Raw genomic sequence first — 144,179 nt, 5'->3', positions numbered from 1 at the left:
TGTTGGTTTGTTTGTTGGTTTGTTTGTTGGTTTGTTGGTTTGTTGGTTTGTTGGTTTGTCCGTTTGGAGGATTACATGAACAACGTACATGAAACCTGCCTCTCTGAGCGCACTTCTAGTTTATTGCTAACAATACGTGTGCTATTTTGTGTACTTGTCACACCAATCAACTGTAGACAAGTGTTAATAAATAGACACTAAATTCACCTGTGCAGTTTCCAGGGCCACTGGTGGCGTTGATGTACCCAAAGTGGCAGGTGCACTCGTAGCTCCCAATCCGGTTCGTACAATTGGCATTGTGACCGCAGATATTGCCATCATCTTGGCACTCGTTGACATCTGACAGAGAAGCAAGACAAGTTGCATAAGACCAGTTGTACAAGAGAGAGAGACACTGATCACACACAGAGACACACACTCACCTTTGCACACACCGTCTAGAGTGAAGTTAACCTGCCCTCTGGTGTGTATGTAGCCCGGCAGGCACTGGCAGTAGTAGCTGCCAATCGTGTTGAAGCAGTTTGTGTTATCCCCACATAGTCCGTTGGCGCACTCATCCTCATCTGGATTTGGATACAAATACATAAAGCAAAGAGAATACAATTATAGTGATGAATCTCACAGGTCAATACATAATAAAACATTCTTGTCAGTGAGAATAAACTTGTCATCTTGATTTTAAGCAATATTTCTTATTAGCTCTTTTTGTTTTAGCTCCTCTGTCCACTTGTATTTGTTTTTGCTAGTTGCTTGAAATCGTGGTGATCTAAGAATTTAAACCTCTTCTACTGTTGTTTTCATTGCAATCTACTCTGGATATATCCTAAAATGGAAAAAACGCAGTGGAAAGTCACCAAAAAAAAGGCTACTTTTCTTGGTCAACTCCAGTAAGAGGTATTGCATAATGAGAACACCACTTATTTCTGTGAGCTCTTGTCTTGAGTAGAAGCCACTATAAAAACATTGGTGGACAGAATTTAAAGACAGTGGAGAGGGATGGTTAAAATGAGAGGTCATGGTAGATTATTACCAACACATCCACCGCCTTTTGTTTCGTAGCCCTTGCCACAATCAGGGAAACATTTCCCCAGCATACACAATAAGCCTGTGGGGAAAGAGAGAAAGAGGTCATTTAGTTTCAATTCACAATTAGGGCAGAATCTTGCAATAACAAGGAAGACACAATTGACACATTGTGCCCTTTTTAAAACTTTACTCAGCCAGTCAGGCCTTCATGGGAAACCTCCAAGCATAATTCTTCCCAGAAAGGGCATTTGAACAGCTCAATTAACCCCCCGAGTTGGCTCCAAAAGCATGCTACACTGGGGATGGTGCAACAGTTGAGCAAAAATTGTAACCCACAGTAGTGGTGCCCCATTTTAATTTTTGCTCCTGATAAAATTATAACATATGACAAAACTTCCCCAAACTTAAATTTGAGAATTATATGCAATTTTGCTGCTGAGCTATTACACAATTTCCAGTAATGATGGTATTCATTTACATGTCAAAACATACCTCAAAGTTTTCAACTTTCCTGTGAAATGTCTCAAACTCCTGACTTTTTGAACGAGCGGTCTCAACACTATTGGATATATTGACATGAACATGGTAATGAACATCTGCATGTTGTCATTCTGAACATGTTACTGATCATCTACATCTACACATTGTGACGGCCCCTGCCTCACTACTGAGATGCCAGTGTGGATTTGGCCATTCATTCTTTCCCTGTGTCCTTGAAGGTATCACGGGAGAGGATGCCTGATGCAGAGCACCTGATGCTGGCGCATCCTGAGTATAAAAGCCCCAATCAAGTGCTGCTCTGCCCTCTTTTCCTTCACCTTGACTCATCCCTGTCAGAACCTGCCGGGCTGCCTTTGTTTGACTTTTCTTTAGTTTCCACTTACAACACATCACACTTCATCATGCTCACACATCCACATCTACATTACTGATGTTACTGACTGACACACTCCACATTTGTAGTTATTTCTGTATATCCTTAATTTATTTGTAATAAATATCTTTAATTTACAATCAATCACTGCGTCCTTTCCCGTATTTGTCATGGCCTAGGAGCCGGGCTATGACAACATCTACACTGACTGTGCAATATCATAACTACTACTCGTGTAATCCAAACTGTGCAATATTCATTCTCACTGTGCAATATCATTTTTCCACTTGTACAATTGTTAATAGTCTGGTAATAGTCAATACTGTATATATTGTTCCTATTTTTAATAGTTCCCCTTGTTTATATTTTTCCTATTTATTTATAATTAATTGTTATGTTAATTGTTCATATTTTGTTTCACTTTTGTTTTGCTTTTTGCACCGTGTTGTATCTTGCTTTTAGTTTTTTACCCATGCATCTTGTTTTTTGCACTATCCCCTTTGCTGCTGTGCACTGCAAATTTCCCCACTGTGGGACTAATAAAGTAATATCTTATCTTATCTTAGCTTATTGTTGACAAGTTAGTTCCTAATAAGGCAATTAAACTGAAACTGAAAATTGTTAAATGAGAGATTAAGATAATTTAGTTGTAAACAAGGTAGGATGTAAATAGTTGAATAAGCCTTTAGTTGCAGCTCTTTTGTTTGATTGGTTGTTGTAGGTGTCGGTCAGTGACACCTGTGTGGTGATTGGTTGTAGGTCAGGAAGAGGGCGGGCGAAAGAGAAACACACGGGAGAGACGCTAGCGAAGAGTTCAGGAAAAAGAGTTAGGTCGAGTAAATGGAGGAAAAATAGTAGCAGTATGCTAAGACACCAACACACAGTTTTCTCTTTTTAATGTCGGTTAATTAGCCCGACCGTTAGTGTCTGTGTGTGCGTAACAGTTAGCCGCTAAGCTAGCGGGAGTAACGATGCTAACTGTTGAGCTACAGGATGCTAATTCAGTTTATCTGGTAGCTTCGGCTAGCAGCAGTTTCTTTAAGTTAGCTTGTGTGAATAGTGGATAAGTGAACCAGTTGAGTGTGAGCTTGGACCCGGCGCTGCATTCAAGGTCAGACTGACCCCACGGTGAGCGGGAAAGCTGTGTGGGTCCTCTGATGAAGACACCTGTTGGCCCGTTAAGATGCTACAAGGTCGCTATTGCTCGATCTTTAGCACCACAAACTGTTTCTCAAGGACTGAAGCTGAACTGTGAGTTTGACTTTCTGTGTTTTTTCTCTATTGAGGATAACCTGAGCAACACACAGGCCTGCAACTTCTCTTCTATCTGATGTGTGAGGGTGTGAAGGTGTGTTAGGGTGTGAAGGTGTGTTAGGGTGTGTGGGAGTGTGAGGGTGTGAAGGTGTGTTAGGGTGTGAGGGAGTGTGAGGGTGTGTGAAGGTGTGTTAGGGTGTGTGGGAGTGTGAGGGTGTGAAGGTGTGTGAGGGTGTGAGGGAGTGTGAGGGTGTGTGAGGGAGTGTTAGGGTGTGTGGGCCCACTGTGAGGTTTAGTCTAGTTTGCTAAAGAGCTCACTTTGTGGTTAACAGGGTTATTTAAAGGGATTTTGCCTGAGAGGATTGTAATATTTTGGTATTTCTTTCAGGTAATTAATTGATCTGCTAATTTTCGTAGAGGTAATTTTGTTTAATATCATTTTAAGGGTTACCATTTATTATTTTAAAGGAGTCTAAAATGTTGTTATTTTTTTTTTACCTTTCAACTGAGAGGGTAAATATTGTTTGTACATATCAAAAAGCAGTCAGTAATAGTTATTCCTTTTCGTTCCAAATATTTGTCTGGGGTCAGTTATTTAAAATAGAGCATATAGTCAACTAGAATAGGCCCTTTTCAAAGCAGCCATTTTGACATGTAATTGCAGGGTAAACACAGATCTAATTGATCAAATCAATTATGGTCCCGTTCTATTAATGTCACAGCCGTTCCAGTGAGCCCGCATGCACAATACCAGGGCCCTGGCCAACCTAAATGGAACAGGACCATTAATATTATTAGTTAAACCTGCGTTTACCCTGCAATGACATGTCAAGATGCCTGCTGAGAAGAGGGCCTATATATATATACATATATATATATATATATGTATATATATATACTGTCGTAGGGAATTATAAGTTTCACCCAAAACAGGTAAACCCTTCGTGGTAGCTACTTTAGGAATCCAAACCCACACACCCCATCATTCCAGTCTAAAGTTAGTTATATCAACTTATGCATAATATAAAGTGTTGGTGTGCTGCAGACTTGGCTGTAGGCTCTTGTAACAAACATGTAACAAATACCTAAGTAAAAAACAAAACAAGAATAACAAATAAAATGAACAGTAAAAACATAGAAATCTGTCAATAAACAAATAATCAACATAATTAAATATTCCATGAACTAAAAGGAGTGGGAAGTAGTAACTGTCACAGCCTATACATGGTCCTACCCTTTCTCCATAACTCAAACAATTAACTAAATATTTATCATATATTACTTTTTTTTATTTCAATTCCAACCTTAGTAATGAATTGATATTAGCACGTCATTTTTTGACTTTTCGACCGCAGCCTTGGTCGTGTTGGTACTTGGGTCACTATTGGAATCAATTGTAGCTGCTGTGACATCAAGCTGACTACGTCTGCCATCCTTCAGTAACGTGTTTTCATAATTGTTGGGTTTAACTAGACAGTTTTCAGGTGAGCTTGTGTTGGTTTGCTGTATGCCACCTTTTGAATTATATATGTGCATGATTTCAGTGATTGTTTTCTTCCTCCTGCTAAACTCCACCTCCTACTGGTCATATTACCCACACACCACAACAGACACACGTCAGTCACATTTTTTGACTCATGATTCACCGGTGAAGTAGAAAGCGACGCCCCCTCATATGGCGTAAGTACAAGAATATTCCAAACCCTCCTGCGTTTCCCTCCCTCGATCACAATGAGCCCTCTGTCGTTCTCTGATGAAGCTGGAGCTCCCACACTAACACCACTTAAGGAAATCCAGGCAGAGTTTGACAGCGAGTGTGTGAAACAGTGTGACTTGAGTCTAACTTCATGACTAAATAACTGTGGACAGAAACAAAGCCTGCAAATATACAAAGAGTGACTTTGTGCTCAGCTCGCAGCTGACTTTCATTCACCAGTAAGCACAGTGGTGAATGAGAAGCAGTCTGTAACATAAACTGTCCTCTCTGTGTGCCTCTTCTGTCTCGCATTTATTCATAAGCTGTATGTTGCATTTTTGTCAGTCTGTCTCTCTTCCTGTTGCATTACCTCTGGGACTGATAGAAAGTGGAAGTTATAAACGCAACCAACCCTTTTTGCACACGCCAGGGTTCGTCTCTATCTGTGTGTGTGTTATGTCGCATGCATATGAGAGCAACTGGAATTTCTTATAACCCAAAGGCCTCATTTAACTTAACTAAAAGTTAAGCTGACTAATAAAAGCTGTTTAGTCACATGTTTACAATTCAACACCTATTTCAAAACTATTGTAAAGTTTGCTTCTGCTAGCAGTACTGAAAAAAATAATAAAAACTTTTTGGTTCAATACCTTGATGCTCAGTAAACTAAACATACCAAATTACGATAACGATTATATTGATTACCAATAAAACAAACCATGGATGGACTTTAGTTTGTGTTCGACATCCTTTAGTATATGAATTTAGGCATAGATCATGAGCAGCTGTTCTGGCTCGTCTGTAGTCTAAAAAAAAATCATTGGACACAATTCTGTTTTTAGGGTCATAAATCATGGAATAGCTCCTCAGAATAAAAAACATCTGTCTGATTGTGTTGCCTCAAAATCTTTCAAACTTGAATGACATTGTTCAAGTAAATGCTCAACTATTTTTTCTATGACAGCACCTCCTGTATTTTCAAACTGGGCCTCCTATAGGACATTTCAATTTCACACTCTTTAAAGGAGCACTGACAGCTAGTGTTTAAAATGGGTAACAGCAGTCCAAATTCAAAACATCATTGCAGTCAGTGCAAGTTTTCGCAATTTGAGGGTTACTTTCTGGACACAACCGCGTTAGCCTCTGTCCAGCAGTAGTCTCGGTTCTCCAGCTGTGTGCCTCAAATACTCACTTTCTTGATAACCCAGCTGCACACGGACCACAGAGAGATGTGCCGGGGCTTTTCAGGTCGGGTAGAATCTAATGTTATGTTATCTCTATTGATCCAGTTAGTTTGCTTGCTTCCATGGCGGTAGAAGGCTGTGTTTGCGTGCCAATTTGTTTCATATGTGGCAACGGGGTGTTGAAATGGGCAGTAGACGGGATCACACCGGCCAAAACAAAAACAGACCGGATTGGAAATGTCAAAGGAGAACATGCTGGCTGTAGCATTGTTGTCAGAGAAGCCAGTATTTCAATTTAGCATGTTTCCTTAATCTCTGATGACATATCATGGTCATTTTATGATTTAATACAGTAAATATATTACATATTGGTCCTTTGAATCCAAAATATATTATTATATTATGGAGTACTATAAACCTGCATTCATTTACCTCATGGGTGCAGTGCAGCCAGTTGTAAACATTTAAATATTATCACCTTATTAAGCTGTTATGGCTAACATGTTTGTTAGCATCCAGGAGACATGGAGCAACATTATTCATTTGTAGTCCTGTTTCAGGTAACTTGATAAAGTCCAATAATCTCTCTCCTTTTAGCTCTAATTTTGGTCTCCGTCAACTTGTGACTGAAATATTTGCAGCGTGCTGCAACAGGAAACAAGGTGATGAAAACCAAAACCATAAAATTGTGGGCCAGAAAAGCAAAACACTTACAGCTGTAAGAAGCTGAAATGCTCTGTAGAGCTGAGGGACACTGCAGTTGGGTGATAGTTCTTGATGGGTTTGTCACTATAAGTGACTCCTTTTCACACCATTGTTAATATAAAAGTCATTGTTAATATCAGAGGTTTTGTTATATTGAGTACCTCTGCTTTTGTTGCAACAGTGTGTCATGGAAACATGTTTTGCTCTGGTTAAAAAACCAAACTGTGATATGATCATTAAATATAATGGATAAATATATAAACAGAATATTACTTTTTATATTGACATACATATTTAATGTATTTTGTTGTTTTACTTAACCATTTTCATAGCAGATTTCAGATATACTTACACAGTTGGATATATAATAATACCTGTAGTAGTATAGTGTTATATGGTAGTTCAGTACACCCTATTATGTTTTGGATATGATATGATGTAATATGTATGTCCGACATGGTAGAGCTGGGACGACACACTTATCTCCCGATTCAATACTATCTAGATACTTGGGTGCCGATTGGATAGGTATTGCGATTTTTAAGTATTGCGATTTGATATTGCGATTTATTGCGATTTTTGTTAACTTTTTTAACACTAGCCCATGGGAAAAGTTGAATCATACACTTCTAGGGACTTTTACTTAAGATATCTAAATTAATACAGTAAAAAATGAAAATTTCTGATTTTCAGCATGTATGAAGTCAGAGATGTCCTGAAGTCAGATATACTGTATCAGTCATTATTTATAAAAAAAAATTCCAACAACCCATAAATCAAAGACTAACGACATATCCCTCACAAATTAGTGTTTTTTTCTTTTCTTTTTAATTTATAAGGGACATGTAATGGTTTATACTTCTGAATTCTGTATACTTCTAAAAAATCGCAATACATAGTTGAATACATTTTTTTCCCCCACCCCTACTACATAGTATGTGTTGATAATAACATGGTCACCATATAGTATACTCAATGATATCAGTACAAAGATGGAGTAAAAAAAAATGTTATGGGTACAAAGTTACACACTATAGTCATATTGAATTTTACTGGTATGTTATAAATATGTCCCATGGTGGTGAGCTTCAAAAATCTGCCTGACAGATGCATAAACCACAAATATTTCTATCCTGTCAAGGTTTGTGGTTTACTAAAACATGCTTATTTTCTTCCTGTTGTGAGTCATTGTGCGCCATCAGACCTCTGCACGCTGCCACAACTCATTCAGGCTCTGGGTTTATTTTACTCTGATGGCCTGAGGAGCTGCTCTAACTGACCTGGGCCGCCCTGCAGCGTCGGTCCGGTGACTGCGGTTCTTACTACACAGCAGCCACTCTGACCTACGTCCATACATCACAGCAGCAAACACAGCTGGAGGGCTGTGCACAGTGCTCACTGTCTGACCGGGTGACCGTTACTGATGTTGCCCATGTGACCTAGAATTAAGTTTCTAAAAATGTCACCCATTCTACTATCAAATACACAAGTTGTGACCGTTGGTAATAGTTGCCATATTAGTGGTGAGAAATTGAGAAATGGAAGCTTATATATGGATAAAGAAATACATTTATTTACATGTTTCCATAGCTGTCATATATGAATAAGAAGCGGTGTGTCTGACTAAAACAAAAAAGTATAAGTACATCAGCTGATGAACATTTCCACCAAACCTCCCTGTACTTTTGGTTTCTTCATTTTTTGCAACATTCACACACACACACACACGCACACACGCACACGCACACGCACACACACACACACACACACACACACACACACACACACACACACATTGTGCTCTCATTGATTTACTTACCAAGAATAAGTAGCTCCTTCCCAGACCCCATGTCAAAGGCAAACCAATATCCCCACACAGCTGATGACTTTATCAGAACTATGAATTACTTGTAAATCTTGTAGATCTGGTTGATGTCCTGTCATAAAAGTTTAGATCCTGTCACAAAGTTCAAGAAATATTTGAGTATTTTTCAGACTTCTCTCTAGTCCAAGGTCCATAAAATCCAGTTTGAGAGTAAAAAAAAACTAAAAAAAAGATAAATCCTTTCTGTAGATGATGATTGTATGTCAGAGAAAATAACAGTGAACCTTGGCCAGCTTTCTTTTATGAGTGAGTCTAACTACATGGAAACAAAAACTCAATTGCAGCAGCTTCAACTTTCACCATTACGCCCCATCTGCCTTTGGTTACTGTTGCTTCATCTGACAAGCACCAATAGTGTACAGAGGTAACTGTGGCAGGTTTAACACATGAAAGTATAAAGAACAGGACAAAAACATGCTTCTAGTATGCAATTTTGTTAGCTTAAAATGACTGAAAACTGTTGCTGGCAGATTATATCAGCTGTAGCTAGCTTGCTAGCTAAAAAAGCTAACGTTGGTTAAAAACTTTGTATCCAGCTGACTTGTTTTAAACCCCAATTATTAAACGGCTTTGTTCAATACTAGATTCTGATTGGTCAATCACGGCATTCTACGGTCTGTTATTTCTTTATAGCAGACCATTGCTATGTATAACAAACCTGATGTCGGACTCTGACCGACCATTTTTGTGTCAGTTATTGATTTTTAGTAAGTAGCCGTGTAATAAGCGGGATAATGTACAGCTAGTATGTACAGCCAACCCAGCGTCCAGGGCCGCCTTCCATACAGTCGGGAAATATCACACAATGAATGTGTTTGTCGTAAACGTAGTTACCTGTAACCCAACCAACTAATGGAGTTAGTTCATGGCAGTGAGCTAATTAACTAAACACGCTAACGATAGCAGCTTAAGTTAGAGCAGATAAACAATGTATTTAATCCATTTATTACAGTTTTGCTCATGTGCTTTTGGTTCTGGAAAGACTACAAATAACTGTCCAAACTCTTTGGCTACATCCACACTAATCCAGCTCATCTGGATGGAGATCGTTTTTGTTTTTTAAAACGCATTTTAAAAACAAAAACGATCTCCGTCCAGATGAGCGTTTTAGGGCCGTTTCAGAATTAATCTCCGTCCACACTATCACGCCTGAAAACGCATATGACCACACATACATTCATGTACACCGGGCATGTGCATGCTGGTGTAAACAGACATCCAAAGATTCATTGTTAAAATGCTTACTTCTGATTTTCCACAGGCAAACCAGTCTTGCCATTCAGAGTAAAGTAGCCCTGGAAAAAGAGGTAGATAGCCTAAGAACGCAAAGTGCTAGTCTCCTCCATGAAGTTCAGACAGCTGATAAGAAAGCCATGCGTTACTTAGAAGACCTGCATTCAGCAGAGTTATCTCTTTTTCAATACAAAGAAAAATTGTTAGGGCTTAGATTAGAATGTCTTTCCCCACCTGTCAGTCACTGTGATTCTGGTTACTCCGATTCACTCTCCTCACTTGATGAGAGGTTAACTCCCTCTCCACTCAGAAGTGAAAGATTTCCAACTGATTTAAAATCCGTGGGAATGAAGTCAGCTCCTCAACCTCCACTGAGAGAAAGAGTGAACAGCTACCTGACTACTTATTGTTCTGAAACTGACAGTGAAGACACATGTAGTTTATCTTCAAGAAGATATCCTGCCACATGTTCTTCTCAGCCACAGAGAAATGACACCTTCCTCTGTGCTCCTCCCTCCAAAGGTTCAGCCTGCTCAGCCTCCTTTCCACTCTGTCACAAGGGTGATGACAGCTGTTCAGCCTCTGCCTCCCAGCCAGAGAGAACTTTAGCATGTGATGCACCAGTGCATTGTAATGCTAATTTAGTCTTGCCTTCAGCAGAAAGGACCCCACAGGGTCCACGCCATGAAGTGCTGGAATTCATAGCAAAGGACATTGAATGTTTTGATCCAGGCAACTGTGATCAACACATTGATGACTATTTTAAGGAATTAGATCACAATCTAATTGACTTAACACACGCCACCCAAAGGGAGAAAGTTAAACTTGTGTGGAAAACCAGCTCTAAAGCTGTGCACAAGTTTATACAGTCACAACCTCCCAGTGTCAGAAATGACTATAGTAAGCTTCGTCATGCACTGATAGAAGAATTCTCTTCCACAGCTGACGAGACCTCAGCGATGTTTGTAGCCCTTCAGATTAAACATTCACGTAGTGAGAATCCTAGAGATTACTACAAACGTTTAAGGCATGCATACTTCCAAGGTAAGAATGCGCCAGGCTTAGAAGAAAACACCATCTTCAAGTCTTCAAGAGATCCAAAGTTACCTTCCCACGGTACTAGCTACACCTAGCTAGCAGTGAAACTGACGCTAGATAACGGTGCCTTAATTTTCCTTTCCTCTTTTGCAGTTACTAAAAAAAACTTGAGTTTGTTAGCAACAGCAAAAACTCAACTCAGACACCACTGTCCAACTTTACAAGTACACTTGGACCAACTCCTTCGTAGTATCTTGTTTAGAGATCACTAGTGCACACACTAGCTTAGGACACCACATTATGACTGTACAAAAACAGTCATACACCTGTCCGCATTGTTTTAGGTGACACTCTCCGCATCTCACCTTAACAACTTAACACTTCTAACATTCCTGTTCTTTTCACTAACCTTATAAATAACAGAGAAACATAGTTATGTATTTTATACAATGCTATTGTTTTTGTTTATCTGGTTTTATTTGTAACTTAGGGACTGTTCTTGCTTAGCCAGGATAGATAGTCTTAACCAATGCCCAATTGGTTAATGAACTGCCCAGACGTTACAAATGGAATGAACTGTTGAATGAACTTTTTCAATCATGGATTTAACAACTTTTCAGTTGTCCCCAGGGATTGGACTGTACAACCTCCAGGTTGTTTCCAAGGATCTGTGAACTGTTCAACCTTCTGTTTTGCTCTTGAAGGATGTGACACATCTTAAAAACCAAAAGGGGGGATGTAGGGACCTGCCATTTCTGGTGGCAGAGACAGTCACCTCATGAACTCAGTAACATGATCCTTGACTCTGGACTCAGCTCCTCATTGGCTACAGTAACAATTCACACCTAGGTGTGAAAATCCCACAGAACAAAACCAGAGGAATTTCTTTGTTCCTTCTCTTTCTACTCATCTGCTCATCCCTCCTGACATGCGAGAGGTGAGCTGCTGCCCTCTTTCCTCTTCACCTCCTCACCCAAGCTGACCAGCTGCTGGAGGTGAGCCACAGCTCTTTCTACTCTTCATCAGAGCTGCTCCAGACCAGAACTTGCAAAGCAGCTCTGCTCTCTGATTCTATGTTCTGTTAGGAAACAGTCATAGCAACTAAAGGAACCAAAAGGTAGAAGACGTGAGCGCCTGCCTTCTCACAGTTAACACCAAGCTAACCAATCTGCACAGCAAAGACGACCTCTTTGATTTGGAACCACAACTTCAACACATGGAATTACAAACCCTGTTCTTCCATGGGGTAACGTACTGGGCTTACCGTAGCATTTGCTATCGCACATGGTTGAGCAAGACTGTCCAACTTTGATTTCTAGAAAGTACTTGTATTGATTTGGTTTAATGTTATTCATTGAGTTTGACTGTGGTGATTCATCTGTATTTGATATTCGGGTAGGTGGCTTCACCACATTTGATGTGTTTAGTTTATGCTTCACATAGACAAGGTCTTGCATGCAAACTAACCATCTTTTCTAACCCACTGCACATCTAACACACATTAAGATCACATACATAAACTGTGAATTAGTTAAACATAAACATACAGCTTCAGATAATCTTAACCCCCACATCACCCCCCCCCCCCCCCCCCCCCTCTGTCCTTCTTGAGCACATGTGCTCAGAAGAACAAAGAGGTCACGTGATGACATGCTGGCGGCCATCTTTGATTCCGCCATCTTTGTAGTTTTACAGCGCCCACCATTTTGTTTGTAGGCCATACAGACATTTTGAGACAAGAACCCATCTTGTTTCCCCCCCCCTCTCTCTCTCTCACACACACACACACACACACACACACACACACACACTGTGTTTGGTTTGTTTAGTTTAGTTATTTAGTTAGATTAATATTGTGTTTTAAACCTTTATTATCTTGTAAATAAATGTTTGTGGAATATACATGCTGGTCTCTTTAATGTTGCACAAGAGTGAATAATGCCAACCTCTGCTATGTCAAGAACTCCGATATCCTTCAACCTTTACTATCTATTTTGGTTATAGTTATTAATTTAATTATTAATCAACGTTCCAAATTGATAGTTGAGCATATATAATGAGACTATATTAACGTTTTGGTCATTGGTCCCTGATTCCAGGGTGGTGCCCCATTTATTATTAATGTAAAACAGGCTATTAGGTCAAACACCCACAGTGCGGTTGTCTGAAAATGGTTTCAGTTAGTGTGTGCGTGGTCAGCTCCAGCCGAGGTGTTTATTCTCCACCCAAAACCATCAAAGAGAACAGTATTTTAAATAGTTGTTTTTCAAAGATAATCTCACAAGCCAGACATGGATCGTGGGAAAGTTTGAATGGATCCCCAAGGGGTCATCATCAATAAACAAAATATTAATCATCCATCGTCAACTACAGACAATCTCACAGTAAGATATATATCTTGCAATTACCCCAGCTGCCCATAAATGTAGTGTTACTTTGATGTCATCGTCATAGCATAATTTATTTAAAAGTTGCTCTTCATGGTGCATTTCAGTATATGGTGGAAAGCTTCTGTCTCGATACCGAAAACAATACCTGGCCGAGTACCGATCTGATACCAGTGTTTGATTAATAAGCTTTAAGCCTCACTGTGTGGAAGTGACTGGGATCATTCTGTTATGTGTAAGACAACATCAGGCTTAACTTAAACATTGCTTTCCTAACTTTGTAAAACTAAATGTAACAAATAAATACATAGATATAAATTTACTGAATTGTTATTTATTATTAAAATAATAAAACATACACCAGAAACTTGGTAAAAAACAAATCTTCAAAAATAACAGGAATTATTTACATTATTTAACATTCAATTGCAAACATTTTAATGCAGCAACCTGTTGGTCAAAACTTAAACAGGAATTAAAATCCCAGTATACAATGTATATAAACATAGAATTGAATTGAATAGATCGGCCCCATTGTCACCGATACCTGATCCAGCTATTTAAGTCAGTATCGGCCCGATATCCAATCCGGTATCGGTGCATCCCTAACAAATGTGGGATACATCTTTATAATACTGACAGATGACTAAATGTCAGTGCCCAGAGCTGCTGGCACACACTCACAAACAGGATCTTTCCATATGGAAACAGAGGAGAGTAAATGGATCACAATCACACAGTTGCAGTTGCTGTTTACATCCTGAGAGTCAGTTGGGCACAGAGACATACTGTACAAACACAAGCTTTGGAAAAGAGCTTTTCACTAAATCTGGCATCATATTATTATGTTATTTTCCACAAGTCCACTTGAAACTGCAGATGACTGAAGAGATTATCTTTCTATGTTCTTAACTCAGTTGTCACATCCTCTCGCCTCCCCCTCTCACATCCTTTTTGAATGCCTCTTTTCTTCTCTCTTTGTTCTCACTTTTCTTCTCTAGTGTCATCACTCCTTGTTGGTCTCATATGTTCAACTCCTAACTTACAGTAATGCAACATCATGAAGCAAAATACAACATCATGAAATTAAAGTAGGGACAAGTGTAACTAAAAATAGTAGATTACAGGTCAGGGGTCAATTGTGCGGGTTATTGCTCATAGTGAGAAAGTACAGAATTGACTCAGCATCACTTGCTTTTCTTTTTCTAGTTCAATTACAGTAAATGGTCTGTTATGAGCAAATATGTTTTCATATGTCATTATTATTAATGGTTGGTCACTGCAAAACTATTTGTATGCTGTATAGCCCAATAATAGCGAGGATAATTGTAAAGAAAATAACTGATTTCATTCAGTTCTCATTTTAGTTTTCGTCATCACAAGTACAGAATAAATGAATTTTGTAAAGCAAAACCAATATGTTGTTGGGTTAAACAAATAGAAGTATTAAAACATGTGATGTACTGCACATGTTGAACCACACTCGCTCTGTCTCTGTCTTTCGATCAATCCGCGCGTCTCCCTCGCTCTACTGCTTTTATACCAGGTATTTTTAACCAGAAGTGCTGCTAAAACTTTTTCCGAACAACAAGTGGTTTCCTTCTGACGCCACAAACACTTTCAGTAGGCAAGGTATACATACACTCACACACACATACACACACTACACACACACACACACATGTACACACAATTGTGTTTGAGATTCTAACAGTTTCTTCAATCCGTCATGGCTTCAAAAGACCTTCCTGCATTGTGCAGCTTATGCAAGAAGGTGTAGTGAAAGTGTGTGTGCACTACTATATGTGATTAAGATGGCCTATTATGTGGTTTGAGTTTCAAGCGAGGAGGGGAAGGCCGTGATCACAGGACGTACCAACACTGGTTTGTATTTATGGTGCTCAGCAACAAGCAGCAGCAGCAGCGTCTTTACAGCCAGATGGAGCTGGCTGTGTTTTTAATGTTAACCACCGCTGGATGCTACTGACAACAGGGCTGTTATTATGTGTTATTCCCTCCTACAGCCACCCTACTATTATATATGTTAAACAAATATCATCAGAAAAAAATGCTTTTAAGGGAACTAAAATGTATCTAAAAAACACATCAAACTAAGACAAAGTGTGGTGTCTGCTGAAGTCACTCTGTAGTGTGGTGGAGATAGTGACCCTACTCTTCAGTCTGAATCTCACTAGACTTTATTCATGAAAGGTTTTCACAGAGTTTGTCCCAGGATAGTGAAAGACCATAGATACAGTATACTGTAATTAGGATTTTTTGTAGATGAATATCCTGGAACCACATCATAGTCCTGTGATACCACAAACTCTTGTTAAATGCTTTAACAGTCCTCTTTGTCATTTGCTTCACTGTTGAAACTATTATAACATGACTCAGGCTGAGGCCAGTAACTCTTGCCAGCGCTGTATATAGATATAACCGGTTCATTCTAAGGTAACGAAAACAGAACAATTCGTATTTTTAGGTGATTATACACTAATGAAAACACAGTTATTAATATCATATTCCATTTCTGCCAATAGATCCCCCTAATTGTTACACACTGTTTTTTTAATTTTGAGTGTATGTCCAAAATTCTTTTTGCTCTATTTTTAGTCTCCACAAACTCCTGAGGGAAATAGCAGACTCTTTAGCTGCTAAATGCTCCAGTATGTTCACCAGTTAGTCACTTACTTTATCTGCTAATTGGTGCTTTTTGGTTGAAAACAGCTGCCTGCCCCGGTGAGAGTGAACCAAAACAGTACATCTGTGGGACGTAAAAAAACAAAACAGTGAGCTAAAACACTCTGTAGAGTGTAGAGGAAATGCAATTGGGTAATAATCATTTGCGGATTAGTCACTGTGAGCAACTCCTTTAACACTACACAGTCATTTTTTCCATTGTTGATATACAGTAAATATATATTAAATTAAATATACAGCTTTAAGGAATTTAAGAGACATGAAGAGGTCCAGTATTTCACAAGACAAATGGCCAGAAAAAAATAAACCCACTTTTGCGTAACAGATTTAAGCACCTTCATATATTATTCATCCAGATCATAGAAATACTTGTCTAATGGAATACTGTGCTGTCTATATTTTCTCCTGCAGTGACCCGTGGACATAGCCCTTCCTGTCAGCAGTTAAACTCCATTTTCACAAAGGGAGTTTCTGACTCTTCCTCTTTCTGTGTGTGACAACATTTCACCTGATTGATATGAAGCCATTTGTTAAGATCAGCGTCATGGGCAAATTGTTGTGGCTTCCTGTTGCGCTTGTTAGAAACAGGAACATTTCACTGACGCAATGCGAGATCAGATCGAAGGCGGTGTGTGATATTATGCACTCTGGTAGTCAACTTGGCTCTGCAGCCAACGCAATACAGGAACTCCGCTTCCTATCGCTCCATCAGCTTCCTACGTCCTAAAGAAACTGTTGTTTCTACAAACCGCCGCCCCGCCACAGCTTGTCCGAGTTTACCAGGTGGAAACCATAGCAACAGTCTTGACAGCCACCCCCTTCCACCTATCACTTCCTGAGGAAGCTGTCACCTCATTGGCTCCTTCCTGAATAATCGCATTTTCCCATTATCATTATTACTGCAGGAACATCACGCTGATCTTTATCTAAAAACAGCAACAGCTTTTAATTATTATTGGAATATATGGCGTAGAGGAAAATGAATGTTTGGGAGTATTTTACTCTCCTTGTGTGCTGATACAGCCACAAGACTGATTGCATGTTTTTTTATTCTTTCCTCGCCTCTTAAGGCTAACATAAGCAACGTGTGGTCCAGAGTAAATTTAACACTGCTGTGTACTCCTACTGTAATATAAACCAATGCAATGCTTAAGATACTGTGACAAACTGTCTGCGAGTGTGTGCGTACATCCTTTTTCTGGGATGTCATCTAGACTCTTATGAACCTCACTGTTTATATCAGACTCCATTAGACACCATATGTCCATGTCTAGTTCATATGTATACAAAGGCATACACAGAGAGAGAGGGGGATCAGTTTTAATGAATTAGAGTTTCCTCTCCGTCTCTGATGCATTTTTTTCCTCTTTTCCAGCTCAATAGCTCTTTTTCATTCTAAATTAAAAATGCATGTAGATTTCCCTCCTCTATTATCCTCTGTTCAAGAGGAGTTTACAGTCCATATTTACACAGAGAGCTGCACTCATCAGCCAAGTGGTTTTGCTTTTTTTAAACTTTGGCATGTGGAAAACAATAGCTTGACTGTGTACTGCATCTGTCCCTCCAGTTGTTAAGGGTGTGAAGGCTCAAATTGCTCTTGGCCTGAAGGCAATGGGTGTGTGCCTTGAAGTTACATATTGCCACCATGTGGTTAAAGAAATGACTTTGTGAGGCAATGCTCAGATTAGATATCAGTCGTATAATCTATCAGTTATAGAGGCATTAACTTGGCAAAATGATAAAAAAAAACAAATGTAAATATCATGGGACTGTATGAAAATTACCGGTGTGTGGAGGTGGGCTGCTGGACTTTGGAAAAATGGCAACGCTTTCCCTTTGAATGTTTCAAAATAAGAGTGTGTTACACTGGTACAACAGTTTAAAACTGAATATCTTAATAGAAAAATAGCTACCAATCACTCAAAGATCCATTCTGTACTTCTCAGAACTGACATATTTGGGTGTCACCGTAGCCTAAAGGTTAAAGGGGATCTCCACATCAAAGTCTGTTAAAAGGTTTTGGGGATAACTACTGCATATGTGAACTCAGTTAATAAATAATCCTCTTTGTGGCTCCAGGGGGGGCTGTGTGAAGTCAGTATCCGCTGGGGTTGAAAACTACAAGTCTGAAAATAAAAAGGATCTGGGGTTGTGCAGCTTACCAGACCCCTGCAGCCCACTCCTCATCTCTGCTTGAGACTAGCAGCTGGAGCACTGGCGTGTTCAGGGAGTGGCCTTGGGTGGCACAGGCCACCCCTGAAATCTGATTGGCCACCCCAAGTGCCACCCCAATATCTTAAAATATGATTGGCTATATGCCCAGTCAGAGGCGGGCCACGGCACTGAATGTAAACTGCACTCTTGTTTAGAGTTGCAGTTCCTTCTCAAACCTGAGAGGCAGAGATGCGCTAAAGTAGTATGTAGCCTGCAAAAAAAAGGCGCGAAGAAGAAGAAGTTTGAGCAGGTGAACCTACAGGTGAAACAAACTTTTTTTCTACAGTCAGTCTATCGAAGCAACACGTCTCTGGAGCGTCGTCGTGAAAGATGTGAGTAGCCTACATTTTACTACACTTACTGTGCCTGTAGTTAAAAGCTGTAACGGTAATAAGCTAAACATTTACCCTGTCTTGTTTTATTTCTTTTTATTGTAATTGGCACAAGGCTGTCATCATCTCATCTCATTAGCAAACACTGTTTTGACTGTCAACGATGCTAAAGCTAACATTTAGCTATTCTGTACTGCGTAACATTGTTATGTTAGACCCGTGTAACATCAATTACATTTCGTTTTCATTCGTGTGTATGCACAATTATCTATTGTACAACATATAAGAATGTCGTGCAATATGGGACTATTACAGTATGAAAAGAAATCAGAATATAAAGGATTTCTTCAAAAGAAAGAAATCCAAAATAGAGCCAGAGCAGGGGCAGAGCAGTCAGTCAGAGGATGAGAGCCAGCCTGTCCTGAAACAGCCTTCAGCTTCAGCTGTACACATAGGTATGTGAAATCCTGATAGTTCAAGTTTGTTCTCATGTTTGAACTTACTCATTTGGTTTGACTGTAACATACCACTTAGTTTACTTAGGAAAGGCTGATTGTATTATCATTCTAATCACAGCTTATGTATTATTATAGAGTCACATGTGGATGGTAAAGATGAAAGACCCTCAACATCACATACACATCAGGGTATGTATGAATTTACCTTCTTTAAAACATTATGTGCATTGATTCGAACTGGGATATTTCACTTATACTACAGTGGCATATACTGTCATTAAGCGTGTAGACAAATTTTTTAACAATACTGGTGTGAAAAGCCTAAATGTGACAATTTGACATATAAATGAACTGATACAATCTCTGTATTGCTTCAGGTGTGTCCAGTGCTGACAATCAAGAGGTTCCTGCAGGCCATGCACAGGGGGATAGTGGTGTGGCAGCCCCATTTGGCGGGCTCGGACCTATTGGTATGTCTTAACAATTCATTTTTCATATGAAGTATAATATACTTAATATTTTAGGCACATTATCATTCTAATGACAACCTATGTGTTATTGCAGTCAGGCGAAGATTCCTGTGATGAAGGCCCCTTACCGTCACATATGCAGCAGGGTATGTATGCTTTACCTTTTAAAAAAAACAACAAAAAAAACATTACAGTATCTGCTTTTATTTGGATCAGGATATCAATAATACTGGTGTTTAAAAGCTAAATGTGGCAATTTGAAATATAATTAAACTAATAAAATCTCTGTATTGCTTCAGGTGTGTCCAGTGCTGACAATCCAGATGTTCCTGCAGGCCATCCACAGGGGGATAGTGGTGTGACAGCCCCTTTTAGCCGGCCCGGACCTATTGGTATGTCTTAACAATTCATTTAAGTCAAATCAGTGACTTAAATGACACTTAAAGGTTCTGATTCCCATACATTTGTCACTTTCAGATATTTCACAGTCAAGAGCAGCAGGACCCACTCAACCCCGGTTAAAGATGTATCCAAAAACCATGCAAGGGGAGAAGAGGAGGTCATTCAATCCATCTTGGTACAACACGTTTTCATGGCTTGAGTACTCACTAATGAAAGACTCCGCTTACTGCTATGCATGCAGACAGTTCTCTTTGCCTAGCACGTCAGAATCCGTTTTCACCTCAGAATCCGGCTTTTCACATTGGAAAAAAGCAATGTATAAAGATGCTGGCTTTAAGTTGCATGAAAAATCAGATTCTCACATTACTGCCATGTTAGCTTGGAGTGAACACAAGAGGGCTGCACTTACAGATGCTTCTGTATTAAACATGATCAACAAAGAGTACAAAAAGAAGGTTGAAGAGAATCGCAGTTACATTAAAACTGTTGCAGATGTACTGCTTTTGACAGCCACACAAAATATGGCACAAAGAGGGCACTGTGAGTCTGAGCAATCTGACAACAAAGGGAATTTCTTAAAAATTCTTGAAATGATTGCTAAACACAATCCCGTGGTAGCCAAAAAAATGAAAGCAAAAGGCAATGCAAAATACACAAGCAATACCATACAAAATGAAATTCTGCAGTGCTTAGCCAGTATGGTGCAAGATTTCATTGTGAAAGAAGTGAAAGAGAGTGAGGTATTCTCCATCATCGCTGATGAAACCAAAGATCTGCAAAAAAAGGAGCAGCTGTCATTAGTACTTCGATATTATTACAATGGGGCTGTTCATGAAAGCTTCCTTGAATTCCAGCATGCACAAAATCTAGATGCTAAGGGGCTTAGTGACATGATCATCAAGTGCTTAGAAAGCTATGGCCTTCAGTATAAATCAAACCTTGTTGGACAAGGTTATGACGGCGCCTCAGTAATGAGTGGTAAACATTCGGGTGTGGCAGCCAGAATTAAGACAGAGGCTAAAACTGCGTTTTATGTCCACTGTAATGCGCACTGTCTAAACCTGGTCTTGGTTGACACTGTAAAGTCAGTTCCAGAGGCAGATTGTTTCTTTTCGCTGCTTGAGAAGATCTATGTATACATGTCAGGCTCTTATGTGCACCAGAAATGGCTTACTGTCCAGAAAGAGATGTATGGTGGCACACCTAGAGAGTTACAAAAATTAAGTGACACAAGATGGGCATGTAGAGCAGTAGCTTGCAGGAATTTGATGGATAGATTACCAGCTGTGTTGTGTGTTCTTCAAAATATAAGTGCAGAAAATCACAGACAGGTCCATTGATGCTAGAGGTCTGCTTGCACAGATTGACCTCACATTCATAGGCCTCCTTGCAACCTTCCGAAAAGTTTTCGGTGACACAAAGCTGCTTTCTGACCTGTTGCAGTCACCCTCAGTTGATTTAGCTATGGCAGCAGACATGGTGAAGTCACTTCTTGATACTTTTCAAGAGTATAGGACTGAGACATTTAGTGATAAACTGTGGCATGACATAGTAGAGACAGCCAAACAGTGCAACATAGCTGTTGAGAATGTTGAGAAGAAAAGAGCACATAAAGTCAGCACCAAACTTGGTGGGTCGTATGTGACATGTACTATAGGCCTGCGCAAGGGTAATGCAGACAAAGATACATTCAGGCAGGGACTACTCTACCCCATCCTTGACACCTTAGTTGCTGAAATGGAAAGAAGGTTCTCAAAAATGAACTGTTCAGTAATGAGAGGTATACAGGCCTTAAATCCTAAAAGCAGTACATTCCTCCAGGATGACCAGGTCTTTGACTTTGGAAAAATATATGGGTGTGATAAGGAAGATCTTACTCATGAGCTTCACCAGGCTAGAAGAATTTTGTCAAGGAAAGCTGAGAGTGGGGCGGCACAGTTGGGAAACATCCTAGATTTAACAGTGTTTTTGGAACCATACCAAGAGGTGTTTGTTGAGCTCTTCAGGCTATGCAAAATAGCTCCAGCCCTCCCAGTCAGCAGTGCTGCATGTGAGCGGAGTTTTTCAGCTCTAAAGCTCATTAAAACTCATTTGAGGACAACCATGCTAGACAACAGACTAAGCCATTTAGGTTTGCTAAGTATTGAGTCAAGAAGAGCGAGGGCACTCAACATGGATGATTTTATCAAAGTGTTTGCAAGCAAACACAAGAACAGGCAAATTGCACTGTTTTAACCCTCCTGTTTTCCTCAGGTCAAGGAAGGAAGAAGGGAGGGAGGAAGGACGGAATGAAGAACAGAGGAAGGACAGAGGGAGGAAAGAAAGTGAGAAGGACAGGAAGAAGGGAGGGAGGAAGGAAGCAAGGAAGGAAGGAACTGTCAAAACAGATTGGGTCTCTTGAATGGTAATACTAGGTAATACTAGAGTAACCAACACTGTAGCACATGTAAAGTTTATAATTTGTTTGGTTAAATAATTTGTTCAAAGAGGCGTATGTATTTTAAATATGTTTGCACTTTATAGGCGGAGAGTGACTGTGTTTTATAATGTGCATTGTTTTCTTATGTTGGCTTTTGGAGTCACATGTTATTTTGTAGCATTATTACTGTAACAAATCAGTGTTGAAGCAAGATTTGTTACAAGTGATGTAAGCTTTTTTTATGCACACATAAGCTCTGGTAAGGTCAGCTATCTCTGTTGATAAAATATTCTACACGGTCTGTACCTCCAACCATTTACATTGTTGCACATGTAAAGTTTTGCACAGTTTTGTCAAGTAAGTATTTTGCCCAAAGAGTCTTATTTATTTTAATTTTGTTGGCACTTTATAAAGTGACTGTTTTAGAATAAGGATTTTCTTTTGTATGTAACCTACTTTGGGAATTTACAAATTATTTTGGCATTATTTAACAGTTCACTTTACAATGTTAAAACAAGATTTGCTGGTATGTGAGGAGGGATGTGACTTTTGTTTATACCTGGGAGTTCAGGTTTCTCTGTTGCTGAGAATACTACAGTAACATACTACACTGTGGCACGTGACAAGTTTTGTCAAGTAAATGTTTTGCCCAAACAGGCTTATTTATTGTAATTTTGTTGGCACTTTATACAGTGCACTTTATACAGAAAGTGCATTGTCTTTTTTGTATGTACTGTATATCATACCTTGGAAGGTTGTTTTGAGGTTAGAATAAAGTATGGTAGTTTTCAATCACATTTGTATGTTGCCTTTTCCTGAATGTTGTGACTAGTAGGTCTATTCTTGCTTGCAGTGTTAGTAAGTGAAGTAGATATGGGTTGTGGAGACAAAAATGGTAAATTAATGCTATGCCGACACCTGGGTGTGGGTGTGTATTTTCTTGTGTGTGTGTGTGTGTGTGTGCGTGCATACGTGAGTGTATATGTCTGTGCGCAGGCGCTCCTGCTCACACTTCATGCCACCCCTGCATAAGTCAGTGCCCCACTGGTGCCACCCCTATCAAAAATGTCTGGACACGCCCCTGCTTCTTCATCTGCTGTAGGCCCTTTAAGTTGCCTTTTTGCCTTTTGAATAATGAATCCTGAAAGCGACATGCATGTGTCAACTCTGCGTCGCAGTTCTGGTTCAGGAGTTTGTTTTCGTCGTAACTCTTCATAAATTACCTTTATATCAGAACAGGTGCTTTCTATGTTCTCAACTAGTTCATTCAATTCATCGTTGGAAGCCTCATCAATCAATATTTCCTTGCCTATTCTTGCATGATACCTCCACTTCTCATAGACGATTCTGAACCTGCGTTGTACACTCTTAAGCCTTTCCCTTTCAAGTTCTCTTCCTTTCTCTGTCAGGGTTCGTGTTCTTTCACTTCTTCGAAACCCTTCCACTTCTTCTTCAGATTCAGTGTCTGTAGCTTTTGGTTGAGTGGGTAATTTGGCATTTTCAAGGCAGGTCTCAGTGCTTGAAACTGACATTTTGAGATAACTTGAATAGCTAAAGAGTATGGGCAAATATTGAATTGGATTTCTATTAGACTATGTGTACATGTAAGTTACAGCAAGCCTGAATGTGAGTAGCAAGGACGGTTGTTAATGAAATCCTTGATAACTGTGTGGAGACTATATGAGAAGCCTAACCCTTTTAATATAGACTTCAATATTGTATCAAGACAACTGTATCAACATTTAAAGTTATCTAGACTTCATGTGGACTTCAATTTCAAAACAAAAAATAAGATTTTAAATCACTTTTGGCACAAATATGCAAACAAACCTTAATTTCAGAGCTAATATGCTTAGAAATGCATTAAATCACGTATCCCTCACATAAGAAAAGGTTTCCCTATCAATAGAGTAACCCTTTAAATTTCACTTAAGTTGCCCTTTAACTTGGTTACTTTCGTAAAAACGCACAATTTTACAAATCTTAATGTCCTATTTCCTTTCATCTTTACAAATGACTTTCACTTACTTATGGATTCATATTACTGTTAAACCTCACTTAAGGGATGGAGTTCCCCTTTAAACCTTATAACATGTAACAACCAGGAACACCAGCACATTAGATTTATCCCCAAACACATAGGCTAAGCACACTGTAAAAGGTTAATAGACATGAGTCCTTAGTTGCAGTTTCCAAGTTGAACCACTTCTCACACCACTTTCACTTGAAGATTGTGGTAGAGCACTTCTTGGCTTCAGCATGGAACGCTGCGCTTTCAACACAGTCTAATCACCGTTGCTTGAGGTTGCTATGGCAACAACGCGCCATGGGCTTTGCTTATCTGTTGCTGGATCTCCGTCGCGCCGTTACCCGCTGCGGTGTCGTCTCTCCTACCTGTGTTGAGCAGGTGAGTTCTCACCTTAGCTCTCTTCACAACAACACAGACACAGGTCTGTTCTTTGATACGGGCGTTTATTGCTTGGACACGTCTTTCTCTGATGCTTCATTTCTGAGTCACGTCATTGACATAGCATGAGAACAAAGGAAAATACAAATTGGCGGGAACATGAGTTGAAGTGCATTTACAGGTAGAACAACAATACCTCGTTGGCCGCTTGTCATGAAAAGAGGTTCTTGAGTCCATGAAAGTCCTTTTGAAAGTCTCTTTGACTGTCTGCTTTTAGCTTCAGACGTCGATAATCATAGCTTTAAACACTTTACAGAGCCCGCGAAAGGCATCTGCTCCTTCACTCAAGTTGGATCGTTTACAGTCCCTCAATGAATTCCGTCGTAGTGGTACTACACAGGGAACATTGGTTCCGGGGCGGAACGTAAAATACAGTGGACTAATGTACTTTTGACTGAAACACTTCTACCTGTTACACATTTTGAACTGTATGAAACAAATAATTTTACTCACATCATATTTAAATTTTTAACCTTACATTAAATGAATTATGTATTTATTTATTTATTGCATGAACTTACGGGATCAATTACTAATTATATATCATGAACACATTTATGCAACGGCACTTACACAAACAGTGACTTCATGCACAAAAACAATCACAATATGCATAGATTTATGTGAGAGGAGGCTTACCTGTCCGAGAATTTTTAAATCCTGCTCCACCAAGAAAAAGGAGTAAACAGCAGCAAAGCGCTCCTCCACAAGTCCAAAGATGTATCAGTAAACTTTTTAGTCGAGCCCCTGCAGTATAGACGAGCTGTCAGAAGTCAGAAGTACAAGACGTGATGAGAGGCAGCACATACTGAAGCTGAGAGCAGAGCAGGTTACAACTCATATAAACTCTACGTCACTGCAGCTCTGCTCCCTGCGGTGTGATTCATCCCCCCGGGGGAACAACATGTCACGTAGTCAGATTAAATTGGAAACGTCTGACTTCTTGGGGAAAAAAAATAATTGTTTGTTTCATGAGTAACATTCAGAATGCTACGTATCATAAATGACGGTGGAGAATTAATTTACTGAAGTGAAACTATAGTGAAAGTAGGCTACAACACTTTAATAGGCTACTCTATCAAAAAGTAAGCACAACTACGAGCCAAGTATACCTTTCTGTAGGCCTATGAGGCAAGAATACGTCATTATACTTTTCTTGAGTATATCTCGATCAAAAGATTAAGTACAAGTAGGCCTATAAGCCAAGTATACTTAGACTTTTCTGTATACTGGTCAGTATGAGCCAAGTATACTTAGACTTTTCTGTATACTTGTCAGTATGAGCCAAGTATACTTAGACTTTTCTGTATACTTGTCAGTATGAGCCAAGTATACTTAGACCTTTCTGTATACTGGTCAGTATGAGCCAAGTATACTTAGACCTTTCTGTATACTGGTCAGTATGAGCCAAGTATACTTAGACTTTTCTGTATACTGGTCAGTATGAGCCAAGTATACTTAGACTTTTCTGTATACTTGTCAGTATGAGCCAAGTATACTTACACTTTTCTGTATACTGGTTAGTATGAGCCAAGTATACTTAGACTTTTCTGTATACTTGTCAGTATGAGCCAAATATACTTAGACTTTTCTGTATACTTGTCAGTATGAGCCAAGTATACTTAGACTTTTCTGTATACTTGTCAGTATGAGCCAAGTATACTTAGACTTTTCTGTATACTTGTCAGTATGAGCCAAATATACTTAGACTTTTCTGTATACTTGTCAGTATGAGCCAAGTATACTTAGACTTTTCTGTATACTGGTCAGTATGAGCCAAGTATACATAGACTTTTCTGTATACTTGTCAGTATGAGCCAAGTATACTTAGACTTCTCTGTATACTTGTCAGTATACATAGACTTTTCTGTATACTTGTTAGTATGAGCCAAGTATACATAGACTTTTCTGTATACTTGTCAGTATGAGCCAAGTATACTTAGACTTCTCTGTATACTTGTCAGTATACATAGACTTTTCTGTATACTTGTTAGTATGAGCCAAGTATACTTAGACTTTTCTGTATACTTGTCAGTATACATAGACTTTTCTGTATACTTGTCAGTATGAGCCAAGTATACTCATGTATACTTTTGTTAAGTATGTCTCTGATAAGTACATAAAAAGTAAATTGAAAGCATACTCTCTTATTTTAAGTTTAAAAGAAGTATACTAATAGCACACTTGAATAAGCTTCTTTTTTGCATTGTAAAGAAGTAGGCCTATTGTCAGCAAAGTGTACCAAAAGTTAAAGCACGGCAAAATGACGTCAGATATATATATTATTGAATAGTAGCACAAACGCTGAATTTTAGAACAGTTTGTTTGCAAAATGTTAGCAGTTCATCTTATTTTATGAGCTAGCTATAGGCTACAATATAGCATGTAGCCGCTACATGTTTGGTTTGTAAATTAGCCTAATTACATACATAGGCCTACAATATTTCCCCTTGAACTGTTAAAGTGTAACGTAGCATAATTTATTGACACTAAAATGTAAATAGCCTACAAAAAGTACAAATACCTCAAATTTGACATTAGATTAGAGCATTTTGCTGCTAGCCTGATTTGGTCTGGTATGACCAGTAGCTAATGTTAGCTAATGTTAGCAAACTTCCAAGGGACTTTACTGTGAAATGGACATTACTGAGTCAGTTTGCCAACTTTATGGCTTGTGATACATTTATCGAAGGCTAAATGTTACTTAAGCAAAAGTTACATATCTCAATTAGCCTAGGCCAGTGGTTCCCAAACGTTTTCACATCAAGGACCCCTAAACGAACACAAATATAGACCATGGACCCCCATTTGTTAAGATTTGGTCACAGGGTCCCCCATCCGATAGTATCTTTGCTTTTAGATGTTTTATTACAGAAAGTCTATGAAACCCATAACTAAAATAATCATATATTCGTCATTGTGTCACTTATCGATGGAATTATAATGAAAATAAATAATTTCCCTTTTTCCTGGGGACCCCCTCTACGACCCCTGTGGGTCCCCAGACCCCACTTTGAAAACCACTGGCCTAAGCTACTTTGTTATTATCCACCACAGATATATTGAAGGGATTATAATTTTTATAATCATCATGTCAGTGAGGTTTTATGAGCAGTTCTTGGTCATTCATCACTTCTTGATGTACAGTCGTTGATGCGCAGTAAGTGGGCGAGTTCTTCCTTGCAACTTTTAAGAAATTTCACAACTGAGGAACCTGTTGGAAATGTTAGGCTTTTATTCTGAAGGTAGACTCAGTGTGATTCATGCTGACTAATTTTCATATGTATACTATATTGGAATCTATCTATCTATCTATCTATCTATCTATCTATCTATCTATCTATCTTTCTAATAAACAACAGACTTTACAGATTTTTCAGATGAAGTAGAAGCTTTATTAAAACGTGTGGTGCATATTCTTTAAAGAAAAACAGTACCAAACAACATACAACAAAACAGAGTAGAAAAATAAGTTCATATACCTTCAAACTAGAACATCTATAGTAACCTATATTCTAAAAATAAGATTCTTACATTCACAAAATGCTGCATAATAGCTTTTTCACATAAAAATACATTTTGCAATGCATGAATAAAAGGTATCGATGGTCACAAAAAAGTGCAGCTACACGTAGGAACCTAAAAAGTTTAGTTGTTTTGGCCGATACATCTTTATCGGGTTCATATGTGAGAAAGAGAGAAGCAATTTCAATATAAACAAAAGGCTGGTATGTGGATTCTCTCTCTCTCTCTCTCTCTGCAGATCAATGTGTCTGATCAATTTTTATTAAATAGAAAATGTAAAAATATATAATTGATAGCTTTATTACAACAAGTAAACTGTTCAGGTTCTGTAAGTGAGGCTGGTTCTCAAGTCTTCTTGATTATCACATGCACCACGTGAGTGAAGATGTGCTGGATTATCATTTTTTACAACAGAAAAGTGCAATAACATAAACAAACTCAGGTCTGTAAATCTCCCATTAGACCTGATCAAAACAGCTGAAGTTCTCCTTTCAGGGATGTGAAACCTTACAGTCACTAACAATGTGTGGAGGCTAACAGCTATAATAAGAAAACATGACAACAAAAAGGAATTTGATTCCATAAACACAGTTTGATTGCAGGTAGCTGCAGGCTTATCAGAAGGGTGGGTCTGTTCTTCGTAAATTTCCTAAGCAACTATTTTGGGCTGGATTTGTTTTCTTGTTTGATAATTAAAAAGAGAAATGATATCTTCACATACACCGGTGACAAAAGGCACAGCTTAATTGCAAATAAAAAAAAAATTATTTCAAAATAGCCACAAGTGATTGAAAAAAATCACTTATTTTGTTTAAAATCAAGAAACAACAGGCATAAAATCTGCAGAAACATGAAGGGAATATCAGAGGCACTTCATGGGACATTTGCACCATCATCTTTGCCATTATAACATACAGTACTGTTTAATATTGTACATGGAAACAAATATTTTCTGTGAAGAACCCATGAACAAAAAGCACACCCACCCTTATTTTTACATAAAACATTGATATAAAATACAGCGCAAACTGTTTGCTCATACTTTAAGCATACAGAGCATCACTCATATTTTCTTGTAGCCTACAGAATGTAGACTTTATAGTTTGCCCTTGAAAATAAATACTCTATGTCTACAGTATGTATGTATCACTTTCAATCCTTCCAAAGGCAATACAGCTTATATTATGATTGTGATATGTTATGGATGAACCGAGTGAAATATCTTCACTTTCACTTAAAGCGTTCCTGAATAAACACATTTAGAAGTTAGCTACTTCTTGCCTGCTGTGACAATAATGACACTAAAACAAAAATTCAGTCACCACCAATACAACTTGATCCACAATTTACATTATCAATGAGGAAAATAAGCAAAATTAAGAGGGAAATGGTAGAATTTCTGACCCATAATGCAACAGATGATGCTATTGGTGGAGATTTTTGGTTGTAAAACAATTTGATCCCATTTTCTTTCTTGTTAAACATCTCATGACCCCTCAGATTTATCTTGAGACCTTTTGGGGGGCCCTGGTTAGTTGTACCGTTAAACAGCTGGTGTACAACGAAACTGAAATAGAGTTTCAGTTGAAATCAAGGTGAGTAGATAATGACTGAATTATTATTTGTCATCCAAACCTTTCAAATCAGGGCTAACTTAGCCCAGATAGGTTAAAGATGTGATAGTCTGTCTTTGGCGTTCAATATAAGATAGAGCGCTTCATATTTGGGATTCTCCGGTGTGCTGCCCGCTCCGAGAACCCTAAAAGAACACAAACAGCACAAGTTCAGAAACAGTGTCAGACAACATACTGTATGTAATGTGTTTGCTGCAATGGAAGAAGTATGATTTCATCAAAGTAAAAGTAGCAATACCACAATGTAAAAATACTCCATAACAACCTTATAAATACCTCATAAATACTACCAACAAAATGTACTTAAAGTATTAAAAGTAAACGTATACATCATGCAAAATAAGTGCTATATTGCTATATTGTTATATAGTATATAGGTCTGTCTAAGTTAATGCGATAATAACACATTAATGCAAATTAGTTTTAACGCCACTAATTTCTTTAACCCAAAAACTGGCATGGCCAGTTTCAAAGTGGTCCCTTAACCTCTGACCTCAAGATATGTGAATGAAAATGGGTTCTATGGGTACCCACGAGTCTCCTCTTTACAGACATGCCCACTTTATGATAATCACATGCAGTTTTGGGGCAAGTCATAGTCAAGTCAGCACACTGACACACTGACACACTGACAGCTGTTGTTGCCTGTTGGGCTGCAGTTTGCTATGTTATGATTTGAGCATATTATTTCTGCTTAATGCAGTACCTGTGAGGGTTTCTTATGGTTTTGTGTTGTTCATTGATTTCCAATAATAAATATATACATACATTTGCGTGAAGCAAATATATTTGCCCATTCCCATCTCGATAAGAGTATTAAATACTTGACAAATCTCCCTTTAAGGTAGATTTTGAACAGATGTGCAATTAATTAGCGATTAATCACGATTAAATATTTTAATCGATTGACAGCCCTAATTGTATATTATATAACTTAAATAAAATCTTTGATGCATTACCATGTAAATCTTTTTTTCATATAGTTGATCAAGGTGGAGCTAATGCTTAATCTTTAACAATGCATTATATTTTAAAAGATATGTTTGTCAAATTTGAATCTGCAAAGTAACTCATTGCTGTAAATGTCAGATAAATGTAGTGAAATTAAAAGTTAAATTAAAGAGTACTTATACTTACACTTGAAATGTATTAAATGTAAGTATTAGGTTGTATAAAAAGCAAATACTCAAAGTACAATACCTCGAAATTGTACAGAAGTTGAGTACATGTGTTTGTGACTTAGGGAGATCGATAGTGAGTGAAGTCACTTACTTGTGTCTGACTACTGGAGGGATTGGTACTGCTGAAGTCGGAGTATCTCTTCTTCTGTGGTCTGCAGATACAGGAGAGGAAATGGGCGTACTCCTCTCTCACCTGCAGAGGGCAGCAGAACATCAGGGAAATTCACAAATGCACTGCTCAAAACCCCTGACATCTTTGTTGTTACACTTTCACTTATAGCTGAATTTTTATAGTTTCATCTATTGTGTTAACATCTGACCCTTATGTATACAGACCCAGTTACACACACACATACAGCTAGTGTATCCTACCTGTTTAGACAGCAGGCAGTGCATCAAGAAGACTAGCGCTCCCTGCAGGCTGTTGAGGATAGTGAAGATGTATGCTACCACTGTGGTGCCCTCTTGAAACAGGAAGGCCCCAAACACCCACATCAGACCCAGTATGCACATCTGGGCGATAGCTGTCACCGTGAAAGCTCTGCAGAGTTCAAAAGGAGGATGGGGAAGGGGGGGGGGATCAGAGAAAAGGCAACAGTCAGAGAATGAAAGATAAGATTAACATGAGCCCAAACACACAGATGACTCAGTTGCAGTCTGGAAAACCCCTGCAGTTCAATGTCTATTGAGAGATGGTGGAAGAAGAGAAACCAAAGGCAACTGATGAATAAAAGATTAAAGGAAAAATCCTTAAAGAGAAACACTATTTGAAAAACAGTTTCCGGCAATGTACTGTACTGCACTCTGCACGGGCCCTTTGTAGTATTTGGTGATGTATGCCTCTTATTCCTATTAATGACTGGCGATATAACTCACATCGAGATAAAGAGGAGATTAGTAGCATATAAAAGTTTAACCATCTAAAACACCAGGTTTTAATTTCAGTCCCTCAGAATCTGAGAAAATCCATCTGAAATGAGGAATGGGATGATTTTCCACTGCCAGAAAACCATGGAAACCTTTTGATTATAATCTAATGCTTTCAGAGCTTTTCCTCCCTGGACTTTAGCACAAGACATTCACATTCCCATTCCCCTGGGCTAAATTGAACATCAGTGATTGATGAACCAGTGTATCCAAGGATGGATTATTTTTTCATCAAGGCTAAGATGTGTCTGCAGCTGCTCATGTTTATACAGTGTTGTCTGCAAATGCACCGACTGGAGTAAAATATGAGCATGCATAGTTGGAGTGGGGTGGGGGGGGGCGCACAGTAGCACGTCAGCAGAGAGCAGAGTTGGTACTATAAAAACATTCGCTACATTTTTCCCCCACAAAACTCTCACGTTCTTTCCATCCATGCATTTTTCAGTTCCCAAATCTGCTCCATTTGGGCAACATACATGTTGACTTGCGCAGTGGAAAAGGTGAGGGTCACATTGGTTCACACATTACAACAGCAGGAGCAGACACACACACAGACTGACTTAATTTTGTGCAATTTGGAGAGGTCTGGGTTGAGGCTGGTGAACTTCTGGGCGAGCTTCCAGACGGTGATGATGAAAAAGATGACGTTGAAGATGATGATGAAGCACACGGGGCCAAAGAAGCTCCAGATGAGGCCGTCTTTCAGGGACAGCCAGCAGCTAGTTGAGAGGAAGGAAACACATGTGCATTACAAGGTTTTCGTGAGGTAGATGACAGCAGGTCTCTGTAATGCACTGATGTAATTGCCATCACACATGAAGAATGCAAACACACATACTGTAACACTTACTGACGGTCAGTGCCGTAGCCACTTGGTCTGATGATGGCAGATATGATGACGATAACCAGGGGTGTCCCATAACCAGTGAGGAATAAGTAGAGGGGCCGGATGTTGGCGTTGAACACCAGGACCACCATGCGGTACAGCTGCACCCCTTCTAACAGCATCCAGGTAAACACTCCCAAGAAGAAGAAATGGAGCAACCCCGCAACGAACCTGCAGCCGCCCTGTAATAATGTCACATGAGAACATTAAGAAAGATGAGATCAGAGAGGACGGAGCAGAGGAATGAACTGTCTCACAGCACTAATCTAATAATGACAATACTTTGAATAAGAAATGTCCAAGCTCTTTGTGACTATCATGACTCAGTTAGATTACAGTCAGATTAATTAAATCAAAACCAGCAGTGGAAGAAGTAGTTAGATCCTTAAGAAGGAATACCACTCTGTACCAAAAGTAAAAGTACTCAAATCCTTTAAATGCGTGTATCATTAAAGCTGCAGTTGGTAACTTTGAGCAAATGTGATAAAAAGATATTTCTATAAAGCTGTCACTATATCTTGACAGTAGTGCATGAGACAGATAATACGTGAAAAAAATCATGTTCCTCTGCCTCCTCCTGGAGCTCCTAATGGCATTTGCTAGACTTCAATGTGCCCAAAGGAAAACTACCAATCAGAGCCGAGCAGTTTCTACAGCAGCTGTCAATCACTGCTCCTGAAGCTCGTGAACTCCGATCAAACGGTCAAACTAGGCAGCGCTGATCAAATATAAATCAATATTCAGTTACTGTAATGCTTCTTTCTTGCCTCAAATGTTTTCAGAAACATCTTATAGTGTACTTTTCAGCTGTAAAATGATAAATTTGCTTGGGCCGGTGGGCGGTGCTTGGTTTTGGCTCGACAGTTTTCCACATGGCCAGGTCACAAACTTTCTTTGTTTTGCGAGCAGTGATTGACAGCTGCCCAGACACGGGCATAAATAAATGCAGTTGAGTAAAAAAATACAATATGTGCATCTGAAATGTTGTGGAGCACAATGTAAAGTTGCATAAAATGGAGAGTACAAGTTCCCAAAAACTATTTAAATACAGTTATTTTCTGCCACTGAGTAAAACAGTTCTGGGTCATTTAGAAGTGCTCTCTACTAGTACGTACAAACAAATTTCCTATTTTGTGATTTTCCGCTCCACTGTCAGCCTTCTTAAGAGAACTGTCTGAGAAAAAGTCTCAAAGCACAGTTTTTCCCCCTTTTTTGCCTCAAGATAACCACAGGGGTATTCAACTGTAACGTGGCAGAAAGACGGGCTTGAGGTTTAATATTGCAGGAATGATCTGATGTGGGCTCTGCTTTGGTGCATGTAAACAGGAAGATGAGTGGAATAGTTAATCCCACTGTAACATTTTAATCAAATGACTTTCTTAATAAAGACAAGGTCAATAGTGACATTATTGCAGTGAAACTGTGCAACTGAAGTCATTATTTGCTTGCACAAACATACCACAGGTTCAGTTTGTGAAATGCCAGCCAGAAAGATGAGGTCAGCCATGAAGAGGCAGATGCAGAGGTGCAGGTGGATGGTGGTGCGGGTGCCTTGTATGGAGCGGCAGAACTTGAATGTCAGGATGCACAGTACGAGGCACAGCAGGGAGATGGTCAGCCCTATCACGGTCACCACCTGGAGCCTAAAGTTGGGCTAGTAGAGAAAGACACGTTAGGTCACGAGGTCATCATTTACGACATAATGTGTGAGTGTTTTTTCACACTGACAGCAGGTGAGTGAAGAAGAGACGGAAAGATTGTCCTTCATACTTTACTTGGTAAAACAATAACTAATATTTTGGCCTCTTGGGAGCAGCGCAAACAAACATAGCGTAAACACAGCATTGATATATTATCACTTTATAAAGATGATATGGCAAACTTGTTAGCAAACAGCTGTCTATTTACACGTCCAGCAGATACGGAGCAACATCATCATTCATTTGGAGTCGTGTTTCTGGCCACCTGACGAACTAAGTCCAATATTTACTCTCTTCTTTGGTCTCCACCAACCCCAGAGGGAAATATCTGTCTCTTTTGCTGCTAAATGCTCAACTATGTTCCCCAGCTAGCCGCTAATGTTGCCATTTGGTAGCCATAGGTAGATAAATCATTTATCAGAGCTTCAGCTGTGGCCAAAAACAGCATGAGAAGTTATAGAATAAATAAATAAGCGATAATGAAATAAATAATCAGACAAATAAATTGTGGAAAATATATAAAAGAAACAAGTAATTAAATCAATTAAAATTAATAAATAAGAGTTATAGGACTTAATTTTTTACATTTCAAGCCACTTTTTTTAATTCATAATGTTACTTTTCATAATTTGACAATAGGTTTTTATGGTGTGTGTGTGTGTGTCTGCTTCTTACCTCCATGGGGTAAAGGGCCATGAGCACAGCAAAGCTGCTCAGATGTTCACATGTGCACACAGTGTGTGTGGCATTGGAGTTGGAGGGCTGTTTATAACAACCGTCTGTGGACCAGGCCCCAGTCTCATCCCAGTACGCACAGATGTAGCTCACCTCAGCCGACTTCACTGTGTTCTATAAACAATACAATCATGTCAAAAGCAGACGATATTTCTTTCTTCATATTCCAGTACTCCTGTTTTGACTATAATGATCAAAAGAAGTGGGACAAAAACACTGAGAGGACAGGTGGGACTACCTGTTGATGTCTGAGGGTGATGTTGACGGGGGAGCTCAGGTTCTGAGTGGACGGGTTAGAGACCACAACGGACACAACTATAGAGGAGATCTGAAAGGAGGGTTTCACACCATCCTTTTCATGTCCTGCGAGCTTGTCAAAGGACCGGTTAACAGATATCTCAAGGTTCTTGTAGCTCAACAATGCAGCCAGAGCAAAACCTACAAAAGACAACAAGAAATATGATAGTATTCATTGATAAACATAAAAAGTAGGACCTTTTTTGTCAGAAGAGAATTTACCATGGTAAGATCCCGTCCCAGCTGCTGTTGTCCAGTCAGTGTCGAGTGTAGCATTCTCATTGGTCAGATGGATTGGTCCAGTGGGTCGCGTCATTCCCCTCTGCACTGCAATCTCTGCGTCTATTTGAGCAGATAACTCATTTCAAATAACACAGTTCACATTAGCTTTCCCACCATTATTTATTAAACTTTGCCTGCATCCTCGTCCTGGAAAAGGCAGAATCACAGTTGAGCTTGTGGACACTGTTACCTGTCTCAGTGGTCTCTATCTTGGTGCGGTTGTGTTTGAGCTGCGGGCCAATGAGCATAATGGCGTTCTCAACCGTACCAAGTAGTCCGCTCACATCTTCACTGCTGTCCAGGTGACCGGGGGACAGGATGGCCTCTGTTGCTGTGAATAGTTTCTATCCAGGTTGCAGGACACAAGAGAGGGGGAATTGAGAATACCGTATGTGTTTGTAGGTGTAAGAATGTGTGCGTTTGCGTTGTATCTGCTGCTCTGACCTCCAGTAGCGCCTCTCCATCGGTTTTTCCTTCACCAGTAGCTCTTGGGTTAGACAGAGCCAAACAGCTGTTTCTCATCAAGGACATAATGTCTGCCAGGCCTCCGAGCGTCTGAGAGACAGAGACAGAGACGGGGGGAGAGAATAATAAGACTATTCAGTTTGCCCTCTAGAGTTCATGTATACTAAACCCTACAGGGCTGCAGGGAGGTCAAGTAAATGGAGGAAATTGGTTGAAATGTTCTTGTGCTGACGTGCACTTTGAGCTGCAGGGACAAGTGGGAAAATAAACCCTTTAGAAGAACTTATTGTGCTAATAATTTTGTATCTAACAATGCAGCTTACCGGCCCGCTGCCTCCATTGAAGTTGTCACAGCTGAGCTCTAGATGGAACGGAGCGAAACAACAGATTATCATCTCAGTTTGATTCGTCACTACAGTATGCATTGAAAGCAGAGGAGTGTGATATAATCTACACAGCAGAGCAGCAGCACTGAACAGAAACTCATCCCCATTATCCTGTGAGACATACACCACAGGTTATCTGAGCTCAGATGAGTCAACGCAGAAAGTACGCAACAACGACATCTGTGTTGGGAAGTTTATCCAAGGAGGGTGTGAACAAGTAGAGGCTTAATATGAGGAGAAAAGTAAGTAGGTAGGTAATGGTGATGGAGAGGGATCGTGCATGCATACACTCACCTGAGCATGGGGTCCTTGGGATGCCATAATTGGTGTATCCTTGGGGACACTTGCACCAGTAACTCCCATCATTGTTTTTACAAGTCCCTTCTTTTCCGCAGAGTTCTGCTTTTCCTATTTCTTCAGCTTCGACGCATTCATCTATGTCTGTGTGAGGAGAGGGAACAGAGACATCAGTTATCACTGGCATTCCTCGAGGGCAATGGTTTCAGTGAGACCAGCTGGAAACAGATCTGAATATAGCAGGCATTGCAAATGGAACAAACATCTCTGCAATGTAACCAGGGGCACGGTCGTGTGAGTCTTTCATGGTTGGCAAAAGGATCTTAGACAGCTCCGAACTTTCCGGGTAACCGGTGTCATGAGATGTTCTCAAGAGCTGCAATTTGTACTAGCAGGAGGCAGGAGATGGCTTTGTGGTTTAGGTCAGAGTACAGGGATGGCTGAGTCACGATGAAACAAAAGCATGTCTGACCTTTGGGAGATCAGCCCAGGACAGGCAGTGTTTGATTTTGGAAATGATCCCTATAGGTGGAGAGGGAAGCTATGAGTTTCCTGAATCTTTCATAAGAGTTTTATTTGAATGTGTTTCTATGTGCCTGTAAAATTGTTGTCAGAGGAGTTGCTTCTGTTCTTCACTGAGAAGCTCCCAAAAGATTTCATTATCACTACAATCTCTCGACTGTTCGGCTTAAAGTAACTTTTGATAAAAAGGAAATAACACATTCTCCTCCTTACGAATTAAAAGTGGAAATTATTTGCAGTAAAATGCACCAATACTCCCAAGGGTTTTGCTACTACAATCTTACCTGGGCTACTATGTTATATCTTTTATCATTAAACCTGCAGTAGGCAGAATATTTTTGGCATTGGGCAAAAATTCCATAATAACCTTTCAGCATATTGTAATTCAAGTGTTCTGAGAGATAACTAGACTTCTGCACCTCCTCATGGCTCTGTTTTCAGGCTTTAAAAAATCTATGACGGGAGACTTTGACCAATCACAGGTAATTTCAGAGAGAGAGCGTTCCTATTGGCTGTTCATTCAACGGAGGCAGCTGTCAATCACTCATTACAGTAACAGATTTTGATTCATATTTGATCAGCACTGCCTAGTTTGACCGTTTGATCAGCGTTTGTAAATGATTGACAGCTGCTCAGAGACAGCAGGCTCCTGCTCGGCTCTGATTGGTTGTTTTCCTCCGGTCTGTGAAATCTTGCAGATGTCATTAGGAGCACCGGAGGACACCAGAGGACACAAAGTCACATGATTTCTTTCAGATTATCTGTCTCATGCACTACTGTCAGGATATACTGAACGTTTTCTAAAAATAACTTTTTTTTAATCATATTTGCTCTAATTGTACCCACTGCAGCTTTAAGGCCTCAGTATGCTAAGTCGTACGAAATGACATCTGAGTATTAGACAGGTTTAGAATGGCGCTCTACTTGGCCATGACAGCGTGCTGCTTGTCACGTAGTGGCAAGGGCAGGAAAACACGCTAAAATGGAGTGCAGAGGACACATGACACAGTGTCGCTGGATATCTATCAGCTGATAATCAAATAGCAGCAGAGATGCTTTGGTTAACTTTAATTTAACAATTTCAAGTGTCGGCAGAGACGGTGCAGTGCAGCTTTCATCTACATTGTTACCTCTGCCAAGGCCGAAGGCCTAGGAAAGAGATTATGTTTTCACCGGTGTCGGTTTGTTGGTTTGTTGGTTGGTTTGTTGGTTTGTTGGTTTGTTGGTTTGTTGGTTTGTTTGTTGGTTTGCTGGTTTATTGGTTTGTTTGTTGGTTTGTTGGTTTGTCCGTTTGGAGGATTACATGAACGACGTACATGAAACCTGCCTCTCTGAGCGCACTTCTAGTTCATTGCTAACAATACGTGTCTTATTTTGTGTACTTGTCACACCAATCAACTGTAGACAAGTGTAAATAAATAGACACTATATTCACCTCTGCAGTTTCCACGGCTACTGGTGGCATTGATGTACCCAAAGTGGCAGGTGCACTCGTAGCTCCCAATCCGGTTCGTACAACTGGCATTGTGACCGCAGATATTGCTATCATCGTGGCACTCGTTGACATCTGACAAAGAAGCAAGACAAGTTGCATAAGACCAGTTGTACAAGAGAGAGAGACACTGATCACACACAGAGACACACACTCACCTTCGCACTGTCCGTCTAGAGTGAAGTTAACCTGCCCTCTGGTGTGTTTGTAGCCCCCCGGGCACTGGCAGTAGTAGCTGCCAATCGTGTTGAAGCAGTTTGTGTTATCCCCACATAGTCCTTCGGCGCACTCATCCCGATCTGGATTTGGATACAAATACATAAAGCAAAGAGAATACAATTATAGTGATGAATCTCACAGGTCAATACATAATAAAACATTCTTGTCAGTAAAAATAAACTTGTCATTTTGATTTTAAGCAATATTTCTTATTAGCTCTTTTTGTTTTAGCTCCTCTGTCCACTTGTATTTGTTTTTGCTAGTTGCTTGAAATCGTGGTGATCTAAGAATTTAAACCTCTTCTACTGTTGTTTTCATTGCAATCTACTCTGGATATATCCTAAAATGGAAAAAACTAAGTGGAAAGTCACCAAAAAAAAAGGCTACTTTTCTTGGTCAACTCCAGTAAGAGGTATTGCATAATGAGAACACCACTTATTTCTGTGAGCTCTTGTCTTGAGTAGAAGCCACTATAAAAACATTGGTGGACAGAAGCAAGACAGTGGAGAGGGATGATTAAAATGAGAGGTCATGGTAGATTATTACCAACACATTCACCGCGTTTTGTTTCGTAGCCCTTGCCACAATCAGGGAAACATTTCCCCAGCATACACAATAAGCCTGTGGGGAAAGAGAGAAAGAGGTCATTTAGTTTCAATTCACAATTAGGGCAGAATCTTGCAATAACAAGGAAGACACAATTGACACATTGTGCCCTTTTTAAAACTTTACTCAGCCAGTCAGGCCTTCATGGGAAACCTCCAAGCATAATTCTTCCCAGAAAGGGCATTTGAACAGCTCAATTAACCCCCCGAGTTGGCTCCAAAAGCATGCTACACTGGGGATGGTGCAACAGTTGAGCAAAAATTGTAACCCACAGTAGTGGTGCCCCATTTTAATTTTTGCTCCTGATAAAATTATAACCTATGACAAAACTTCCCCAAACTTAAATTTGAGAATTATATGCAATTTTGCTGCTGAGCTATTACACAATTTCCAGTAATGATGGTATTCATTTACATGTCAAAACATACCTCAGAGTTTTCAATTTTCCTGTGAAATGTCTCAAACTCCTGACTTTTTGAACGAGCGGTCTCAACACTATTGGATATATTGACATGAACATGGTAATGAACATCTGCATGTTGTCATTCTGAACATGTTACTGATCATCTACATCTACACATCTACACTGACTGTGCAATATCATAACTACTACTCGTGTAATCCAAACTGTGCAATATTCATTCTCACTGTGCAATATCATTTTTCCACTTGTACAATTGTTAATAGTCTGGTAATAGTCAATACTGTTTATATTGTTCCCATTTATTTATTTCCTTCTATTTAAATTGTTCATACTTTGTTTCATGTTTCTTTTGCTTTTTGCACCGTGTTGTATCTTGCTTTTAGTTTTTTACCCATGCATCTTGTTTTTTGCACTATCCCCTTTGCTGCTGTGCACTGCAAATTTCCCCACTGTGGGACTAATAAAGTAATATCTTATCTTATCTTAGCTTATTGTTGACAAGTTAGTTCCTAATAAGGCAATTAAACTGAAACTGAAAATTGTTAAATGAGAGATTAAGATAATTTAGTTGTAAACAAGGTAGGATGTAAATAGTTGAATAAGCCTTTAGTTGCAGCTCTTTTGTTTGATTGGTTGTTGTAGGTGTCGGTCAGTGACACCTGTGTGGTGATTGGTTGTAGATCAGGAAGAGGGCGGGCGAAAGAGAAACACACGGGAGAGACGCTAGCGAAGAGTTCAGGAAAAAGAGTTAGGTCGAGTAAATGGAGGAAAAATAGTAGCAGTATGCTAAGACACCAACACACAGTTTTCTCTTTTTAATGTCGGTTAATTAGCCCGACCGTTAGTGTCTGTGTGTTTGTAACAGTTAGCCGCTAAGCTAGGGTGAGTAACGATGCTAACTGTTGAGCTACAGGATGCTAATTCAGTTTATCTGGTAGCTTCGGCTAGCAGCAGTTTCTTTAAGTTAGCTTGTGTGAATAGTGGATAAGTGAACCAGTTGAGTGTGAGCTTGGACCCGGCGCTGCATTCAAGGTCAGACTGACCCCACGGTGAGCGGGAAAGCTGTGTGGGTCCTCTGATGAAGACACCTGTTGGCCCGTTAAGATGCTACAAGGTCGCTATTGCTCGATCTTTAGCACCACAAACTGTTTCTCCAGGACTGAAGCTGAACTGTGAGTTTGACTTTCTGTGTTTTTTCTCTATTGAGGATAACCTGAGCAACACACAGGCCTGCAACTTCTCTTCTATCTGATGTGTGAGGGTGTGAAGGTGTGTTAGGGTGTGTGGGAGTGTGAGGGTGTGTGGGTTTGTGAGGGTGTGAGGGAGTGTGAGGGTGTGTGAAGGTGTGTTAGGGTGTGAAGGTGTGTTAGGGTGTGAGGGAGTGTGAGGGTGTGTGAAGGTGTGTTAGGGTGTGTGAAGGTGTGTTAGGGTGTGAAGGTGTGTTAGGGAGTGTGAGGGTGTGTTAGGGTGTGAGGGAGTGTTAGGGGGTGTGGGCCCACTGTGAGGTTTAGTCTAGTTTGCTAAAGAGCTCACTTTGTGGTTAACAGGGTTATTTAAAGGGATTTTGCCTGAGAGGATTGTAATATTTTGGTATTTCTTTCAGGTAATTAATTGATCTGCTAATTTTCGTAGAGGTAATTTTGTTTAATATCATTTTAAGGGTTACCATTTATTATTTTAAAGGAGTCTAAAATTGTATTATTTTTTTTTTACCTTTCAACTGAGAGGGGAAATATTGTTTGTACATTTCAAAAAGCAGTCAGTAATAGTTATTCCTTTTCGTTCCAAATATTTGTCTGGGGTCAGTTATTTAAAATAGAGCATATAGTCAACTAGAATAGGCCCTTTTCAAAGCAGCCATTTTGACATGGCATTGCAGGGTAAACACAGATCTAATTGATCAAATCAATTATGGTCCCGTTCTATTAATGTCACAGCCGTTCCAGTGAGCCCGCATGCACAATACCAGGACCCTGGCCAACCTAAATGGAACAGGACCATTAATATTATTAGTTAAACCTGCGTTTACCCTGCAATGACATGTCAAGATGCCTGCTGAGAAAAGGGCCTATATATACATATATATATATATGTATATATATATATATATGTATATATACTGTCGTAGGGAATTATAAGTTTGACCCAAAACAGGTAAACCCTTCGTGGTAGCTACTTTAGGAGTCCAAACCCACACACCCCATCATTCCAGTCTAAAGTTAGTTATATCAACTTATGCATAATATAAAGTGTTGGTGTGCTGCAGACTGGGCTGTAGGCTCTTGTAACAAACATGTAACAAATACCTAAGTAAAAAACAAAACAAGAATAACAAATAAAATGAACAGTAAAGATATAGAAAACTGTCAACAAACAAATAATCAACATAATTAAATATGACTTGAACTAAAAGGAGTGGGAAGAAGTAACTGTCACAGCCTATACATGGTCCTACCCTTTCTCCATAACTCAAACAATTAACTAAATATTTATCATATATTACTTTTTTTTATTTCAATTCCAACCTTAGTAAAGAAGTGATATTTTTCACCGGTTGTCCACGTTAGGTCAGATAACCCTTTATTATCTGTTGATGTAAAGAGTTAAAGCAGCAGAAGGAGCTGTGGTGTCTCTCTTTCACACACTGCGGGTGAAGTAGCCTGTCACTGAAAGACCTGTTTAACAACGCACGGGGCGAGCATTCGCCTTTTGTAGATCATCTTCAGAACATTGTAGTTTCACAACAGCAGACCTGCGTCACTAACAACCGCCGCCGTTGCTTCATAATTACAGAGCCTAATGTAACTTAAGTGCAGTCGGATTCTCTCAACGCCGCGGTTGTATTTTATAAGTCCTTATGAATTCTCCTTCACATCTTTCCTTGACCCCATGACGTTTTCCACCGAGGTCAAGGAAAAGTGGTTAGAAAAAGACATTAGCACGCATTTTTTTACTTTTCGACCGCAGCCTTGGTCGTGTTGGTACTTGGGTCACTATTGGAATCAATTGTAGCTGCTGTGACATCAAGCTGACTACGTCTGCCATCCTTCAGTAACGTGTTTTCATAATTGTTGGGTTTAACTAGACAGTTTTCAGGTGAGCTTGTGTTGGTTTGCTGTATGCCACCTTTTGAATTATATGTATATGTGCATGATTTCAGTGATTGTTTTCTTCCTCCTGCTAAACTCCACCTCCTACTGGTCATATTACCCACACACCACAACAGACACACGTCAGTCACATTTTTTGACTCATGATTCACCGGTGAAGAAAGCGACGCCCCCTCATATGGCGTAAGTACAAGAATATTCCAAACCCTCCTGCGTTTCCCTCCCTCGATCACAATGAGCCCTCTGTCGTTCTCTGATGAAGCTGGAGCTCCCACACTAACACCACTTAAGGAAATCCAGGCAGAGTTTGACAGCGAGTGTGTGAAACAGTGTGACTTGAGTCTAACTTCATGACTAAATAACTGTGGACAGAAACAAAGCCTGCAAATATACAAAGAGTGACTTTGTGCTCAGCTCGCAGCTGACTTTCATTCACCAGTAAGCACAGTGGTGAATGAGAAGCTGTCTGTAACATAAACTGTCCTCTCTGTGTGCCTCTTCTGTCTCGCATTTATTCATAAGCTGTATGTTGCATTTTTGTCAGTCTGTCTCTCTTCCTGTTGCATTACCTCTGGGACTGATAGAAAGTGGAAGTTATAAACGCAACCTACCCTTTTTGCACACGCCAGGGTTCGTCTCTATCTGTGTGTGTGTTATGTCGCATGCATATGAGAGCAACTGCAATTTCTTATAACCCAAAGGCCTCATTTAACTTAACTAAAAGTTAAGCTGACTAATAAAAGCTGTTTAGTCACATGTTTACAATTCAACACCTATTTCAAAACTATTGTAAAGTTTGCTTCTGCTAGCAGTACTGAAAAAAATAATAAAACGTTTTTGGTTCAATACCTTGATGCTCAGTAAACTAAACATACCAAATTACGATAACGATTATATTGATTACCAATAAAACAAACCATGGATGGACTTTAGTTTGTGTTCGACATCCTTTAGTATATGAATTTAGGCATAGATCATGAGCAGCTGTTCTAGCTTGTCTGTAGTCTAAATAAAATCATTGGACACAATTCTGTTTTTAGGGTCATAAATCATGGAATAGCTCCTCAGAATAAAAAACATCTGTCTGATTGTGTTGCCTCAAAATCTTTCAAACTTGAATGACATTGTTCAAGTAAATGCTCAACTATTTTTTTTATGACAGCCCCTCCTGTATTTTCAAACTGGGCCTCCTATAGGACATTTCAATTTCACACTCTTTAAAGGAGCACTGACAGCTAGTGTTTAAAATGGGTAACAGCAGTCCAAATTCAAAACATCATTGCAGTCAGTGCAAGTTTTCGTAATTTGAGGGTTACTTTCTGGACACAACCGCGTTAGCCTCTGTCCAGCAGTAGTCTCGGTTCTCCAGCTGTGTGCCTCAAATACTCACTTTCTTGATAACCCAGCTGCACACGGACCACAGAGAGATGTGCCGGGGCTTTTCAGGTCGGGTAGAATCTAATGTTATGTTATCTCTCTTTTGGTCTCTGCCAACTTGTGACTGAAATATTTGCAGCGTGCTGCAACAGGAAACAAGGTGATGAAAACCAAAACCATAAAATTGTGGGCCAGAAAACCAAAACTCTGAGCTGTAAGAAGCTGAAATGCTCTGTAGAGCTGAGGGACACTGCAGTTGGGTGATAGTTCTTGATGGGTTTGTCACTATAAGTGACTCCTTTTCACACCATTGTTAATATAAAAGTAATTGTTAATATCAGAGGTTTTGTTATATTGAGTACCTCTGCTTTTGTTGCAAACATGAACCAACAGTGTGTCGTTTGGCTCTGGTTAGGAAACCAAACTATGATATGATCATTAAATATAATGGATAAATATATAAACAGAATATTACTTTTTATATTGACATACATTTTTCATGTATTTTGTTTTACTTAATAATTTTCATAGCAGATTTCAGACAACATACATAGTAGGATATATAATATTACCTGTAGTAGTATAGTGTTATATGGTAGTTCAGTACACCCTATTATGTTTTGGATATGATATGATGTAATATGTATGTCCGACATGGTAGGGCTGGGACGATACACCTATCTCCTGATTCAATACTATCTAGATACTTGGGTGCCGATTGGATAGGTATTGCGATTTTTAAGTATTGCGATTTGATATTAAGATTTATTGCGATTTTTGTTAACTTTTTTAACACTAGCCCATGGGAAAAGTTGAATCATACACTTCTAGGGACTTTTACTTAAAATATCTAAATGAATACAGTGAAAAATGGAAATTTCTGATTTTCAGCATGTATGAAGTCAGAGATGTCCTGAAGTCAGATATACTGTATCAGTCATTATTTATATAAAAAAAAAAAATCCAGCAACCCATAAATCAAAGACTAAAGACATTTCCCTTATAAATTAGTGTTTTTTTTTCTTTTTAATTTATAAGGGACATGTAATGGTTTATACTTCTGAATTCTGTATACTTCTAAAAAATCGCAATACATAGGTGAATCGATTTTTAATAATATGGTCACCATATAGTGTACTCAATGATATCAGTACAAAGATGGAGTAAAAAAACATGTGTGTAAAAAGTTACACACTGTAGTCATAGTGAATTTTACTGGTATGTTATAAATATGTCCAATGGTGGTGAGCTTCAAAAATCTGCCTGACAGATGCATAAACCACAAATATTTCTATCCTGTCAAGGTTTGTGGTTTACTAAAACACGCTTATTTTCTTCCTGTTGTGAGTCATTGTGCGCCATCAGACCTCTGCACGCTGCCACAACTCATTCAGGCTCTGGGTTTATTTTACTCTGACAGCCTGAGGAGCTGCTCTAACTGACCTGGGCCGCCCTGCAGCGTCGGTCCGGTGACTGCGGTTCTTACTACACAGCAGCCACTCTGACCTACGTCCATACATCACGGCAGCAAACACAGCTGAAGGGCTGTGCACAGTGCTCACTGTCTGACCGGGTGACCGTTACTGATGTTGCCCATGTGACCTAGAATTAAGTTTCTAAAAATGTCACCCATTCTACTATCAAATAAACAAGTTGTGACCGTTGGTAATAGTTGCCATATTAGTGGTGAGAAATTGAGAAATGGAAGCTTATATATGGATAAAAAAATACATTTATTTACATGTTTCCATAGCTGTCATATATGAATAAGAAGCGGTGTGTCTGACTAAAACAAAAAAGTAGAAGTACATCAGCTGATGAACATTTCCACCAAACCTCCCTGTACTTTTGGTTTCTTCATTTTTCGCAACACACACACACACACACACACACACACACACACACACACACACACATTGTGCTCTCATTGATTTACTTACCAAGAATAAGTAGCTCCTTCCCAGACCCCATGTCAAAGGCAAACCAATATCCCCACACAGCTGATGACTTTATCAGAACTATGAATTACTTGTAAATCTTGTAGATCTGGTTGATGTCCTGTCATAAAAGTTTAGATCCTGTCACAAAGTTCAAGAAATATTTGAGTATTTTTCAGACTTCTCTCTAGTCCAAGGTCCATAAAATCCAGTTTGAGAGTAAAAAAAACCCTGAAAAAAGATAAATCCTTTCTGTAGATGATGATTGTATGTCAGAGAAAATAACAGTGAACCTTGGCCAGCTTTCTTCCTCTCTCAGATTCAGACTCTGTCTGAGCACGCCTTGCTCTCCCCCTGATTCACAACCCCTCCCTCTCTCTCTCTCTCTTGCTCTCTCTCTCTCTCTTTTCCTCCCTTTCACTTATCCGTGTGGCCTTGTCTCTGTCGCGTCACTCTTTCTTGCTCTTTTCTTTCACTCCGTATCTTTCCATGTGAACACATTTCTCACACTGGCACCGTATCACATTGCTTACACAAACCCCCCCTCTGTCTACGCCGTCTTTCACATTTGCCTTTACGCTCCAGCGGGCTCTATTTCAGGAGCTATTCACAACACTCTCATGAGAGACAGAGAAAGAGAGGAGGAGGGAACAGAGACCGAAGAGAGGCCGATGACTAACACTCAGTCTAAACAGCTGCTGTTGTACTTGAGTTTTGCCAGTAAGTAATCGCATATCGGTTCCCATTCTCCCAACTCCTACTCTCAATCTCCTCCTACTTTTTCTCCTTTCCCCCCCAAATGTTCAGCCCTTCACCCAATTCCAGTGAAAAAACCTTCTGTGCTTTCTCAACCCCCCAGACAGTAAGAAAACAGACTAGAGACGGATGCAGGATGACCTCTATTAAAGTGAAATTCTCCACAAAACCACAATGATGTGGTTCAGAGGAAACAGCATGGTATATAAGTCGTTATAACTCTACATATCATCTAACATGCATAAAGCGCTGAGCTAAAATAATCCACAAACATTAAGTATATTGTATCACTACATCAAGATAATCATAATAACTCAACTAGTACAAACCATTCAAGGAATAATATCAAATATGTGAGGACACTTTATTTAGGGTGTTTGGTTACTTTGGTTTGGCGGTTGCTGGGTGAGTCTAACTACATGGAAACAAAAACTCAATTGCAGCAGCTTCAACTTTCACCATTACGCCCCATCTGCCTTTGGTTACTGTTGCTTCATCTGACAAGCACCAATAGTGTACAGAGGTAACTGTGGCAGGTTTACCACATGAAAGTATAAAGAACGGGACAAAAACATGCTTCTAGTATGCAATTTTGTTATCTTAAAATGACAACTGTTGCTGGCAGATTATATCAGCTGTAGCTAACGTTGGTTAAAAACTTTGCATCCAGTTGACTTGTTTTAAACCCCAATTATTAAATGGCTTTTCTTGAATACTAGATTCTGATTGGTCAATCACGGCATTCTACGGTCTGTTATTTCTTTATAGCAGACCGTTGCTATGTATAACAAACCTGATGTCGGACTCTGACCGACCATTTTTGTGTCAGTAGCTGTGTAATAAGGGGGATAATGTACAGCTAGTATGTACAACCAACCACTTCAGGGCAATATGTCTTTTATTTCACAACAATGACCAGTGCACTGTACACCGTTTCAGAAATAATCTCCGTCCACACTATCACGCCTGAAAACGCATATGACCACACATACATTCATGTACACTGGGCATGTGCGTGCTGGTGTAAACAGAAAGCGGCGCTGGACACGGAAATTGATTCAAAGCGCTCAAATAATAGCTTTTCTCCTGCGCATGTAGGCAGTTGAAGCATTATGAAAAGCAGAATTTAACTGCACAACAGCTACTAGCATAGACAACAAGGTCAGCAACACTTGTAACGCATTATCCATGTTGAAATTAACCAATGGTGGTCGAAGCTGATGTCGTCTGTTTTCTTCCGGAAAAGGGTCACGTGACGGGGTGTGACAAATCAGGGAAGGACACATCATGACTAATAAGACCCAAAGGTTCAAAGGTTTCTGTCCGTCCAGACCAAAACGCAACCCAGAGTTTTCAAACTAAAACGGGGTCAGTGGCATTGAAAAGTAGATTTTTCAAACGTCTCAAAACGTTGTTTCAGGGGCTCAAAAACGCCGGAGTAGTGGACGCTACGTATAAACGTGCAAAAGTTATGCGTTTTATAACAAAAACGTATTAGTGAGGATGTAGCCTTTAAATGTGGAGAATTGCTTTTACTACAGACCCATGCACACTGCTTCTACATGTGGAGAAAACCAAAGCTTGACAGGCCTACCATGCGGTAGGTTACGGTAACTAGGCTATGGTTGAATGATTGCTGTTCGGCAAATGGTCAGTTGAATCTTGCTCTACCTCTGATGCAAGAAAACAAAAACACAAAGATGCAAAACAGCAGCTGTGAAGGAGAAGACCCCGGTGGGAGGGAGAGAAATGAAACTGTGTTTGAGTATTGAGTGAGTGGAGTAGGAACATAACTTAACGTGTAGTTTTAGTTTTTTAATATGTAGATTTAGACTTATACTCAGATGTGTGATATGGTAGTAGTCATGGTTACCATGCACCACACAACAAGAACAGCATCTACCACATTAATTTCTGTCATGAGCGTGTGGTACACATGATAGGTGTAGATAGGTTATCTATGCATGTTCCACACAGTGACAGTGGATAGTAAGCGAATGGTCAACAACTGTCTGCTGTTTCCACAGAGCAAAACATACACAATTGTTGCACAACACACTGTAACCGTTGCGCGCATGGGTCATTTCCATCAGAAGCGGATTGTGTGTTCTCCTTTCCCAAGCTCATCACAGGGAGAGAAAAGCTAGTTGATAGGACCTCTTTTCCTCCCTTCAGTCTCTCATTGTCGCTCTCTGTCTTGGTTTTCTTAAGCATCCTCTTGACTCTCTGTCATCGTTTCTCATCATATTCGCACAGACAGAGGACCAGACATACGGAGACAAATGAGCAGACGCATGGAGACAGACTAATCACCCACACATGTGATTTGTGTGTGTGTTTGTGTAGGTGGGGCGCACAGATCGATGTCTGTCTTTCAGCAAGTGTCAGGCTGTGAAAAGTAACTGCAACTTTGTAAATGTACGATTGTACGCTTTAGTGTTTCCATATGGAAAGATCCAGTCAGTGTGTGCGTGTGTGTGTGTGTGTGTGTGTGTGTGTATGCGCTCATGTTGGCAGCCAGTGAACCTTAATCCTACATGCATAAAATGGACATCCATCGTGACCATTAGTCATCCAAAAGGAGAAACAGTATGGGAAAAATGTAATCTGTCAGAGGGAGAGTGTTATTTATAAGACTAACAAGTAGCAGTGATCATTAGACAGTTATGAGAAAGCCCTGGGTTAGTTGTGAACTGCATGTGTGCATGAGTGTGTGACATATTTTCACTTCGCAAAATAGCTGAACTGAGACCCTTCCATGCTGACACAGTGCTGTATGTATGCAAATACTCAAAATGTCTGATTATTGTGCTAATTTAATCCATCTGTCCATCTGTAGGCAGCTACCTGCAACACCACAGACGTGTAACACATGTTGTTAAGATTTGTCTTTGGGAAACATGACGTAACTGGAGGCTTTTTCCCCACTCCCTCTGTCCTGACCTAAACTTTAAAAACACCAGTATGTTGCGTGTGAATCTATGAGTCCATACAGTATGTGCAAGTTTTATGATCGGGTTTTAAGAACTGCATATTTGTAAGATCCATTCTTGCATTTGTACCTCACTGTTTTTGTGTGTAACTTTATCACTCAGATCAAAAGAGGTTGCATCGTAATGCTTACTCAAGTCACAGAGATATGAGGAAGGTGACTGGATAGCTCTGTGGCGGTACTGAGTCAGAAGACTGAAAAACAGTTCCCATCCACATAATAATATAAAATAAAATGCCTTCTTAATAATAATAATGAACAAATGCCTCTTCAATAATGAACAAATGCCTCTATATTAACAAACAATTAAGGAAACTGAAATATTGGTTTGTGTTTTTCCTTTTACCCTCCTTTAAAGTTTTCCCAAATAAAATACACTAAAAGAAATGGGTATAAAGGGTTTCATTGAAAATCAACAAATGAATAGAATACAAAAATACAGCCTGCAGGCGTTAGGCTATTGTAAGGCAAGCCAGCTGTTGCACAAATAGCACCTAATCGTCCCAGTGCAGGTAACCTAATTGGTTGGCACTTAACTTGTTTCCCCAACTAGGAGTCAACACTCTCAACAAACAAAACACAAAGATCACAGAATCCCAAAAGGGCCCAAAACAGACCAGAGTTTCTGGTAAAGCTGATAACACATGTTGCATTGAGTGAAGGAGAGATCAGAATGACACTGGGTGTGCAGTTTCCCTCCTCTTTTAAGCCCTACAGAAAGGGCGTCGTTACACCCTGATTGGCCAAGAGGGGAATGCACCAAGCTGCTCTCAACAATCATTTAAGAGCCAGTCCCCACACCCTGCGCAACAGGTGAACTGAATAACCCTCTAATCACTCAGCAACTCAACCAAAAAAACACCAGGGAAAAGGGAAACAACAGCAAGCACCAGAGAATTGGCAGCTGCCACAGCTCTGATGAACAATTTGACTCCCTGATCTCTACTTCTCACTAATGATGTAAAAGAGGAACTCTTGAGTCCCACTCAGCCTCTGAAAACAGTTGTATAATGTTTTACGTAGCTCTGGAGAGTTTGGGATTGACTCTTAAAATTATTTGCAGAAAGCCTGTGTTACAAAGTGGGTGTATGTTGTTTGAAAGAAGTGGGCATATAGGAGGCAGGGGGGTCTAATGAAAGACTATTAACTTCCTTTATGGGAATTGTGCTTGAGCCATACCAGGGACTAGAAGTCAGACTATCTCTTGTGAGTTCCCCATATACAGTTCTTTATTGCAAACACACTTGTGGCCACATCACAAGCAATGTCATCTCTGGTCCCCTTCGTTGTTCTTCTCCTCATCCTCCTCCTCTCCTCTTCCTCTACCTCTCTCTTCCTCTTCATCTACTTCTTCGTCTCGCTATCACTGTCTCCGTGTTTGCAAAGTTCTCACAAAAGAGGTGAGCTGACCTGAGATCTATATATAGTGCTAAGGATCAGACTGATTTGTGTTCAATTTACACGTTTTCTGAAACCATATACCTCTTATTCTCAGAACTCAACACTCAAATCCCAATTACACACACACTACAGGCAAAACTCCACAAATCTCCTGCAAACTGAAACTCTGCCTTCAAAACAATGTTATGTCTTTTCAAAATGGTATTTTATGTTCAAATGATAAACACACACCCATCATATGAGTAGACATGTCTAAGAACCAGGTGAACACTGATGTACTCAATGTAAAACACTATGAATGGAAAACACTTGTGTAAATTAATTATCAGGAGACTTGTGCCTTTTGCATATTCAATGTTACTCCTGTAGAATAAAATATATAATGTTGTAAAATATTTTGCGTAATGTGTTTTTATACTAAAAATGTAAAACACACAAATATACTGTTATATTAACAAAAACATGTTTTAGTTTGTTTTTTCCCAAGACACTTTGTATATCCCAACAAACACAAAGTTGGATGTGTTGAGTGTTCTACATACAGAACAAACAATAGGAGCATGTACTGTATACAGTAAAAAAAAAAAAAAAATGAGGCTGCATCCTGTCTTCTATTTCAGTCTGGGCACAGCACCTCATCAACATCACAGCCAATGTTCTCCCTGGCCCATACTATAAATGCTGTGTATAGGTACAGTAGGAATATGATTGATCTCATACATACTGTTTATGAAACATACTTTTTGTTTACAGTACTATTGTCCACTTGCAATGCTACAGCATTGAGTACTGTATTGAGAGTAGATTTCTTACCTACTGTGAACCTTCGTACAGTAACTGTGGTTGTACTCTCTGCCCAGCTTCTCTCATTGTTGGACCATGGTCAACCAAAGTGGCCAGTGGATTATGCTCTCTTCCTCTTTATCCTCCTCCGCTTCCTCTCACTCCTCTTGCTATGCCTCTCTCTCCTGTTGGTATGTATTGCTCCAAAACACAAGAGTTCCCCTGTGGCCCTTTTATTGCTAAAGCTCTGATTGCTAATGGAACAACTGTGCAACATGTGTTTGTCTATGTGAGGAGTCAGAGTGGATAGTAGGGGATGTAAGTTTAGCATTTTGTGTGTTACACTATTTTATGTGAACACACAAGATTTTATTAATGTAGATTGGGCCAAATGTAGATAATTGTGTGTAGTGTTTTGAGGTGGTGTGTTTTAGAACTGCAATCTGAGCGTAAAGCAGTATATGTGCTTGTGTTTTAGCAGAATTGGTTCAGGGGGTTGGTACATGAGTTAAAGGATGTGGTTATTGTGTCTCAAGTACCAGTGTTATTGTGTAAGCAATTGAGAAAAACTGTAATTTTTTTGTGTTTAGAAGAGATTTCATTCTTGAATGTGTGTGTCTAATGTAAGAAACTGTGTTTTGCAAGGAGTGCGTTGCAGAATTGCAAACAAAGTGCAAAGCAGAAAATGTGTGTGTACTTTTGGTAACTATGTTTAAGGCACGGTTACAAAAGTTAAAGTTTTGATGCTTTTGTCTAAGCAAAAAAAATTGCGAAAAAATTTAATACATCATTTGTAATCATTTGTCAATTTGTTATTATATAACAAATATAATATATAACTATAAAATAAATAAAAATAAAAAAAACAAATGCAAAAATAAATAAATACATTTAAAATGTAATAAAAAATAAATACATAAATAAAAAAAATGAAAAAGTAAACAGAAGAGTAAATACATAAGGGAATTAATACAAAAATAAATAAATAAAACAGCAAATTAAAACAGAAATATAAATTTACGTCACACTTTATCAGTTACTTAATGGCTACATTTATTTTTAATATTATTTTGCTATATATAACTTTTGAGATATTCATATATTTATCGAGTCATTTTGTTTGTTTATTTATTCATTTATTTCTGGCAGGTTCCGTCCTCCATAGTAGACAGTATAATACAGTTGAACGCTTTGCAAAAAGCTAGTAAGTAGATCTTGAGTTGGGATTGTCTTGTCAAAACACTATTTCCAAGGTCAAGAATGAAGGACAAGAGCATCCCTTTGATTAGAGCAGACAGGATGATCACAGCGATGGATCAAATACAACTTTAATACATTCTCAACAACAAGGAGCATGAGGGGAATGGAAAAACTGTAAAATTGTTGGTAATACATACATCATAGCCTCTTTGCTTTACTAACTCTCACACTGCATCTCCTTCTAGATGACTTCTTGTCACAAACTATACATAGCAACATGAGAATCTTTTTCACGTTTCTTGTTTTAGCTGGTGTTAAGGGTGGAACATCACTTGAGCATCGCCACACACAAAACTGTCATGACTGAAGTGAAGTCATGATGTACTCACAGGGCAACAGAAATGTTTATGACCCATAGCTAGTAAATAAAAAACACATACACTAGATAGCTGGATAGGTTTGCAGTGTAAAAACTGTTGTGCTTTATAGGTATGACATATTTGTCCTCATAATTGCTGATCTGAATGGCTTGTAAAACAGGCTATTAGGTCAAACACCCACAGTGCGGGTGTCTGAAAATGGTGTCAGTTAGTGTGTGCGTGGTCAGCTCCAGCCGAGGTGTTTATTCTCCACCCAAAACCATCAAAGAGAACAGTATTTTAAATAGTTGTTTTTCAAAGATAATGTCACAAGCCAGCCATGGATCGTGGGAAAGTTTGAATGGATCCCCAAGGGGTCATCATCAATAAACAAAATATTAATCATCCAACGTCAACTACAGACAATCTCACAGTAAGATATACTATATCTTGCAATTACCCCAGCTGCCCATAAATTTAGTGTTACTTTGATGTCATTGTCATAGCATCACTCCTCACTCATCTTCAACCGCTTATCCGGGGTCGGGTCGCGGGTCAACAGCTCCAGCAGGGGACCCCAAACTTCCCTTTCCCAGGCCACATTGTCATGGCATAATTTATTTAAAAGTTGCTTCATGGTGCATCTCAGTATATGGTGGAAATCTTCTGTGCCGATACCGATAACAATACCTTGGCTTTGGGTATCGGCCGATACCGAGTACCGATCCGATACCAGTGTTTAATTAATAAGCTTTAAGCCTCACTGTGTGGAAGTAACGGGGATTATTCTTTTATGTGTAAGGCAACATCAGGCTTGGCTTCAACATTGCTTTCCTAACTTTGTAAAACTAAATGTAAGAAATAAATACATAAATATAAATTTACTGAATTGTTATTTATTATTAAAATAATAAAACGTACACAAGAAACATGGTAAAAAACAAATCTTCAAAAATAACAGGAATTATTTACATTAATTACAATTCAATTGCAAACATTTTAATGCAGCAACCTGTTGGTCAAAACTTAAACAGGAATTAAAATCCCAGTATATAATGTCTATAAACATAGAATTGAATTGAATGGATTGGCCCCATTGTCACCGATACCTGATCCAGCTATTTAAGTCAGTATCGGCCCGATATCCAATTCGGTATCGGTATCGGTGCATCCCTAACAAATGTGGGATACATCTTTATAATACTGACAGATGACTAAATGTCAGTGCCCAGAGCTGCTGGCACACACTCACAAACAGGATCTTTCCATATGGAAACAGAGGAGAGTAAATGGATCATAATCACACAGTTGCAGTTGCTGTTTACATCCTGAGAGTCAGTTGGGCACAGAGACATACTGTACAAACACAAGCTTTGGAAAAGAGCTTTTCACTAAATCTGGCATCATATTATTATGTTATTTTCCACAAGTCCACTTGAAACTGCAGATGACTAAAGAGATTATCTTTCTATGTTCTTAACTCAGTTGTCACATCCTCTCGCCTCCCCCTCTCACATCCTTTTTGAATGCCTCTTTTCTTCTCTCTTTGTTCTCACTTTTCTTCTCTAGTGTCATCACTCCTTGTTGGTCTCATATGTTCAACTCCTAACTTACAGTAATGCAACATCATGAAGCAAAATACAACATCATGAAATTAAAGTAGGGACAAGTGTAACTAAAAATAGTAGATTATAGGTCAGGGGTCGATTGTGCGGGTTATTGCTCATAGTGAGAAAGTACAGAATTGACTCAGCATCACTTGCTTTTCTTTTTCTAGTTCAATTACAGTAAATGGTCTGTTATGAGCAAATATGTTTTCATATGTCATTATTATTAATGGTTGGTCACTGCAAAACTATTTGTATGCTGTATAGCCCAATAATAGCGAGGATAATTGTAAAGAAAATAACTGATTTCATTCAGTTCTCATTTTAGTTTTCGTTAACACAAGTACAGAATAAATGAATTTTGTAAAGCAAAACCTATATGTTGTTGGGTTTAACAAATAGAAGTATTAAAACATGTGATGTACTGCACATGTTGAACCACACTCGCTCTGTCTCTGTCTTTCGATCAATCCGCGCGTCTCCCTCGCTCTACTGCTTTTATACCAGGTATTTTTAACCAGAAGTGCTGCTAAAACTTTTTCCGAACAACAAGTGGTTTCCTTCTGACGCCACAAACACTTTCAGTAGGCAAGGTATACATACACTCACACACACACACACACACACACACTACACACACCCACACACACACACATGTACACACAATTGTGTTTGAGATTCTAACAGTTTACTTGCCTTCAATCCGTCATGGCTTCAAAAGACCTTCCTGCATTGTGCAGCTTATGCAAGAAGGTGTAGTGAAAGCGTGTGTGCACTACTATGTGTGATTAAGATGGCCTATTATGTGGTTTGAGTTTCAAGCGAGGAGGGGAAGGCTGTGATCACAGGACGTACCAACACTGGTTTGTATTTATGGTGCTCAGCAACAAGCAGCAGCAGCAGCGTCTTTACAGCCAGATGGAGCTGGCTGTGTTTTTAATGTTAACCACCGCTGGATGCTACTGACAACAGGGCTGTTATTATGTGTTATTCCCTCCTACAGCCACCCTACTATTATATATGTTAAACAAATATCATCAGAAAAAAATGCTTTTAAGGGAACTAAAATGTATCTAAAAAACACATCAAACTAAGACAAAGTGTGGTGTCTGCTGAAGTCACTCTGTAGTGTGGTGGAGATAGTGACCCTACTCTTCAGTCTGAATCTCACTAGACTTTATTCATGAAAGGTTTTCACAGAGTTTGTCCCAGGATAGTGAAAGACCATAGATACAGTATACTGTAATTAGGATTTTTTGTAGATGAATATCCTGGAACCACATCATAGTCCTGTGATTCCACAAACTCTTGTTAAATGCTTTAACAGTCCTCTTTTGTCATTTGCTTCACTGTTGAAACTATTATAACACGACTCAGGCTGAGGCCAGTAACTCTTGCCAGCGCTGCGTCGAGCCAGGTTGCATGTGAAAATGTGCACCTTTACAACCAAGAACAGAAACAGCAGCCGCAGCAAAGTGTAGATGCTCTCAGTTCACACTTGAGCTCTGATGCAAACTATCAAACCAAGGTTTCTGTTTCTTTAGATTTATAAAATAATTAAAAATACAGAATTAAACTTGTAAACTGCAAAAGTCTCTTATGGCAGTGGTTCCCAACATTTTTGGTTCGTGACCTCCTAAAGAGTGGCGCTCCTTGTCAGGTTTTGGGTTAGGGTTAGGGAGCGAGTAACGTGATCGACTGCGGCCCAAACAGGAAAAGTTAACAATGATTGGTTTGTCCGTTCTGGGCTACTGTAACATGAAACATGTTGCACCACTGTGCAACATGACGGACTCTGTGGAGACGGGACCAGCTCTGTATATAGATATAAACGGCTCATTCTAAGGTAACGAAAACGGAACAATTCTTATTTTTAGGTGATTATACACTAATGAAAACACAGTAATTAATATCATATTCCATTTCTGCCAATAGATCCCCCTAATTGTTACACAGTTTTTTTAATTTTGAGTGTATGTCCAAAATTCTTTTTGCTCTATTTTTAGTCTCCACAAACTCCTGAGGGAAATAGCAGACTCTTTAGCTGCTAAATGCTCCAGTATGTTCGCCAGTTAGTCACTTACTTTATCTGCTAATTGGTGCTTTTTGGTTGAAAACAGCTGCCTGCCCCGGTGAGAGTGAACCAAAACAGTACATCTGTGGGACGTAAAAAAACAAAACAGTGAGCTAAAACACTCTGTAGAGTGTAGAGGAAATGCAATTGGGTAATAATCATTTGCGGATTAGTCACTGTGAGCAACTCCTTTAACACTACACAGTCATTTTTTCCATTTTTAATATACAGTAAATATATATTAAATTAAATGTGCAGCTTTAAGGAATTTAAGAGACATGAAGAGGTCCAGTATTTCACAAGACAAATGGCCAGAAAAAAATAAACCCACTTTTGCGTAACAGATTTTTTTTTTTCTTATCACATAAATGATCTTGTGACCCTTCCACCGATTGCTGTGTCATATGTCAAGGCCGGGCTTTTAAGCACCTTCATATATTATTCATCCAGATCATAGAAATACTTGTCTAATGGAATACTGTGCTGTCTATATTTTCTCCTGCAGTGACCCGTGGACATAGCCCTTCCTGTCAGCAGTTAAACTCCATTTTCACAAAGGGAGTTTCTGACTCTTCCTCTTTCTGTGTGTGACAACATTTCACCTGATTTCACCTGGCTTCCTGTTGCGCTTGTTAGAAACAGGAACATTTCACTGACGCAATGCGAGATCAGATCGAAGGCGGTGTGTGATATTATGCACTCTGGTAGTCAACTTGGCTCTGCAGCCAACGCAATACAGGAACTCCGCTTCCTATCGCCCCATCAGCTTCCTACGTCCTGAAGAAACTGTTGTTTCTACAAACCGCCGCCCCGCCACAGCTTGTCCGAGTTTACCAGGTGGAAACCATAGCAACAGTCTTGACAGCCACCCCCCTTCCACCTATCACTTCCTGAGGAAGCTGTCACCTCATTGGCTCCTTCCTGAATGATCGCGTTTTACCATTATCATTATTACTGCAGGAACATCACGCTGATCTTTATCTAAAAACAGCAACAGCTTTTAATTATTATTGGAATATATGGCGTAGAGGAAAATGAATGTTTGGGAGTATTTTACTCTCCTTGTGTGCTGATATAGCCACAAGACTGATTGCATGTTTTTTTATTCTTTCCTCGCCTCTTAAGGCTAACATAAGCAACGTGTGGTCCAGAGTAAATTTAACACTGCTGTGTACTCCTACTGTAATATAAACCAATGCAATGCTTAAGATACTGTGACAAACTGTCTGCGAGTGTGTGCGTACATCCTTTTTCTGGGATGTCATCTGGACTCTTATGAACCTCACTGTTTATATCAGACTCCATTAGACACTATATGTCCATGTCTAGTTCATATGTATACAAAGGCATACACAGAGAGAGAGGGGGATCAGTTTGAATGAATTAGAGTTTCCTCTCCGTCTTTGATGCATTTTTTTCCTCTTTTCCAGCTCAATAGCTCTTTTTCATTCTAAATTAAAAATGCATGTAGATTTTCCCTCCTCTATTATCCTCTGTAGAGCATTTATTTTGTCTTCCTACATCTTCCCTCCCTTCATCAGTCTGTCTGTGAAGTGAGGGGGTGGAGAGAGGTGACAGGGGGCAGATGTTTCCTCCCCAGCTTTGAAGATGCTTGTAAAGATGGAGGGGAGGAATAGTGGAAAGGGTAAAGCATGTTTCTCCGTGGAGGTTGGGCGTTTTCACGAGGGAGGCCACAATCACAAACAGCAGATACAGGCTCCATCCTGGCAGCAGCTTTGGAAATGGTTGCTCTCTTTCCAGCCTTCAGCTGCAGCCGCAAACCCTAAATGTCAAGCTAACACCTCATTTAGTCGAAGCTGCTCTAAATTGTCTCTGACAGCACGCCCGTCAGTGCGTCATTTTGCAACAGGTTTGTCTGATCAAACTGAACTTTGCCTGTTCAAGAGGAGTTTACAGTCCATATTTACACAGAGAGCTGCACTCATCAGCCAAGTGGTTTTGCTTTTTTTAAACTTTGGCATGTGGAAAACAATAGCTTGACTGTGTACTGCATCTGTCCCTCCAGTTGTTAAGGGTGTGAAGGCTCAAATTGCTCTTGGCCTGAAGGCAATGGGTGTGTGCTTTGAAGCTACATATTGCCACCATGTGGTTAAAGAAATGACTTTGTGAGGCAATGCTCAGATTAGATATCAGTCGTATAATCTATCAGTTATAGAGGCATTAATTTGGCAAAATGATAAAAAAAAAAATTTTAAATATCATGGGACTGTATGAAAATTACCGGTGTGTGGAGGTGGGCTGCTGGACTTTGGAAAAATGGCAACGCTTTCCCTTTGAATGTTTCAAAATAAGAGTGTGTTACACTGGTACAACAGTTTAAAACTGAATATCTTAATAGAAAAATAGCTACCAATCACTGAAAGATCCATTCTGTACTTCTCAGAACTGACATATTTGGTTGTCGCCGTAGCCTAAAGGTTAAAGGGGATCTCCACATCAAAGTCTGTTTACAGGTTTTGGGGATAACTACTGCATATGTGAACTCAGTTAATAAATAATCCTCTTTGTGGCTCCAGGGGGGGCTGTGTGAAGTCAGTATCCGCTGGGGTTGAAAACTACAAGTCTGAAAATAAAAAAGATCCGAGGTTGTGCAGCTTACCAGACCCCTGCAGCCCACTCCTCATCTCTGCTTGAGGCTACATTAGACACTACTAGCACACCCCAAATCTCCCACCAAACAGTCAGCAGTCGAGTTGCATTGTGGCGATGCAGATGCCAGGTTTTGACAAAAACAACTAAATTGAGTGGACCAAAAAAGAGGATATAACGATTTTCATCCTTCTTTAAAAAACTTATTATGATGGGAATAATATTCCATGACATACTGCTGTCTTCTGCACATAGTAAAGTGCACCTTTATGAGCCATGGCACACAAGACAGTTATATTTTTGGGATAATTATTTCATTTGAACTATTTGTGCAACTTAGATATATCGAAATAAAATACAAATCTGTTGTTAGAAAATAGACACCCCCCCCCCCCCTGCTCTTCCAAAAAGTAAAACTACCATTCCTTTAGCCAAAAGAAAAAGTACAATACCCCCCTAATAATTTTCATGAGGTCCCTAATTTGGAAACACTCCAGACAACAGTTTTGTAAAACATTTTCTTGACATCCTTTTTCTTTGAAAGTAATTCAACTTTTTTTATTTTTTTATTTGGTCTTTATTGTTTTGATATTTAATGTCACAATAAGGGCTTTTGTATTAGATCAGGTTTTTGTTTGTTTCGGAAGTGCAACAGTGTCGACTTAGCAGATGACATGGGGGGAGGCTGACGGGGTGCAGAGGCATTCCAGCAGAAGAAACTCCCACACATGTACTGTAGGACGTCAATCCACACTGACCTCCAGAGAAAAGTTTTGGCAAAGGAAATATGAGCCAGGAGCAACAGTATATGTTTTCTATAAAAGTACAAACTGAACCCCATATGCACAATTAAATCAAAAGTTTAAGCAGCATTGATATCTTTCACTTTCATATGTTAAAATATATGAATCTATTAAATATAATTGTTCTCATTATTAGCTGTTTGACTGTCTTGATGGCAACAATCCCGGCTTGCAGAAGTTGAAAGCACTGCATCGTCAATCAGACATGACCCCAATGGATTAAGCTGTAAAAATAAGCAAAAGAAACAAGTTTAGAGAGTAAAAGAAAGAGGAGAAACTCAGATCAGTTATTTTTGAATTGCCTCAACCCAAACACCAGCTGACTTTTTACGATGACTCTGGCCAGTGCCTCGCTGGAGCCAATGTGGTTGGTGGCCACACACTTGTACGTCCCGCTGTCGCTCAGTTTAGCGTGCGCTATGAACAGCGATCCATCGTTTGTGGTCTCTGCTCCTGGACGCAGGCTCGCCCTGCCCCCCCGGCTCCACTCGAACCGAATGGGGTGAGAGCCGTGGGCAAGGCACTGCACGCGCAGGGCATCCCCGGGATGGAGCTTCACCTGGTCAGGCAGGCTGGTGGCGTACGGAGGACCTGCATGAAGGACAAGACAATTACTCTCATCGTGAGCAGTGACAGTCTGGATGTGCAGTATCGGTGTTTTATTATCTGCGTTGTCAAACTCACTCTCCACCTCCATCTGCGTGTACGCCTCACTGTAGCCATGTATGTTTGTTGCATTACAGATGTATTGTCCTGAATCTTGGCGCCCCACGCTGGTCAGTGTCAATACTCCACCGACCACTGTGTGTTTCCATGGCAACGGTGCTCGCAGCTTGGACCAGGCGATGAGAGGAGGAGGGGAACCTGGAAGGAGGGAAAGAGAGGATGAAGTGAAAAATGAGAAGTGAGAGCAGCACTGAAAGAAGACACACACAAGCAAACAAACATCTTACCACTGGCCCGACACTCCATTGTGATTGTATGTCCCTCCACAACTGTCATTTCTGTAGCGCCCACTGAAGCCACCGGTGCTCCTGCCCCCCCCTCAACAATGACCTCAACTTTGACCTCTGCCACCCCCTCATTGTTTCCAGCCTGGCAAATATAAACTCCTGAGTCCTCTGGATGCACTGCAGCCCACTGAGAAAAGAGATGGTAATTATTATGTTCTATTTATATTAAATTGTGGGAATAAATAAAAGTATGTGTTAATATTTCACCTGTATGGTGTTGACATCGTTTGCCTCCTTGGTAACCAGCTGCAGGGTGGAGCCTTGGCGTTTCCAGGTCATCGTGGGGCGTGGTCTGCCCGTGGCCCGACACTCCACTGACACAGGGTCACCCATCCTGACGCGCAGGGGCCCTGTTGGTGTCACGCGCACTTTAGGAGCATCTGACAGAGGACACACAGACATGAGCGACATATTAAACATGCAATAACACAATACTGACATAACATGACCTTGTAAGTTGGTATGGCCAACTTTTTAGCAACCAGTTGTCTATTTATGCATCCAGCAGATCTGTTTTAACCTCACTCTGACCGTCATTACAGTCTAAATGGAATGATAGCCTGGTTGCCCGATGAAAGCCGGAGGACCGATACCGGGAAAATTAGGGCTGACCTGAATACTTCAGAAGCTTCGATCGTTGCCATTCACTATTCCAATGCTTTGTTTTTAAATTTGTTTTATAAGGAATGATCCCACAACATTAATCATATTCAACATGAATTATTATCAGTTATTCTCAGACAAATATTGCTGTTTGTTGTGTGTAGAGGTGTGTGTGTACAGTAGTGGCACTGAAACGGGGTAGAAGGAGACAGACAGACAGATGAACATGTCAGCCCGCCGTACCGCGCTGCTCCTCGAAGCTTCGAATACCTTCGAATATTTCTCACCGAAGCTTCGAAGCACCGAAAATGGTATTCGGGACTGCCCTGGCGAAAATATAAACGATAGCAATGTGTTGTTACTCATGTTTGATGTTCTGGGCTTGAAGCAGCCACTCGACATCTATGCTGAAAACACTTGCGTAGCTAACCAGCTTCTTTGCAGCTGTAACAGCCTGAGGGACATTCTTCACCATTATTACATATTTATATGGATCGGTACGTGGATCAGTAACCTCAATCTGATATCTAAAAAGTGAATTACGTCAGTATCGAAACCAATATTGGATCGGATCGATCTATACTGACGTTTAAGTCAGGCCTGGTGTTGCCTTTCATATAAAAGTATGATCCCAGTCACTTCCACGCAGTGAGGCATACAGCTTAGTAATTAAACACTGGTATCGGATCGATACTCTGTATCGGCCGATACCCAAAGCCCAGGTATCGCTCTCGGTATCGGGACTTAAAAAGTCGGATTGGTGCATCTCTACTGAAAAAAGCTGAACAGTAAAGTTGCAGGCTGAACTAAATTGTGAACACAAGCTCACATTTGACGTTGAACACAGCTGTGGCGGTGCTGCGGCCTGCAGAGTTAACCGCCACGCAGCGGTACTGCCCCTGGTTCTCAGGTCGGGAGTTGGCAACCGTCAGCACAGAGCCATCAGGACCGGTCTTAACATTGTCTAGAAGGGAGAAGTAGAATTCAGAGAAACTTTACAGATGGTGATATTGTATGAACAATGCTTGCGTGTTATTTCTCCTGACCTCCTAATGCTTGGTTATTGGCTCTCTTCCACTGCAGTTGGACTGGCTGTGCACCGCTCCCCACCTGGCATCTAAAGCTGGCAGACTCCCCTTGGCGCACAGTATGAGCCTGGGGCACCACTGAGACGACAGGAGCCTGACCAGCCGCTGCACAGAAAGAGATAACCGGTGATACCACACACACATGCAAGAACACATTCACAATGCAACTCTGTGAACCTTTAGACGAGTCTGGGTAAAATACAGTGTCAACACACACCACCCCAAAGCAAACATGCTGAGCAAATACACAGATTGAACAGACTTTTGATGACAAAGCAAAAAAAAGAAAGAAAAAAGGTACAGAAATGAAATAAAATGCTCTCACAGACATTGTGAGAGGAATATTAAAATATTCTCACTTTGTTAAAAACTTTAATCTTACTATATTAAAGGTTTGGTTTACCCAAATTACACAAGAAAAGGAAACCATGGAGATTGTTTTTGGTTTGATTTGTCCAGATGTTGAGATTTCTACCTTATTTGTGGTGCTCACCTCATTGAAGAATTACATTTTTAAAAAATCAACAGCAATGTGTCTTTCCAGAAATGTCCCCATTACTCTGGATAATCAACTAAACATGCTTTCAACAGCTTCCATAGAGACTATTTCTTAAGTAGCTCCGATGAAAAACAGCTGGCAGTGAGGTTTGTGGATTATCAAGAGTAATCGGGTCACCGCTTCTAAAAGGATACTGCTTTGTGAGCACGAGTTTGTGACCCTTTAATAGTACAAAAATAATAATATACATCTTTACAGACGTCACGCAAATGAACAGAAAAGCTGTAACTCTTTTCAAAATAAATCAGATTTGTTACCTGAACATATCAGAGACCACAGGATCAGAAACCCAGCTGAGAAATCCATGATGAACAGAGAACAGTCCCACTTTCTCCCCTGTCAACAATCTCTCTTTGACTGCGTCTGTCGCTGTCTCTTTTTCACATAATCACTGTCAACCTTTAACCCCTAACTTACCATTTACCCCTTCTCCAATTCAAACATTGTCCACAAGTGCCAGTCACGTATGAAACGTTTCACTGCCACATTGTTATTTTGCAGTCTTTTTTATTTTTATTTATTGTTTGATTCCAAAATCGTCTGGTGTGCCTGAATGATATGCGGTGACATTTTGATTGACATGCTGTTAACAAATACCTCATGTCTCTGATATTGCATGGACAGAAGTTGTAGGACATATACTGGTGAAAAGTACAACAGCTGGACACTCATTTTTAAGAGTAAAAACTACAGTACATGGAGACTTCATCACTTTAGTCTTCAGAGTATTCTGCTTTCCAGGAAATTGATTTCTCTCCAGTCAGACACTCTGTGTGTCTTTATCATATTGACCCACTGAATTCAAAGGACGCTTAAAGTACAACTGTCCTTGTTTTTTGTCCTTTTTTTGTCACTGAATTTGGGACGTTAGTGAGTAACCTAAAGTATAAAGCTGGAGTATATTGAGAAATAATGCTTTAAAACATCCAAAAATATGTAGAGAACTCCATTAAAACACCATCAGAAATCACAGAAGAGAGCATGATCACTACAGTTTCTCATCATAGTTTGTATCAATACTCTCATACATAACACTGCTTATTAGACCTTATACATAACAATTGTAATGTAATGTTTGCAGAGTAACACAATGCAATAAAATGTCCATTTTAATGGGTAGCACAAGTAATGAAATCTGTCAATGTAATGGATAGGGCTGTCAAAGTTAACGTGATAGTAACGTGTTAACGCAGATTTGTTTTAACGCCACTAATTTCTTTAACGCATTAACGCAATCGATTGTCGGATGTTGTAGCGGGCTCAGTTTTAAAGCTAGAGTGAGTGAGTGATACAGATATCATATGAAACCAGAAAACCTAATGAATCCATTCGTTCCAACCATGTCATACTAGCGTGTCGAGAAGGAGGTTAAATAACACTCTAAACTTGCGCTAAATTTTGGCGAGGAAAAACTGTCGTGGCCATTTTCAAAGGGGTCCCTTGACCTCTGACCTCAAGATATGTGAATGTAAATGGGTTCTATGGGTACCCACGAGTCTCCCCTTTACAGACATGCCCACTTTATGATAATCACATGCAGTTTGGGGCAAGTCATAGTCAAGTCAGCACACTGACACACTGACAGCTGTTGTTGCTTGTTGGGCTGCAGTTTACCATGTTATGATTTGAGCACATTATTTTATGCTAAATGCAGTACCTATGAGGGTTTCTGGACAATATTTTCATTGTTTTGTGTTAGTAATTGATTTCCACAATAAATATATACATACATTTGCATAAAGCAGCATATTTGTCCCCTCGCATGTTGATAAGAGTATTAAATACTTGACAAATCTCCCTTTAAGATACATTTTGAACAGATAAAAATGATTAATTTGCGATTAAAACTTCAGTAGGCAACATTTTTTGGCATCATTGGGCAAAAATTCCATAATAACCTTTCAGCATTTTGTAATACAAGCGTTCTGAGAGAAAACTAGACTTCTGCACCTCCTCATGGCTGTTTTCAAGTTTTAAAAAATCCGTGCTCCGGTAATGTGAGCGGTGCTTGGTATTTCCTCAACTGATCCCAACATGGCTGCCGTGTCACAAACTTTCTCATTTTACATCTAAACAGTACACTACAAAATGTTTCTGAAAACGTTTGAGGTGAGAAATAGGCATTACAGTAACAGAATATTGATTCATATTTGATCAGCGCTGCCTAGTTTGACCGTTTGATTGGAGTTCGCGAGTGATTGACGGCCGGCTCTCATAGACAGCAGCTGGACAGCAGATCCCAGATCAGCTGATTGGTTGTTTTCCTCCGGTCTGTGAAATCTTGCAGATGCCGTTAGGAGCACCGGAGGACACAGAGGCACATGATTTTTTTTTTCATGTTATCTGTTTCATGTATTTCTGTCAGGATATAGTGACCGTTTTATAAAAAAAAAAAGTTTAATATTTGCTTCAATCTTACCTACTTCAGCTTGAATCATGATTAACTATAGACAATCATCAATCACAATTAAATATTTTAATCGATTGACAGCCCTAGTAATGGGGTGTAGTTTCAACTAATTAAATAATAGGCCACTAAGACTCAGGATATTATGTAGCCTAATTATTATTACATCATCATCCTATACGTACATTGCATCCTATCAAGTCATTATCACAATTTATTGCAATGGTTACATTTGCAGTAATGTATTTTTTAAATAGCATTTTATCTCACTAACAAGCTATTACATTGTGTAGCACTCACTACTTTATCAGATACTGCAGGACAATTGTCCACTTCAGTGGCTCCTCCAGCAGATAAATGACAATATATTTAAATATAAAGCCTGATTCTCTTTATCAGGTCTTAAGTTTTGTTGACATTCACTATTGAAGATTAACTAGAAAATAAGTAAGAGTAAAAAAACATGCCTGGTTTTGCAGGAAAAACAGTTGTTTAAAAATATCCAGAAGCCAACTAGATGCAGTGCCACTGGTCAACACTAGAGGGTGCAGATGAATGAAAACACACACGGTCCCATTAGACACTATCATCTGAACAGAACCTGATCTCCTGGGTTAAAGCCTCTTTGGTACGGTTGCTTCAAAAGCCTTTAAGAAACATAATTATTAACACTCATATAAATAGAAACAAACTCAAACCAGTCCTTTTCTGAAGCAAATAAAAATTTAATAAGTGACAATGTTTTTATTCATTTTTGGTCATTTCTGCCATTTAGATGTTTTTGTTGTACTCTTTCAATGCATTTTCTCATCGACAACATTTTTCTTAAAAAACTTCAAAGGAAAAAAAAGACATAATAAAATCGTAGTTCAACATCTAAAAATGACTACATGCTTTCTTTTTGTTCATTTTTTTCTTATTTTAATTCTTTGAAATAAAATGATGAATCCACATCTGGTTCAAGGCCACATACCGGCCCTAAACCTCCATACAGTTTATGATTCACTGAAGGTGAAGCAGTACATTAAAAAAAGGTTCTTTTCATCATTATTTATATTTTTAAAAAATAATAGAAGAATGGTGTGAGTAATAGTAAAAAGAACAAAGAAATAAGAGGTGTCAACACATTCGTAAAGTGGAGGGGTTAAAAAAAAAAACTTGCAGAGATGTTAGAAAAGGATCAGCATCACAAAAGAAAAACAGTTGCAGAGTTTTGGTAATGCTCTGTTTGTGGCGTGGCTGGACGTCAGCCTACAGTCTGGGTTGTATTAGTCTGAGGAGCAGGGTGGGGAGGGAAGGTGGAGCATCAGCTGGAGGGTGACGTAGTGCTGCTCCCCGGTGCTCTGGGTGGGGGGGGAGAGATGGTAGGAGGAATCACCACTGTGCTGCCAGCCGTCACCACCCTACAGAAACAGACATTCAGAGAAGGATGTACAGGATGTTAGCTGTAAAGGAAATACAGTATACCCTCAGATCCACTGGCCCTGTAATATAATATATTAGTTTGTGAAGTTGTTTTGTTATATCCACTTTAACTGCATTTATGTTTTCTTAGATAATCTGATTATTCAATATACTTGTACAATATCCTGATTTCTGAATTGTTATGTAAATGAGAAAAGGGTCTAAATTTCTCTGTATTTTGCAAACTGTTAAGTCTACTAATGAACTAATGTTCTTAGTACTTTCTTACAGTTCTAGATATTTGACACATTATGCTATTAAACACTTCAGTAGCTGCCCTTCAAATATAAATATATATATATATATATATATATATATATATATATATTCTTTTTTATTGCGATGATGCTAAAATGGCCATTTCCCCATAACAATAACTAATAACGCACCAACCAACAACTAAAAAGGAAGATGAACTTATTCGCTTTTAGCAGAATTAAATTTTAGCGTGAATGTTTCCTTTAAAAGGGACAGTGTGTAGGATTTGGCGGCATCTACTGGTGTGGTTGCAACCAAATGAGTCCCCCTTCGCTCACTCCTCCCTTTCCAAGGCTGCAGTAAGGTGAGCCGCCGAGTGCAAAACCGTGGTAACGCCGTTTGCCTCGCTCAGAGGCCATGCTTACCATAATAACACAACATTAAGAGCAGTCAGATGGCGGATGATGGCGGTTTTGCACTCTGTGGCTCACGTTACCTCAGTTTCACAAGCGTGTCGGAGAACTACGGTGGCCTTCAGGTAACATAACTCTCTAGAGACAGTGTTTCATTTGTCCGTTCTGGGCTACTCCGTGAAGAGGACCCGCTCCCTATGTAGATATGAAGGGCTCATTCTAAGCTAACGAAAACACGATTCTTAGGTTTCAGGTGATTATACACTAAAGAAAACATAGTTGTGAATATTATATTCTGCTCATAGATCCCCAGAAATGTTACACACTGTTCCTTTAATGCTCAACAACACTCTAGTGCCCAGTTGCAGTTGGTGATGTCCGCATATGTAAAGGAACTACAGTACATCGACAGGGTCACATGCTAACACAGGGAAAGGCTGTTACCATGACTACTCAGTTGGAGAGTGTGTAACTATAGCAACAGTGTGTAACCATAGCTACTCACATGGACACAGAGAGGAGGGAAGTGAGTTCGCCCTGTCAGGTCCTCATAACCTCCCGTCAGGAGAGAAACACGGGGCTGGGTATCCTCCTGTCGGCATACAGGGAACTCACATTTTAATGCTTTAATTAACCAACATCCTGTCCGTACAGACAGGGCTAGGTGTATATCAGCTAGGTGGTCAACTAGGGCACCACCAGCTGGGGGGGGGGCGTCAAAGAGCAGGAAGAAGTTTTGTAGTTTATTTCAGTCAGCCAATCTACTCTTTAAAGTCAGTCCAACTCATGGCTATGCACACATTTCATTGTTAAACAAACTCAATGGTCGTACTGCAATATACAGCTGAGTTTGAGAGGAGTCTGCAGACCGACTCTACATGGGAACAGTTTGTCACATCATGAATTCAAACTGCTACCCAGTTTTGATGATATTTCAATTTATAGAATATTTCTGTTGTGTGCTAATGTAACAGGGTCATTATGTACCTCTATAGCTTGTTCTCTGGTTGTTATGATAACACAAAATTAATGTGGTTACAGTTTATTTTGACTGGGAGAACCTCCAAACTCCACAATATATGGGAGTGTGAATGTGAAAAAGTCCCCTCTTCCTTCATTTCTTCTTCTGTGGTCCCTACTATAAATCCATTTTGTCCCTTCCCCTCTCCCCGTCAGTACAATCCTCCTGTGGGAGAGGTGTGGGTGTCATTTCTTTTGGCTCATTTATTATCCTAATCCATCCGATTATTTCTCGTATTGTTTTTTTTTATATTTTTGTTTCCTACAATATTATAATGTCTATCCAATCCTGTCAATAAATTGATTTCAACAAACTGGCATTTAAAAATAGTTGTTATAAAAGTAAATGCTGCTAGTTTAAAGTTACTGTAACTGTATTTGTTTGTGTAGGAGCTGGAGCTGGCCGTAGATTTAACATGGAGGCTCTGTTTCCCTATGTGTTCATCAGAATAAACAGAGGCCAACCATAAAGAGATCCCGGTGTCACCGCGTTTTTACTATCTGACCAACGCAAAGCAGAAGTCCACCGTTTACACTAAGTTGTACTTTTATTCTTTAAATTACGACACTGTTATTCATTGAGTGTAATGCTTTTCTTCCACATTCAGGGCTCCACAACTTGTATTAGAACTCCCATTCACTGAGGCCACTGGCATGTGGTCTCTTGGTTTCATGTTTCGGCACATGATGTTTGGTTCTTCCCTGCAGCAAAATGTGGTAAGCAATCTCCTACCGCTCACCATCAGTGGACCCTCAGAGTACTTTACTTACTTTCTTATATCTAAGATGATGACAGATAAGGTAAAGTCAGAGCTGTCTTCTCCTTCTTTTAGTCACATGACAGGCATTGGCAAAACAGGATTTATGTTGGTGACAGGAGGTGTGTGTGTTGTGTACCTGAGTTTGGTGTGGCTGGGGAGTTGGCTTGGCTTGCCTGTGAAGATACACTGGCAGCGTCCACAGCTGTCTTCACAGCATACCGGTTAGCTTCCTCCTGCAACTTTGCAACGTTCCTTTTATATCGAATCCTCTTATTTCCAAACCAGTTGGCCACCTGAGAGTTGGGGAGGTAAAAAACAAAGTCAAAGGCAAGCCAGGATATTCAGCTGGCTTCATTACACTAAACCATGTCTCAACTACTTTACAGTATGTGTGCTTTATCAATGTCTTCATGTTCCCTTTCTTCCCAGTGTGTCTTTGGCGACCTGACCTGAGAAACAGTGATGGAGCACTTCCTGGCCAGGTCCTCCTTGGCCTCCTCACTCGGGTAGGGGTTTGCCAGATGGGAGTAAAAATAGGTATTCAAGATCTCTGCCGCCTGCTTGCTGAAGTTCCTTCGTTTCCGCCTGACAGAAAAGGGCAATTGAAACAGTCAGCACGAACCTCTTCTTCACAATGTTGTAAGTACACTGTCACACACTGGAGGACTAAAGTGCAAAACCCACCTGGCGTCCAGGAACCTGGAGCGTAAGATCATGACAGCTTCACATGTGCTCTGCTTTAACTGCATCTGGATAGTGCTGAACTTTTTGTGGATTATTCCCACCATTCGCTCTATCTCTTTGGGTGAGATGGGCCGCGTACGGGACTGTTCCCTCAGCAGGTTCATCACGTGGTCGGTGAATTCATTGCATGCCTGTATGGGGGGAGGGGTGAGTAGGTCAGGTGTGAAGTTTGAGACAGAGGGACGAAGAAAGAAGTCCAACAAACTCAAACACTAGCTGTTGTTTTCTCTATCAAATCTACTGAAGCCTAAACATAACCTTCTGGTCCTTCCGTCCTCACATGTCTTGTTTTGTCCACAACTCAAAGATATACAGTTTACTGTCATAGAGGAGTAAAGAAACCAGAAAATATTCACATTTAAGAAGCTGGATTCAGAGAATTTAGACTTTTTTTTTCTTAAAAAATTACTCAATCCGATTAATTGATTAAAATAGTTGGTGTTTAATTTAGTAGTTGACAACCAATTGATTAATCGCTGCAGCTCTAGTGGGAACCATAACTTTGCTTCTCAGGCATCCCAAAACCAAAATATTTTATTCTGAAAAAATATCACATCATTTCAAAACATAGTAATACTTAATTGCAATATGTAATTATTCTGTAATTATGACAATAAACAATTTATGTATTTTTTTATTATCATGTGTCACAGTAGCTTTGCGATAAATTGTCCAACACTTCTTTTTCCTGTTGTGAAATCACTGTTAAAGATATCTCACCTGTTGGTATTTCTCCAGCTCAGCGTGGTACATCTTTCGTATCTGAGCGAGCTTCTCTTTGTACTCGCTGTGCTCTATGTTCCCCTCAGCAGGCGACCCTCCGGCTGCCGCGGCAACCACTGCCGCCGCTGCAGAGGCCCCGCCCCTCTCCGGACCCGCGACCCCCTCTGCTAACAGCATGTTGTCCAGTCGCATGATCTGAGGGTCTGGACCATCTTCTTCCTGGACGCCGCGGATGCTCAGGGCTGCGGAGATGGATAGAAACAGTCAGTGATTTCTATTTACCATACTCACCTACTGCTGTACTTACTTTCTTTCCTTCGAGGGGTTTTGCCTGCCAGCATTAAACTTTTTGGATATACTGTACTGCCAGGAGGTACTGAAAACTACTTCCATTTAAATAAGTCCAATGCTTTATACTGGATGTTCAAAATGTGGAGCATCTGTTAATCAGTGACTTTGAGAACAGAATGAACTCAAGGACAGAGACATTAAAGGGTGGAAGGAATAATAACTTTGTATATCCTGCTTGTGCAACACTGAAATGTCCATTCAGAATTTCTGGCTCAGCTATGTAGAACTATAAAAACAGGATGCACTCTGCACGTGCAAGTTAGAACGACTACATGACATCAGTAGACGGTGTGCACACAACCTGCTGGCATTCAGTCAAACTTTTAGGCTGCTTCCAAACATTGTTAATTCCTTCCAGTCGGTGGCCGGTTTCGGTTTGTCATATTTAAATTTCTCAATAGATATCTTAAATAATTTGCAGCAGCTTTAAAGTTTTAATCTGACTTTTTTTATTTTTTATTATTTTATTGAATATCAGCTGCATTACCATTTGAAACACACACAAACATGGTCATGCTGTGAACCCAATCTGTGATAAAGAAAAAAAGAATCACAGGACAGGTTTGTTTTTTTAGTCTGGTGTGCATTGAATTTATTATTTTCTTTTATGTAAAACATTTCGTCTTTGTGCAACACCTAATTGTGTACAACTCAATGGAGGTTGTGTGTTTTTCTAGTACAGCTCCTTTAACAGCCAGCAGAGAGCACTAGCTCACAATCACACAACAAACATATTTCCACACCATACTCAGATTCTTTCATTTTGCCCCTTAAGCACATTTTTCTGAATGGTCCTATCAATATAATGTCCTCAAACACAAGGTTGAAAACTTCCTTTTCCATAAAAACATCTAATTACTATCTGCTAGGCGCTCGGGAAATAAGCCCCAGTTTTTAATCTCATATGTTGTAGACACTTTGCTTGGCCAAGTCTCTTTCTGGACAACATGGAGCAAGTTTTCTCACATTAAATCAAATATATAGCACAAACGGCACAGCTGAACTTCAGAAAACTTCAAAGAAACCGTTGTTTGATAGCCCAGGAATAGCTAATGATATAAATACTGGATGACAGAAGAAACCTCGGGCATAGCTTAGGAGGAGATCAAGTCTTAGGTGGTGTCTAGGGCAACTGGAGTGGGAGAGAAAAAGAAGAGGCAGGGGCAGAGAGAGACACAGACAACAAAAACCACTGCCAGGAGGGAGGTTTACATAAAAAAAAAAACAGTAGCTGTTGCTATGGTAGTGATGCCAGCTTTCCTTGGCATCCCCATGCCCAAAGAAAAGCAGCCACACATACACTCACACACAAACACACACAGCTGTTAATTAACGGCAGCTCTTAAGGAGCGACTAAAGACCCAGTGAAAAATTAAGGCTCATTTGAGAGGTCGTTAATTTGCACAGCTATGCAAATTAGGTGGCAATTACAAGGTAGTTCCAGAGATCACATTCATAATCCCGCAACGAGGGCAATGACAGCCCCTGCATCTGGCTAACAGCACCCTGACACCCCCCCCCCCACACACACACACACACACACACACACACTCACACACACGCACACATCTATAAACACTAACAATCTGTGATGGCCTCCAATTTATCAGACACGCTAACGACTTCCCAAACCATGTTACAGTACAGTAACATGTGAAATATGGATGTAATATTACATCCAAATATGAGTATACTGCACCTAATACACTGATGCGCCAGATTACAATATAATCCAACAGCTCTCAAAGTCATACATGCTTGTGTAGTCTGACTGGCAGGTGCACCGGTGTGAGTGGCTACAGATCACAGACTGTAAAGAACATCCACCTGTTTCTGGAAGTATGAACAAAGGGGGATAATTACCAGTTTACAGAGAAATGCTTCTCCACGTCTGCATCCCCCCCTTTTCCCTTATTTTATACATCAACATCCCAACCCCTCTCTTTTCCTGTCTCAGCATTCCCTAATTTCAAATTCTCTCTTTCACTTCTCTGATAAGTCATTGTGTTTCATCTAGGGCTGTCAGTCGATTAAAATATTTAATCGTACATTTTTTTACCTGTTCAAATTGTACCTTAAAGGGAGATTTGTCAAGTATTTAATACTCTTATCAACATGGGAGTGGGCAAATATGCTTTCCTTATGCAAATGTCTGTATATATTTATTATTGTTAATCAATTAACAATACAAAACAATGACAAATATTGTCCAGAAACCCTCACAGGTACTGCATTTAGCATAACAAATATGCTCAAATCATAACATGGCAAACTCAAGCCCAACAGGCAACAACAGCTGTCAGTGTGTCAGTGTGCTGACTTGACTATGACTTGCCCCAAACTGCATGTGATTATCATAAAGTGGGCATGACCTCAAGATATTCACATATCTTGAGGTCAGAGGTCAAGGAACCCCTTTGAAAGCAGCCATGCCAGTTTTTCCTCGCCAACATTTTGCGCAAGTTTAGTCATACCTCCTTCGTGACAAGCTAGTGTGACATGGTTGGCACCAATGGATACCTTAGGTTTTTTTAGTTTCATATGATGTCAGTATCTTCACTCTAGCTTTAAAACTGACCGCTACAACCTTCCGAAATATTGATTGAGTTAATGTATTAAAGAAATTAGTGGCGTTAAAACAAATTATATTATTATTATTATTATTATTATTATTATTATTATTATTATTATTATCGCCCTATCTTCATCATAAAATTGTCTGGGATAAACTATTTGTGGAAAATTAAAGTTGGAAAAAAAATGGGTTGACGGAAACATACATGTGAGAAACAAAGTCAAAAAGGGAATTTAATTTACTGTAACAGTAAAATATTACATTCAGTTTATTTGGTGTACGTTTCTTAAAGAGCTGCTTCCTTTGTCAAACCCATTTATATCAGAGTAGAGAGTAGACTAACCCCTCAGTATAATGCAATAAAATTCAACAGCACCAAACTACAGCCAACAAAATGACCATTTAGTTTAATCAACACCTCTCTAAAATGGTTTCAACAAAAACTGAATATTATAGCAGTCAGCGGCAGAGTGCATGAGAGAAAAGCAAAAACAACTATATTCAAAGGGGGCCGGGTCCCATTACTGTTAATTACCTGATAATTAGTTTGGGCCAGCCCTCCAGATTGCCCAGTGACTCTGTTGAGTGTACAAACAGTGCACAGGATAAAGAGATGAGCTGCGGCCCATGACGCCTCGTGGAACAGAACGAGTAAATCCAGCTTTGTGAGGCCGGTTGGGGCCGTGGGTGGCAAACTGTCCCCCACTGAGATTGTGTTAGTAGTGAAGGCTGACAGGACTCTGGGGTCTGGAGATTATCAACTGTCTGCCAATCCATGAAACACAACCATTAACTGCCTCTCCCTCCAACTCATCCATCAATCTGTCCCTCCCTCGCTTCAGTCATTTGATCTGTTTTCTTACTTTGCCTCTGTCCTATTTTGTGCGCTGTAATCCTCTGAAAAACTCCCAGAAAACTGGGATGATAAAAATAGAGAGCTGTATATCAGTAATATGGCATGACGAAGGAGTCGGGAAGGAAGGGAAAAAGGCATATAGGGTAACAGAGAAGGATGCATGGAGCACATATCCTAAGAAAACAGCAGCGTTTTGTCGCTGTCATGTGAGGAGTTATTTTTAATGGTTCTAAGTTGGGACAGAGAGGAAGAGAACGAGACACTGACAGAAAGAGGGAGGCGGCACGACACAAAGAGAGAGAGAGAAAGGAGTGATATATGTTCTAAACTTCAACAATAATCTAGATATGGAGACTGCCTGGAAGAGAGATATGTGTTCAGAGTAGGACTGTCAAACGATCAAAATATTTAATTGCGATTAATCGCATGATTGGCCATAGTTAATGACAATTTATCGCAAATTAATCGCACATTTTTTATCTGTTCAAAATGTACGTTAAAGGGAGATTTGTCAAGTGTTTAATACTCTTATCAACATGGGAGTGGGCAAATATGCTTGCCATATGCAAATATATGTAAATATTTATTATTGGAAATCAATTAACAACACAAAACAATATCAAATATTGTCCAGAAACCCTCACAGGTACTGCATTTAGCGTAAAAATATGCTCAAATCATAACATGGCAAACTGCAGCCCAACAGGCAACAACAGCTGTCAGTGTGTCAGTGTGCTGACTTGACTATGACTTGACCCAAACTGCATGTGATTATCATAAAGTGGGCATGTCTGTAAAGGGGAGACTCGTGGGTACCCATAGAACCCATTTTCATTCACATATTTTGAGGGTCAGAGGTCAAAGTACCCCTTTGAAAATGGCCATGCCAGTTTTTCTTCACCACAATTTAGCATAAATTCGGAGCATCATTTAGCTTCCTTGGCGACAAGCTAGTATGACATGGTTGGTACTAATGGATTCATTAGGTTTTCTAGTTCAAGAGCACGCTACCTAAAAATCGCAGGTTTGCGTTTTTGCAGCAATGTGTTAAAACGAATTTGTGTTAACACGTTATTATTGCGTTAACTTTGACGGCCCTAGTTCAGAGCAATGTTTCTCTAAGAATTTTCATCAGTTATTGAGCATAATGGAGTGGGTCAAATCTATGAATGAGCAACAACACACTTAAATAAAGTAGAATGAAACAGCTGTCTGTCGCCTTTTTCACATAATGTGAAAATGCTGTGAATGAATCAATATACTGAGCAAAGGTTCAAAATACATTTAGCCATTCATACCAGATTATTGCTTAGGGGTAAATATGGGTCATCATCATTCAGACAAGCCTGGTTTCTCAACTATATGTATAATAGTTATATGTAACTGTAGGTGTCAATGGAAAACGTTGTTTGATATTTCATTGTCATTAAAAGTGGTACCTAGATGTTGATTTTCACCCTGCAGGTTATAGGATAACTTCGGTATTTTTCAACCTGTACCCTATTTTCCCATGTTTTTGTGTCTAAACAGAGCCGTCTGCAGTGTACTACCTCAATACTGGACCAGTTTCAAAAAGTGTTGGCAGTCACTTAGACACAAAAACATGGGATAATAGGGTCTAGGTTGAAAAATACCAAAGTTACCCTTTAAGTATGGAAGATGGTGCATATGATGATGTGGCCAGGCAGTCTTTGACTTCTTTATGTACTTACTCACTTTATTAGAAGTTATTGCATTAACGTACCACTCAGTTATGTTTAAAGGATAAGGTTCAAGATATTGTTTTTTGTTTGTTTGTTTTTTGTTAACAAAGACCAAAACTAGCAATGAACCAATCCACTTACAAGTATTATCTGTGAATCCAAAGCCTGATATAACTTATTATTCTGTGCCATTGTTGTCTGAAAACTATTGACCCATTTGTGCCCAAAGACTTTATTTAGTATGATAAGGAAAAATACCACAACATTTGTTCTGATTGGTCAAATGTCTTGAAATAGGTTGAATAGAAGCATTGACACTAATTGAGAATGACTCATCAAGCGAATGTTTTCACCTGCTGACATATAATAGTTCTGTGCAGCTTGTATTTATGTGGAATATGTAGATAGGAGCCCCTCAAATGTGTGTACTTAAATAATAAAAAATCCCTACATTTTTACTCCTTATTCGAGGGCATTACTACAATCTTAGTCCTGTGTGCCAAAAGATTAAATAAAGTATGATAAGAAAAACTCACTTTTCACTTTTTTTGCCAAACGGTTTGACCGATTTTAAAAATCTGGAAATTCTGGAAATTTTAAATTTCAGTCACGGGCATAAAAAGGTTAAAAACACAGTGTTGTACTGTGTTCCTTCATTACCACGAATTTATGCTGCTGTAAATACTCTCTTGGGCACCAAATGTGTATCAATCCACTGCTGAAAATAGTGCCCAACAAATGCACTATTTATTTCTGTTTGAGTAACTTTTGACAAAGACTTCAGTGCCCAGCTGTTTAAGGGAATTACTGAGCCTTTTTTTTCTTTTTCTTTTTATAAATGAAACTATAAATTTTTGACCCAGTTTTAAAGATGTATGTCTTCAGTTGGAACAGATGGGCTTGGGGCTAAGTGCCACAGACAGAGGAAGGAAATCAGAAAGTAGGCACTGAAACATTGCTGGTTTTGAAATTTTCATGGGATTTGTTGACAGTACAAAAAGATAGAGAATAATACCAGTCTTATCCTTTGATAAACTTCACAATTAAGAAGAGGGAGATTTAAGGCTGAGAGGGTACTAGCGGTCAATGTTCCCTCTGTCATAACAAAGCTAAATAGCACTGACTGAAAAACCCAGATCAGAGCACATTACCAGTGTTGACCCATTCACACCAAAGGCAAAGATCGGCTCTTTCTGAGTCAAAGCTGTGTTGTGAGAAATATACAACCGAGGCTGTCAGAGTGTGAAAAAGCTGAATGACAGTGAGTAGGTGAGACAACTACAGTAGTTGCCTTGGAAACTCTGCGTCCCTCCTGCTGCCAACCTCAGGGTTCCCGTTTACAAGCTAAGTGAATGAAATGAGGTAATAACCGGGGCTGCTGTGTAGCTCACACTTCTTTAGATGATTTCCTTCCAGGTAAAACACACATTTTATCCCTTTTCACTGTTCAAATGAACTGCTGCATCAGTGGTTTGGGACTGAATGTCAGGATCTAATATTTAGGTATACAATCTTTGTAACAACCACCCTGTTTCTATTCGGTTTATGCTGCTGGCACACATCCCTAATGTTAGATAAGACAATCCTGTCGCCTCCATACATTTCTCAGTCAAATGCTTCTTTTGTTAATGACGCTCCACCTGTGGTAGTGCTTTTGGAGGAGAGCATCCAACAGAGAGGATGAGTTTAAGAGAAATGCCATCACAAACTGAAGGCACGAGAGTGTGACACACTGAGCACAAGAGCAGGAAAGTGAGACAATATATTATTAACATGTAGCAGTAGATAAAGGCTGGGGAAACTGAGAGCTGCAATGAGTAGTCAACTAATCAATTATTCAATCGACAGAAAAATAATCGCCAATTATTTTGATAATCTATTCATCGTTGAAGTCATTTTCATGTCAAAATGGCAGAAAATGCTGTTTTTCAGCCTCTCAAATATGTTGATTTCTTGCTTTTCCCTGTTTAATATCACATTAAATAGTATATTTTGGGGTTTTAGACTGACCAAACAAGACATTTAAAGACATCACCTGGGACTCTGAGATACTGGGATGGACATTTTTCACTATTTTCTGACATTTTATAGACCAAACGCTTAAAGGGGAACACCACCTGAATTAAGAATTCCAATACGTTATTTCCATGGCCTAATAAAGTTCAATCAATATTTGTGAACATGAGCTACTCTCTTTCTCTCAAAGCCACAAACCAGAGAAGTAAGTCGTAAACTTGTGATGTCATCGAGAATAGAGTCTGGAGCTGCTCCATAGACAATGAATGGGAGGATGATTTTGTTTTCTATTTTATCCTCAACTGAGCTTTATTCTATTGTAGTGCTGTCAGTTGTGAAACAGAAAATGTTCCCATATACTCAGAACATGACCCTGGGTGCTCTCAGTGTCATATATAACATCTCTCCCCATTCATTGTCTATGGAGCACCTCCACACTTTATACCCTATGACATCACAAGTTTGAGTTTTAGCACTCTAGTTATTGGATTTGGGAGAGAGTTGTTCATGTTTACTAATATTTTTGTACTGCCTTAGACCATAGGAAAAACATGTATGAATTTTGAAAATGGGTGTAGTTCCCCTTTAATCGATTCATCTAGATGGACAATCTAGATGGACAATGCCCTATGGACAATATGTGTATATCTTTCTGTCACAGATGTGTCATCATAATCATAATGGGGCGGCTGTGGCTCAGAGGGTAGAGCAGGTCTTCCACCAATCGGAAGGTCGACAGTTCGATCCCCGGCTCCTCCGGTCACATGTCGATGTGTCCTTGAGCAAGACACTTAACCCCAAATTGCTTCTGAAGGCATAGCCAACGGTATGTGAATGAGTATTTAGATTAGATCCTGATGGGCAAAGTTGGCACCTTAGCAGCCTCTGCCATCAGTGTGTGAATGCTGACATGTAGTGTACAGCGCTTTGAGTGGTCGGAAGACTAGAAAAGCGCTATATAAATACAAGTCCATTTACCATAATCGTTTATCCTTATATTCGCAATTTGACCAAAAAATGATGAACGCAATCAGCCTGAAGTTCAAAATACTGTATGTGAACTGTGGGGTTAACTTCGACTGCAATCACGGATACACTGAAAGAGTAAAAGTGTGTATCCTTATAAGCATGCAAGCTTTTTCTTCACTGGCTGATGTGGAAAAAATAAAAAAGAAGGAAGCAAATGGACAACTCACCTGTCCTCTCTTTGATCTCACACAGCACACTGAAGAGGGCCGGCTTCATTCTGTGGCAGTTTAAAGCATGTTTCCTTTTATGGAAATAACGAAAGACAGAGATTGTGTATTACAAACCATTCTTTGGTAGACATTATATTCTATTGGTTACAGGCACTGACATCCATCAACTATAGATCATGTAGACACGTCATTGCTGAACAGACTGGATTCAGATGAGTGAGTGTGCAACCAGACCTGTTCAAGGCTTTTACTGAAAACAGGCCTGAGCACATAGTTGTCTAATTCACCTGGACTTACTCACCTTAGTGAAGACAGATGAGATAAGAGATTGAATGCACAATCATGCAGAAACTTTGAAAACTCAAACTGTGTCCACAAAGCAATAGGGATTGCACATATAATCAACATTGCAATCTAATGTCATCCTGTTCTCTACGATACAGTATTGATACTCTGACACCAGCGTTGTGACATTTTCTGTTATATGATTCTTTTCCTGCATACATTTGATTTGAAAGTTGCTGTTTTCTGGCAGTTGTTTACGGATTTATGACTATTTGAATTTGTAGATCCTGTCACACGTCCATGTTGCTTTTAAAAACCAGCCAGTTTTACCTCATCTTGTTTTAATACTCTGTATGGGCCGTGAATAAATAGGCTAGTAAACATGATTTCATTCCTGATTTGTAAAAAAAAGAAGACTGAAAATGACATCACAAAGTGAAGTGAAAAGAGAGAGTGAAACACTGAGCACGAGATCAGGAGAGGGAGAAAGATAGACAATGCATTACAGTAGTATACAGTAATAATAAGTAGCATTAGATGAATGAACACAAAAATGTGGCTGGACTAATATAAGCTTTGCTTTTGTGTCTCTTATCTTTATTTTTAGTTACACAGATAATGTGACGTCTCATAGATTAGTTGGTTTTTACTGTATCTATGGTGTATCGCAGTATTGTCTGTGTTGACATACTATTTTGAGCCAAACTACTGTGATAGTATTGGATTATGATTAGCAATACCTGGGCTTTGGGTATCGACAGATACGGAGTGCCGATCCGATACCAGTGTTTAACTAATAAGCTGTATGCCTCACTGTGTGGAAGTGACCGGGATCATTCTTTTATGTGTAAGGCAACAACAAGCTTGACTTAAAATGCCTTTCCTTCCTAACTTTGTAAAACTATATGAAACAAATAAATATATAGATATAAATTAACTGATTGTTATTTATTATCAAAATAATAAATTGTACACCAGAAACTTAGAAAAATCTTAAAAATTCGCAGGAATTACAATTTAAGTAATTACCTTTTTAATGCAGCAACAAATTAGTCAAAACTTAAACAGGAATTAAAATTCCAACATATAATGTATAGACTATATATATATATATATATATATATATATATATTGAATTGAATAGATCAGCCCCATTGTCACCGATATACAATCCAGCTATTTAAGTCAGTATCGGCCCGATATTCGATCCGGTATCGGTGCATCCCTAATTGTGAGTTACAAGAGTTGGACGATATGATTTAAATCATCACACTATTAATAAGGATGATTTCCCCTATCGGTGTGTATAGCAATATTACAAATGTAAGCAAAAATCACACACACAGTACAATAATCAAAGTGATGTTAAAACCACACTGTTAAAACTTTTACATGAAACCAAATACTTCATCTAATTTTGGTTATTTCTAATGTGTGTGTGAAGCTAACATTATCCAAGCAGCCCCTGTGAGTTACGGTGTGATCTGAAGCCCTAGTATGGAGTGCTATGGAGCCAGTGCTGGCTCAGCTTTGTATCCAGTGCTGTTGATAAGGCCTGTGGGGTGAAAGGTGGTGATGCACAGCTGGAGAGAGGACAGGAGGGGGGTGGGGGGACACAAATTCCAGCAGGATGAGGAAGTGGGGGGTGTTATTACAGTGTATTATACAGTGTGTGATGTGTGTGTGTAAGACCTCGAGGGGTTAGTGTGACGATGATTCCCCCCACTGTGCACACCCATAATCCAACTCTTTAAAACATGTTGTGTGCCTTCTATATCAGGCCTTTATCTGGTGGTGTTATTATTACCTGGCCTGGGCCTCATCCAGACTCTCATCTGTGATGACCATGATCTGCTGGAGGATGTCACCAATGTCCTGCTGCGGCTGACCACCACCGAGGTTGTGATGTTTCCTGATGTTGTCAGGGTCACCCACATCCTCATGAGACAGTCCAGTTAGTCCAATATGACCCAGCATCATGCGGGCCTGGTCGTCCATACTGTTATAATGTGGCTCTTATTGTGGAGGGAGGAGGTGGGAGGAGGAGGGAGAGAGGAGAGGAGGATCACTACAAAAAGGGGTTTCCTTCTCCAACTTTCAGCACTTAGAAAAAGGAAAAGTTTCCCATAAAAAAAACACAAAGCATACGGGGGCTCAGAAACTGTGTCTCAGCTGCCTGCTCGTCTTGGTCTGAGTAACAAAGGAAAAGAGAGAGAAGTGCAGCAGCCTTTTTAGCATTTACTGGAGAAAAGGCTGCAAAACTAGGGCTGTAGAAACTGTGGTTGTTCTTTGGCATGGGAGGGAATAGCTCACCAAATATCAGCCTTTAGTACAATACTGTTGTTTTTGTGAGTGACGCGCGTACGTACGTTTTTCCTCCCTCCTGAGAAGACGACCAGGAGGCTCCAGACAATCACCAAAAGCAGCTTGTTACAAAGCTCACTGGTGTTTCAGGAGGCTGTCGGGCTCTTGCGTGTTAGATAATGGTCTGAACGGTGCTATAGCTGTATCTAATGACCCGGGAGCCCCTTTGATGTCGTCGTCTCCGCCTGCTCTCCTTTTATCCATGAGTCCCGTCTACTGCTCGGTAATTAAAAGTGAGAACCGACGCGGTCACCTAAAACACGGTCCAGGAGAGCTGTTCCCGGGGAACTTCATCTATCCGGCTTCGTCCGAGGTCCCACACAGTCAGGTTTGTACCCTTATTTGTTGCTTATTGCTGTTTTTTGTTTTTTTTTCTCTCCCTGTACGGCTGCTGTCCCACTCCTCCCAGAAAAACACCACCATGGAGCAATGCCGTCCTCTGTGAAGCTACACGGGGTGAGAACAGACCACTTCCGCTCACACATTTCACAGTAATGCACCTTAAAGCAGATAATAAAGCAGCAGCACTGGGTGGAATTGGAGCACATATGATTTAAAGTTTTTTTTTTTAATTGTCATTATATCCTGTCAGTAGTGCATGAGACAGGTAATCTGAAAAAAATCATGTTCCTCTGTGTCCTCTGGTGTCCTCCGGTGCTCCTAACGGCATCTGCAAGATTTCACAGACCGGAGGAAAACAACCAATCAGAGCCGAGCTGGAGCCTTGCCGTCTCTGAGCAGCTGTCAATCACTCACAAACTCTGATCAAACGTTCAAACTAGGCAGCGCTGATCAAATATGAATAAATATTCTGATATTGTAATGCCTATTTCTTACCTCAAATGTTTTCAGAAGTAGGGATGTCACAAGAACCGATACTTCGGTACCAACTCGGTACCAAAATTCCAAAAATGTGACGGTACTCATTTTCTTCGGCCTGTAATGGTTATTTGGTACCGGAGCGGAGGTAGGCCTATTGGAGATGCAGTTCTTCTGGATGTAATGGGGGCAGTATACGCTGACAAGTGTTTTCTCATCTGCCGTGAAATGAAGGAAGGAGAAGAAAGCCGTAACAGCACGGAAAAAACAACAACACGAGACGTGAAAGATGGCAGCTGCTGCACCGCCACCTCCGCCTCAACTCGTTGAGAAAACAAATAGCAAGAGTCGGGTATGGAAGTACTTCGCGTTCGAGGTGGATTTACAAGGAGTTATAATAGATTCGCAAAAGTATGCGGTGCAGTCGCGGTGCCGTCGTACTTTTCTTTCCAAAGGAGGAAATACTTCCAATTTAGCAAAGCACCTCAAAGACAGACAATATGGTTTGTTTTAAATACTTGAAGGTTACATGCCACTGTTCTGTTTTGCAATGTCAATAGACCTTTCTTTTTATTTATTACTTAAAGGCCACATGCCTCTGTTTTTTATAATGTTCAAATGTTTTAATAAAGGAGTGCCCCTTGAATTACTTGGGATTTATTGTTTTTTTTGTTTTTTTTTTACCGTGGTATCGAATTGGTATCGAGAATCGTGTAAATTCACTGGTATTGGTATCGACTACTAGATTTCTGGTACCGTGACATCCCTATTCAGAAACATCTTGTAGTGTACTGTGTCGCTGTAAAATGAGAAAGTTTGTGACCCGGCAGCCATGTTGAGGAAATACCAAGCACCGCCCACCAGCCGGAGCACAGCCAATAGGAACGCTCTCTCTCTGAAATGACCTGTGATTGGTCAAAGTCTCCCGTCACGGGCTAGATTTTCTAAAGCCTGAAAACAGAGCCATTGGGAGATGCAGAAGTCTAATTTTCTTTAATTACAATATGTTGAAAGGTTATTATGGAAATCTTTGCCCCGATGATGCCAAAAATATTCTGCCTAATGCCACTTTAAAGGTGTATGTTTAAAGGTTTAATGACAACTAAGATAAATCAATGGACAGGCCGTGTTTTTATATCCACTAGAAGATTTTTTTACAGCATATATGTCACATTAAGTTATTTTACATTACATTAGCGTATTGACCCATTTAGACTGCATATCCAAGGTTAAGCTAATCAATCTCGACATTTATAGGCACATCTGCTCTAATTCACTAGCCGTCTCATCTGTATTATAAAGATGTTGTAAAAAATGCTGTAAAGATAAATGTGTCTAATGGAGCAGAGCCTCTAGGAGACAGGTGTGCGGAGTCCTCCACAGACTTGTCCTTGAGGTGAACAGCAAAACATTATTTTGATATCCAGACAAGTCAAACAGAATAATGTGGTCACTGAAATACAAAAGAGCTGCAGATAACATTGATAAACCTCAAATTTATGAAACATGATGAGCTAGTCAAGATGAGGAGCACCTTCAGCCACAGACTCATTCCCCCTCGGCACAACACAAAGCACCTGGGTCAGTCCTTCATGCTGGTAGCCATCAGGATCCACAACCAAGGCTGACCCCCCATATGAGAACTAGGAGGACTAAGGCTGACCCCCATATGAGAACTAGGAGGACTAAGGCTGACCCCCATATGAGAACTGTGAGGACTAAGGCTGACCCCCATATGAGACCTATGAGGACTTTAAGAACTTTAAACATGCACTATCTGCCTTTAAACATGCACTATCTGCAACCATCTCGGACTCTAACCACTGGCGCACTTTACACTTACTTTACACTATACATCCTATATACCACTTTATAGACTGCACATATGCACATATTACACATATTTATTTATTGTACATACTACATTTATTTATTGACAGACTGCATACACTATGTTCACCCATTCACTCTGTATCTTTCATATCTCTATTATTGTCTTTAGAATTTTTGTATATCTTTACATCTCCTGTGTTTCACTCTGTTTGCTGATGTTGCTGCTTTGACAGCTGAATTTCCCTCCGGGGATTAATAAAGGTTCATCTTATCTTATCTTATCTTATCTTATCTTATATAATGCATACCTTGTAAAACCAGTTAACCTACACAGATATGAAAAAAAAAAAAAAAACGTTTTAAAAATGGGCCATAGAGTCAGATTGAGGCGTTTTAGTACTTTTATTTTGAAAGCATCAGCGATTGAATTCCGGCCTCTTTCTGGCTTTTTCTGGTTCCCTTGACGCAGCTCTCCATCAGTATGTCGGCGGGCTCCGGGGAATGCTGCTGCAGTTTGACTTGAAACCGCGAGGAGGCCATCATTTCACCATGGAAACAATGTTGTTGTTGATGTTTGATGATTATGATGATGCTGCCAATACTAATACTGAGTGTGTGTGTGTGTGTGTGTGTGTGTGTTAGGATGTCCCTAGAATACCTAAAGGTGTCCTCTTCCTCCAGAGAGAGCATCTCATGGTGACCTCCATGCTGTGTTATTGTATAGCAGCCTTTTGTCTACAATGAAACAGGATTTCTGTTATGTTTCATCACTCATACACCTTCTCAACCACCTCAGTACACATGTCTACAAGCTGTGGGGAAGCCCTGTGTGTGTGTGTGTGTGTGTGTGTGTGTGTGTGTGTGTGGGTCAGGTTATCTAGTGTTTTTTTATTGAGGATGCATTGTGTGTGTGTGTGTGTGAGTGTGTGTGTGTGTGTGTGTGTGTGTGTGTGTGTTTGTTTGCACATGAGCTTTAATGCATGTGTGTGTGTCTGCTGTGCTGTCACTCCAGACATGAGGCTGACTTGATGGAAAAGATGAATGAATCCCCCAGCAGAGCGTCGACTGACTCTGAACCCACTCTCTCTCTCTCTCTATCACTCTCATATTTACTACCAACCACTCACACACAGGCAGCTACGGCGTGCACCCCCAACGAGCAGACACACAGATGTGCAGGCATTCTCACACACACACACGCGCACACACAGACACGCTCACTGGCAATTTGCCTCTACTCCCTTTTGTTTTAGTCCCAGCAGATTACAGCTGGCTCATTCTCATTAATTGGCCAATCAGCCAATAAAGCCAAATGCTCCGAATAAACACTGATTTCTATTTTCACAGAGATGGAACAGTCCACCCGCTCCAGCCCTCCCCCCCCTACAACCACCCCCTGTGGTCTGCTCTGCATGTTGCCATGCCAACAGGGACCTGAGCACCTCTGGATGCTCCAATCGAGTGTCTTTTTTTTCCTCAATTTCACACATGTACACACAACATTAGAGCTGATTAAGAGTGTCTGGTATATGAGGGTGTATTGTCTGGAGCTATCAAGAGGGCCTTATTCCTAATGCGTGTGCCTCCATGTTGCATGGTGGGAATTGTAAACAAAGGTTTAGAGGGACTTCTTTTTCTAGGTATTGGGTTATTGTTCATTGGTTTATTCACATCATTTGGGCTCATGCTCAAAACAGATGTAAACATCCCAGAATCACTCACCTTGGGAGGATTTGAGGTGGATTTGACCCCACGGTTGCTGCTGTTGTTGAAAATAGTATTTTGTGTGTATGTGTGTATGTGTGTGTGTACATTAAAACAGCACCTTCATGGATAATGCAGGTGACTTTGCAGGTGATTCTTCTTATTGTTACCATGAAAAAGATGAAAACGAACAACGTGTTAGTCCTTAATGCTTTCTGTCTTCCATTTCCTGTCTGTGGCACTCGGCTCCATGCCCAGTGGTTCCCTGCTAAAGATGAACAGCTTTTAAAAAGGGTCCCAAGTATTTGATATAGATGGATAGATGGATAGATATATAGATAGATAGATATGTACTTTATTGATCCCAAATTGGGAAATTATTGTGTTACAGCAGCAGGTTATCCAGGCAATGCACCAGAACAGTAAATAAAATGTACATATCAACACTAGAGAAATACTGTATATCCTTAAAATATAAAGAATATTGTAATACACTATAAATACACCCGACTACTACCACAACTAGCATAACAAAAATCTAAATTATAAACCTAGAATAACCTTCTGTATACCTTACAGCAAAGTGTGTAAGTTACAATGTTTGTTCTTAAATAAAACGAGAAAGATTATTGCAGGAGCAAGAAGAGAATGAATGGTTGAGACAGAAACTAGGTGATGTAGGTGGGATTGATTAAAAATACTCCACGGTGCCCATGTGTTCATGTTAATGAAGCTCGTGCAGTGTTGTTGCTGATTGATGGGTTTTTGAACAACAATGAACCACATCAGGCTTTGGCTACACACTGCAGGCTACTTGTTATATATAGATTCATTGCTGGTTTTGGTCTTTTCCAAAAGAATAATAAACCAAAAGTGTGCATGTGTATAGTTTCCATTACCAAGTCTTGCCTCACATCTTCTCCTCGCCCTTAAAACCCCACTGTTCCCTACAATCCATCCCTTCTTTATCTCTCTCTCCCTCTGTTACCCGCCTCCTGTCACCCTTTTTCATTATCCTCCCCCTCTCTCTCTCCTCTCCTCTCCTCTCCCCCTCAGTCTGCCCTGCTCACCCTCATTTTCATGTAAATGAGAATCGATCCTTCCCTCAGCACCTCTCTGTCCACACCTCCTTATATCTCTGCAGTAGCACGTTTGTTGTTCAACCAGCTAAAATAGGCTTAATGTTTGTTTTTCTCCTTTGTTATGTGGATACACGAACAACACAAAGCACTATAGTATCAAATGCAACGGTTCATGTTCACGTTTAGCGATGAAAAAAGCATTTTAATGGTGTAGTGTGAGATTAGACAACAAGATTGAGTGTCTCTGGCTGTTGTAATGCCGCCATCTTGCGTTCAGACTCGAGTCTGTATTAAGCGGTGACGTATTGCCCCGTGGCTTCATGGGAGTTGGAGTTTTTTTTTCTTCTTTTTTTTAATAGCAACAGTCAACTTAACAAATCAGTTTTCTCTTTTCGTTGACAGATATAGATCCATTTATTTCATAAATACAAAGAAATTAGGCTTTTTTTTTCTTAAATATATATTGATACTGTAATATGAGATTATACACACTGTGATAGAGAATGTGATCCACAAAAATACATTTTTCAACAATTGCCACTGGAGCTGCAATTAACAATTATTTTTACTAGCTCTGTTTATAATATGCAGATTATTTTTAAGATATGAATTGTTTTGTCTATAAAATGTCAAAAAAGAATTGAAAAATGTTCAAAATCATGTCTTCCAAAACCAAAATATATTTAGTTTTATAATAATAGAATAATAATTAGGAAAATATTCACATTGAAGCTGGAAACGGAGGATGATGGCATTTTCTTCTTTAAAAAATCACTCAAAACAAACACAAAGAGCTATGCCGAACATAAAAGGACAACAGATATGAAACAAAACCAAATCAAATTAAAAAAAATTAAATAAAAAAAGACCACGCGACAATAACTTCACTTACAAACTAGATATTGCATACATTCATTGTTTTCATTGCTTTTTTATTTTGTAAGGAAGAAATTGTTGACAGATATAGATCCATTTCTTTCATAAATACAGGCTTTTTTGGGGGTAAATTTACACTTGTGAATGTGGAACTTCGCAAGAATTAAAATTAAATTAATAAGAAAAAATGCATTTCTGTCGTTGTCACTGTAATCATAGCAACCAAATATAATATTTCTATAGTACAGTGCAAAATCTGAGAAAATGTTAACAAGTATAAAATTATTGACATCGTTCCACATTTCACATGTATATTTACAGGACCAGAATAAATGAAAGCACGTTTCAGGATGTGATTCGCAGAAAGAACAATTGACATCTATATGTCACTCTTTAGCTTTTGTAAGAAATGTTTCACTGGATAGAATCTGTGGATCAACTTAAATGAAACCTCTTTTATCTTATTTGTTAGAAGGAACTTTTGCAGTAAGGACTAAACTTTCTTCCAGTCAATATCACTGACGAAATTACTCCAGTAAAATGTTGCTGCCGGAGTAGAACAAATGCTGTCCTGAAACAAGGCCCTTATCCTGGAGTTCATACCTCTATTAACAGAAGAAAAGACTTTAGCTAACCGAGATTGAACTGGGTTATGGGGCGACACTGACAAGGGTGGAGAGTGGTCAGCATTCTTCAATAATATGTACAAACCAGATGGGATAGCATCAAAAACTATAGAAAATTATTTTGGGGTTATTGGTATTTTGTACATGGCGAGAAATTCGGAGTAGTTATAAAGTAGTCCTCCTCTATATACACATAATGTCAAAATAAACAGGTCAAGTTGAATCAACTTAGAACCTTAATTGCACGAGTAGACATAATTAAGCTAACATTAGTAGTCTTTACTCAAAAACTTGAGTTATATGTAATTATTATTTTAAGTTAAATAAACGTAAACATATGTAACAAATGACAAAAAAAACGTTTTAGTCATTGCTACTTAAAGTCATTTGTTAATACAACTAATCTTTATTTCTAATTTAATTAATTATACTATTGTGATTTTGCGATTTTATTGTTTCAATAAATTGCATTGAAGGGAAATGAAACAATACATTTAAATTTGCCAATGTATTTTATTTACAACAAATAAACTTGTTTGAAATATGAACACAGAGCATTAACATTATCTGCTATTTTCTGAATATTATGGTTACAAAGCAGAATTAATTTTTGTCCACTTGAATGTGAGAAGACGTGATGAGAGATGAAGTTCCAAATAGAGGTAGGATTTTTTAGATATTGTTTGATCCAGTTTATTTTGAATGTATTGTTTAGAGAGCTGAAGTCTATAAAATGTAGCTCACCATTGTTGTATGTATTCAGAACCACAGATTTTCGTATAGTGGGTTTTGTTTTTCCATTAGACATTGCCTAGTGTCCTATCAATAGATTTGCATATTGAATTATTAGCATATATTGACTGAGCAGCTATATACAGCTCTGGAAAAAATTAAGAGACCACTTCAAAATTATCAGTTTCTCTGGTTTTACTATTTATTGGTATGTGTTTGAGTAAAATGAAAATGTTTGTTTTATTCTATAAACTACTGACAACATTTCTTCCAAATTTCAAATAAAAATATTGTCATTTAGAGCATTTATTTGCAGAAAATGACAACTGGTCAAAATAACAAAAAAGATGCAGTGTTTTCAGATCTCGAATATTGCAAAGAAAACAAGTTCATATTCATTTTTAAACAACAAAATACATATAAATAGAAAAAATAAATAGTAAAACCAGAAAAACTGATAATTTTGAAGTGGTCTCTTAATTTTTTCCAGAGCTATAAAGGTTAGACGAGATATACATGGGAGTTGGAGTCAGACTACAGTCTGTGTTAAGCGGTGACGTCTTGCCCCGTGGTATCATGGGAGTTGGAGTCAGACTAGAGTCTGTGTTAAGCGGTGACATCTTGCCCCGTGGTATCATGGGAGTTGGAGTCAGAATGGATTCAGTACTTCCTGCTTTGACGAGGAACACCAAGAAATTCCGGCTGTTCACTAAAAAGTTGTTTTCCTGCCAAACAGTTTCACCTCGAAGAGGCAGAAGTGGACACAGAGACAGAGTAAGTGTGTGTTTTAATCATTTTATTAGTTGACTCCCGAAATAAAAGCAAATTAAGCTCATTTTGAGCAGAAAGCAGCAAAGTTTAGTCAGTGGAGCATCGCTGCTGTTGTAAGCTGAGCTCGGCTTGTCATGTCACCATAACGACTACAAAGTACCAGTTTGAGAAATACTCTTTACTAGTAGGGTTTTCTTATGAATAACTGTGTTACAATACACGTGTGTTTGTTAGGAAATGTGATAACGTGAATGTCAAAGTTGCTGGTAAAGTAATTAATCTGTCAAATCTCAGCTGGTATTGATTTAACTTACCTGTATCTATCACCTGGTATTGATTTAACTTACCTGTATCTATCACCTGGTATTGATTTAACTTACCTGTATCTATCACCTGGTATTGATTTAACTTACCTGTATCTATCACCTGGTATTGATTTAACTTACCTGTATCTATCAGCTGGTATTGATTTAACTTACCTGTATCTATCACCTGGTATTGATTTAACTTACCTGTATCTATCACCTGGTATTGATTTAACTTACCTGTATCTATCACCTGGTATTGATTTAACTTACCTGTATCTATCACCTGGTATTGATTTAACTTACCTGTATCTATCACCTGGTATTGATTTAACTTACCTGTACCTATCACCTGGTATTGACTTCACACCCTGATACCAAAATAAGAGTTCACACTACAACAATAAGTATTACGTAAGTAAATCCAGTGGTGGAAGAAGTACTCAGTAAAAGTACCAGTAGAACAATGTGAAAATACTCTGTTACAGTAATAGTCCTACATTTTAAATCTTTCTGGAGTAAAAGTACAAGAGTAAATGTACTTAAAGTAGTCGTTCTGAATACAGATTGGTCATTTTAAACTATATAACAGGAGGAAGTAAAGTCCAGTGCTTCCCAACCTGGGGCTCAGTCAGAATCTTTAACTGTGTGAAATATTCATTTGAAAAGCAACCAGTAACTGAAGCTGTCAGATAAATGTAGTGCAGTAAAAAGTACAATATTCCCTTTGAGATGTAGTGTGTAGATGTATAAAGTAGCAGAAAATGGAAATAAAGTACATGTACCTCAAAATTGTACTTAAGTACAGTACTTGAGTAAATGTACTTAGTTACTTTCCAGCACTGAGTACATCTTCCTCACTTTATATTTCACACTGAAAAGGTAATTTACTTTCCAGTCATTTGACAATGAAGTCAAATCAAGCTGTGATGTTCACCATGCAGCATGAAGCTTTTATCAAGAGTAGGTATCTCTTTATTTTTACAGGAGTCACAAACACAAACATTATCATATGAGACAACATACATTTGTCTACCATGAGAGATTTCACCATCCTGTGAATGCTGTGGTAGCTGTCCATTTAACATCCCTGGATGCATTAGACCAGTGGTTCTCAACCTTTTTCATTTCAAGGACCCCTAAATTGATCCACATTAGGTCACAAACCCCCATTTGATAAGATTTTGCTCCAGGGACCTCCACTGAGAAATATTTGGTTTATTAGATATGATCAAGAGCAGAATTATATAGTTGTCAACTACAGTTGAGAAGATAACCGTGGAGGAATTGAAACCTGTGATCAATATATTGCGATACAGTCAGAAAGGCAATATATTGCGATTTTGTTTTGTTTTTTAGTAAATTTTAGGAAAACTGTTAATAAATAAACTGTTGATAAAGAACACGCCAGCAATACACATATATTAACATTTTAGAATAGGCCAAAAATAACACATTTATACTGCATGCAAAAAAAATTTCTTGCCCCAAACTGCATGTGATTATCATAAAGTGGGCATGTCTGTAAAGGGGAGACTCATAGGTACCCATAGAACCCACAGGGTCGGCGCCAGATTGTTAGGGGCGGACGGGCAATCAGCTTTGACAGGGGGGGCATTTTTTTTCACCTCATATAGCCTTTATTAAGTGTATCTTTTTTTTTATTATCAGAAAACACACGTTTTATTTGTGATATTTACTGGAAATAATATACGATATAGCCAAGAGCAAGTAGGTTGTTATCTAGTGATCTTCTCCAGCCAGCTGCCACCTTATTTTGGTTTTAGTAGTGAAATGAGGAGGTACTGTAGGCTACAGATAACTCCTCAGGCACGCCCTGCGTCTTGCTAGTGCCAGGGTCAAAATGTGCACACACGGGTGCCGAGATAAAGTAAACAGGGAGTTAAACAACACATTAATCTAACAGTCTGACTGATTTCTTCATAACTATAATTTAAGTTAATAAAGACTAAATGTGGATGTTTCTCTCACCAGTTGTTGTCCCTGCTCAGCCTGCTGTAGAGTAACATTAGTCCATTGTTTTATTCCATGATACTGAACAGAATAATCCAAACAGGTAGAAAAAAGTAAGATGTGAGAGGAGCACAGGATGCTTTTTACTCTCTTGGTCCTAATTGTGCTTTAATGCACCAGGTTTGTAGGTCTACTTTCTCTCATTTTTTTCTATTGAGCTAGATTAAAAAACAAAACAAAAAAAAAAAACGCAAACGGAGCGGATCAAAACGAGGCTTCTTACTGAAATATTGTCGTGACGGTTCATATTTCCCAGAGTTTCCATAGTTGTCTCTTTGTGCTGTGTGTTCGTGTTTTATTTGAACCATTAGTGAGGTGGCTGTTATATTTTTTGACAGGTAGCTCGTAATAAAGTTTCACTAGTGAACGCTACGCATATAACTGCGAGCGTCAATGCCTGTGCTGAAAGTGTCAGTAATCAAGTTAATATTTTCATTTACATCCAGGACAACTGACCCGGTTTTCTCGCCTCATTTTATCTAAACTAATCAGCCGTTCCTCTCAATATGAGTGACAGGAAAAAATAGGAACCGTGTATCCGATAGAAGTTCAGACAAAACGTCACGCCGCGCTGTGCAGCACCGTGTTGTTCGCAGCCAGTTAGGACACTCCAATAGAAAACAATGTAATCAAGGCCAAGTACATGTCCTAGTTGTTTCCTAAATGCAAAACTATCACTGTTTTGTGCTTTATTTTGCATTGCAGTGTTAAGGCCTTCCATTACCAAACTGAATGACTTAATATTACTTAAAGCCTAGCTGATAATTCAGTTTAGTTTTTTGTCAGGAGAGAATTCAGCTGAGGGGGCACAGTGACCTTTTTGGACGGGCCTAGACCCCCATGGCCCGCCTCTAACGCCGACGCTGAGAACCCATTTTCATTCACATATCTTGAGATCAGAGGTCAAGGGACCCCTTTGAAAATCGCCATGCCAGTTTTTCCTCGCTAAAATTTAGCGTAAATTTGGAGCATTATTTGGCCTCATAGGTTACCTGGCAAGCTCGTAAAGTGCTTGGTAACAGCGGATTCATTAGGCCAACCATCAAAAGACTGAATAGAGGCCGGGCCCAATGGCGGGCTGTATGATTTTTAAAAGGTTAATTAAAAATCGATAGTTTTTTCAAGAATCAATACAGAATTGCACAATATAATATTGCGATACTCATGCGTATAGATATATTTTTATACCCTTAATGATCAGAATAGTCACTCATTAGTGTTAGTTTTATTGTTGTTATTGGTATTATTATCATAACGTCATCATCATCATCATTATTATTATTAATTATTATTAATATATATATGTGTGTGTGTGTGTGTGTGTGTGTGTACTGTATTATTTATTTATATATATATATATATATATATACAGTATATGTCATATATTACCATTTAGCCTCATTCAATGCCAATCACACACCCATTAGCCACATCACACACAAACACACACACATTCTTCAAACTGCTTTTGTCCCCTTGTTTTGTTTTTGTTTTGTTTTGTTTTGTTTTTGTACTTTGTTATTTGTCTTTCTCTGTATAATATCATTCGGCCTTTTTTTTTTTAATATGTCCCTGCACGTCTTCACTTGTTTTGTAATCACTCTACGACACAATAACAATTAAAAAAAAAAAGAATAGTCACTCGTATGACTCTTACTCACATTGGGTTCACTTCTATAGTGAATTAAATAGTGAAAATTAACTATTCCCCATTTGTCTTGGGACCCCCTCAAACTCCCAAGACAATTGTGGGTAATGTTACAAATCAATGAGCAGAATTGCTTTAGATTTTTATACGATTTCCACATCAATTTAATGTGGTACTTTAATTTGTCAGGTCATTTTCTGGAATCGCCAAAAGCAGACACTCCTCAGTGTTTCATGATATATATTAATATTGTGATATAAAATGATGTATACCTTGATAGAGGATTTTATCCATCAACCCCTACTTTCTACCAGAATACGACTGCTTGGCAAAAGAATATTTAAATCTAAAAACATCTCATAAAAAGGGAAATGCAGAACATTCAAGGATGGTCTGCTATTTCTCTGCTGGAGTTGGGGATGAATTCTTGCACTGAATAGTTTCTTTCTGTCCTTGAACACGTAGAGATAACATTACTATTTAGACTGAACAGGGTCTTTCTGTCCTAGACAATGTAGCTCAGGGTTAACATGAATTCTTTGACTGAATGGGAACCTGTTTACCTTCTGTGAGTCCTTGTCACATGGACATAGCAAATGGATTCACAACGCCAGTCAGTCGCAGAGAAAACACATTCTTACACACAAGAAATGACAGATAACTACAATCTCTGCTACCACCATAGTGTAACTTCTATATAAACCTCTGTCAAATGAGAGGACTGACCATATGTTATATATGTTTACCTCCATAATTAAAATACACATTTATATTGTTTGTAATATATTATATTGCAGTGTGCCTTCCTGTTTACTGTACTGTTTTCTTTTTCTCTTCCTCAGATGTCTTTGATGGAGCGTGGGGTAGTTCGGCCAGTTACGGCAGTGGCGTGGACCTCCAACTCCAGCACCTGCCCCAAAGATTTCACTCTGGTATTTATATATATATACTTACAACAATGTACAACAGTACATTTAGAAACCTACGAAATGAATAGGAACCGGGTATTTCTACGTTTCACTCAACAGTGACCACAAATTGAAAGCAATTAATAAATTATTTCCAAGGGAAATAATATTACAATAGTCTTGTCTGCTTGTAACAAAGGTGTGTACAATAGTTTGCAAACAGAGAAAAGATTAAAATGTAGGCAAGGTGAGTTTTTTTTTTTTCCTTTCAGTCTATTTTATTTAATTTATTTATTTAACCTTTATATAACCAGGAGAAAAAACTCACTGAGATTAAAATGTTCTTTTCCAACAATGTCCTGGCCAAGATAGGCAGCAGCACACTTACAAGGTTGCAGGCATAAAACAAACATAACAATTTAAAACAAAGACAAAGAGCAAGTTACAGAATCATGAGGTATCGAGAAAAACATTCATCAGCATTCAAAACATCTACAGCCAGATGTGCTTGCTTCCAAGTCTGTTAGAGGCACTTTAAAGACATTCAGTGAGATCAGCTCTTGAAGATTCAGGTCATTTTGTAACTGATTCCAAGATGAGGGAGCAGCATACTTGAATTTCCCAGTTCAGCACGGACTTTGGGGACAGTTAATAAGTTAACAAGTCCTGGGAGCGAAGACAGTAGCTTCCCGTACTTTTTTGAAGGATGTAGATCCGTAGGTAAGATGGAAGCAGACCAAGAATACCCTTATAAATAAGAATACGCCTTTAAGGGCTTTAAAATGTGTAATTGTGCTCCATGGTAGGCAGTATCCAGCATGCGTAGGCTTTGAGAAGATGCATGCATGTATATAACTATCTATCTAGTTATAGCCAGAGGTCAGTTAAAATATGCAGTACGTCAGCAGGGTCAAATACTAAGAAAATGGCGCAACTTCCATCATCAGAGTTACCTCAAATATTAGAAATGTTAAGTAGGACAGTTTGAGTGTTTTGGTGAGCTGTAAACCTGACCTTTAGAAACAGAGTGGTTGTTTAAAATTGACGTCAGTTGTCTGTAAACTACCTTCTGGACAAACAAGAAAAAGGATGTTCAGTAGCTACTAAAGGTCTGCTGTATGTGTGTGACGTGAACACTATAAGGAATAGCACCGTGACCAGCTCATAATTGTACCCATTGGTTCTGAATTTAAACTCACTAACTTTTGTCATCTTGTCTTCAAGTGAAACAAACACATTTATTTTTCTTAAGCTCTGCCTGCTTCTAATAAATAGTTACGTACTCAGGAACTGCACAGTACAACCACACTCTTGTTCTGCTGGCCAGGATGAAACTGACTGCAGTAGATGGGAGTAATGCCTTGCTAAAGAGTGTCACCTTTGGGTCAAAAGCCCAGCTTCTAAGCCACCACTAACATCAACTGCTCTCTTTATGCATCAACTTGCCATATAACGTGCCTATTTCTCATTTAATCCTCAGTCTGTCAGTGTTTGTGATGTCAGATAGCAGTATAGTCGTATGTCTAAATGAACCCCTTTTCTTCCCAAATCTCTCTGCAGATCAGCATCACAGAAGACGGAGCAGCAGCGAACTTCACACGCAGCTTTGCGATGAAGTCTGGATATTACCTCTGTTATAGCAAGGTAACATCAGAGATACACTTCCATACTTTTATTAATGATATAATAATAACCATATTACTTGTGTATTTGCATTACAACAATTAGGGGTATCACGATGTTCTGGTATGACAATAACCGTGATAATACACATATGATAATACTGTGTAAATAATCCAGCGCTTCTTAAATCATTTTATATATATGGTTACAGACTCTCTCTCCACCTCCCTACACTCGCATTTTTAGTGTAATTCATTTGCCAAAAAAGAGACAAAACGCACACTAAACAAAGTTAAAGATGAATTTGACTGTCTTATTATTTTCGTTCTTTTTCAAATTTTCTATAGATGTATCAATAATATAGTTAAAGTGAATTCTTTTGGCCTCAATAATCGAGTAGTGAACATCTGATATTGTGACAGCCCGAACCACAGTACATGATGTATGTTTCCCTCCAGCCCTTTGTTCTCTGCACTTGTCCCTCCTGTCTTCTATAAATGGTCTGTGTCTCTCTCTCTCTCTATAGGACCTGAACGGTGGTATGGTGGTGTCAGACATCCAGCTTCTTTCAGACAAGGACTCTATTCCTCATGGTTTCTGCTATATAGCCGAGCACCTCGAAGCAAGTGAGTACATACACACTCAGGTTTTTGTCTTTCTATACTTGTGAGGGACTTCATTGACATACTGCATTCCCCAGCCCTTAATTCTAACCTTAAAGGGCAACTTCGCTATTTTTCAACTTTTTTGTGTCTAACCGACTAATGGGGACAAAAAATGTTGAAATCGGTCCAGTGTTGACGGAGAACGCTGTAACCTGCAGTCGCTAAACAAGCTGTGAGGGCAAGTGAGCAGCATCATTGTAACGTTACGTCCACTAAAAGTGCTTGTTTTTGCCACTGACGGGCTCAGATTGTTATTATGAGTGTCTGACAACATTATGGAAAGGACCCTAAAGCGTAATGAAACAACATCCTGACCTTTCACTTGATCCGGTCTGTTATTATGTCCAAGTCCTGCCCAAGGAGCGTACTTGCCAACCCTCCCGATTTTTCCGGTAGACTCCCGTTTTTCCATTGTCCCATACTAGTTTCCTCCCATGGTCACAATTCTCCCGCATTTCTCCCAATTTATGGCAATTTTTCACACCTTTTTTCATTTTCCTTATCCCAACCTGTCTCTGGTGCTGTTCAGTGTGTATAGGCCCTACTGTTTCCACCCAGACGCCAATAGAGCTACAATAAATATCTTTTCCCAGCAGAGGAGAGCTGCCTGTGACACTGTGGCACGGTTTGAGCTGCGCCCGCCACACAGCACAGCATCACAGCAAAGCCGACGTGGCGTGGCGTAAGCTATTGTAAATAACGGGTTTCAGAGCGCAGTGATGACGTTGTTGTGTTGTGTCTGAAAGGGCCTCCAGTGAGTGAGAAAAGGAGAGAGAAATGGAGAATACTAAGAGAAAGAAATACTAGGAGCAAAAAATTAATAGAAACTGATGAATATTAGTTTTTTACCACAGATTCACACAAGTTCACACCAGAGGGGCGAGTTAGTCCGTTTTCTTTCCTGAGAATTAAAAGTAAAATGTAGGCCTATTTAACAAAAAATGCTGTTGCAGTGTACATATTATTTTGTTATTTTCATTCTTTTAAAGTCACCAGAATACCGGAAACAGACAAAGCGGGAGGACCTCCTGCTTTGTCTTTGAAATCTTCCCTATTTTTGAGGTCTCAAGGTTGGCAAGTACACCAAGGAGAACTCTCATTGTCAAATCTGAATGTCCGTATACTCTGGCTCAAATAAATACGGTTGGCCATCGAATTCAAAGACCTTGTTGATATGTTGAAATCATCTAAATATTCAGCCATGACATTGAAAATCTTTTAGATAACACTAAGCTACGCTTCGCAGTGTTTCGACCATGGATGTGTTCCACTATTCCACCGTTGTCTCCCAACAACACGTCACCTCGCCAGATTTCAGAACGAGACTCTTTCCATAATGTCAGACACTTATAATAACAATCAGAGCCTGTCATGGCAAAAACAAGCACTTTTAATGGACGTAAATGACGGTGCCAGCTTGCCCCAATAGCACCATATTGCAGCCTGTGAGCAGCTACCGTCTACAGCGTTCTCCCTCAATACTGGACCAATTTCAGAATTTGTTGTCCCCATTAGTCAATTAGACACAAAAACATGGGAAAATAGGGTCGAGATTGACAAATACCGAAGTCTTAACCTTCAAACGATTCTTAAAAGTATTGAGGACTGGCCAAGATGTCCTCACTACAATGTTGGAAAGCTAAAATTGCTCCTCACAAAGATAGCAATGCAAGCCCCCACTCACAGGTGTTAACACATCCCTGATATTTGATGCATTTCTGATAGTTGATGCTTGATTACTCACTGCTGATATGTGTGTGTCCAGAGGCCTCTGTTTGGAAGAAGAAACGGGTGTGTGTACGCGTCGTCCCAGTGGGCAGTGTGGACACAGCTGTGTTGGATATCAAAGTGACAGCCAAAAGCAAAATGATGTTGCAGCACTACACATATGTCGGGTTGGTAGCATTCACATATACAAACATTTCACTTGCACCTGTTTTTATCAAGGCATTTCTTACATTCCGAAACCTAAACACAGTGGTCTCTATTCAGACATGAGTTATTTAAAGACCACTGGCTTTCAATCGTGCATTCCCTTGTGTGTACATGTGTCATTAAATGTGCCTTTTCCCCCAGAGACGTCCATGGCTACGTGTTGTGGTGCAGAAAGGGACATTTTTCCAGCCCCATGCCACAAGCAAAGCCCCGCAGTGTCACCCTGGACATCCGCAGACTCTCACTGGATAATCCATTTGCTCCTCTGCCCCTTAGACCCAGGTACATTACTTATTTCATGTCTAGAGAATATTTCACTAAATTAGCAGTTGTCATCGTTTATTGCGGGACACGTTGTGGCTCTTCTGGTACGCTGGTGTTTTAAATACGGCCAATTCAAATGACAATAACAGATTGGGAAACTAACATTTACATTGGTAACCAATGACACATCATTTTATGTTTCTCTTCATAAAGAATATAGGTAAAAATAACATAGAATAAGGTTTTATAACTCCACAGCAGAGCACACTTTGTATTCTGGAGATGTCTTACTTTTAGCGTAAATACTAGGGCTGTCAAAGTTAACGTGATAATAACGGCACTAATTTCTTTAACGTATTAACACAACTCTCAATTTTTGGGTTGTAGTGGGATCAGTTTTAAAGCTAGAGTGAAGATACTGGCATCATATGAAACTAGAAAACCTAACGAATCCATTGGTACCAACTATGTAACAATGGCGAGGAAAAACTGGCACAGCCATTTTCAAAGGGGTCCCTTGACCTCTGACCTCAAGATATGTGAATGAAAATGGGTTCTATGGGTACCCACGAGTCTCCCCTTTACAGACATGCCCACTTTATGATAATCACATGCAGTTTGGGGCAAGTCATAGTCAAGTCAGCACACGGATAGCTGTTGTTGCCTGTTGGGCTGCAGTTTGCATTGTTATGATTTGAGCATATTTTTTAAGCTAAATGCTTTATCTGTGACGGTTTCTGTACAATATTTGTCATTGTTTTGTGTTGTTAATTGATTTCTAATAATAAATATATGCATTTGCATAAGGCAAGCATATTTGCCCACTCCCATGTTGAAAAGAGTATTAAATACTTGACAAATCTCCCTTTAAGGTACATTTTGAACAAATAAAAAATGTGCGATTAATCACGATTAAATATTTGAATCGATGACAGCCCTATGAAATACCTATCTGTTTGTCTCCGCAGCAACGCCCCTCCTCCAGTGCCACAAAATAAACTGAGTCAGAGACGCCACACCCTCCACACTGTGGACAACTCTGACAAACCTGCTGACAGCAGTTTGCAAGGAATCACAGGTACTCCAGGTCTCTCCTCATACATCAGAGGAAACTTGTGATTATTTCTCACTGCCTGCAACTCACTCAATCATTACCTCCCTTCTCTGTCTGCAGCTCTGGATGGAGTTCCCTTTAGTCTTCACCCAAAGTTTGAGATCAAGGCAAACGGCACGGTACGTTTTGACATTTTCAACAATAGTAAAGTGATGGATTTCATTGCAAAATGCGCCTCACTTTATCTCTCGATTTGTCCTTTTCACCCCAAGCCTTCTAATATAAACATCTCATTTTTGTCTCTTTGTCATATCTCTCTCTATCTCTTTCTCTCTCTTTTAGACTCTTCAATTAAACAACATTCGTATAAAGTCTCTCCAAGACATTGAAAATGAGGTAGGGCTACATCTGACTCTCAGTTTCAGCCCTGTGATTCCTAAATTAAGAACATGAACATTTCCTAACAAAGAATATACTCACTTTGTTTGTTTTTATTTCCAGTATAACTACACTTTTGCGGTGGAGGAATCTGCTGCCAAGAGAACCAGACCATCAGTGGCAGCAGGAGACGCCCTGTCAGCTCAGTGACCTTTGAACTTTGACAAAGCAACAGTATCAGACTTGTGTGTTTTGCTCTGTCCAAAGGCGTTTAGCATCACGGTACAGACGAAGGATGATCACGCCTACATGTACATGTAGGTTTAGGCTTCAAGTGGAAATTGGAAATTGATCATATCCGTTAATTAAAAGGGGCGCTACCCTTCTACATGAGACTGATCATACTTCTGACAGTTTTGTTTTCCTTTTTATTTGTCTATCATGGGAAGTCTCTAATCCATTACCATCTTCAAGCATTCTTAAGCTTCTATTTGCCAAAGGAAAGGCCTGTTTGCATTTGTTATGTTGTCTTATCATGTCTTTAGACTGTTACAGGGTTAAAGATGTTATGAATCTACAAATCTGTAGAGTATCTGCTGTTCGGGACTACTCATCTGCAGCATTAAGCCCAACTCTAACATGCTCAAATTTCAAAATTTTGACTAATTGTTTGCTAAAAAAATGCTTTATTATATCACAAAGACGCACTTGCCATTGAAGATGTGTGCTAATTGCTCTGTTGTATGTTACCTGAGATCCTTGAGTGCATCTTTAATCCTTTGAATCGTGAAGAATTTATAAGGCAGAGCTGTAATATTGAGCTTTGGTGGATGAACTTTGCTGCAGATGTTAAACTGAACTCACTACAAACGTAAATGTAGGATATAGTGTATGTCTTGTATGAAGAGTATTCTACTACTACAGTTTGTATTATTCCAAAAAATAATAATATATCCTATTTTAGGGTGAATGGAGGAAGGTTGTATATTTAGCTCTGTGTGTTGGTCATACTTAAACAAGATATGTGGGGGTAAAGGGATAGAATCTGTTTTTACTATCAGGCGGAATAAGGACCAAATATTTATCTTTTTTCATTGTACAATATATAAAGTTATGTTTTGTTGTTTTTATGGTGTATAGCAAATGTTTATTGCATGGAAAAAATAATAAAAACCTAAGAAACCATCTTCTTCAGGTGTGTTTACATGCAGTACCACCTCAGAGAACAAACCACTCTTTGAAATACAGCTTGAGAATGTAAATTGTGTATAATACGGTGAAGTGCAGCAGAAAGATGAGCAGAACTACGGTATCTGTAGTCCAAAAGATGTTTTCATTGTAGTTAGAATGGAAGGACATGTGGACAAGACATGTCTTGACCTTTTTATTTAGATAATGACACAATTGACTGAGCATGTATGCAGTTTCTTAGAAATGCCTTGCATCAGTTACTGTATGCACATGACCACAGTCTTGCAGATTTATCACTCAAATGTCTTTATAAAATTTGATTAAAATGAACTATGTTTTGTCAATTCAGGGTTAACAATTGAAAAATTATGATTTTATTGTCAATTCTGGATTCCATTATATCCAAAATGTGACATTTTATTCCACCCTCAGGTTATTATATATCTATTCACAACAGCTTCACTCCTGCAGTTCAACATGTTTACAGCACTTTACTAGTTTTACTAATATTTTATGTGTAAATGCAGCTTTCTGCTTCTCTATTCAATAGTAGTTGTAAACAAACATTATGGTCCATTACTGCCACCTGCTGTACTATGTTGGACTGTTCATGCTGGATATGTTACGTATACATTACCTTTTACATCATTGCCTCCCTGCACAGTAAGCTGTTATGCAACCTGTTATTTATTTTTCAGTTTATACAACTCTTTTGTATTTTTCTTGAATGACAAATATATCACAAGTTACCAAACTCCAAAGTGATGCCTTAAAATTGCTTGTTATGACCAACACTCAGATTATCTAAAGGGTTTCAATTTATACTGATATCAATAATAATAATAATAATAATAATAAACAGGAAATGAGTGACTTGACGTGTGCTGTATCCACAAAATAATTTTGCATATAAATGGATTGTTTCATTTTCTAATGGTCTGTTATCATTTAACTATTAGTTATTAATCAACTAAATAGTTTGGCAGCACTATGTATTCAAAATCATTCACTCTTCATTATATAATGTAATTGTGTGTGAGTAACTAGATAATGTTGACACATTGTGGTGCTTAGTATTATATTATAGTATTACCTTACTTACAGAAAGATGTATTTGTTTGATGTCTTGATTAATTGATTGATTTGATTTTGTCTGACATATTGTCTGTTTTATAGTCTGGTCAAAAAGAAACTTTTTTTTGTCTTTTTGAACTGTATTTCTTACAGTTGAAATGACAAATAAACTTAAACTTGAAAAATTACAGAAGGCGACAAAAGGGGTCATTTCAAATCTCAATTCACCTCAATTCTGATAAATAATAATTTAAAGGTTAGCCATGGGGGCACTGGGATGCCCCGGGGAGAAAATGTTTCAGTTCAGTTTTTAATGTGATTTAGTGATACATACTTACAAACAAATTTGCAATAATAATATGTAAATTATAATATAATAAATAGTGACATAGTGAGCCTGGGTTTCCCAAGCCTTGACAAGAGGGAGATAGAGTTGACAGCATATATATATATATATATATATGTACAGTATGTAGGTAGGTAGGTAGATAAATAGATACATAGATAGATAGATGGATATTAGGACTGTCAATTGATTAAAATATTTAATTGTGATTAATCGTGTGATTGTCCATGATTAATCGCGATTAAATTAATCGCACATTTTTTATCTGTTCAAACTCTTATCAACATGAGAGTGAGCAAATATGCTGCTTTACACCAATCTATGTATATATTTATTATTGGAAATCAATTAACAACACAAAACAATGACAAATATTGTCCAGAAACCCTCACAGGTACTGCATTTAGCATACAAAATATGCTCTAATCATAACATGGCAAACTGAACTGAAGCTGACTTGCCCCAAACTGCATGGGATTATCATGAAGTAGGCATGTCTGTAAAGGGGAGACTCGTGGGTACCCATAGAACCCATTTTCATTCACATATCTTGAGGTCAAAGGTCAAGGGACCCCTTTGAAAATGGCTATGCCAGTTTTTCCTGGACAAAATTTAGCGCAAGTTTGGAGCGTTATTTAACCTCCTTCCAAATGAGCTAGTATGACATGGTACCCATGGATTCATTAGATTTCCTAGTTTCATAAGATAGCAGTTTCACTCTAGCTTGTCGCTGTAGCGTGTCGCTGTAAAACTGAGCCACTGAGCTACAACCTAAAATTCGCAAGTTGCGATAATGCGTTAAAGAAATTAGTTACAAACACGAGTCCTGTATGTATTGTTCCCTGACTGGGTCTGACTGTGTACATGCCCATATGCTGTTGATATGTGTATAACCTTGAAAAACATCAATAAAAACTAAAGTGGAAAAAAATGAAATAAAGGTTGTAGAAATAAATAAAATAAAATAGACTGAAATTATATGGCTGGCACCATCCATACATGATCCATCCACTGTGAGGTTGTATGATGGATATAAATCAATCTGTCAAGGAAAAAAAAAAATCACCTTGCCTATATTTTAATCTTTTCTCTGTTTGCAAACTATTGTACACACCTTTGTTACAAGCAGACAAGACTACTGTAATATTATTTCCATTGGAAATAATCTATTAATTGCTTTCAATTTGTGGTCACAGTTGAGTGAAACGTAGAAATACCCGGTTCCTATAAATTTCGTAGGTTTCTAAATATTTAACATTGTTACTCCATTGGCAACCACGTACTGTTGTACATTGTTGTACATTGTTGTAAGTATATATATATATATATACACACACACACACAAAACGTGCAATGCAGTACTTGAGGTTCTGAATAATCAAGCAAGTTATTACAATTCCCTATGTGAACATCTGTAATTTAAGTGAACTATGCAGATAACTAACTGTAGTTACAGTAAACTATTTCATCAATAGGTGTCTCATCATAACACACATAATGTTATATAATCCACTGATGTTTTGTCAATTCTAGTTTCTTCGTCTTGCTGATTGATACTGGTGCTATTACACAGTCATTATTATTAGTATTTGTGTTCACTGCTTTCATTTAGTGTGTGTGAGGGTTTGATCTGCAGCTCTGCAGTCACACACACACACACACACACACACACACACACAGTGAGTCTCTCTAGCTGCTCTGTTTGTTCTGCTTTCCGGAAAACGGGCTCTGATTCCAACCAGCTGTTTCCCGCCTCGCACAGATCAGCTGCACACACACACACACACACACACACACAGACATAGTAGGCGGAGGCAGCAGATACACACACACACACACACAGACACAGACACGTAGTAGGCGGAGGCAAGAAGCCACACACACACACACACACACACACACACATTGGAGGGAACCCCATCAGCTGTGGGAAGCAACACAGCTTGAACTTACTTTTATTTTTCTTAAGTCTGTTCTCCAGATTTTATAGATTTTTGCAGAATATTTTAAGATATGCGCTCTTGAGGATTACAGCAAGATCTCTGTGCTAAACATCATTATATTCTAACAAGGACAGCAGTGGAGGAAGAAGAAGAAGAAGAAAAACAGAAAACACGGAGTACAGAAGGAGGCTTTGAAAGCATGGAATACTTCATGATGCCGACAGACAAGATAGCGTCCTTACAGCACTTCAAGAAGACGGAGAAGGATGTTATTGGGGGGCTCTGCAGGTGTGTGGCTAGCTGTTTTATTGTTGATACGAAACTGCTTTGCACAAATCCCCCCTCGTGTCGCTGTAGTGTGTATGCATGTGTGCGTGTGTGTGATGCAGCCTCACTTCAGTTAGCATCCTAGCTGTTAGCTGCGATCTGTTGGCAGCAGGAGCATGGTGGTAGAAACTAGCAGCTTGTTGGCCAGCTGCTGCTGCTGGAGCTGACGATATAGAGGATGTTTTTAACTCGTGTTATTACATTAGGTGGCTTAATTACATGTAATAACAATAAAGGCATGTTTGCACTCATTCAAGCTCTGAAATATGTAAATAAGCAACATGAAAGCGATACATTTGCTTCCAGTTGAAGAGCAACCACGTGGTAGTTAACGTGTTCACCGCCGCCTCGCCAAACCACATGTTTATAACCACATAGTTTACACACTTCTTACTATTTTGACTGATTTACTTGTATGATATGTGTTTATTTGTGGGTGTGTTGACTGCGGGTGCGTTAAACTGGTGTTCGGCTATACTATGTGCGTAGTAGCAGCAGCCATGGTTGTGTCATGTGCTAAAATTAGCTTAGCTATGCTAGCTGGTTAGCTCATCGCGACGCACTCCGTGTTCTAACCGTGTTGTGAGCGCGCGGGTCGGTTTGACTCGCGTGTTCTAGCGTGTTCAACGGAAACACGCCGTCATATAGAGTCTAACGGCGGTCAGACACGAGCCTCCTCCAGCAGCAAGACCGAGGAGTCAGTGCTAGCTCGGTGCTAACGGGAGAAAGCATTGTTCTCCATGATGCCAGGGGGCCTTGCTGCAGCTGCTGCTGCTGCTGGCGGAGGAGTCACATTTCACTGCTGCTGTTACCGTCTCTACCGGCCAGACTAACCGACGCGCCCTCCGGCGGACATGTTGGAGGTCCGCAGCTCCTAGCAACGACAGCTGGCAACAGCTGAGCTCATCTCTAAACTTTAAACCCCTTTAGAGACTCCTTTCTACTAAATGTGGTTATTTAAACCCCTTTAGAGACTCCTTTCTACTAAATGTGGTTATTTAAACCCCTTTAGAGACTCCTTTCTACTAAATGTGGTTATTTAAACCCCTTTAGAGACTCCTTTCTACTAAATGTGGTTGTTTCTGTTAGAAGATCTGATAGATTTATATATTTCAGTATCAGAATAGTCTTTATTGTCATTATATTCAGGTGCAATGAAATTCATGCAGGCTTCCCATCGTTGTAGTTGTGATTAAAAACAATAATAGCATAGAAACAGTAATAGTATAGAAACAGTAATAGTATAGAAACAATAATAGCATAGAAACAGTAATAGTATAGAAACAGTAATAGTATAGAAACAGTAATAGTATAGAAACAATAATAGCATAGAAACAGTAATAGTATAGAAACAGTAATAGTATAGAAACAATAATAGCATAGAAACAGTAATAGTATAGAAACAATAATAGCATAGAAACAGTAATAGCATAGAAACAGTAATAGTATAGAAACAATAATAGCATAGAAACAGTAATAGCAGCATAAAAACAATAATAGCATAGAAACAATAATAGCATAGAAACAGTAATAGTATAGAAACAATAGCATAGAAACAGTAACAGCAGCATAAAAACAATAATAGCATAGAAACAATAGTATAGAAACAGTAATAGTATAGAAACAGTAATAGCAGCATAAAAACAATAATAGCATAGAAACAATAGTATAGAAACAGTAATAGTATAGAAACAGTAATAGCAGCATAAAAACAATAATAGCATAGAAACAATAATAGCATAGAAACAATAGTATAGAAACAGTAATAGTATAGAAACAGTAATAGCAGCATAAAAACTAATAGTATAGAAACAATAGTATAGAAACAGTAATAGCAGCATAAAAACAACAATAGTATAGAAACAATAATAGCAGCATAGAAACAGTAATAGTATAGAAACAGTAATAGTATAGAAACAGTAATAGCAGCATAGAAACAGTAATAGCAGCATAAAAACAACAATAGTATAGAAACAGTGATAGCAGCATAAAAACTAATAGTATAAAAACAATAATAGCAGCATAAAAACAATAATAGCATAGAAACAGTAACAGCAGCATAAAAACAATAATAGTATAGAAACAATAATAGCATAAAAACAATAATAGCAGCATAAAACAATAATAGTATAGAAACAATAATTGCAGCATAAAAACAACAATAGTATAGAAACAGTAATAGTATAGAAACAATAATAGCAACATAAAAATAATAATAGTATAGAAACAGTTATAGCAGTGATTGACAGCCGGCTCTCATAGACAGCAGATGGACAGCAGACCTCAGATCAGCTCTTACTGCTTGTTTTCCTCCAGTCTGTGAAATCTTGCAGATGCCGATAGCAGCACCGGAGGACACAGAGGAACATGATTTTTTTCAGGTTACCTGTTTCATGTACTACTGTCATGATATAGCGTTTTATAAAAATAACTTGTTTTAATCATATTTGCTCCAATCTCGCTTACTTCACCTTTAAGTGAGATGTAACAAGCACATGTTTAATTTTCTTACTTGATGATGATGATGGACTGAAGTCGGTAATTGATTGATATTTGCAAGACAGCTTTAATTCTGTAGTTAATTGTTTCACCACACTTCACATTCCCTCATTATATTCCTTAAAGCCCTCTTGAACATCTCATATTACATGTGTACAATAAATAACTTTGAGTGATGAACAATTTAATCCAAATAGACCAAATTAAGCCCTAAATGTTGCTTATGCAGTATGCCCATATTTATTATAAGGGGTTTAACCACTAGATAACAATATATTTAAGAGAGCTTTTCAAAATAAAATAAAACCAAGGCACAAAATTAAGCAATTCAAGGACCCAGAGCCCCTTTAAAGGGAATGTGCATACACAATGAGATAATAAAGGTGTTCTGTTTAAGGTAGTTTTTCAGTAGGGCTGTCCCAAATACCATTTTTTGGAGCTTCGGTGAGCAGCACGGCAGGCTGACACGCTCTTATGTCTGTTTCCATCTCCAGTGCCTGGGACAGTGTCTCACTACTGTGCACGGACGCACCTCTACACTTAAACAGCCAGATTCGAAGCTTCGAAGCCTTACGGTCAGCCCTAGTTTTCGCAGCTTTTTTAGTTTTTAGATAAGCTGACCGTACTGGATTGTAAACACACAGTTTAGTATGGCCGCACACCCTCACACTCATCTTTTGTAAAAAAAATAACTAATTTAGAGCCATGTGATCTGTGTCCTCTGTCTAACCTCTTTCATTTTCGTAAACATCCCAGATCTGGCTCCTCGGGTTTGTTGTCTTCTTGGCACCATAATCATCTTCAGGCTTAATGGTTCACGTATTTCTCGCCCTGAGTAAATATGACAGAGAAGGTTTTACCACCATAACATCCAACCTTGTGGGGTGGGGGTGTGTGAGGTTACTGAGTTCAGCCAAACTCAAAGATCTGCAGGCAGCTTGACTGAGGAATGCAGTGAGGTCGAGTCTAAAGCCTGGTAAAGCTTCCAGGTTAAAGGTTAAAAGAGTCAGAGATCAACTCATCGCTAATTGTGTTGTTGCTGTTTATTTAGTTGACCCAGTAGAGCAGATCTGTTTCAGAGGTGTGTGTTGTCAGCTGATTGCGCAATTATTATTTTTTTCCCATTTCAACATTATGTCACATTTTCTTTTAGCTGCATTGCCTTTGATGTTGGCAGCTTGTTAAAAAGATTTTTAAGGAGAAACATCCCAAAACCTGAATAAGTAGAAGGATCAAATGTGCGGTCTGAGAGGAGCTTATACCGTCTCGCTGGACACAAAGTCCTTATGGACAGAATAATGATCGTCTCTCTGCTTTGACCTTGCTCCCTCAGCCTGGCCAACATCCCCCTCAGTCCGGAGACGGCTCAGGATCAGGAGAGACGAATCCGCCGTGAGATCGCCAACAGCAACGAACGCCGGCGCATGCAGAGCATCAACGCAGGCTTCCAGTCCCTCAAAACACTCCTGCCCCACACAGACGGAGAGAAACTCAGCAAGGTGCAGAAACCATGCAAACACTGACGCTCTGTGACAGCGTAGATCACCACACAGTTTGATTTGAGCTTCAAATGATTGGGGCCAATTGTTGAATTGAACAGCAGCAAATCCAATGTTTTGGCATCTCAGAGTGCAACAGTTTTGTGAGAAAAAGTTATTTGTCCATACACTGTTCTCGTATTCACTGTTTTTGGTTTGTCCCTGTCAGGCTGCCATCTTGCAGCAGACATCGGACTACATCTTTGCGTTGGAGCAGGAGAAGACTACACTCCTGGCACAGAACAACCAGCTCAAACGTTTCATCCAGGTAAACACCCTGTGCCTTTGTTATCTTGTACACCTTACATTACCACTAACAGTCCACTATATTAGGGCTGGGCAATATGGCTTATAAATAATATCTCAATATTTCTAGGCTATATCGCAATGTACGATATATATCTCTATACTTTCCGATTTTCTCTAAAATAACATAACTGCTTGATTTAACCCTTCTGATGCCTATGATCTTACCAGCAAACCAATCTAAACTCTGAGGTGGTGTACTGTCATATTGAAGTCAGATGGGTCTTTGGAAATGTATTCTTTATTATAAAGTTTGACTAACTAATCACACAATTGGAATTCAATTTTTCTCTGAAATACAGTTAGTTTTAAAAAAAATATCATACTTTCTTTTTATTATTTCATATTTATTCATTTTGATTTATTTACTTACTGACTGACTGACTGACTGACTTTATGTGAAATTCACCGGAAGATCACTTTTATTGTGAGATCAGTTTTTACACTCTCTAACCGTAATGTCCAGTATATACACGCACCGCAAAACTTTTTGAAGTGGAGGCCGGCATCTTCCATTACCGTTCCCGACCTACACACGTATAACCTCGCTTTGATGCTTCACTTCTTTCTGCTGCTGCTTCCCTCCAGATACAAAAACACACGCCACATATGCACATTAGGGGTCATACTCCAAACACACACTCGCCCAGGAGAGTACCGTATGTGTGTCAGAGGGAAAGAGCCGCGGGAGAAACGAAACGCCAAAGCGAGTCTCATACTTGCAGCTTTAAAAAGTTGCAAATAATATTTGTACTTGATGTTGACAATATAGTCCTTTACTACATCCCAAAAACTTCAAAACATCGAGTATATTCGATATACCGTCCACCCCTACACTATATCAAGCTTTATGGTTTCCTGTCCTTCAGGCCGCCATAGGTTTTCCCCTTCTTTAAGTACAGTATAGAAATATCCTGCAAAGACTTGAAACTTCATCACTCTTATCTTCGTGCTGCCTTTATTTCCATAATTGTTGTCTGGTGAATGTATTCTTTCACATGGATTACTGGCCCAACAGTGGCGTGTGTTGTGATGGCTCTGTAACAAGCAGTTGTTAGAGATGCATAGAGCTACAGCTTCCTCTGGACATGTCTTCTATAGGCTGTGTTTCACGAGGCCGTGTCAGTTTGTGGCTTGTTATGTAGGGTAAAGTTTACATGTGGTGCAGGTGGGAGGTGTGATGCTGCGTCTCTATCAGCTGATGATCAAACAGCATCAGGTAGTGTGTTAGATGCTGCGACGAGGCATCTCATTGAGGTTGAGTTCTTAAGGTCTACCAGGAGTAAATAAATACAACGCAGGGTTTATTAAATATCCGTGGGATTATTGCAACCTATGCAAGCATCATTCAGCCAAACTTTGATTTCATATTTGGACAGCTTGCAAGTGTTGGCAAAGACAGTGCTGTTCTTTCTCAATCTGTATGCAGCCATGTGAAAAAATATGTGTTTACCTGTTTCATTTGTTTCCCGTGCTGTTGGTTCACCTGGCGTTTTGTTTTCTTGCCCAACCGGCCATTCGTTCAGCTCGGCACAAAGCAGTGTCGTTTATAAATGGACTGGAAACTCCTCAGATTCTGTGCAGACTGACTCTATGTTGGTTTGGTTTTTGGAGCATCCCCATTCACATACTATGTTAACATATTTAATATATAATGTCTGTTTTACATTTAACCTTTACGTGGACTCCATGTCACTCCAGGAGTTCAGCAGCTCATCGCCCAAGAGGAGGCGAGCAGAGGAGAAGGACGAAGGGATCGGGTCTCCAGACACGCTGGAGGAGGAGAAGGTCGAGGAGGTGAGGAGGGAGATGCTAGAGCTGCGACAGCAACTGGACAAGGAGCGCTCGGCTCGTATGCAGCTGGAGGAGCAGGTGAGACAAAAGGAGGAGCCTCGGCTGCAGAGGGTTCATCGTAACTTCTGATCTTTACTGTTTTTCTCTCAAAAAAGTTCTCAACATTTATTTCAGTAGTGCAGGAGTAATTCGATTTAACAATAACGGTAACTGTTTGATTCTCAGACATTTAACTTCTCTCAATCTATTCTCTGCTTGTGATATTTCACCTTTAGTTGATTGTGATGCTCGTGGAGTTTGTGTGTCTCTGCCAGCTGAAGCTAAAAGCCACACAGGCGTACATAGAGTAATCTGCCGTGGCTATAATTAATCCTGTGACTACTTTCCAAACTTAGCAGCATTAAGTTGTGATTGTTGAAATCTTCACCACAATTGCTAACACTACTCAATACAGGTCATTAGCTAGCCAGTGGGGCACAACAGAGAGACTCACACACACTAAAATGCACATGCACTAAACCGGCCATGTAAACAAAGCACAGAGAAGCTCGGATTACAACACACACACATTCTCTGCTCAGGTCGACATTACTCCTCTATATCTTTACATAGCAAATAGTTGTTTGCTGCTATATTAACGCTCTGAATTTCAATTTCATTTAGCATTAGAGCAATACCGTTTAACTAAAAATTTAAAAAAGTACTTGATAGGGCGTTTATTTACGAAGATGTGGATAAGAGAAGTTATCCATATCTCCAGGCTATGAAATGGTCTTTTCACAGAGACAAAGGTCTGGACATTAACAACCAAAACACCCCGGGCAATTATTCAGTTTAACCAACCATTTCAACTTGTAATCAGTACCTTTACATGACTATCAGTCACCTTAATAAGGAGGTGGCAGATTTAGCAGTCAACACCTGATAAGCTCACATCCTGGATCTACCTGAACAGCAGGTTAAGACAAAGGGGACTGAACAGGTGGTGAAGACAAACAGAAGCTTTAAACAGGAAGTGCAAGAGAAAAGTAAACAGTAGGGTTGAGATATTTCCAAAGAGTCAAACTTTGACTGGGCAGTAATTCAGTATTTCTTTGTTTAATGACTTTTAATAGAACACAATAGAGTACAATAGAAAAGCAAATACCGTATAAAATCTCTCTCAGAAGGAAACTGGAAACAAATAAGGCTTTCTACTGTACTACTTTTGTTACCATACATTCATGTTATTTTTCAGTATATCTTCCAGTGTATCAGTGTGTTAGTTTTACAATGTGAATTATACACATTAGCATTCATTGCTATCAGTTCTGTAGAAATAATTGTTGTGATATTGATGCTATCTTTCCAGAACAATTGAAAGGCCATGGATATGTTTTTGAGTTGCCCTTAAATTGATGCTGAAATGAATGTGATTAACCTGTGTGTGTGCTCTCTGTGTGTTTGTGTGCAGGTGCGATCTCTGAACGTCCAGCTGCAGCCAGAGCGTCTGAAGGTGATCACTCAGCAGGTGGAGGAGGAGCAGGCGCTCATCCAGAGCGAGACGCTGTTACGGCTGCAGCAGATCCACGCGGCTGACAGACAACCACACAGCCCACAGGTAAGAGGCGCACACACACAAGCTTAAAACGTAGTAAACGTATCTCTGTTGCAGTTTGCACAAATGGCTTCTGAAGTGACGTTTTCTGGTCCTTTTAAATCACTGACCTATAAGTCATGTGGGGCTCAACAGTAACAGTAAATACACACAGTCTCAGACGTAGTCATATTTTATTCATGTTTCATCTGTCCTACAGGTGCTGGCTCCTCCCACTCCCCCCGCCCCAACCCGCCACCCGACGGTCATCGTTCCGGCCCCAACACTAACCCAGCACCCCCATCATCACGTCACCGTGGTGACCATGAGCCCGTCTGCCCACACCAGCACTGCGTCCACGTCCAGACAGAACCTGGACACTATTGTGCAGGTAGGAGTTTGTTTTACTTTGTGTAGAGAATCCTTGTTGAGTAATCATAGTCTCAACTCATCATTTCATAGTGACAATATTTGTACACCAAGTCCATATTTTTCGTCCTAAATTGTTGCACGTTTAAAAATAAATACGATCTCGCAAAACTTTTTTGTCATTAAAGGTTTCAGAACAGGTTTGATTTTCTGTGGGGTTTTTTGGCATCCGTCAAAAGCCAAAAGAGGGTTGTTTGACCACTCAGAGCCACCGTCCGTGTAAATGTCACATGATAAACATTCACTTCATCTCCCAGCACAAAACACTTTACAATAAAGAAATAAAAGAATACAGAGATGTGGGATTTAAAGATAGATTGTGGCAAGTGATTGAAGAACAGCTTGGAATCAGGGTGCAAAAAAAAAAAGGATTCAGGAAAGATTAGACCGTAGTGATTGTGCTCCAGGCAGATAAACGATAGCTTCTTGCTAATGTCATTCATTCATTAGCCCCGTTTGGAACTAACGCTATCCATCGCACCCACCTAATTAATCCAATTTTGTCTTGTTTTGCGAATTTTTGCAACAAAAAGAATAATAAAACACATCGGACTCAGTGTGCAAGGTCTCTGTTCTAAAGATTTTTATTGGATGGCAGATTTTAAATAAAACTTACGAACTATACAGACTTGGTGTGCAAAAGCCTTAAGAGTTTTCTCTCAGTGGACTGAATATTTGTTGCAGCCCTCAGTGTTTTTTTACCGTCTGCTTTCAGGCCATCCAGCACATCGAACGCGCTCAGGAGAGGAGAGCGAGCGCCGAGGAAGAGCAGAGACGAGCCGTCATCGTTAGCCCCGCCTACGTCGCCATGGACACCGCCTGCTCAGACACAGACACCGACACAGAGGGCGAGGACTTCTCAATGAACTGATCCCTCCCCCCCTTCCCTCCATGAACTCACATACACACACAAACACTTAAAATACCTACTCACTGTAAGATTCCCTCCAGGAGCTTGACTACTTTTTAAAAAAAAATCTTTCTTTGGCATTATCCAAACTCCTAAATCCAGTGGTTAAGCTCTGTGTCAGTCTTGTACTGTAAAATCTCTGAAGATTGAAATCATAGGATGGTCAGCGTGCAGAGGAGGCCCTGTTGGATTTCTAGAGGCTGTTTTTCAGCCGGTCTGTGGCTACTTGAAAACTTGAGGGCCTCCTCGTGTAAAAAGCTATCGGCATCCGTCCGTCCTACGCGTGTGTTTATGTGTGTTACACCCAGTCGCAGTATCACAGTTAACTGTCGTCACTGGCGCGCTGACAGTATTATTTGTGCTACAAATTGATGGAGCCAGTACAGTGGAGAGTTGAATGTAACAACACAATAAGAAAGCAGCTCTTGATTCTGAAAAGGGATGCAGAGTTGCATTTATTTCTTCCCCAGTCTTAATTAATTAGTTTTTCTATGTTTCCTGGTTGGCTAGGTGATGTTCTAGTGCCAGTGGCCACAAAACTCAACTTAAACTACAACAGAAGGCATTTCTAAATTAAAAAAAAAAGTTAGGGACAAATTTAAACTAATTAATTGAAAAATTAATTTGAGGATAGATGTTGAATGAAATTATATCTGATTTACTTGAAAAAAAAAGGTTGTGTTTTTGATAACTAAATAAGCCCTTAAAAAATAAGCTGTTGAACAATTTACATTGATCGTATTTTTGGTTTCTCGTGTTTTTTTTGTTAACATTTTTTTTCCGTCAGGGTTACTGAATGTCGAAGGTGAACATTTTGTTATATTGAGATTAACAATTTAAAATTGGAGGTTTGTCAGGTTTTCACAGAGAACCGGAGGCCTTGAGATGAATTCTGAAAGTCTGGTTTAAAAGTCGGCGCCATCTATTCGTATGTACTTAACTTAAAAAAGGAGTTTAAAAAAGAACCAAATGTTGGTTCATTGCCGGAAAACAAACAGCTTTTTAGTGGCTGGTATTCATTTTCACTCAATCTCCGATAATTTGACTAAATCAAACTTCGTCCTTGCATATGGAAATATGTGAAAATCCGTTACACATTGACACGATTCACATGCTCTGTTTGCATGAAGGCTTCCGGTTTTCCTCCAAAGACCTCCAGTCCGTCTCCTGGTCTTGGTTTGTTGATTTCAGTGACTATGCACTAGTTTTTCTGTATTTATGCAATTCCATCTTCAGTACGTTTGTCGGTGTCATTTATACATGAGGTGAAGTTATCTATGCACCGTTGATAGGTGTGTGCGTTACACCTACCGTATACAGTATGTATGAAACTAAACATGCTTGTATCACAGAATGTCGTCTCTACTTGCAAGGTGCTCTTTTGTCAACCCGGCGCTCTGCTGACCAGCGGCGAGCCGAGGACCCAAACCATGTAAACTTCACACTTGATCACGTTTATCACGTGGCTGAATTTTTTTCTGCGAAATGATATGCGTCACTTCCACATCTTGGAATTGCTTAGAGAGGTCAGGGAGGCAGGGAGGCGTTGGTTACAAATGACGGCAGATTTTGTGTTATCTCATTGTGATATTTGCTCACATAAGTAGAAAAATAACATGCTCCATAAACTCCAACATAAAAAAGCATAATTTTGGAAATTAATTGTAGAGAAGGGTGGGCAAACTAAGCACGTTCTGTACTGTACTGTAGTTCGATGTACGTTTTCAGTGCATCAGATGCCACACAAAGTGCAAAACTCTAATGAAAAGCACTGAAGTGAATTGCAGATCGCTCCCCAGATATCATTTCTCTCTCTAAAAAGATGCACCCAAGTCTGTCCACCTCATGTTGCGTTGCTTATATTTGTCGGGAATTTGACTGGAAATCCCTGCTTCAGGCCTCCCTCCTGTCATACTCAATTTGATACGCTGACTTGATGCTGTAAACATTCCTTTTATTTGGATTTGTATCTGTCTTTTGATCTCTTATATGTTCTGTTGCCAATTGAATGCATGTTACTAATTGCTGTTTTCTCTTGTCTAAAGCGGGCTTTTGTTTTTGACTTTTTTTTTTATTTTTGCAGGTTTCATTTTATTTTTTTCATGAACACGTGACTGATGCGTTCAGTGTGAAACTGTCTTGTGTTAGATGCGTGGACACTATTCGCTCACTGACATCAGTTTTATATCTGGTTAGACTAGTATTTCTCATGCCAAACATGGTGGGCAACTCTCATATTTTCTTTGTGAAACTTTGTTTAAGGGTTTGGTGTTTTGCTGACGAATGTTAAGCCGCAGGCTGAGTTTAGGCTGAGGTTTGGGATTGGTCGGCGGAACACTTTTCCCCAAAATGTTTCTGTACATTGTGTTGCAGCACTGCTGTCTTTTTGGTGGAATTTGAGATATTTGATATGAAGCACTTGCTGTTCTGTACTGCCTGAATCAATGATGAGGAAGATTTTATTTTTTTGCCATTTATTTTTTTGTAAACTCTTTGCTGTGACTCAACAGCTGTTTATTGTGTTCTGCTTTTCTGTCTTTTCATCTGTCTTTTCTGGTTTTCCATTTTTTTGGTGACAAGCATTTTTTTTATACTTTTGTGATTTTTGTTATTTTTCCCATCAGTCCAGGTCGATGAGAAGCTGTTATATTTTGTTTATAAAAACTTGGGTAAACAGGCCTTTGTAAAGATGAAAAAAAAAATAAAATTTGTACTTTTTTTATTACACCCCTCTGCTCCCTCTGCTCTACTTCAAATATGCATGATGTGGATCTTTTTGTCCACCGGGAGGCGACATTGAGCGACTCATTCGGCAGCAGCAGAGAGAAGAAGTTGCTCTGTAGCCTTCAGGAGTTCACATTTCTGATAAACACAGGTGGCACACAGGCCTCATGTTAATCTCCTTTCAGGATAAATACAGTTACTAGAGATCTTCAGCTGTGAGAAATGAGCATTTTTAAAGAAAAAATACCCTTTTCTCATTGAACACTGGTGTAGAAAGCAATGAATAAAAGCTAAATACTGCATATGTTAGCTCCTTAAAATCATTGGCTTTAACACAATTAGACTAAAACTCGTGGCCGACAGCATGGTCGGCTAGTTTCTTCCTGCTTCTCTCTGCTCCCAACATTCCTGACGGAGCCAGGCAGCTGCTCTGACACACAATGGCTGATACGGCTGCAGTTTCTGAGCGCCACCTCCACTGGCATGCCCTCTGACCTTCAGCCAGAGCAGTATATATAGCCGGGGAAATGAGGAGAAGGCCCCTGGCAGCCAAAATGAAGTCTCTGCTGTGTGTGTGCTGCTTGCTGTCTCTGCTGGCCGTCTCTGCTCTAGGTATGGTGGAGGGCATGGGTTTATATTATATTATATATATTAACATTTGGAGGTTTTAGTGATGTTGGGGGCATTTCAGGGAGTTATTTAGGCAGGTGTGGTATGTGAAATGCTGATCCACTGCAGTCGGATATCTGCATAAGTATTTGATCCATTGAACATATCAGAGCTTTGTATGTCTTGCTGAGAGTTGACTGGACGATGATTTTAGAGGTCATAAATGAAGGAAAAGGATCTTTTGATTATAAATATGCAACTAAATGAGTTCCATTCATTCATTACCTATGGATTGATCATTTTGCTTCCTGCCAGTTGGCCAGAGTTGAGTTGAAATGCGTTTAAAATTTTGTCATCTATTCATAAACTCATCTGTTTGGGCAGTAAAAGTGTACTGTATGTTACCGTGGTGCAGTGCAGAGCTTTGTGGTTGTACGAGTGAAAAAGTCAGGACTGAGGCGTGACACCAGCTGATGGAAACTGTCCTGTCTGCTGCTGCTGCTGCTGCTGCTGCTTATTCTCTCTCTCTGGCCTGGAGAGAAACGCAGTGACGGCACCGACAGAGTGACTTGGCCTCACTACAAAGAGTCGCTCTCTGCTGTAGCCAAAGCAAAAGCTGGCAGAAATTATTACTTTTCCCATTGGATCTATTTCGGTTTCTTCTCACAGCAGTTGCATGCTGGTGTGCAACTCAGTCAGTGCTCCAGTGAGGATTTTGGCATTTTACAGTCGCTTGATGTTTTACAGGCTTACCTTTAGTTCCACGTCACATCAGTGAATACATTTCATAAACTGAGCAAATCGGAAATTACGGCTATGACACGAGTGAAACACAATTAAACTATAGAGGTTTATACGTCACAATTATGGCTGTGCTTGTTTCCACATGTTTAGAGTCATAATGCTTTGTTAAACCTGAGGCAGAGAATACCCTTGTCTGTCCTTCCACTGGTTCATTTTGGCCTCTGCAAGTTGCTGTAGTCAGGTGTCAGGCGTCAGTCAGACAAAGTCACCAGATACTGTGGTCACCTCACTGATCGGCATCTCTCTTTAAGACTCTCAGGATTGCACACATCATGTACAACACACACACAAAGACTTACTGCACATGCTTGCAATTACAACACAATCATGAAGTTATACATGAGAATACAAATACACCCCATAAGTTATTGCTGCATTAAATGTCTCAATAAAGCCTCATCAGTCCCGCTCTGCCGCGTCTGCAGAGCTGCTAATCTGTCATTCCAGTCAGCAGGGTCCATGTTCAGGGGATGTCCCGGCTAAAACAGGCATGAGAGAGCACAGCAGAGGACATGTAGGACCGGAGATCAGTAACCAGACAGTTGGACTGTTTAAAGTTACATGACTAGATAATCAAGCACTATTAAAAGTAGAAGTAAATGGAAATAAATTGAAATACTAACAAACGACTGTTTTCAGGCCTGTGACGGGAGACTTCGGCCAATCACAGGTCATTTCAGAGAGAGAGAGCGTTCCTATTGGCTGTTCATTCAACGGAAGCAGCTGTCAATCACTCGCTGACTCCGATCAAACGGTCAAACTACAGGCAGCGCTGATCAAATATGAATCAATATTCTGTTACTTTACTGCTATTTCTCGCTTCAAATGCTTTCAGAAACATTTGCTCGTTTGATCGGAGTTCGCGAGTGATTGACAGCTGCTCAGAGACGGCAGGCTCCAGCTCGGCTCTGATTGGTGGTTTTCCTCCGGTCTGTGATGGTCTGGTCTCATGCACTATACTGTCAGGATATAGTGACCTTTTTTTTAATCATATTTGCTCCAATTCTACCCCCTGCTTCTTTAATCAATGAGTATGAACGCTGAGACGGATGCTGATTTTTTAAAAATGAACCAGAAATGCTAAACCACTGCTGGCTGCAGGTTTGTGTTCCTGTGCCTTCTTTGCTTTGGGCACTGATGTCTAAAAAGATGAGTTTTGCATGTGTCTAAGCATATTAACTCATCGTCCATGTCTTCAGTAGTAGTGTGCTGATGCATTTATTGTTCTTGCTCTTTAAAGAGATACTGAGTCACGCACAGCAGCGCGCTGTTGCAGGGTAGGAGAGCAATAGTGCAGCAGAGTCGCAGGCCAGCCTCATGACAATCACGGCGAGGGGAAGAGCGCCACAGTCCCTGAAAATAGAAGTGGAATTATCCCTCCTTCTTTTCACCCTCTGACTCATTGTGGGGCTATTTCTGTCTCAAAGATGTACCATCCAGCACTGAGGCACCTGTCCCACTCTGTCCCCGAGACACTGTGCCCTGTCCAGGCCTCAGAGCAGCCACAGCAGGCAGAGGAACCACCACAGAGGCACACTGCACTAAACTTTGATGGTGGTAGAAGCAGACAAATGATATGCACTCTACACTAATAACTGGATAAATAGTGTGCTATTTTTTGGATGTCCACGCTCTGACTTTGATAGTCCCACAATGTTCAGGACCAAATTAGAGGCACATAAATAATTGCACAGGACGTGTATTATATTTATGCTTCAGACAACTTAAATTACAACAGTGGCATTTCAAATGAATGTAAGAAAATGCTATCAAAGATCAGCTGCACTTATCACTATTCTTATATTAACAATGGATTAAATGACTATGTGTTAGGGCTGTCAACAAATATTCTAAATTTAAATATATATTCATATTGACAAAAAAAAGATATTTGAATATGAATATAATTCGCAAGTAGGAAACTCTCAGGCGATCTCCCTCCAGCCAGCTGCCACCTTGTTTAGGTTTTTGTAGTGAAATGAGGACGTATTATTGTTATCTGTACGTGAGTGACAGGACCACGGTTACAGCCATGCTAGCAGCGCTGTGATGCAAATGTCAGCATGCTGATATGCTACCAATGACAATGCTAACATGCTGATGTTTACCATGTTTACCATGTTTACCATCTTATATGTTAGCAGGCTAACATTTGCTAATAGAGTGGTGCAGGGATGACGTATTTTTGTAGGCCAACCACTAAGTTAGCCTCGCCCTGGGTTCCCCATGGATGTATAAAGAGAACTGGATACAGCGTTGGAGGCGGGGCCCCGTTCATTCCTATGAAAGTTGCTGAGTGGCGCATGAAGCCAGAATGGCTCGACTTCCGACTGGAAAAGTACCCCGATCTTCTGCATCCATTGGGCTATCGGACATGCGGTGTAGCGGAGGAAGGGAAATAACTCTGGATTCAGCCATTAGTGCATTTTACAACCTTAAGGACTTAATGATTTAAATAAGGGCTATTCAAGTGTTCGTACTGGGAAGTTGAATTACCTAAAAAAAATTATCCGCTGAGTTATAGACGTTTCTTTCCCAATGTAAGTCTATGGGGGAAAAGTATTTTTGGGCCCCCAGTGGCATCATGTGACAGACACGGACGTTGTAGTACCGCCGTTTGGCCACTACAAAAGTTGGGATCAATGACCAGGGGCTTGAGGTTCCCTCGACAAAAAGCCAATGTGATTTTTGCATTGGGTTTTGAATTATTGCAGAAAATGAGCTCTGTGGCAAACACACGTTTGTTATACTTACACGTTTTGTTCAGCAAGATAATCTCCACAAATGAACACCACTTTTATGATTTTTGAAGTGTGAATACAATCACCAGAAGTAGAAAAAGCTAACGTTAGGCTATAAACAAACTGCACCACAGCTGTAAGGCTGTAAAGGTCAGCCTGATGACGTTTAGTAGTCTCATTTAGCCACTTGTTAGCAACCGCCTTTTTTAAGACCCGTTAAGGCTTCAGAATTCACAAGTGGGGTATTTATTGATGTATTTTATGTCGTAGAACAAAATGTTAACATCCTCCTCCTTATTTAAGGTATCTAACCAAAAGAACGATTAAAAAAAACATTGACTTCCAGACGAGGGAACCGGATGTGCTAAAATGCTAACTCGTTTCTGGGTTTTAGGAGTCATTCCTGTAGCACTCTATTCCTCTATTAACACCAAATACAAAGTAGAGTTGAGGCTGATGGGAATGGCATTAGTTTTGCAGGTGTTTGATCATAAACCAAAGTCTTGGACTAATTCAAATTTTGGCCTGATGATGGTTCTGGATGAAAAGTTAAGGCATCACCAAAGTTATTATAATTCACCCTGACAGGGCCATGGATGTCTGAACCAAATTTTGTGCCAATCCTTCCAGTAGATGTTGAGATATTTCACTCAGAACTATAAATATCAACCTCATGATGGCACTAGAGGAAACCAATCAACAGACCCACAATGCCATCTTTAGTTGCTATCATGATTAAACACAGAAAACCTACTTGGGGAAACTGCTTAATTAGTTTTTCCAAATTATTCAGTAATGTATTGTTTTGTGCATTTGTCTGATAAACCTTCCATATTTATAACATTAATCTTGACAAAATACATCTCAGAGATCCCACTATTTTATTTTCCCTTGTTTTTTGTCTCTCATATTTTCCCTCATATAACCCTCTTCCTAACTATGTTAACTTTAATTTAATTTAGCCATCACTGGCTGCTACCACAGCAGAAAATGATCCCTCCACTTTATCTTCATAGCTATCTAAATGTATGCAGAGCGGAGAAAGCCAGTAGAATAAATTCTGCTCGATTGATTGAGGCCTCGCGGGTACATTAATATTTATCAGTTTGTGTACATTTTATGTTATAGGCTCTTATATCATCACATCAAGGTGCACAAATATCGTCTTCCCATTTAAACCAGGCAATTAATGGATCAAAGTCTAAGAACAAAATGACAGAATCTGTTGCACATTTACCCTCTTCAACGTAAACAAACCAGTAAATGGTCATTGGGGACTGACCTTGTTATGTTATGTTACTTAACTTTGGCAACCCATCTTCACCAACACACTTCAGGATGTTGGCTGTCGCTGCTCCTGTTCATGTTACAACGCAGACGATGCTGTAACACTATGTCTTTGGACAGCAACCAAACCTCTCTCGTGGCCCGATCAGAACAGCGGAGGCCGGACAGGCTCACACCTTGACCTCTGAGGGAGTACACCATGGATATGCCATTCATATATCAATAAACCAGACCTTTGCACCCCAAATGTCACAGAGCTGAATCGTGTGCTGGATTTTATTCTTTATTTCTTGGATGATTTAGATTTTGGGACGTGAACTCTTTTGCCAATTAAAATGCATTACCATGGTGATCAGTGCAGCCAAGCACTGGAAATCCATTGGTTTCACATGTAGGTGTTGACTGGGTTCATATTACAATATACAGTGACCTGCCATGACCAGATTCTTACCTTGGCTTTTGCTTGGACTTGGAATAAGACAAGACTTTCGGTAAAAGTCAACATTATGGAACAAAACGTCTTCATCTTCACAGTTTGCACACATGCGAGGATGCTTTGGGAATATTGACTTGATGTTTTCTGGTCACTAACTCTGACAATCCCCTCAGGAGGTGATAATCTAGCAAAGCTTCCTAATGCACGAGGTGACAAGCGACATCATGTGAATCAATTTGTTTGAAGTGTGATTCAGGGCCTTAAAATAGAGCAAAAAAAGCCGTCATGGAGGATGGTGAGGGAAAAGGAGAGTACACAGTGTCCTGCTGGCATCATTTAGGATAGCTAGATGAGCATTAAGCCTTCCATCTAGCCTAAAATATAAAGAAGCAACTAATCATGGTTTGGTGGACTCAGCTTCAAGGCTTTACACTAGTACTTCACATCCACATTTAAAACAGACAGCAGCTGATAGCCTTACTACTGTCCGTGCAACGTCCACCCTTGTCATGTCATGTAAGCATATTAATAGGTGTCATTATACTGGCCTGATAATTAGACAGAATTCATATTTATGTTATTGCTGTAGACTTTCCATAGCAGACATTTTGAAATGTCACAGCAGGGAAAGCACAGGTGCAACTAATGACACTAATGAGGGCTCCGTTCTATTTATGTGGTTCAGTAGGCCTTGCCAGTGAGGCAGCATGCACTATACCAGGACCCAGGAACGGGAACACCTAAATGGAAATGATGACATTTCCTCAGATATAGTATAAAATTACGAAGAAAAACAATATACGACTATTATATTATTATACTATACTATGATACGTCCTTTTTCTTGTTGACACACTGATTTGTTTCCTGATTAATTACAGTCCGACTAGCTAAATCCCATCCACACAGGTGTTTTCACTTGTTGGCTGATTAGAGCTCTGCTCAGGACTGTGTGGGAGTGAACAAGCTGCGCTTGACTGACACGTCCCTCATTCGCCTATTAGTTTTGTTGCACCTGTTGGGGCGGGACGACTCACCTTGTTATCATTTCTATTGGTTCAGAGTTTTGTGACATCATGTAATAGCTCCACCCAACTTCAACTTAACTAGTCAGAGTAATTGAAAACAGCTGTGTGGGTGTGCAGGGCCTTCAAAGATACATTACTGTGGGCTTTTTTGTTGGTTGGTTAGATGTCATTCCTTGTAAGTATTCTCAGTGTAATTATATGGAAATCTGTCAGTATGTAGTGTCCGTCGTCTGACTATTGATTGATTACAGGCCGCTGATACGCCAAAATGAACAAAATGGGTCTTTTTATTCATTACTTAAAGGCCACATGCCTCTGTTTTTTGTAATGTTCAAATGTTTTTAATAAAAGAATACGTATTGAATTACATGGGATTTATTGTTGTTTTGTTTTGTTTTTACCGTGGTATCGAATTTGGTATCGAGAATCATGGAAATTCACTGGTTTTGGTATCGACTACTAGATTTCTGGTAACGTGACATCCCTAATATGAAAGCTAGCCAGTGGGGCATGCTCACATGCACTAAAAGAGGCCGACCCGGCTATGTCAACCAAGCACGGAGAAGCTCGGACTACAACGCACACAGAGGGAGAGTGACTTCATTCTTTGCTCAGGTAGACATTACTCCTCCATATCTTTACATAGCAAATAGTTGTTTGCTGCTATATTAATGCTCTGAATATCATAGAGCACCTTTAAGTTAATAACAAAGTATCAGATGACAATGTAAATGGAGGTCCCTTGCAGTGATGACCTACAGAGAATCATAACCAAAATCTGCATTTCCCCACGGAGCTTTATAGTGAGTTTCAGCTTATTGTTTATTGTCCGGCAGCCACTTTACTGTTCTGGTTCCCTCTTACTGGTCTAATAGTGTCATTTTCAGCCTCAACAGGCAGCTGTTTTTCAGTGAGAAAGCTTTAAAAACCCACTGTACACCACCTGCTCGGCATCATACAGCAGACAGACACAACTAGCAGCAAGCTTGTGAACATAGCGGAGCAATTAGCAGCTAAAGAACCAGATATGTCCTTCTGGAGCTGGTGGAGACCAAAAACAGAGCTAAAAGAGAGATAATATTGGACTTGCATTCAGCAGCTGACCTGAAACACGACTCCAAATAATATAATGTTGCTCTGCAACTACTGGATGTGCAACTCTTGTTTACTGAAAGTTTGCCATATCAATTTAAAAAGTGATGATATGTCAATGATGTGTCCACAGCTTGTTTCTGCATTCCCACAAGGGGCCAAAAAATATCAGTTTCTGCAGGTTAACAGCCATCAGCACATGTGTTTGCTTCTTCCGTAGCATTAGCCTGTTTGTTCATGATGGGCGTTGATCCAGAAGCATTTCGAATTAGTAAACCCGTAACAGCTGCCTACAGCTATTAGTCTTCATCCCACACGCTGATCCCGTCTTGTAACATGAACTGTAGACGTACATTTAGCCGCCTCATATCACACCGTGTTCCTCAGTCTTAACTGGCCGGCAGTTAAAGGTCACTGTGGTTGTAAAGAGATTCTGATGTACATGTATGCATGTGGCGTAATAGAGAGGGAGTCCCCTGTTTTAGTTGCGATTGTTACGAAGCCATAGCAACTATAATCTACTGTATAATCTGATGCTGTGGGATTGTGATAGCTGTTCACCTGGTTGTGATCTGGACTGTGTATGTGCAAGCAGGTTGTAAACGTCTTCTTCTGTATTTTATTGACCTGAGAGAAAGAAGGAAGCCATCTTTGGCTTCTCACTGTGAGGAAACTTTATGTCTATACAGTATAACATACATTTGTTGTATATGTATTATAATCGTTGCTAGTGGTGTTGTTGTGTTATCAATTTTGTTTTGTTTTTTCATGGTCTGAATGCAGTTTCTGTCTTCTGACAAGAACATTATGTAATTCTGGAGAAACACTAATATAGTAGTTATTTTCTATTTCAATAAACTGTTTTAAAAAGAAAAATATTTTTAAGGATTTTAAAATCAGCCAAAAACATTGGTACAAATTATTGTGCCATGCTTAAATATATCTGTATTGGCCTTCATACTGGTCAAGCTTCAGTTTGGGTTTAGTTGTGTTTGTACATCTTGCAACAACTTAAAACATTCATGCATTCAAGTATGGTTTCCTTCTTTCAAAGAGATTACGTTTTGAATCATTGAAATATCTTTGACGTAGATAATGCAGAGGGGACTATATTTACATTAAGCCCGAATTCATTCATTCACCAGTGTTTTGTGTGTTTTGGGTCTCAGTAAATATGACCTGAACCTAGAAATGGCTCCAGAAAAGTCCTATTAATTAGATTAAAACATGATAACAGTAATAAATGTATACAATGACAATAATTACATTATTCTATTCCAAGTCTTCTTTTAGATTCTCGACATAACTGTCTACTGCAACTGTTCACCGTACGTCTGCTTCAAATAGTCCGTGCTTTAGTGTCGCCTTTCAAGGAGCTGAAATGTGAGTCTTAAATCTGGGAGGTGTTGAACATCTGATCTGCTCTGTTCTTGCACCGTGACTGAGCACTGATGGAACAGACAAAGGTGACTGGTCTGCAGAGGTCCAGCTAGTTTGCGCCGTGCGGTCTGATTGGTCAGTTTATTTCTGAACATTTTCCTTTAAAAAGCATCAGTGTTCTGATCAGGGATGAATTCTTCATTTTTACCTCAAGACCTCACTTGTCTTGGTGCTGATCAACGACTCTCATACATTCAAAATGGTTTTGTCTAATCACATATTTCCTCTTGGCAGGGTCCTCCGTCCACGATGAGGAGCCCCTGGTGCATCTGCAGCTCCAGCACCCAGAGGGAGACCTCTTCTCCTGTGGATGTGACACCACAGAGGAGCATGCCAGCCAGAGCTCCTCCAACGACACCCCGGCCCCAGAGAGGCCCATGTGTCAGCCCTGCAAACCGCCGTCAGCTGTAGATACTGAAGAAGAGTCAACTTCCACCTCAGAGCATGAAGAGGAGGAGGCGGAGGCAGCTTCTGCGGAGGAGGCTGCTTCCACTGAGGAGGGAGCAAGTGATGGAGAGGAAGAGCAGGAGGAGGCAGCTTCCCAGGTAGAAGAGGTAGAGGTAGAGGAGGTGGAGGCTGTAGGAGAGGCTGAGGATCCAAGTGTGGAAGAGGAGGAAGTAGCTGAGGAGGTTGCATCATCTGAAGAGGAGGAGGAGGAGGTAGCTGAGGTTGAGGAAGGTGAGGAAGAAGCAGAGGAGGAATTACCTCAGGAGGAAGAAGAAGTGAATGAACCTCAGGAAGAAGTTGCAGACGAGGACGAAGCTGCTGCTGAAGAAACATTTGAAGAACCAGAAGGTGAGGACACGGAGGAGGACACGGAGGAGGCCGCTGAGGAGGAAAGTGTGGAAACTTTCATACCTGAGGCTGCAGAGGAGGAAGCTGCTGAGGACGCAGCCGAGGAAGAGGTCGCAGTAGCTGAATCCGAGCCAGAAACAGAACCAGATACAGCTGAGGAAGAGGTTGCAGTGGCTGAATCTGAACCAGAATCAGAACCAGTTGAGCTTCCTCAAATGGACTCTGAACCTGAGGAAACAGAGCCAGAAGCGATAGCAGAATCTGAGGAAGAACCAGAGGTGATTGCAGAGCCTGAACCAGAACCAGAGGTGACTGCAGAGCCTGAACCAGAACCAGAGGTGACTGCAGAGCCAGAGATCGAAGTGGTTGCGGAGCCAGAGCCTGAAGTCATTTCAGAGCCGGAGGCGATTCCAGAGCCTGAACCAGAACCGGAGGTCGTTCCTGAAGTGGAGCCAGAGCCTGTTGTGGAGGAGGTCACATCAGAATCTGTAGAGGATGCAGCTGTGGAAGAGGAACCATTGGAGGAGGCATCAGTAGATGCGGTCGAGGAGGCGACAGTGGAGGAGGTCACTGCAGAGGAGCCTGCAGAAGAGCCTGCGAAGTCTCAAACCAAAGGTACAAAAAGATAACACCATCTGGGTCCAACTTTTATGAAGCATTTAAGTTCCACTCCTGTCATCTCAAAAGAAAAGCTGTAGCCGAAGGTAACTTCTACTGTTTCGCTGACACCAGAGGCACCCGATTCAGCTGTTATCAGGCCATTAAATAGGCGTTATCAGTCACTATAAGCACCATAGATGTGGGTCAGTAGGGCCCTACTACACCTAATACATTGTAAAAGTAAAAGTGAAACTTAAAAGTTACACGTTCTAACATGTTGTAAAACTGAACAAAACGTCACTTTTTGAACACAAACAAAAAGGCTTTTTTAGGTTTAGGCAACAAAACTACAACTTCGTTAGGTTTAGGCAAAGAAAAAACACTTAAGTTTAGGGAAAAACATTGTGTTTGGGGTTAAAACAACTACAAAGACAACTACACATTGTTGGTTTCACACGGGATGTGAACACCACTGTCCTGGGTAAACACCCTGTGTTTTGTGTCCCATCCATCTCCCCCGTCCTCCAGCCCTTACGGAGTTTCATGCTGTCTATACTACAGCGCCGGACTTCTGCTTCTGCTCCTGTCATAATTACTACGGTCACTAGAGGTCGCTGTGTTCTTTTATACCTTCTTCGGTAATCTACCATGTTAATAGATGATAAAAACCTACTAGTGGGTGTAGTAGGCCCCTGTTGACCCACATCTATGGGGCTTATAGCGACTGATGACGTCTATTTAATAGCCTGACAACAGTCTAATCTGCTGCCAGAGGTCAACGTCTTGCCTCCATTCGGTCAGACAGTCCAAGCACCGTCAAGTAGAGCAGCAGGGATCCTTTTTCAGTAAATTTGTCCCCATCCAGTCGCTGCTTCTGTAATTAAGGAAGCACGTCATTATCTGATGTCTGGGTGTTGACACCTGCTATAAAAGATGATGGCTGAGGCTTAAAAGAGTTTCCCATCTCTTCCTCTGATCCCCCTTCATCACTTCATTCATTACCCTTGTGTGAGTGTCATTGGAGGTGGTTTTATGACGGCCTAATGTCGGCCTTTATCTTTTTGACCGGGTTGTTCTTTGGATATTCACAGTAATTGATTTCAACAGTCAGGTTGAATCCTGCGGTACTTTTCTAACATGTATAGTGCCACATTTTTGCTTTTTGGTGCTCTATCCTGAGAGTTTGAGTTTGAGAAGACAAAACAAAATATTTTAGAAACTGTCCTGTCGTGAATTATTTATCATATTTTGAAAGAAAATCATACGTATCAAGAAACATGTACACGAGATGAGAAAGAATTCTCTTTTAAAAGTCAAAAATAAGCAATCTTAATCCTAAGGAGGCCAGTAAGATGCATTTGAATGCTAATACAATGCGAATACAATATTTCCTTTAAAAAAAATAAAAAGGAGCAAGGACAATACTTCACAAGAAGAAGAGAAACAGCAGAGCACAAAAAAGAGGGTGAAACAATCTTAAACAACAGACAGGAAAATCTATTAAAAAAAAAAAAGCAAAATTCATGAATTCCAGAAGAACGTACCTGTTGTTTAAGGATTTGTAACTACTCTCTAATAAGGCACATTTTATCAGTTGTTTCTAAGTTGTGAATAATGACTTTATCAATGGCTGATACATCATTCATAAATGTTTTATAGAGCAATAAAAGGCCAATAATGAGGAGGACAGGTTGTGCAAACCCTCTGTGGCTATAAATACTATCTATAACTTGTTTTGTCTTTTAAGATTAAGCACTTTAATTCACCTTGAAGACCCCTCTAATGACCTCTTACCCTCTGGAAATGAGCTGCAGAACATCCGGACCAAAATGTATTATTAAAATTGTGATTCTTGTTTGATTGGACGTTTAACTGAGATGGGCCGTGAAATGACAGGGAAGATCTCTATCTTTTTCTCTCGAACACGAAGAGCCCCCCTGAATACGACACTGTGTGTAGCTAAAGGGGAATTAGCAACAACCTCTGGTACAGAAATAAACAAACCAAAATAGCAGAGGAAAGGAATAGACTGTTAGATGGACAACAGCATGATATAACAGTTGGTCCAGTACTCAGTCCAGATGGTCTGGTCACTCACAACTCAGGAACACATTTACCTGGGGGAGCACTTTTATTTTGTAACCATGTCAGCTGAGTTTTCACTAATTGGACGAGAGAACGTGGTTCATTTCACAGATGTGACATTGTCATTAATTATCCGTGTATACCATAGAGCAGTGGTTCCCAACCTGGGGTCCGGGCCCCCCTTAGGAGGGGCGCCAGGATTTCTTTGCTCTGAGGTTGTCAAAATTAGATTTGCCCATGTATAACTAAAATCACGATAACACAATTACCTGGATAATGTATACAAAAGTCTGTATATAAAACTATTAAAAAAATTGTTTTGCTATTTGGTAGGCCACATTCTGTTTTAACCCGGTATTTGTGCACAGTTGCACATAACAATAAGGCTACACTAATATTATTAGTATAATACTGTTTGTAGATCAGATTGTTTCTGACTCATGTGATCCAAACATTTCCAATAACTCCAGAGCGTTGTCCAAAAGGAAAAATATATTGAAAAAAGATATTCCAAAATTCACAACATGTTTATATCATATGAAATATTCTGCTTCAATTCCGCTTTTTATTTGTTGGCGTTTAGCCTTTCAACAACAACATTTTCACTGCGGTCAACTGTTTGCTCTCCCGCTTGCCACACAGAGGGAGGCATGCATTGAGAAGATATATTCATTATAACTTGTGAAAGTTGATTTATTAAAAAAACAAACTTTTACTCATTTTATTCAATTTGAGGATTTTGTTTGAGGATTTGTAATTTTTTTCTTAGGTTGATGATGTCAGAAAATATGGGGAGGGCTTAGCTTTTCTTAATAGGTTGTGAACCACTGCCATAGAAAACTGTAAATATGTGTTCCAGGTCTTCTCTGTCAGAGTATTACTTTCCTGCAGTCACAGGTAAAATGCATGTCAGGGCTTTTGACCTCAACAGTTGACTGACAGTTTGATCCTCCAATCAGAACGTGAGTCAGCCGGCCCGACGCTGAGGGACCGCTCCCACATTGAGGACACGCTGCGATTGGGTACGACTGAACCCTCAGCAGAGTTCACAGGTGAGGAACAAAGACATCTCAAAGTGATTGACGTAAGACCATATGTGGTTTCAGAATTTCTCTGCTTCAAATGCAATGAAGGGCACAAAGCACCTCACTCCCCCCAGCTCACAGTATATACACCCAAACACACACATACTGTACATGCACACAGCGAAACCCACATCCAACAATAGGATGTTCATTGATGAAATCGCTGTGCTGCCCACCGTTTCAAATGTCTTTCAGACTTTTGCTGTTGAATACGCCTGAAGTTCTGTATTGAAATGAGTAATATTTACAGCGACTTTGTCAATGGAAAAGAAAAACAGATGTGTTTGCATGTGAATGAAAGGAAGTTTGAGACAATTTGGGGGGATTTTCTGCCGAAACTATTCTGAAAATTGCTTCATGATGTCGAGGTCCCGGGGCTGTTAATGTGTGAGTGTGTGTACTGTAGCTATGCATGTGTGTGTATGCGTGTGAGCGTGCAGACACGTCCTGAGGCAGGTGATTAATCAGTGCAAATATGTAACTCTGTCCTGGGCCATGAAAGCCTCTCTGTTCTCTTAAACCAGATTGGTTCATTTCAGGGAGGCCAAAGTGCCGCCGCAGAGCCGGTCTTCTAATCACCTCAGCTCGATTCAATAAACTTTATGAGGGCAATTCATCATGCACTGCCAAAGGAACTTTTGTAATCAGTAATGGTAGCAAGGGCATTAATAATACTCTTGTCCAAAACGTCTTCTCGCCATTACATCTCAATTATTACTTCTCTCTCTCTGTAGCTGCTATGAAGAAGCTGTTGAACATCTACCACACTACCATCAGGCCAATGGAGCAAGCCTACAAGTACAATGAGCTCAGGCAGCATGAAGTCACAGGTAAACCAGCTTCCTGTTGGAGATTACTACTGAACTACACAGCATGTACAGAAGCATTAACAGTAGTCTTTTTAAGTATGGCAAGGTACTCTCAGTAGGTTTTATAGGCCCACACTGGCAAAAAAATGTATGTAAAAAAAATATACTATAGTCAACATAACTATCCAACAGAAAATCCACCAAAAACCCAGCTCCTCTATCAGCTCACCACACCATTCAGTACATGGTTTAATAAACTGGAGTTGCACAGAAACAGTGAAGCACAAATAAAGTCATAATTAAGATGAAATAGAGCCAGGACCTGATATTATTCAAACCAGGCGCACAGAGAAGCACAATAAGGACTCTGTCTGCTGAAAATTAAAGGGAACGTTGTGTGGGCCAGACTCCCTACAACTTTGTTCCATTGCACTTGAGGGCAGGGAGTATTATTTATGCTCAGGAGCAGGATGAAGTCTTCAAACTGTGGCGTGGGACTCTGGGACCCCTTGTGGTGCAGAATGGAAAGACATGTTTGTATGAAGGCGTTCAGGAAATTTCTTTTCAGTCAGATTGGGTTATATCCTGGGAGATCACACAACCTTTAGTGTCTCAGGACCGTGAATATTCATTCAAAAGAGCAGTCAGACTTATCCTGAGATAAGATGAATTGATAAGTTGAATTAAGAACCTTGTATTCAACAATATGATACAAGGTGGTAACACTTCATTTTACAGGTCCGCAAATTTCATGGTAATTAGGTGATAATAAGCAAGTAACCTATTTGAAATTTCTTTGGAATTACTGCCAAATTACCCCAATATTTACCTCACAATTTATCGAAAATTACGTTATTATAAACATTATTTAATAATTATATCACGCTATTTCCCCTGGTAATTTATTTAATACATTTCCAGGAAAAGAATACAAAGTTAATTGATATGCTTTATTTCCATGTCTGCTGATAAATAGATAATAATTAGCAAATAACTTCTTTGAAATTTCTTAAAAAATTCCCTGAATCATGACATCAGCTACCAGGTTACATTTGCGTAGACAATAAGTCACACAATGGTGAGATTTGTGCTGATCAGAAGTGTTTTCTATTAGTTTTCGTTTTCCACCTCTGATGAAGAGCATGCTATTTTAGCATATAGTTATTAAATCATGTTTATCGTAAAGTCATTTGCGATATATTGTGAGGTAAATATTGGGGTAATATGGCAGTAATTCAAAAGAAATTTTGAATAGCTTACTTGCTAATTATCACCTAATTAACATGATATTTGTGGACCTGTAAAATGAAGTGTTACCAACAAGGTGTTATTGCAGTTCAACATGGCAACCTGAAAAAAAAGCTTGATGATGTTGCAAATATTTTTCTCAATTAATGTTCATTCCTTCTCTCTCAAACCTTTTCTTTTTTCTGCATGTCTTTGTCACAAACTGTGCAGATGGTGAGATCACCTCTAAGCCCATGGTTTTGTTCCTGGGTCCATGGAGTGTCGGCAAGTCCTCCATGATCAACTACCTGCTGGGTCTTCACGGCACGCCACAGGAACTCTACACAGGTTCTCACTGATAAAACCTGATTATTCTGTGACACACGCATATTGTCCTATTATAACAAGTGTAACCCAGAGTAGTGATGAAGATCCATAATTACATTAAAGGGGCTATATGTAGGAATCAGAAAGAGCTTGTTAACAGTGACATCTGTTGCCGTTGAGTCAACGACGCGAGCGAGCATCGGTCAAAAACAGTGAGGCGACACACACAAGACTGAACGTGACTGACAGGCATCATCTGGATTAGCATTAGCCAGTTAAAACCACAATACCACTATATATTTCACATGCTTAGCAGTGATGTTAGCTTACCTGTCCAATAGGAACAATGGGGCCAATCTATTCAGTTACTTATTTACTACATTTAGTTTTACAAAGTTAGGAAAGCAATATTTAAATCAAGCCTGATGTTGCCTTACACATAAAAGAATGATCCCAGTCACTTCCACACAGTGAGGCATACAGCTTATTATTTAAACGCTGGTATCGGATCGTTACTCTGTATCGGCCGATACCCAAAGCCCAGGTAACGGCATCGGTATCAGGACTGAAAAAGTTGGATCGGTGAATACCTACAACTAATGTAGTGATTGAATGCAAGAAACGTTGTCCTTTTTAATCTAGAATTAACACAAAAATCATGATCTATAACATCTACTTGTGATGAATTATATCTTTGTCTATCTGTAACAACAGATAGTTATTTATAAGCTGAATGGCAACACTTCATTTTACAGGTCCGCAAATGTCATGGTAATTAGGTGATAATTAGCAAGTAACAATTTGAAATTTCTTAGGAATTACTGCCAAACTAGCCCAATATTTACCTCAAACTTTACCGAAAATTACTTTACTAAAATAGCATATCATGGTTAAAATAGGGCCCTTAGTCTTGAGAAGCGGCTGTGCGCTGCTGTTCATTGGAGTTGGAAAAACAAAACTAATAGAAGACACTTCTGATCAGGCACAAATGTCACCATTGTGTGACTTATTGTCTACACAAATGTAACCTGGTAGCTGATGTCATGATTCAGGGAGTTTTTTAAGAAATTTCAAAGAAGTTATTTGCTAATTATTATCTATTTATCAGCAAATAAATTAACAGCTATGGGGAAATAGCAGAATATAATTATGAAATAATGTTTATAATAAAGTCATTTTCAATACATTTTGAGGTAAATATTGGGGTGATTTGGCAGTAATTCCAAAGAAATTTCAAATAGGTTACTTGCTATTTATCACCTAATTACCATGAAATTGTGGACCTGTAAAATGAAGCGTTACTAGTTGAATTAATGTAGTGATGGTGTTTAAACATTGGCCAAACATCTGTTGTTAATAATAAGGAAAAATTAAGTTCTTATTGTGTCAGTTTATGCTTAATTATTTAGTAGCACATGTCAACAGTAATATGTACTTAGTTAGGGTAAAATGACTCGTTAATGAAGCCTTATTTTATATATAAGTGAAGTTTAAAGTATTACCTTGTGTTTTACTAATAATAATAATTACTTATGTTAACTTATATCACATCAAATTGAACCAACCAAATACCAATAAATAATCTTTAACCCACTGATACTGATTGTGTTAAATCATTCCCCTTCATCCCCCCACCAGGCGCTGAGCCCACCACCTCAGAGTACACCGTCGTGATGCACGGTGAGAAGTTCCGGTCCGTAGAGGGCATCGTCATGGCAGCAGACAGCTCGCGGTCCTTCTCGCCCCTGGAGAAGTTCGGCCAGGGCTTCCTGGAGAAGCTGGTGGGCATCGAGATGCCCCACAAGCTGCTGGAGAGGGTCACCTTCGTCGACACGCCTGGCATCATCGAAAACCGCAAGCAGCAGGAGAGAGGTGACCATTACTAATGGAATACAACATCTGCAACATCAAACTGACAGTGATGACACACAGTATCAATTCAATGCACACACAGCCTGCTAAAGCACAACAAGTAATGTCTCATTGTACAATGTATTAGGTTTATTTATAATGCATTTAACAGACATGGTACCACTAAACTTTGTACAGAAAACAAAGGATGCAGACAAATCAAAGGTGTGTGTAGCAGTCATGTTTAACAAACCCATTTGTGTCTGTTGTGTCACATTACCGTGTGTGAGATCTTCATACTAAAAGTAAAGGTTTCCCTGTAGCTAATAGGGTGAAATGGCATATAATGTAAAAGTCAGAGCTTGAATCTTCAAAAGTCACATCATTTTTTGTGCTATTTCCTGAACCAGAATTCCAGAAACCGATTAACAACATGAGTTTTTGCTGTTTCTGTTACAAACAATACTTGGAAAGAAATCTTTTCATATGTGCTGCATTTCACAGAGCTAAAACATGTATCTTCATGTATTATGTCTCCTCCCTCCCCATCCTCAGGTTACCCCTACAACGACGTGTGCCAGTGGTTCATCGACAGGGCCGACCTGATCTTCCAGGTGTTCGACCCCACCAAGCTGGACGTGGGCGGGGAGCTGGAGATGCTCTTCAAGCAGATGAAGGGCCGCGAGTCCCAAATTCGTCTCATCCTCAACAAGGCCGACAGTCTTACCACCCAGGACCTGATGAGGGTCTACGGGGCCCTGTTCTGGAGCATGGCGCCCCTGATCAACGTCACGGAGCCTCCTCGGGTGTACGTCAGCTCCTTCTGGCCCCAGGACTACAGTGTAGACACCAGCCGAGGGCTCTTCATGAAGGAGGAGACCTCTCTGTTGGAGGACCTCAACCAGGTACGATGTGACTTCTTCTTGACTTGGTATTTATGTATTTGCTTTATTTAAACACAAGTTACATTCATCCTAACCCCATTTTAAAGAGTTCAGTACTAAATAAATCACTAATAACTTCTCATTTCTCTCTCTTGTCCCCTGCAGGTGATTGAGAATCAGATGGAGAACAAGATCGCTTTCATCCGCCAGCATGGCATTCGTGTGCGCATCCACGCCCTGCTGGTGGACCGTTATCTCCAGACCTTCTCCGACAAGCTGGGCTGGTTCAGCGACTCCCACGAGGTGTTCCAGGACATCGTCAATGACCCGGACAAGTACTACATCTTCAAATCCATTCTGGCCAAAACCAACGTCAGCAAGTTCGACCTGCCCAACAAGGAGGCCTACCAGGACTTCTTCGGCGTGAACCCGGTCTCCAGCTTCAAGCAGCTCTCCTCCCACTGCAGCTGGACTGGCGGCTGTCTGCTAGAGAAGCTGGAGAGGGCCATCTCGTACGAGCTCCCGGCTCTGCTCAGCAGCGTCAGCAAGGCCGCAAACACGCCCGCCCCGGTGAAGGCTGCACCCGCACCTCCGCCTCCGCTCCCTGGCACCTGCGAGGGTCCTGGGTGTGAGGAGAAACCCAAGAATCGCTGGAGGAGGCAGTGAGACGGAGGCGAGGGGTGCAAGAGGAGGAACAGAGGAGGCAGATGGCGACAGCAGCCAGAGGGTTTTCCTGAAATAATCCTCACTGCTGTGATTTTCAGAACTGGGTGTGGAGAGACTGAGCAGAGGGAGTAGAAAATGTGCAAAGATGTACCAAGCAGACCTGGGTTAACAACTCTCTGGTACACATTGTTCTATATGACACCCTTCTGGTATTTAGGTTGGTCAAAACAAAGAATTCTTTTTGACCATGGTTTAAAATGTAGAAAAAAGGCTTGAAGTTTACTTTCCATCTGACAGTCGATTAGACTGTTGTCAGGCTATTAAATAGGCGTTATCAGTCGCTGTAAGCCCCATAGATGTGGGTCAATAGGGGCCTACCACACCCACTAGTAGGTTTTATCATCTATTCACATGGTAGATCACCGAAAGATGGTATAAAAGAACACGACAGCGACCTCTACGGACTGTAGTAATTATTACCGAATTAATGAATTAACACAAAACACAGGGCTTTCACCCAGAAGACTAGAGTTTGCATCCCGCGTGAAACCAACAATGTGAAGTTGTCTTTCTGTTCGTAGTTATTTTAACCCAAAACCCGATGTTTTCCCTAAACTTAACTAAGTGTTTTGCTTTTCTTTTTGACTAAACCTAAAGAAGTTGTAGTTTTGTTGCCTAAACCTAAAGAAGCCTTTTTGTGCTCAAAATGTGACGTTTCATTCAGTTTAACATGTTAGAACGTGTTGCTTTTAAGTTTCACCTTCACTTTTACAACGTAGTAGGCGTAGGAAGCCCCTACTGACCCACATCTATGGTGCCTATAGCGACTGATAACGGCTATCTAATGGCCTGATAACAGTCGAATCGGGTGCATCTGAGGCCATTGCTGTGTGCAAAATGTGATAAATGTCTGCTGGAGAAACAAACTTCCAAAGCATGATAAAAAATCCAAGACGTCTGTTTCCTAAGTAACCTTCCATGTTAATGACACCTGAGAATGAATGTTTTCTTGCTTCTCGCTGTTTTTACATTATTTATTCAAGTTTTCTTCTTCAGAGAGAGATGCCGGCAGCGATAGTGCTCCTCCAGTGACGCAGTAAACGCTGCCACTCTTTTGTCTTCTGTGTTGTTTGCAAAGTCTGAAGATTCAAACTGCTGTGCTGTGTTTTTACAGTTAAACCAGTGTAGGTCGTCGCTTATTTTCAATGGTGGGACAATAAAAAAGAGTTTTATTGAACAGGGATTCAACCATGTTCAGTCACTGTAATGCACTACACTACTGTATACTGTACTGTCATGTTTTCTCTATTGTAAAATACTACATTCATTATAGAAACATGTTTTATTTCAACATTTCTCAGTGCTGCACTGGGACTTAACTGAATACAAACATGTACAATACAATCGTAGCTTTCTGTTCAGCTTGTATTAAATGCCACAGCGACCTTTTCAGCCCTCTGAACTGTACCTCAATGCGGCTGCACACCACATGGGCATTTCCTTTAAAATGTAATCTTCTCATTGTTCTTTTAGGTCTGTTTGTAATTGTCATTCTTTTGAGTGATTTATTTTGAGTAAACAACAAAATTAAAAATCTGCAGGCTTGGATTCCTTTTTAAGGCTACAAAGACATTACGGATGAAATCTCCTCCACTGAAACAATACATAATTCATATAATTTAGTTGTTTAGCTGCAAAATGCAGCAGAAAGGGGGTTTGGAAAATATGGGCCAGCTAAAAGCACCAGCTCTCGTCCTCACAACACACAGCTCTGGATCGGAAAGACTGCACCTTCAGAATAAAATCTTGCAGACTGATGTGTTCATACATAACAGCATTGTATTGTAACAGCTGGGTGAGCACACATCAGCCCCAAACCCCATTAACAATAAAATAAAATTGCTGCTATTTGGTAACTGTTGGTTAATTATCCTCTGCAGTGACTGGAAACAGCCACCAGGAGGCGCCTCAATTCAATGTGCTAGTCAGACTAACTACACAGCAGAGTGCAGGGTAGAAAGAAGCTTTATTTCTTTATATCAGTTTTATTTTTAATGCAGGAAAAAGGAGAAAACAGGAGACAAATCCCTGCTAGAAAAACAATCATGGGGGAAACGTCTCCACTTTTGCTCCGAGTGTTTTAACAACAATAGGCCCACCATACGAAGCTTAAAAGTATGGTAGGCCAACCATACTTTTATACTTAGTGATAATCCATAGCACATTACATGGCATATGAAGATTGCCATGATTACATGTTGTTATAATTGAACAGCTGGACAGTTGCTGTTTTGTATTTACATGTTTCCAATAAAAAAGATTATATATATATATATATACACATTTAATTAATAACTAGAAATATGCTAGCTAGTCGAGTAGGAGGCTAAATAACGCTCCAAACTCAGGCAATAACTGGCCATTTTCAAAGGGGTCCCTTGACCTCTGACCTCAAGATATGTGAATGAAAATGGGTTCTATGGGTACCCACGAGTCTCCCCTTTACAGACATGCCCACTTTATGATAATCACATGCAGTTTGGAGCAAAAAACATGCAGTTTTTTGAATGCAGTATAAATGTGTTATTTTTGCCTATTCTAAAAATGTGATATTTGAATATTTCTGCATACTGGGGTCCCTAAACAGTTTTGGAATTGCATAAATTGGATACGACTGGAAATGAGCCCAATTGTATTCAGCGGGTGGGTTTTAAGGGGTTAACAATGTAAAAGCTAAAAGAATATTCAAAATGGGGAACTGTAGTTATTACAGAGATTATATCTATAGATATAGTTTTAATCTCTGTATTAATATGTTTATTCAACTCAGCAAATTATTTTTGTTTGTCAAGAAGAGTGATGGACTGATGGAGAATGAACTGATCCCATATATAATTATATATATTAATCTGATTCCAGCAATGAGTCAACTCAACTCAGGTCTACCTTTAAGTATCTATTAATCTAAATGTACAGGATGTTGTCTTGGTCACATGATTACAATGTCATACTGATTAGTTTCACAATAAATACTAAAATTATCCTTTTAGTACATGATCAGACAGTCCAGGGCATTCTGTACGACTGTGGAAACAAATGACATTAAAAATGTAAATAAACTGTCTAAAGCTGTATTTACATGCAGCACTTTATTATAAATGTATATATATAATAGTTTATATATAATAAATTAGATATGGCACAACACCATGATAGATAGTGTTATTGTTAACCAAAATATCAGTCCCAGTGGTGATGACGTCTTTTTCTTTGCATATGTGTGTTATGTGTTATTGCATTTGTGTCTCTGACTAACTTCTTTTAACTGCGCTCAATTAATTTTTTTTTAACAGTAATTCTAACTAACTTTGCTTAAACAAAATGATCCATAGATAAGCTACATTATGAATTCATTCATAAATGGAACAGCTACATATAAGAAATTCCTCTAAAGATATCTTGAAGTCTCTCCTTCCCTGAATGTACAGTGACATAAATATTTTAACATAAATAATGTCAGAAATATTCAGAAATATTCTGACATCCTATGACATCCATTCATTAATTTCCCCCTAATGGGTCTTAGATCAGGGGTGCTAAAACATCTGTATTGTTAAGATGCAAAATGGGACTAGGATGCAAGTTCCCTATATTGAATATTCTTTTGGCTTTTACATAGTTAATCCCTTAAAACCCACCTGCTGAATAAAATTGGGCTCATTAGAGACGCCAGCATGCAGAAATATTACACCATAATACACCATTTTAAAATAGACAAAAATAACACATTTATACTCTATTCAAAAATGTTTTTGCCCCAAACTGCATGTGATTATCATAAAGTGGGCATGTCTGTAAAGGGGAGACTCGTGGGTACCCATAGAACCCATTTTCATGCACATATCTTGAGATCAGAGGTCAAAGGACTCCTTTGAAAATGGCCATGACAATTTTTCCTCACCAAAATGTATTTTTCAACCTCCTTTTAACCTCCTTCCTGACAAGCTATAGCATATTTCTGGTTTCATAAGATACATGATATGTTCTAAAACAACCTGCTACAGTCTCTGAGAGACAGTAAAGTCGGTCGTGACTGCTGGCAGTCTTGTGGGTCTTTTAATTTAACAAAAAAAAAAAAAAAGTCACAAGAAACATCTGGCAGGCCAAATCGAACCTTACTTTGGAAGCCCTGATGTAGATAATGGGTGGATGGATGGAGGCCACAATATGGAGGTTGCCTGTAGATGTGAAGGCATGCAGGACAGTCTGTAATTGTTTTACTGATACTAGATTCAACTAATGGATTGATTTTAAATTATCATTATTTGTTTGATATAATAAAATAAAATAGACCGTATCAAAGTCATGTATAGAGTCATGCCACCAGGGGCTACACCAGACAACGTACAACAAGACAAGTCTCCAGCCATGCTAGGGGCCTGTGTGAGGTTGTACTCAGGGTGTTTCGCACTAAATGCTAAGATCTGCTCTGCCATGTTGCTATAGTAGCCCAGAACAGACAAACCAAACACTGGCTCTAGCGAGAACCTTTCACATGTTTACGTTACCTGAAGGCCACCATAGCTCCAAAGAGTATAGAAGCAAAAAGACGAAACTCTTTTGCTTTTTTGACAACAGCGGCTAGATGAAGCTGCCGCCATTTTGGACTGAAAACGCCAGTTAGTCTGTGGCCAGGGATGTATAAAGGGACTTAAATCACAGGATACTTTGAGGTAAATCAACGTCCCAGTACGAACACTTAAATAGCCCTCATTCAAATAGCTATGTCCTAAAAGTTGTAAAATTAACTAATATCTGAATCC

The 144,179-nt window shown here is 39.6% G+C and overlaps 8 protein-coding genes across 15 annotated transcripts in view; 3 read left to right on the top strand and 5 right to left on the bottom strand.

Annotated features, from left to right (window-relative positions):
* Window positions 1-8,866, bottom strand: part of LOC119484739 (adhesion G protein-coupled receptor E5-like) — a 19,534-nt gene extending 10,668 nt beyond the window's left edge. The window contains exons 1-4 of the mRNA XM_037763801.1: window positions 8,559-8,866; window positions 1,031-1,105; window positions 423-563; window positions 208-339 (exon numbers count right to left, since the gene is read on the bottom strand). Of these exons, the coding sequence (XP_037619729.1) occupies window positions 208-339; window positions 423-563; window positions 1,031-1,105; window positions 8,559-8,589 (379 nt within the window). The 5' untranslated portion in view covers window positions 8,590-8,866. The remainder of the gene's footprint in view (window positions 1-207; window positions 340-422; window positions 564-1,030; window positions 1,106-8,558) is intronic.
* Window positions 1-25,652, bottom strand: part of LOC119484740 (long-chain fatty acid transport protein 1-like) — a 45,723-nt gene extending 20,071 nt beyond the window's left edge. The window contains exon 1 of the mRNA XM_037763803.1: window positions 25,387-25,652. The gene's annotated coding sequence lies outside the window, so the exon portion shown is untranslated. The remainder of the gene's footprint in view (window positions 1-25,386) is intronic.
* A 2,467-nt stretch (window positions 25,653-28,119) lies between these two features.
* LOC119484738 (adhesion G protein-coupled receptor E5-like) lies at window positions 28,120-47,366 on the bottom strand. Its single transcript, XM_037763800.1, has 17 exons — window positions 46,753-47,366; window positions 39,842-39,916; window positions 39,235-39,375; window positions 39,020-39,151; window positions 37,060-37,206; window positions 36,703-36,740; window positions 36,359-36,469; window positions 36,105-36,258; window positions 35,855-35,974; window positions 35,574-35,773; window positions 35,276-35,449; window positions 34,360-34,554; window positions 32,865-33,082; window positions 32,575-32,733; window positions 31,460-31,628; window positions 31,179-31,280; window positions 28,120-30,031 (listed from the first exon to the last, which is right to left on the bottom strand). Exons 1-17 carry the CDS (start codon window positions 46,781-46,783, stop codon window positions 29,990-29,992), a joined length of 2,208 nt encoding a protein of 735 aa, XP_037619728.1. The 5' UTR covers window positions 46,784-47,366; the 3' UTR covers window positions 28,120-29,989.
* A 13,718-nt stretch (window positions 47,367-61,084) lies between these two features.
* On the bottom strand, window positions 61,085-65,004 carry LOC119485238 (basement membrane-specific heparan sulfate proteoglycan core protein-like). Its single transcript, XM_037764633.1, has 8 exons — window positions 64,855-65,004; window positions 63,997-64,143; window positions 63,780-63,914; window positions 62,555-62,727; window positions 62,288-62,474; window positions 62,019-62,198; window positions 61,659-61,925; window positions 61,085-61,558 (listed from the first exon to the last, which is right to left on the bottom strand). The coding sequence occupies exons 1-8, from the start codon at window positions 64,901-64,903 to the stop codon at window positions 61,554-61,556; spliced, it is 1,143 nt and encodes a 380-aa protein (XP_037620561.1). The 5' UTR covers window positions 64,904-65,004; the 3' UTR covers window positions 61,085-61,553.
* A 2,704-nt stretch (window positions 65,005-67,708) lies between these two features.
* Window positions 67,709-84,294, bottom strand: LOC119485239 (pre-B-cell leukemia transcription factor 1-like). Of its 3 annotated transcripts, XM_037764636.1 has the most exons (9): window positions 83,682-84,294; window positions 83,120-83,327; window positions 81,025-81,098; window positions 72,325-72,569; window positions 71,545-71,735; window positions 71,310-71,445; window positions 70,997-71,153; window positions 69,585-69,671; window positions 67,709-68,407 (listed from the first exon to the last, which is right to left on the bottom strand). In XM_037764636.1, the coding sequence occupies exons 2-8, from the start codon at window positions 83,308-83,310 to the stop codon at window positions 69,628-69,630; spliced, it is 1,038 nt and encodes a 345-aa protein (XP_037620564.1). In that variant the 5' UTR covers window positions 83,311-83,327; window positions 83,682-84,294; the 3' UTR covers window positions 67,709-68,407; window positions 69,585-69,627. The 3 variants fall into 3 exon arrangements, with proteins under 3 accessions (XP_037620564.1, XP_037620562.1, XP_037620565.1); XM_037764634.1 differs by having other exon boundaries at window positions 83,120-84,293; XM_037764637.1 differs by lacking the exon at window positions 69,585-69,671 and having other exon boundaries at window positions 83,120-84,294.
* A 7,645-nt stretch (window positions 84,295-91,939) lies between these two features.
* Window positions 91,940-104,118, top strand: mvb12a (multivesicular body subunit 12A). The gene is made up of 10 exons (XM_037765558.1): window positions 91,940-92,122; window positions 96,949-97,038; window positions 98,575-98,658; window positions 99,164-99,263; window positions 101,068-101,197; window positions 101,379-101,519; window positions 102,470-102,579; window positions 102,676-102,734; window positions 102,898-102,951; window positions 103,057-104,118. Exons 1-10 carry the CDS (start codon window positions 91,985-91,987, stop codon window positions 103,141-103,143), a joined length of 993 nt encoding a protein of 330 aa, XP_037621486.1. The 5' UTR covers window positions 91,940-91,984; the 3' UTR covers window positions 103,144-104,118.
* Window positions 104,119-107,374: 3,256 nt separating this feature from the next.
* LOC119485510 (transcription factor AP-4-like) lies at window positions 107,375-119,593 on the top strand. 3 transcript variants are annotated; one of them, XM_037765151.1, is made up of 7 exons: window positions 107,375-107,775; window positions 111,647-111,812; window positions 112,021-112,119; window positions 113,859-114,029; window positions 115,405-115,551; window positions 115,748-115,918; window positions 116,672-119,593. In XM_037765151.1, the coding sequence occupies exons 1-7, from the start codon at window positions 107,687-107,689 to the stop codon at window positions 116,825-116,827; spliced, it is 999 nt and encodes a 332-aa protein (XP_037621079.1). In that variant the 5' UTR covers window positions 107,375-107,686; the 3' UTR covers window positions 116,828-119,593. The 3 variants fall into 3 exon arrangements, with proteins under 3 accessions (XP_037621079.1, XP_037621081.1, XP_037621080.1); XM_037765153.1 differs by lacking the exon at window positions 107,375-107,775 and adding an exon at window positions 108,485-108,677; XM_037765152.1 differs by lacking the exon at window positions 107,375-107,775 and adding an exon at window positions 110,161-110,195.
* Window positions 119,594-120,117: 524 nt separating this feature from the next.
* Window positions 120,118-140,026, top strand: LOC119485468 (sarcalumenin-like). 4 transcript variants are annotated; one of them, XM_037765104.1, is made up of 9 exons: window positions 120,118-120,202; window positions 129,262-129,932; window positions 129,987-130,437; window positions 133,467-133,559; window positions 134,327-134,422; window positions 135,860-135,976; window positions 137,594-137,827; window positions 138,362-138,711; window positions 138,856-140,026. In XM_037765104.1, the coding sequence occupies exons 1-9, from the start codon at window positions 120,118-120,120 to the stop codon at window positions 139,354-139,356; spliced, it is 2,598 nt and encodes an 865-aa protein (XP_037621032.1). In that variant the 3' UTR covers window positions 139,357-140,026. The 4 variants fall into 4 exon arrangements, with proteins under 4 accessions (XP_037621032.1, XP_037621034.1, XP_037621033.1 ...); XM_037765106.1 differs by having other exon boundaries at window positions 129,262-130,137; window positions 130,234-130,437; XM_037765105.1 differs by having other exon boundaries at window positions 129,262-130,167; window positions 130,234-130,437.
* Window positions 140,027-144,179: the final 4,153 nt, after the last annotated feature.

Source organism: Sebastes umbrosus, chromosome 3 (assembly GCF_015220745.1).
Source record: "Sebastes umbrosus isolate fSebUmb1 chromosome 3, fSebUmb1.pri, whole genome shotgun sequence".
NCBI classification, from domain to species: Eukaryota; Metazoa; Chordata; class Actinopteri; order Perciformes; family Sebastidae; genus Sebastes; species Sebastes umbrosus.
The sequence above is the reverse complement of the archived record's forward strand: the minus strand, read 5'-3'. Positions and strand labels throughout refer to the sequence as shown.

Excerpts from the sequence above, each read along its gene's own strand:
- LOC119485238 (XM_037764633.1), bottom strand. The coding sequence starts at position 64,903 with ATGGATTTCTCAGCTGGGTTTCTGATCCTGTGGTCTCTGATATGTTCA. Across the intron at positions 64,144-64,854 it reads GTGGTCTCTGATATGTTCAG|CGGCTGGTCAGGCTCCTGTC; the intron begins GTAACAAATCTG and ends CTTTCTGTGCAG. Across the intron at positions 62,199-62,287 it reads AATGGAGTGTCGGGCCAGTG|GTTCCCCTCCTCCTCTCATC; the intron begins GTAAGATGTTTG and ends CCCTCCTTCCAG.
- LOC119485239 (XM_037764636.1), bottom strand. The coding sequence starts at position 83,310 with ATGGACGACCAGGCCCGCATGATGCTGGGTCATATTGGACTAACTGGA. Across the intron at positions 71,736-72,324 it reads AGCTGGAGAAATACCAACAG|GCATGCAATGAATTCACCGA; the intron begins GTGAGATATCTT and ends CCCCCCATACAG. Across the intron at positions 71,154-71,309 it reads GCTCCATCACTGTTTCTCAG|GTGGCCAACTGGTTTGGAAA; the intron begins GTCAGGTCGCCA and ends CCCAACTCTCAG.
- LOC119485510 (XM_037765151.1), top strand. The coding sequence starts at position 107,687 with ATGGAATACTTCATGATGCCGACAGACAAGATAGCGTCCTTACAGCAC. Across the intron at positions 111,813-112,020 it reads ACGGAGAGAAACTCAGCAAG|GCTGCCATCTTGCAGCAGAC; the intron begins GTGCAGAAACCA and ends TGTCCCTGTCAG. Across the intron at positions 115,552-115,747 it reads GACAACCACACAGCCCACAG|GTGCTGGCTCCTCCCACTCC; the intron begins GTAAGAGGCGCA and ends TCTGTCCTACAG.
- LOC119484738 (XM_037763800.1), bottom strand. The coding sequence starts at position 46,783 with ATGGGGTCTGGGAAGGAGCTACTTATTCTTG. Across the intron at positions 39,917-46,752 it reads GAAGGAGCTACTTATTCTTG|GCTTATTGTGTATGCTGGGG; the intron begins GTAAGTAAATCA and ends CTTTCCCCACAG. Across the intron at positions 35,975-36,104 it reads GATAGAGACCACTGAGACAG|ACGCAGAGATTGCAGTGCAG; the intron begins GTAACAGTGTCC and ends CTGCTCAAATAG.
- mvb12a (XM_037765558.1), top strand. The coding sequence starts at position 91,985 with ATGGGAGTTGGAGTCAGAATGGATTCAGTACTTCCTGCTTTGACGAGG. Across the intron at positions 97,039-98,574 it reads GCCCCAAAGATTTCACTCTG|ATCAGCATCACAGAAGACGG; the intron begins GTATTTATATAT and ends ATCTCTCTGCAG. Across the intron at positions 99,264-101,067 it reads AGCCGAGCACCTCGAAGCAA|AGGCCTCTGTTTGGAAGAAG; the intron begins GTGAGTACATAC and ends GTGTGTGTCCAG.
- LOC119485468 (XM_037765103.1), top strand. The coding sequence starts at position 120,118 with ATGAGGAGAAGGCCCCTGGCAGCCAAAATGAAGTCTCTGCTGTGTGTG. Across the intron at positions 130,438-133,466 it reads TGCGAAGTCTCAAACCAAAG|AACGTGAGTCAGCCGGCCCG; the intron begins GTACAAAAAGAT and ends TCCTCCAATCAG. Across the intron at positions 137,828-138,361 it reads CCGCAAGCAGCAGGAGAGAG|GTTACCCCTACAACGACGTG; the intron begins GTGACCATTACT and ends CCCCATCCTCAG.